A 128300-nucleotide genomic window follows, 5' to 3' on the forward strand; every position below is an offset into this window, starting at 1 on the left:
CCTTGCTGTTAGCGTTGCCTGTTGTTTTTGTCTCTTGGCCCACCCTTGGAGGCGCACAATCGCAACATAGCGGTGAAGGTGTTTGAAATGGAGGAGGGCCTTAGGCGACAATAACAGAACGTGTTTAACACCGCAGAGCCTGTGTTTATTTTTATTGTTAACACGCCTACAAACTGCACTTGGATACTAATCACCAAAGTTGAACCGGTCCACCATTGTTGCCGTGTGTCTGTTGCATTTGCTGCTCGTTCTACATCAATTTGTACTGGAGGAACAAGAACAATACGAGAGAGCACACAGACATCCGACAAGGCTTCAAACACCGGTATCATGCAAATCTATATGTTAGCTCATGTGATGTAACACAGTCCTGGCTCAAAACAGTTTTCAGATTTGCTTGAACGTGAGTTTACATTAGCTGACCATCTTTGAAAACTCTGAGCATTATTGTCATTTATAGAACATTTATTGTGTAGAAAGTAAAAATAAAAATGAAAACACAATATTGCAAAATTGTGCACATTTCATATACTTCCTTGTTATATACCGTATATTCCGGACTATAAGGTGCACCTAAGAGCCTTTAATTTTCTCAAAAGCTGACAGTGCGCCTAATAATCAGGTGCACCTTATATATGGATCAATATTGAGCCTTTAGCGCAGCCCATCTAATGGATGTATAACGTAACCCCAGCCTCTACTGTAGCATCTATTCTATGCGCCTTATAATCCGGTGCGCCTTATATATGAAAAAAGATTTAAAATAGGTAAATCAAATAACTGATAATGTAGTGGTACACACAGCTGATTTAAGTGTGCGCACAGTTCCCACTCAGTGGGACTCTTACATTTCAAACCTTTGTAGATTTAAAAAAACAAAAAGTACACTACTGTAATATAGAATGTAACCAAAGATCAGAACCTAATTTAGGCCAAAATATTAGGGAAATAGATATACAAATGTCCTGTCATCCAATTTTTTTCTGCTTTATCCTGGACCAGGTATAAACACAATGTGCATTCATACGCTGTAAAAAAAAAGCCTGGTGCACTGTAAAAAAAAATCATGCACACACACACAAAAGATGAGCTAAGTGATTGATTTGTTGTTTGCTTGTTTTGATTAATTGTTCAATCAGATTTTTAAAAAATGTTTTCCAATTTCTATTTCTCGATTCAAAAACAAGACATTATTTCAAATTGACAGGGAAATGCTTTATGTACATACATGAAGTGATGATAATTCAGATACTGGTTTGGTCTATAATGTTAGAAAATACACAAAAACGGTGACCTTTGTTTTCCAAAGTAAAAGCACATGGTTGCAAGTGTCTTATTTTGATGAACACAATGATAACCAGCCTGCTTTCATGGAGGGCTGCAGAAATTTCAAAATCTTTATTGCTGAGAGGCTGAAATTATGAGGATTTGGATCATGTCAAGTTCAAGGAGTCTAAACGATAATTCAAGTATCAAAATAGCTGTCGGTTGTTTTGATAATTGATTACTTGTCAATTAATTAATTGTTGCTCCTCTCGTATGTATTGTATGTTCCAACCCTACAAGAGACCTGTGATGTATTAATAAGTTAATCTTGTTAAATATTTGTAAAAGCACTTGCTTGGTGATGCAACAAGTTCAACAGCAAAGGAGATTTTAACCTGAGTAGTAATTGAACATTTCATTATTTGTGGAAAAAAAATACTAAATTCTCCTGTATTTTTTTCTTTTCGGTGTCTATAAACAAAACGTTACACAACAACAACGAACAAACCAATGCAGCTGAAAACTCATTTTATGATATGAAATGAATAGGGAATGGTTTATTCAATTAACTAATATGTGTACTTTGAGTTTTACTATCAAAGACCAACAGTTTTAGGTTGGTTAACGCTGTCAGGAGGCGGTGACAACTTTTTTTTCCCCTCTGCTGCTAACACAAGAAATAATATCATGTTCATTGACTGAAATGAAAGTGAGAAGGCAGGAGAGAAAGCGCAGTCACCGTATGTTCTTCAGCCAACATCTCCACCTGCTAGCGTTCCTCCATCTGTCCAGTCGCTCATCGGCAGATGTAGAGAAGGAAGTAGCAAATTCAAATCGTTTTTTATGCTACTTCGAATAACAACTTCCCCAACTCTGACAGGGCCAGACTGTACGTATATTTCATTGTGTTCACTTTGATGAACCTCCTGCCAAGCAATTAATCCTTCACTCATACGTTATTTATAGCATTGCAAATGCGTGCCTCCTCGCTTTGTTATGGTTCATAGCCACAGGAGTGTATAATTAACTGTCTCATGGTGCTAAAGGCTCGCGCGGTCCTTCTCTCGGTTTGACATGTGCTACTGTCAATTAAGTCTCGGAAATGTTTTTATTGTTACTTCTCAACCGCATCAATAAAGGAGAAGTTTATTAAAATAAAAAAAAAAAAAAAAACTAAAAGCTGGGATCCTGTGTCATGTGAACACAATAGTAGAACAGCAGCAAGAGACCAAATCTCTTCCACCTCGCTCTTTCAAAAATTAGCACTTAGACATTTACATAATGGTATGCCTCGCAGGCTATTCATTTTTTTTTTTTACACATATATTGTTTTTCCAATATAAACTGTATTCCAATTGGTTGGCAACCAGTCCAGGGTGTACCCACCTCCTTCCTGAAGATAACTGGGATCGGCTCCAGCACGTCCGCGACCCTTGTAAGGATAAGCACCTCAGAAAATGGATGGATGGAATATAAACTCTGACACAGTATATTGTGATTATCTCACACATTTCATACACAGATTACTCATAAGTACTAACAAAATTTGCTTTTATTTTGGATTTCAGGTATAATTTGTGGCGACACAGTGGTTCAGCTGGTAAAGTGTTGGCCTCACAGTTCTGAGGTCCCGGGTTCAATCCCGGACCCGCCTGTGTGGAGTTTGCATGTTCTACCCATGCCTGTGTGGGTTTCCTCCGGGCACTCTGGTTTCCTCCCACATTCCAAAAACAGACACTCTAAATTGCCCCTAGGTGTGATTGTTAGTGCAGCTGTTTGTCTCGATGTGCCCTGTGATCGGTTTGCAACCAGTTCAGGGTGTACCCTGCCTCCTGCCCGTTGACAACTGGGAAAGGCTCCAGCACTCCCCGCGATAATCGTGAGGATAAGCGGTGAAGTGGATGGTATAATTTGGACAGATGCGAGGCGGTGAGCATTTGAAAGCTTTGACCCGTATCTCACTGGGCTGGAGACTATTTGGCAATCCGATGGAAACTCGAGTCTCTGCATGTCCTATGGGGTCTCGAACATGTTCCATTTCATTGGAGACCTTTTAGTGACTACTCTAAATGCTCACTTTCGGGAAAAGCCTTCATGTATCTTAAAAAGCACAGAACACCTACATATTAAAATTGCTTATTGGGTTAAAATAAGATGACGCCAACCTCTATTAATTTAACAAACAAAGAAATGTGATTCGTTATCTATCCATTTTCTGAGCCGCTTATCCTCATAAGGGGCATACACAAAAAACACTGCCACAGATCAGCGTCACTAGAAGAATAGCAACACATTATGCCCATTTCCTTCAGCTTCATACACATAGAGTAAGTTAACAAGCCCTCACAGAAGAGAAAATAATGACAATAAATACTCACAAGGCACAGGAAAACAAATAAGGTTTGCATCAATCTAAAAACAAAACAGTTGCCTAGAAACCACCTCTGCTAAACTTGACTCTGCCAAGCCCACCCTCCACAATGCAAAATGCAAAAACACACATGCACATGCACACGCACATTCCGCGCTAGGAGATTCGATCAGATGCTTTGGGAAATAAAAAAGTTTGGGTAATTTCTTACTGTTCCTAAGCAACACCTTTGCTCTTTCCTTGCTTTTGCATATCCCTGTTGGCCATGCTGGAGATTAAGCGTCAGAAAATGTATTTTCAAACTGACCGCAGAACTTTACCACTTTCTTCCAAACACTTCATTTGAAAGGTTTAATCTTCCAAGCTGCTCCATTGAGTTCAAATAAAACTGACAAAACCCACACATTACTTTCATATTTAAAATCAAATTAACTTCCAATGGAGAGGCTCAAAGGAAAACACCTACACCCGCGGTCTTTGTATGTTTTAGAATTTGTAACAAAGGAAGTGACAAGAAAACAGATGGAATCCTATATTGGCAGTGGCAGAGAATCGTTTACATTTAACCCTCGCACTCAGAGGGGCTCGGTTGGCAAGGCAACAGATTCTGCAGTCTGTTTCCCCTAACTGCGCCTCTCAATAGTCCAGATCAGCCCCCTAATCCTCCACCTTCCTTCAAACCATCACGAAACGCGGCTGCTGTATCATGTTCAGATCTTCAATATCAACGAATCTGAGAGGTAATTAACAGCCCATTGAATTTCGCCCCAAAATCAAATCACTAGTGATCGTGGTAACAAAAAAAAAAAAAAAAAAAGGAAAAAGCTCTCACACGCAGTATGGCGACGCTTTGTATGTTTTTTGGAATGTGGGAGAAAACTGGAGTACCCAGAGAAACATGAGAAGATGGAAAACAGGGCCGGGATTTGTACCCTACTCCTCCCCCATCCCAAAAACATGGATGCGACTGTGTGTGTGTGTGTGTATGTATAAATATACATATATATCATCAGTGCAATGGGCGATTGATTGCTCTTTTTCTCGCTTGTTTTCTCTTCTTTGTACCCATCCACTTCTTCCTGGTCAATCCCCAAATGATCAGTCAAACACGGATGCATATTTGCGCCGTCTTTACAGGCAACACTGTTATCTATTGCGTTTACTATATCACATGGATATTTTTCATCTTAAAAAAAGACACACGGTTCATTTTCAGCCAATGCAAGCGTAATGTATCATCTTGTGACGCTCTTTGAAAACAGGTACAGTATTTATGGAAAGAGAGATACCATTTATCTGGCAGCTCTAATCTCAGTTAACATAAAAAGTGGATGAGCCCAAGACAGGACAGGCCAGGTTAAAAGGCACATCTTCCGTCCATCCATTTTCTGAGCCGCTTATCCTCACAAGGGTCGCGGGGAAGGCGCATCTTATAGTTCACTAATTAATTGGTTGCAAAGCTCGTTCCATCCAAAAGAGCTGCGTTTGTTACAAAGTAATAGCAATTAAAACAATGCCTTAGTGCATTGCAATAAAGAGAATAAAAAGGGCTCCCCTTTCATCAGATGCCAAACGAACTCAACCCCTGGGCTGTAATTGAAATTGCTGGAGGAAAGCAGATGCAGCTCATTAACCGTTTAGCATGCTGTGCCGCATTGACGTGGCAGCATCTTGCTGGAAGGGAACAGGTGATCCGTAGAGACCAATGGACTGGGTCACCTAAAAAATAATATCTGAAATACAGGATATACATGTATGTGTAATCTATATATAAAAAATAATAAATTAAAATTTGGGAGTAACCATAATAACCGATATTGTAATGGTACTCTTTTGATAAATTAAGCTATGGTCATCTTTGATTTTCTGATATCAATTTATGTGTATAGAAAGATGATCAGCTTTTTTATTTTCATAGAAGTCAGCTCACTCGACTCAGCTGATCTGAGCAAAGGACCCGCAACGAAGAAAACTCAGTGCCGCAATTACAGTTCAGCATACAGTACATCAGGGCTCAGCAACCTTTTTGAGGCTGAGGGCTACTTCGTGAGCACCGATCGTATGAGGGGCTACGTGACCTGTTTGCAGCAAATTTCAGACTCAGTTAATTGCACGTACATAAAATATTTTTGTTTTAATTTATTGTAGTAAATGACATTACAGGTATTTTAAAATTTAAATTCACGTAAGCAAGTCATTATTCAGAATTTAAAGCACAAATAATAGTAACTTTTTGTGGCCAATGGAATTTTTAGAACATACCTCGCGGGCGCCTTATATGGTCCTCGCAGGCTACCATTCGCCTGCGTGCACCGCGTTGTATACCCCTGCAGTACACTAAGTCCGAAATGCCATCACATCGCTAAGGCTTGCTTGGGAGTTTGAGAGAGGTGCAGAACTTGTAGCTATATATGAAAAACAAAATATCTATATAAAAAAACATCTCCACAATGTTGTGTGTCAAAATCAATTTCTCTGATACTACCTCTGTCAATCAAAAAGGCAGAATGTAGATACTACTTTTGTATTCGATCTAAATAGTGCAGATTCACCAATGGTTTTGCCCAAGACTGTACAGAGATCTTTTTTCAAACATAATTTGTGCACAAAGCATTTCACAGATGCCATTGAGCCGTGGATTAAATCGAATAGTGATGTCCACGCACCAGCAGCGTCATCCACTTTTAACAAAATAAAAAATAAAGTTTTTGAAGAGAAAACTTTTCCTTTATTCTTGACTGCATAAACTGCACTAGTGAATCTTCATTTTGCAGACAATGAGGACGAAAGGTTGTCAGCTCAAATGTTACAAGCTTTCCTTAATCTACCCTTCTCAGGAATAAAAGATTCGAGTCCATGCTTTACATAGCTCTACACACCCACAGAGCCCCCCACACTACACCCACTCGCCCCACCCCGCCAGCGATGACATCTCATCGGCAATTTGTCTAATGACAATAATGACCAAAATAACATCATATTCAGTCACCCTGCAGTCCTTGCCAAATGGAAAAATACATGAAGCGAGGAGCTGTTTAAAGAAAGCACAGTATAAACATTATGTCTAAAATCTCTCAATCACCAGTTCTGACAAGGAAATTAAAGAGCATGAGAAAAGGTGTCATAAAAAAGTATTTAACATCACAGGATTAAAGGTCTTAAACTCATTGTCTGCTGCTTCAAAATCATTTTGAACACGCCGAAAAGTACCCGTTTGAAATGTACTTGTTTGTTAGCGGAACTGTGAAGTGATGTGCTGTGTTTCATCCTTCCACGGTGCCACGGTGCCACGCTGCTACTCTCTGATCAAAAAGCGTCCAAAGGCAAAGTGGAGAAACTTGCGCCCACCTGCCGCCTCACAGCAAGACTGACCTCTGCAGCCGAATCCACTTATTTTTCCGCTAATCAGAATATTGCATGTTGGATTCTATCGCTTTCTTCCCCCTCCCCATCCCCCTCTGCTCTCCATGGATTTCACCCTGCTGTGTTTTCTTTTTCCAACGCTGACTCCATCCACGACTGTAACATTGTAACATGGACGCAATTCTCATCTCAATTTTGAGTATCAAAAGACTTCTACTGATATTTCTGAAGGTTTTATGTTGGTGAAAAACTAAAATACTATTAACACTTTGCATGCTGATATTTTCATGATATGGTCTTCAGGTGGCGGCTCGGTGGAGCTGAGCCGCTTATCTTCATGAGACAATGTAAAAAAAAAAAAGCTCCCTTGTTCCAATGTGGTCAATTTTACGTTTTGTTTTTCACAAACTGACACTATTGGTCCACCCCAATGTGGGTCTATAAATTTTACAAATCACTGCCTAAATGGTGCCTCAGCTGGTAAAGCGTTGGCCTCACAGTTCTTAGGTCCCGGGTTCAACCCCGGACCAGCCTGTGGGGAATTTGCATGTTCTCCCTGTGCCTGTGTGGGTTTTCTCCAGGCACTCCGCTTTCCTCTCACATCCCAAAAACATGCAACATTAATTGGACACTCTAAATCGTCGCTAGGTGTGATTGTGGGTGCCACTGTTTTTTTGCCTCTATGTGCCCTGTGATTGGCTGGCAACTAGTTCAGGGTGTACCCTGCCTCCTGCCCCTTGACAGCTGGGATAGGCTCCAGCACTCCCCGCGACCCTCGTGAGGATAAGTGGCTCAGAAAATGGATGGATGGATGGTCTTCAGGTTGTTTGTTTTTCTAAAGGATGCATTCATTATGTCAGGAAGGCAAGAATAGGAAGACTCTGAGGTGGAAATATATAATTGATGGCCAATAAAGTGTTGACATGTTGTTTAAAATAAGTGACATGGAAATTTCCTTTTATGCCTACAAAAATACAATTTTGTGAATACAAATAGTATAAAAATGCAGTGTACTGTATAGGGTGTCCCCAAAGTACTCATCCACTTTTTTTTTCTATTTAATTTCAGATAACACTCAGTCAGATGTGAGGCTGTCAACATTCAATATCTTGGGCTTTACAGTTTTTGTAGATGTATCATTCACTTGCCCGTGGCTTGGCAATTAAAATTGGACTCGTGAATCAAAATTGCCGCCTGACAAGTTTTTCAAAACACCAAACTTCTAGAGCAGGTGTTTGCACAAAGCAAAGGGAAAGTCTATCCAAAGGGCTGCACAGGAACAAAAATTCAATTCAATGGATGCTTCAGAGCGTGATCAAACAATTGACATTGCAGCAGCATTGCAGAATTACCACCTGGCAGTAAATTTTCTTTCCCCTGACTGGAATTCAGCGGTAGTTTGAGTTTCATTTAAGCTCAAGAATTTCTGCTGGGTGGCACATTCCCCAAATTTCACAGTGGCGTCATTTTATAATTATTATTTGCTGGCTATGCAATTCTGTTTGCTGTGGTGATAATTTTAGTTTCATATGACACCGTGAGTGTGAAGGACATGTTGATTAATGTCTTGCCTGCACTTGTCTTTTGTGTTGGGCTGTGTAAGGTTGTTCTTCTGCTTCCAAAACTTGAAGTACAACTCTTCCTTGCTGTCTTGTGAGCATTTCAGTATGTTTTAAGCTGGCGCACGCTTTACCGTGCCTGTGCCCAGTAATATGGTACGCCTCATGTATGTGTTAAATACAAAAATAACATCCATAACTGAGACTGACCCTTTTAATACAGTGAACCTTATGGTTGTGAAACTATGGTCTCCCCCCCCACCTTCCCCCTTGTTACATGATGAGTTAACTGTGGCTCACAGTTTTGTGACTGTTGCGTTAATTTTCGCTAACCGCACCCAGGCCTCTTTACCACCAGAACTGTTCAATGACGAAGTCACCCAAATGGAACCCTGTAAATGTTCAAGAAGTTGAACAAATTGCAAAGAAAGTGTGGGAGAAAAGTGCAAAAAGCTTAAAGACAGAAAAAAAAACCATTTGGAAACTATCATCGCAGTCAAAGAGTATGCAAAGGGCATTCAAATATTAAGGAGAGCTGCCAATAGAGCTCGTGCATGAGACGTCACATTTTCACAGCGCCATATTGCCAGTCAAAAAGAGCTGCTCGACAGTGTGAGGGAAATTGAACCAGAGCAGAACATTCAAAATGCCGGAGACTTGTTGTGCTCTTGGTTGTTACAACAGGCGAGACAGATATTCAAAGAGCTCATTCTCTGGAATCCCAGCTGAATAGACGAGAAAATACTGATGGATTTCGGCAATTAAACGTGATTGTTGGTGCCCAACCAAATACACACAACTGTGTAGCGATCACTTCACCTCAGGTAGGAATTATTCTTCTCAATCTCAAATTTTCAAGAAGTATTTATAATGCCAAGTTGGCTCATTTGAGAACAATGCATTTAAAAAACAAACAAAAAAAATGACAGGGAGTCATCGCCAACGTACAAGAAGCGTGTTGCGGGCCACACGTTAATCTTCGGTAAAAGTCTCCCTGACAGCCTTTTTTGTTTTTTGTTTTTTTTTAATATGCATTGTTCTCAAATGAATCCAATGCGTATTTTAAAAAAGAAAGTAAACACAGAGGTTTACCGAAGTTCAACGTGTGACCGCAACGCACTTCCATGTATGGGGGCTGCAGCCTATCCCAACGTTTATTTTCTTTTTTTAAATACGCATTGGACTTATTTGAGAACAATGCATATTTAAAAAGAAAACATGTCACGGAGAAGTTTATCGAGGTTTAACGTGTGGCCGCAACACGCTTCGTGTACGGAGGAGCTGACACGCTGTCTTTTTTTCCCCAATCATAGTTAATGAATGCAAGCTTATGTAAAACGAGGGGTCATTTATTTCAATATTGGTATTTGTATTGAAAAAATCTGAGTGGCTCCATCACTATGTGGGATTTATTCTTGATTGAGAAAAGACCCAGCAAAGCAGTATTTGTATGCGTGCATACTTTTCTACACTTTCAAACTCTTCCGTGTAAATTTCAACGACTTACTCACCAGATCCATGTGTAGATCCAGTTGTCCAAGACAAGCAGAAGCAGGTTAACAGTCCACTTTCTTATCGGTGAAAACATCGACTTCGGGATTAAAAATGGGTCCTCTATGCCAAGTGTCTCTCATTTTTCCACGTACCTTCGTTTATTATCACCTTTGAAATATTTAACGGTATCGGACAAAACTCTGGGCGTTGTGGTATAAGACGTATTTTCGCGTTGTCTCCAACCGACTTAGCATTGAATAATGGTTTGTTTGACCGGCACTTCGGGCCAGTGACATAGGTGCACGAGCTCTATATTGCTGCACATGCTCTTTTGTGTTTTTTTTTTTTTTCTTTGAGGTTTCAAAAACTAGGTTGAAGAAAAAAAACTTCCCTTGTTAAATTACTTTGTATCTCCAATCAATGATAGAGTTCCATTTATCTTTGAAGCTATTGTACATGTTATGCAAAAAATGAAAAGGTGCCAATAATGCTAAGCACGACTCTGTATGTACAGCGCCAGTAATGGCCAACGACTGTACAAAGGTGTACACACAGAAAGAAAGACCAAGACACACACATATGTCGATTGAACTGATCCCTATTACAGTAACCCTTTCATTTCGTTTTGAGTCCTAATTGGCTATGTGAAAGGTGTTTAATTAGGGGCTTTGGAGTGGAGGTTTCAGATGAAAAAGCCGCGTTTTATGATACCCTAATTAAAGGTCTCCACCAACGAAGACATGCTTCCCCATCATCCAGCACCAAGGCTCATGCATGTGTGTTTGCAAGGAAGACATCCCACTGCTTCAACTACAGGGATGCTCATTTGCAACATGCCTTCTTCTTCTTTCTTATTGATTTGGTTTTTGGATCCCAGGAAGTCATTTACCCTTGTGTTCCACATAGTGCTCAACGTAATGTCAACAACCTGTTCATCCATTTAAAGTAGCTATAATGGAGGCCCTGTGACATTTTAATTAAATATAGTCCAGCCATATTCAACTTGACATCAGGTCCACTGACCTACAGCAGGAGCACACATCTTTAATTACACAGGATTCATTTTTTTTTAAATAGTTAAAGTCATGTTTTCACAGATATTTTAACTCCGGCTCTATCTGAGTCCTCATGTCTACTTCAATATTCTGTCCTAGAACAAGACTTTGAAAAGTGGTTCTTGACTTGACCCCAATAAGCACAAATAATTAAAAATACAATGAGTCTGAACAGAGGCAAGCAGCAAATTTGACACATATTATTAATGTAATTATTATTATTATTTAAAAAACTGTTAGAACTTAGAGGCAAGCAGCAAATTTGACACAGATTATTAATGTAATTATTATTAATATTTTTTTAAAAATGTTAGAACATGAACAATAACCATTAGGTTGAGACACAGCACAGTAAACAGATTGAGATAAGGGAATTACAGTATGCATGTAGGAAAGAAACTTTTTTTATGTATGTATACATATACAGTATGTATGTATGTTTGTCCAGTTTGAAGGCCAAACCCAATCTTTCCTCCAGGTAGCCAGCGCCATCTGTTGGAGAAAAGTCAGATTTACGGTGTTCACAGCAAGCATTACTTGAAATTTATTTTTGTAAATTTCCCTATAAACAATTTGTTTTATTTGAGTTTCTTTTAAAACTGTTGTTGGCGACTTTACCGCATTTGTATATATCGTTATTCTTAGTCAATGTTGCATGTCAGGAACTCCCACCTCGCACATGCGCAGTTCTGATTCGTGGGTGGGGCAAACGAATGACGTAACAACGGTCGTTCTTGTCATCAGCATGTGGTTACTGCGAACCTCTTCCGTGTTGTTAGGCGTGTTGGGGAGCAGAGGAGTGACACGGACTATGGTAAATGAATTTATCCTACTGGAATGTGCACGTTTGAAAATATTGAAATGATTCATTTAGCTAACTTCGCCAACGTGTTTACAACGACTTTTGGGCTTTGCCATTTTTAAACCGCGGTGCAACTGAGAAACAGGTCCGACAATGATCCCATTTTGTAATCAGTGTTTGCGGTTTCCTTATCCATAGCAAATAATGTCCCAGTTACATCTCCAACGTCGTTAATGTTTGTGAGCGTCCCGCTGTTTACTCTTGCAAAACCAAATCTAATCTCCAGTCTTTATGTAATGGTGACGTCGAGATTTGTGTTGTTTGCTTGTTATGCTAAATGATGGCTTTCCAGTAAGTTTCCGAACCTTCCTGGGGAAAGGCACAAATTCTAAATGGAATAACCATCAAGCAAAAATATCACAAAGTATATATGCAGGCTGATTATGTATCCCAATAAGTGGAAAAATATTTGACTGTGGATACGTTTCTGAAGAAAAATATATTAACCCTTTATTTACCAATGTAAAGAAATTGAAAACGGGTTCACATTTGCAGTGCCGATTTGGTTAAATTGATTAAATGATGAACAAATATGTAAATATATTTGAATGATTATACTGTCGCAATTTACATACCGTTTGAATGTACACAAAACAATTGTAGCGAGATGGTCTTAAAAGATGTTTTTTTTTCTGATGAGAAAGCAAATTTCAGATTAAGTGAAATTGGATCATTTGTTGCGGTTTATGAAGAGACACTTGCTAGAATTTTCTTCATTATTATTATTATTATTTTGGGTCAAGTGTAAATACTTGTATTGAATTGTCATATTTGCATTAAAAACAGTGCATCTAGGTGAAATGTTTTAATGTGAGAATCTACTGTAGACGCTGATAAAGTATAACATTTGTAGGCAATGAGTCAGTATGTGACATAAGTGGAGTAAAGGTTGTTTGTGGATTAAGAGAAGTGATTCTTCAGCAAGCTTTGCCCCTTGTTGTTTAACACTGTCTGTTTCTTTGTTTCACAACTTGATCTTTACCCTTTCTGCTTCTTCACCTCCATCCAGTGTGCGCAGGTGAGTGACTGGCAAAGTGCCAAGTCCATCTATGAGTTCTCCGCCAAGGATATTGATGGCAATGATGTGTCTCTGGAAAAATACAGGTAACATGTCATTATGTGTGATGCTTTGTCTAAAAAAATAGATAACAAATTAGTGGTTGACAATTACTCGGGAGATCATCTCAAGTCCAGATAAAAGAAATGCATGCATTGTGTCAGGAAGTGGATCTATCATAATGAAAGTGTCCAATTGTAAACCTGTGAAATTAGTATACTATATATTTACATGTCAAGTGTCATCCCTATAAACATTCTAAAATAGATATTGAAATGAAAAATACATTTAACATTATTCACTTCAATGTCTACACGAAAAAAATAAATATGAACGGAGAGCGCGTCATCCATGCGCAAAGTTGTGGAAGTGTCATTCTACGATATCCAAGTGGTCGCCATATTGGCTGCATCTTCTGTCCCTGACGTCACCCCCCGGACATTCGGCATTGATAAGACGCTGTGGCCCCTACTGTGGGACACGCCCCTTCAGACACGGAAGCTCGTTTTCGAAGAAATCTCACAATCAAGTGAAGTGTACTGGGCAATATTACACTATTGTTTCGAGCCATATTTAGATGACATGCGGATCACGGCCAAACCACCTCCCCGCATGATCCACCTTCGCACGGTGGTGATATAAGCCCACTGGCCTTGTCGACAGGTAAAACTAATAAAAACAAACGAGTCCGCTAGAGGGCGCTCCTGCCCCTTACGTCACTTCATGCTTCTTCGTAAAAACAAATCCTTCGAGAGGATTTTCATGGCGGGAGTTACAAAAAGCCATATACGTCAAAATCATGTTTTGTGGTGAAAAAGGCATGGGTCCATACTGGCTGCTGTTTTTTCATTAATAACATACTAACAATCATGCATTTCATGACGGTGACCCTTTAAAAGATTTGCTTGCTGACCCCATCTTCTCTGTTTCTGTTTCTCCAACAGAGGTTATGTGTGCATCATTGTAAACGTCGCCTCCAAATGAGGAAAGACCAGAGTAAACTATACTCAGCTTGCGGAAATGCACGCTTCCCTGGTTGAGAAGGGTTTACGCATCCTCGGATTCCCATGTAACCAGTTTGGAGGACAGGTAACATAGCTGGGTATTGTTTTGCCGTTTCATAATGGTGCCTGTTGTCGTACATCTGCACAATAAATCCTCTCTTCATTTATGCAACAACCATTGCACTTGCATGCACAGTTACTGGGATCGGTGGTGATACTCTTCGTATGTTTATAGAGTTATAGAGTACTCAGTACTCATCAAAATGATCTAATACGATGTACTGATACCTTTCAGCAAGGAGCACTAAGGCAAATCATGTCTTTCATTTTACTTACAAAATCGGTTTCTGTGCAGCCCTAAAATATGAGATGATGTTTTTGACACATTTTTAATTAACATTGTGATAGTTCCAAAGAGCTACAAATTATCTTATATAGTATATTTATCTTGACATAAGGTAGTATTTGGTACATCATATATCACATTTTGTAATATATTGTATGTTTGTTCCTGATGATGATCCAGGAGCCTGGGACCGAGGCCGAGATTAAAGAGTTTGCCAAAGGGTTCAATGCAAACTTTGACCTCTTTAGTAAAATTGATGTGAATGGAGACAACGCTCACCCTCTCTGGAAGTGGATGAAAGCACAGCCAAAGGGAAAAGGCACCTTTGGAAAGTAAGTTTTCCACAAATAATACAATTTCTGCCATATGTGCAAACCAGGCCATAACCATCAAAAAAACAAAAAAAAGAAAGAAACAATATGATTTCTGTACAGCCAACCAGTAATTCAGAGCTGCCAAGTGCTATGGAACAGCTGTACTTTTTGTTCCAGAGGTCACTAAATGGCCGTGACACTGATTGTTTCGGATAGTGGGGGGTGGGGAACTTCCAGCAAGCCAGCATTATTGTCACATCCACATTGAACAACTGCTTAGCGGGCGCTATTTTACTACGCCCCTTATAGGGGTAGGTGATATACATCACCTTCAATATAATCATTGACATTGCGGCAGTCATAACACCACAATTCGTCATAGCTAATTAGTTACTAGTATCGGAATCAATTTCTTACAAAGTAACTCACCCAACACTGAGTATTAGGAATATGTAAAACTTTGATGTTGATTCTACAAGCACGTCTAATGTGGAAATTTGGCTAGAACGCTGCAGAAAATAATATACTTGACTGCGGTCTTTTTGTCTTACCAGTATTTACTTATTGTCATGTTGTACCTGTTTCTTAAATGACTGAATGGCTTTTCTGAGTGTGTTTTGCAGATTTTCCTCATCTTTTTTTTCCAGGGACATTGTGGATGGATGACTAGATGAATATTTTATCCAACCCTTGATGGAATTTAGAGTTAGTAGCTTCATAACAAAGTTATAAAAGCCTTCCGCCTGATTAGGCATTTCTTTGTAAGGGTAAAATAGGGGAAAAAAAACACTCAGGGGCAAACACACACAGACTCCGAATTTTGAAACAATGTGACCGCGGAATCTTTTCAACAATCAACACACTAATGGGTTACACGCATTCCATTGTGATCCATTACTTCAATTCACTCACTTGCTACGATGCTAAAGTCCTGAAAAGGTTGCTCGGCGCATTAGTTTGAAAGTGAGTTTCTTTTGCTTCCCACTGAGTCATGTGATTGAATCATGTCCGCTGAATCTGTGAATGACTACTTTAAGCACTTCCTCCTTTCTCTTCTCCTCCTGTGGCGTCCATACACCCGACAATGTAACAGACAGTATGAAAACTTGATTATGTAAATTCACACATTATTAAAACGTTCATCCATTTTGTTAGTCGCTTATCCTCACAAAGGTCGCGGGGAGTGCTGGAGCCTATCCCAATTGTCAACGGGCAGGAGGGAGGGATACACCCTGAACTGGTTGCTAGTCAATCGCAGGGCACATCAATACAAACAGCTGCACTCACAATCACACCTAGGGGCAATTTAGAGTGTTCAATTATTCTTGCATGTGTTTGGGATGTGGGAGGAAACCGGAGTGGCCGGAGGAAACCCACGCAGGCACGGGGAGAACATGCAAACTCCACACAGGCGGGGCTGGGATTGAACCCCACGTTTTCCAGCTGACCCACCATGCCGTCCATTATTAAAACAGCATTCATAATTATATCTAAAGCGATAAATAGCTCTCACCCTTAATCCCACAACTGTTGTTATAATTTAACCATTATATTGTCATTTGTTTTGCCATAAATGCTGACTTGAATTGGCCGAAACTGAGAATCAAAAATGTGTGTGATATCCATGGTTTTGCTTCATCCTCCTAGTTTTCTATCCATTGTTTTGTCTTGGGTTTGAGAAAATGCTGTCATTGTTCAACTACCGTAATTTCCGGCCTACAGAGCGCATCTGGTTATAAACCTCACAGAGTACATTTGTAAAGGAAATACCATTTGGTGCAGACGTACACCGCAGTTGTGTAAATGCTGCAAGTGCCCACATTAAAACCCACGTTCAAATGCGAGATATTTACAAAGAGATAGTACACAGAAAGAGTTTAACGCTACCCCAGTGCTAGCACCACACTAATGCTAGCGGTGCGCTAACGCTAACAGGGGCAGTTAAAATACAACTTACAGGTAAATATCAGTGAGACACGCCAGCAACGCGCTAGCACAGCACAAACGCTAGTGCAGCGCTAACAGGGCAGGTAAAAGTCACTTCCTCGGCACATATATTCCAGCCGTCTCATTCTTACCTTTTCCACTCGAGTGCCCCTTGGGGTCGTTTAAAAAAATGCACAAATTAGCCACATCACCGCATAAACCGTAGGGTTGAAAGCAAGTGAAAAAAGTCGCGGCTTGTAGGCCGTAAATTAAGGTAAATGTTGAAGTGGTCTTTGTAAATACATGATTAAAAAAGTAGTCTTCAATCTTGAAAGTACTGATAACATGTAAGCAGACAACTCAAAGCTGTTCAATTTTCATCCTGTCATGACATTGTTGGAAATAAACATTTAAAACTGTTGTGATTTTCTCTGTCTTCACAGTAACATCAAATGGAACTTCACAAAGGTAATAGTTTGCTATTTTTGTCATATGATATTTCATTTCTAACTGTGTGACTTTTCTTTTAAATTCCTTGATAGTTTCTTATAAACAAAGAGGGGCAGGTGGTGAAGCGGTACGGTCCAACAGATGATCCCAGTGTAAGTTTCACTGTTTTGTGGTGGACTTATCAGCTTCAATTGTTTAGTTCAGTTCATAGGAAGAAAAAAAAATCAATCTTGATGAATGTTTTGTATTTTGTAGGTGGTGGAGAAGGATCTGTCTGCATACCTGTAATATGACCATCTCCTTTGTTGTATGGTCACGTGGCTCGTCTATATGGACTTGAGGTTATTGCTGTGGGGGTTTCTGGACCAATGACGTCCTGTCTGTGAACCCAATCATTGGGACGGACAGGTCTGATGACTTTGGCGTGCAGCTTCCCTCCAGACTTCCCACAACACAAACCTATAAGACCATATGAATAGAGATTCCTTTGTGATCTAGCACGAGAAAAGCTTTACAAACGCCAAGAGCTTTTATATATCCATTCCCTTCTATGTTGGTTAGAGTTTAGCGTACGTGAATTATGCCAGCTGCCGGTAGAGGGATAAGATTACATACTACACTGACTTCTCCAAACTACTGATCATAGCTGAACTCGACTCCGTGGAGTATTTTAGCTATTCATCTATTTTACATCTGGCTTATCCTCATTGTGGTTGCATTTCAAATGTTCACAATGACTTTGCTTTGCATTTTACATGCTAGTGAGAATCCTGGTTTCTGGTTTCTTGACCATGAGGATTTACCTTCATCTGCAGCTATCAAGTAAAAACAATAATGTTCATCTGTAATCGGGTCACATCTGTTGCGCTGCTTAGAATTAAATGTCAATGGTGTCAATGTCTTCCTCTTATTTGCTGCACAGTTATTGCAACACTCAGTAGAATTTCAAAAATATGAATTATGCAAGTACAGGGGAACCGCAATTTATAAACTATGGATTCAATGGTTGTGAGTGGGAATGGCTGTTTCTATGTGCCTTGCGATTGGGTGTTAACCAGTTCAGGGTGTACCCCCACCTCTGAACCGAAAATAGCCGGGATAGGCTCTGGCACTCCCGAGACCTTTGTGAAGATAAGCATCTTGGAAAATGGATAGATGGATGGATTTAATGGACAGAAAATAGTGTCCAGTTGGAACTCAAAATCACGTCTAATACACCAGGAAGGTAAGTTTTGATGGACTTCAAAACATTTACATCATTGTAAATATTTGTTTTTAATAGTTACAATAATTTTATACTATATTGGATGTTTTTAGGTCATGAAAAAAAAGGTCTTTAAATTTTACGGAAAATACGCTTCACCGAGCAACTTCTTCTATCCTAATAGTCAGTTATATCGAGGTTTCACTCGGATACCAACTTTTTTTTTTTTTTCATAGACCAAACATGTTTTGTAGGTCTGCAGTTTAAGAATCTTTGTAGGAAAAAAAATATTGAAAACCCACCACATTTAGTCCCAGTATGACAATAGTACTGTAATATTAAAGTTGACAGAGAAATGCTTTTGAATGCTGAAATCTCAGTTCACATTCTGATTGAAAGTACAAATGATTCTCAAGTACTCCTTTGTGTCGTTATTTGACTTGACTTAATTTGTTCCCCAGCTAAATTTTAATGTTGAGTAAGCAAAAGTGCTAAAGTAAAATCCAGATGCTTTGTCAAAACAAAACTCGTAACAATACAAGAGTTTTACTTTAGTCAAATGCACGAGTACAGACTGAAGTATCCTTTCAGTACAAAAGTCAGAAAAACCGAAAACCTGCTGAGTGTCAAATGTGTTGAATAGGTGTATACAATACAATATTTTCATAACTTGACACAATCGACAACACGAAATTTACCACTTTTAATTGAAAAAAAAATACCTGTATGTTTTCAGTTTAGGTTTTTGAATGCCCCATTTTTTTCAATTTTATTTTTAAGATCTCGACCGAGGTTGACTTCTTTCCAATTTCGTCTTTTTGACGTTATATAGCGTCACCTGCAAAGATTAAAAAAAAAAAAAAAGACTTAATAAGGATTACAAAGTGCGGATGTTTTAAAATGTTGGGAGCAATAAATAAAGCATTATGCAAAATAGTTACAGTCTACTCACGTAATGATACCCGGAAAAAATATATATATTTTAGTACTTACAGTAGCTAAATATTTGTTCTTAGTTACTTTCCACTCAGTGACAAGGAGTGTAACGACGTGTACTTAATGTATTTTCCACCCCCCCCCCCCCCCTCAATTAGCGTCCCGTCTTTTGATATATCCATTACGCTTATGTTGTTCGTGGTGCGTGCAATGGTGACGTCGGCGGGTCTGTAGCGTAGCCGCACGAGCGTCCGTCGCGAGTCAAGTGACGCATAGTCGAAGCGGGACGCCTTCATAATTCTTTTACTTACTACTACGGTCTGCCTGTTATTGAACCACTTGGAATGTACACTGTTGAAGTTGTGTAGGCTTTAATGCTGCCACGGCACCGCGATGGTAGCGTGACTGTAGGTTTGTCCAACCGCCGCATCTGGCTCGGCCAACGTCATGGAGATGGACCGAGTGACTGCGGAACCTGGCCGGAGGAATGAAGAGGAAGCTGGGCAAAGTCTACAGCTGGACCTCGCTGACACAGGTGTGTGTTAAAACTTTTTTTTTTTAATGTGTTCGGAATTAAATTATATCCACTCTACAGTGCCAAATATATAGAGAGCTCGCCATTTTGTGGTGCTGTTCACTGTGGAGTAAGTGTGCAGGTTTGGTTGATACTGAGTCAAATGTTCACAACTGGCAAATAACTGAACTGAAATAATGAGTTATAATCATCCATCCATCAATTTTCTTAGCCGCTTACCCTCACGAGGGTCGCGGGAGCGCTGGAGCCTATCACAGCTGTCAACGGGCAGGAGGCGGGGGACACCGTGAACTGGTTGCCAGCCAGTCGCAGGGCACAGCCGCGCTCACAATCACACCTCGGGGCAATTTGGAGTGTCCAACTAATGTTGCATGTTTTTGGGATGTGGGAGGAAACCCACACAGGCATGGGGTCAAAATGCAAACTCCACACAGATGTGGACCTCTGAACTGTGAGGTCAACGCTTTCAAGCTGAGCCGCTGTGCTCCCCACTGTACCATTACAAATGTTAAACAGAAAAACTTTGAGTTTTGGTAAATTAAAAAAATTATGATTGAATGAAAGTGTGCGGCACGGTGGAGCATCTTTAAAGTGTCGTTCCCCCACAGTTCTGAGGACCAGGGTTCAAATCCCGGCCCCACCTGTGTGGAGTTTGCATGTTCTCCTCCTGCCAGTGTGGCTTTTCTGCGGACACTCTGGTTTCCTCTGACATCCCAAAAACATGCAACATTATTTGGACACTTTAAATTGCCCCTGGGTGTGATATTGAGTGCCACTGGCTGTTTGTCTCTATGTGCCCTGCGATTGGCTGGTAGCCAGTTCAGGGTGTACCCCGCCTCCTGCCCCTTGACACCTGGGATAGGCTCCAGCAATCCCTGCGGCCCTCGTGAGGATAAGCGGCTAAGAAAATGGTTGGATGTATGAACATGTTTTTTATACTAATATAAATTATATCAATTGATACCTGGGATAAGCTCTGGCACTCCCGTAGCGCTTGTGAGGATAACCGGCTCAGACAGTTAATAGATGTATACCGTATTCCTCTAGGACAGAGTGGAAATGTCAAGGTTGACCACATACGACTACACAATTATCAAAACTGCAAAACATAAAACCTTTTTCTGAAACTATCCATTGTTTCCACTTCCATTATCCTTTTTTTGTTTTGTTTACACTAATGTATTATTAATCAGAATACCGTGTTTTGATTAGTGCTGGCACAAACGATGTATTCTTGCAAAAAGAAAAAAAAATAGCTTTAGTTTCCTTTGGATTGTTATTGCAATGAAATAATGTCAGATAAAGGTGTATCGCAAATTCAGTCACAGCTGGTTTCCGTTGCTAAATGGCCCCACGGTGGCTTGTTTGTGATGCCGTCACTCAAAACTGGAGCTCGAGATATAAAACTCTTGTAGGAGAGATGTAGAGGGACTGACTGTATCGGAATTGTTGGTCATTGTTTTGTGTACATACAGAAGCATGAAACCCGTTCTTAACACATCACTACAGGATGTAATTCCTCAGCCTCTCCACATCTTTGCATGTCTCTTTTTTTTTCCCCTCTCTTGCCTCCCAGATATGATAAGTGCCTTATGTAATGCGACATGGAATTATAACATAAACCACACACAGACACACACACACGCACTCACTAATCCCTTGATATCGAACCAAGAACTGCTGTGGAGAATTCAGCAGAAAAAAAGCAACACGGCAGAGTACGCACCGCATTTTTTTTCATGTTTAGATCCAAACATAAATTAAGAGTTACATCAGCATATTCAGTGCGCAGTCTTAATGCGTATGCTTAATGTGGTGCATATGATTAGCATAAATACATGAGATTATGCTTCCTGAACTGAACCACTCAGTGCATCTCATTTAATATGACACATCGTTCTCTGATATCATTTGATTTGACTAAAATTCAAGTTCCAAATTAGCTTCCTACTGTTAATAGGTTTAAATGAGTCTATTTGGTGAGTCAAAACAAGCGTCCTCACAGGTCGCATTTCTTGTGTGTTGCTCAGAGCTCATGACACAAAATTCTTTCTTAACCCTAATCCTCCATGTGTGTGCGTGCGCCTCTGCCGCATCTTAATCCTCATTGTTATGTTTGACAGGCTTTGTTACAGCATTAATCCACAGATTTGAATGTCTGAGTGCATTGTTTTATGGAAAAATTGTGCCTTTAAATACTTGAATTAGGCTCACAGAGACATTTTCAGAAATAAACAGCTAACAAATGATTTACTTGGCTCTTTAAATTGACACTTCGTGGTTGGGCAGGGGTGGTATGGTGGGAGACTGGTTAGCACATCTGCCTCACAGTTCTGAGGACTGGGGTTTGAATCCCAGCATCGCCTGTGTAGAATTTGCATGTTCTCCCATACCAACATGTTTTTTCCGCGGGTTCTCTGGTTCCCTCCTGCATCTCAAAAAACATGTGCGGTAGGTTAACTGGAAACTCTAAATCAGGGGTGTCAAACTCGTTTTTGTCACGGGCCACATTGTACTTGCGGTTTCCCTTAGAAGGCCGTTATGGCTGTGAAACCACAAAAATCCTTAACCGCCACATGATATTTACACATGAAATTTATGAACTAGTTTTGGAAACAGAAATCAAGGGTAATGGGTTTTTCCCAACTATTGTTGTTTGGTAACACAAAAATGCTTGTAATATCTCAACGTTTTCATTTATGATATGACAATTTCAGATTTTGTTACAGATTTGAACAAAAAAATCATGGAAGTTGATACATGATTTGCCTCTGCGGGCCACATAAATTCATGCGGTGGGCCGGATCTGGCCCCCGGGCCTTGAGTTTGACACCTGTGCTCTAAATTGTCCATTAGTGTGACTGTGAGTGTGAATGATTGTTTGTTTCTATGTGCCCTGTCATTGTCTGGCCACCAGTTCAAGGTGTACCCTGCCCAGAGTCAGGTGAGATAAACTCCAGCATAACTGCGACCCTAGTGTGGATAAGTGGTACAGAAATTGGATGGATGGGTAGTGACTCCAAAGAAAGAAATCATATACAAGGAAATAAACAGCACATTTTCCATAGTTTATCCTTTTCTTTCTGTCTATCTGCAAATATTTTTGTTGTTGTTTTTGTTTTTTTGCATTCGGCTGTTCATCCTCAGCGATGAAGCAACATCTGCTCCAAACGCTTTGCTCCAGCATGGCTTAAAAGTTCATTATCCCTACTTTGTGCTTGATCTTCACACTGGCAGGGCCTAAAAAATTCCGCACGAGGACGCACGCCAAGCGGTTGGTTGTGGTTTGAAGTAGATTACACTTTTTTAGTTTGCCTTTGACTTATACCATTGCTGCTCTCGCCTTCTATTAACATGCAGTCCAAGTACCAAAACAACCTCTTTGTTGGCTGGAGAGTTGTAGGCAGTCCTAATCCCCGTTTGTGGTTGGTTGCAATGGGATCTCCAGACATCAACCAATGGTGGCGGCCAGATTAAGGAGGAAGTCAATCCAATAGAAGGGTTTTTGCTCTTCAGTACCAATGTAATTCTTCCAAGAATAGGAATCTCAGGAGTGCAAAACTGCTCTGGTCCGATTGCTTTGTCGTTAACATTTTAGTACTTTGTGTTTTTGTTTGGGTATCAAACCTTTGCTAAAGACTCAACTCTTCTGCTCGGTGAGTTAATTAATTTATTTTGAATTGTTGTTAATTGTACATAGCAATATCTCGAACAATGTTTACTGTGTGGGAATGATTAACTATTACAAGTATATTCAGGAGAAGACCCAGCGCGCAAAGCAAGATCCACAAATACATGCTTGGTTGACTTTGGCGTGGAAGAACTCCATCAATTAAATTAGCGAAGAATGGAAAAAATTGATCAATGAAAAAGTCAAAATCATGACTCGCTTTATTCTTCTGTTTTTGTGGTTGTTCTGGCTAAATGTAAGCCCAAAGCCTACATCTCTTCCAATTTGACTTCCTCTAGATGCTCAAATAACATTTGTACAAATAATACACATTATCAGGGCCTTTGGAAATTGTGGTGCTGTGATGTTTGTCATGTAAAAACTGAGATAGGAAGCAGTTGAATAAATATTGAGTTCAACCATTGCTGCTTGTACCAATTAGGTCTGGACAAATAGATAAATAGTTGCTTAATTGCCCGCTTTGACGTGATTCTAACCATCACACCAATGTTTGACCCTACATTTCTCCTCCTGTTTGTCTGTAGAGCCAGCTGGGAGGGATCATGTAGAGGTGAGTGTGCTTGTTCATTTTTATATTTGGCCAATTCTTGTGTTTTCCACTGCAACAAAAATAATGAATTACAAGTATATGATATACTTACTGTTTTTGTACAGATGCCGTCCCCATTTGGAACAAGCCAAGCTCATGAGAAGAAAATTGGCCACAGAAGAGTAGATGCCTCAGGAGAGACGACATACAAGAAGGTTAGCGTTCCCTCTTCTTCACATTGTATCTTTCTGCTTGTATAGTGGTGCCTTGAGGTGCAAGGGCCCCCAGTCAGGAGTTTTTCCTGGTACGCGCTGCCATTTGGCAGATTTCTTTGCTTTGACTTACCAATAAAGTTTTTGAGACGTGACCGCCATATGGTAGCAGTAATACCTTTCACTTTAAAACAAGTAGCAGTTTTGTAAATGATAGTAAAAAAGGCTCTAACCAATTTTGTCACCAGAGATTCACGTGTAACGTTGCCTTAAAGTATGCTAGCATAATGCTAACATATAATGAGACACTGCATAGAGGGGAAAGTGAATAACATCTTCATGGCAATGTTATACCTCTTTAAACTGATACATAAACACAAATGGTGCAACAGATGTAGACAAAAAATATAAAAATACTCAGAGGCATAGGCATATATTCTTTATCCTCTGCAGAAAACAATTAATATTACAGCACTTTACAGATTCACATGCAGTAGTTGTGAAACTATTAGCATTTGCATACCTGTCTTATGCTGTGCCCCAGGGGGCCACGTCGCACACATAAGAAGGAGCACAGAGCAATGATGAATTCCTGATGTTGAACAAGCAAAAATGGTTTAATTTTTCATTTATATTTTAGTCAGATTTGATTCTCAAGTAATGCTATGTGAGCTTTGCTTCGAGATTCCATCAGCTGCCCTACACGTGACCGTGTTCTTTTATCTGCTGCCAACAGACTTCCTCCTCTGCCTTAAAAGGAGCCATCCAACTGGGGATAGGATATAGTGTAGGCAACCTCAGCTCCAAGCCCGAGAGAGATGTGCTCATGCAGGACTTCTATGTGGTAGAAAGTATCTTCTTCCCCAGGTAGTGTACTATTTACGCTTGTGTGAGCATAATTGATATATTAGCGAATGCGGCGTGTAACCTACGCTTTCGTTTTATTCATCCTGTTTTCTCAGTGAGGGCAGTAACCTCACACCGGCTCACCACTTTCCAGACTTCAGGTTTAAAACATATGCTCCCGTGGCTTTCCGCTACTTCAGGGAACTGTTTGGGATCCGACCAGACGACTACCTGGTAATGTTTTTAATCTTAATAGAAAGTAAAACGATATTCTAGTTTTGTCTCATGGCCAGGAAACAAAAAGATAGAGCAAAAAGTCAGCATTTTTAATATGCATATATTCAATGCATCTACAGTAGGTGAGGCGTCGTATATCAATTTGTTGCACGCTTGATAAAAACAGCCATATTAACCATTACGGCTTCAAGCACCAATTACCAAGGCGTAAGATGATCATTTAATTCACTTCAGAGTGCTACACAATTTTCTTTCGTGAGCCTGATAGATTTCATGTTTGGAGCGTAATAGCTTTCTCTTTACCATGAGCTAATTATACTGCAGATTTGTGTGACGTTCTCTCTGATCTCTTCCAGTTATCAAATAAAACACCCCCATACACATTTACACGTAGCTATCTAAGGCAACCCAAACCGAGCTGTTTCACATGCCGTCACACATGCATGTGGGGATGCACATTTGCATCCATGCGCTGGCACACGCTGCACTTGGCTGCAGCGTTTAAGCTCACACTGACGCCTTGTGCCAGAGGAAGATTAGAAGACTAAACCTTCCTTTTTTTAAACTCAGCCGGGACATACAGTTAGTGTGGTACAGCAGGGGTACTCGCATACAAATTCTGAAGGGCCACAAATACATTTTTCAATGTGTTATGTTATGTTATGTTATGTTAAGGTCATTCAAACCAAATGGAATAACACTGTTATATTAAAATAACAATTATTTTTTATTTAAAAATATGAGAATACTCAATTTTGCTCTGAAATTTTTGACATGGACTAAAACAAAACATGACATGTCACGAATTAAAATCAAATACCTGTTTAAAACAGGGATTAGAACCATCCATCCATTTTCTTAGCCGCTTATCCTCACAAGACTCGCAGGGAGTGCTGCAGCCTATCTCAGCTGTCACCGGGCAGGAGGCGGGGTGAACTGGTTCCCAGGCAATCGCAGGGCACATAGAGAAAAACCGTCGCACTCACAATCACACCTTGGGCCAATTTAGAGTGTCCAATTAATGGGTATTAGAACCATTTTTAATATGGAAGCAAAAAAACACATTCAAGAATGAACTGCACTATATATCAGGGCTTCATACTTTGAACGTGAGAAAGATCCACATACAGCTGGGTAAATAAGCCCACACAGGCTAAATAATAATCAAGTGAGTATTTTTACAAACAATATCAAGGGGACTATTAAATTAGTAACATTTACACAGTTCATGCATCACTTGTATTACGGTCTGCTCTTATCCTTAAAGACACACTATCAACAGAGTTCTATTTATCAAATAAAACAACTCCTGCCACACAATTTTACACTCTTCGCACGATAATATCCCAATTATGGTTACGCAAACGTACATAGCACACTACCTGGGGAAGAAGATACTTTCTACCACAGAAGGCCATCATAGACTGTTGCAGAACAGGTTGCCAAGAGTCGCACCATTGTTTCTCAACATGACAATACAGTAATACAAACTAAAAATGGAACAAAATTACAAATACTTTTGTGTGGGTGGGGGTGTGCATGGCCTCCTGTGAACTTCCAATGGTAGAGTATCGGGGCCAAAAGTACTCCTGGTGTACAATATCTACCAGCAAGCGGGGTAAATTTTAATAAACCTACAAAAATAGCATCCGTCCTCATTCGTTAAAAGTATGCTGATGATATAAAACATCGGAAAATCACAAATCAATCTGTGTTCCCTAAAGATTTTGCATCGGTTTTATCGCAGCTGTGCTTTTGTGTGCTCCTTTTCAGTATTCCCTATGTAACGAGCCACTGATCGAGTTAACCAATCCTGGAGCGAGCGGGTCCATTTTCTATGTCACGCGTGATGATGAGTTCATCATCAAAACTGTCCAACACAAGGAGGCAGAGTTTCTCCAGAAACTGCTTCCTGGCTACTACATGGTAAGTTTCATCATGTATAAGTAATATTAGATTACAGAGATAAGTCATTTGTTAGGACACAGCCGTTCTAATTATGAATTCTGTCAAGCAGACAGAAGTGGTTGAAGAGTGGTTGAACCTAGCTAAGAACTCCTTAACAGGCTTAGCACACCACAGCTTGAGTTAAGACGTCGTGGATGTGTCGTGCTGTCCAGCAGGGAGGGCCAAGCATCCAACAATGAAATAACTGAAGAACAAGTTTAATTAATCAAATGTGAGCATAACGACATGCAACATTTATTGATATTTTCATACAAAAGTACACAAAGTGCTTTAGAAGATCAAAACTACTCCCAAAAATTTGAATATTTGGCTTAGAAGGTTACATTTCAGGATCAGTCTGAAATGGAACACATTCTAATTTTTACAGGTGAACTTGATTTGGCCCTCTCTAAACTTCAACTAAACTTTTGAATTTGTCTAGTTGTCGGCACGGTGGAGCAGCTGGAAAGCGTTGGCCTCACAGTTCTGAGGTTCCGGGTTCAATCCCGGACTCGCCTGTGTGGAGTTTGCATGTTCTCCCTGTGCCTGTGTGGGTTTTCTCCGGGCACTCCGGTTTCCTCCCACATCCCAAAAACATGCAACATTAAATGGAAACTCTAAATTGCCCCTCGGTGTGATTATGAGTGACACTGTTTGTCTCTACGTGTCCTACAATTGGCTGGCAACCCGGTCAGGGTGTACGCTGCCTCCTGCCCGTTGACAACTGGGATAAGCTCCGGCACTCCCACGACCCTTGTGAGGATAATCGGCTACGAAAATGGATGGCTGTACAGTCTTTCAGTACTTTTTACACACCGTGCTGTTCTCTAACAAAGGAACTAACTTTTCATGAGCAGTGCATATAAAGTACATAAAATACTGGGAATGAATTGAAAGGTTTATTTTTTTTTACACTGATAAAAATAATTTACAATCTTCTTCATTCTCTGCCTTGTTCTTTCTCAGAACTTGAACCAGAACCCTCGGACATTGCTGCCAAAGTTCTTTGGCCTCTATTGTGTCCAATGCGGGGGTAAAAACATCAGAGTTGTCGTGATGAACAATATTCTCCCGCGCTCTGTATGCATGCATCTTAAATTTGACTTGAAGGGCTCCACTTACAAGAGGCGAGCGTCTAAGAAGGAGCGGGAGAAAACCAGACCCACTTTTAAAGATCTGGACTTTCTGAGTGATGTTCCTGAGGGCCTCAGTTTGGACCAAGACACATACAATGCCTTGGTGAAAACTCTGCAACGAGACTGTCTGGTAAGAGAGAGACAGGATTGCGTTTGAAAATATGTATCTGCATACCTGTAGGGAAATAAAAACGGAAAAAATGGGAAAGTCAAACAAAATTGTTTATTTCCTCAAATTATTTTATAATATGTGTTCCATGTCAGGTCCTGGAAAGTTTTAAGATTATGGACTACAGTTTGCTCCTTGGGGTCCATAATAAGACGCAAGCACAAAGAGAGTGCCAGTTCCAGGGTTCGCCAGCAGGTGGCGTGGATGAAATGCGGCCTGCAGCCCAGAAAGCTCTGTACTCCACTGCAATTGAGTCTATACAGGGAGGGTCCAAATGTAGGGGATCTCTAGACCATGATGACACGTAAGTCTCACAAGGCTATCATCTGCACGCGCACACACACAATAGTAACTTTTCTACTCTTGTTTGCAGAATGGGTGGCATTCCAGCTGTGGGAGGCAAAGGCGAGCACCTTCTTCTGTTCATTGGTATCATCGACATTCTGCAGTCCTATCGGTATAAGACCCGAATTTTAATGATTCACTTACTATTGATGCCTAAAGTCACTTTGAGTCACCGTGAGAATTTTTAAAGATTTATGGTACATTGTGTCAGTCACTTTGCATATCCTTTGACTCATTTGAGATAACTATATCGATGTGAGACAAAATTGAATATCTTCTGAATCATTATCATTTTTTGGAGTACAATGTACCCCTGCTTATTGGCAGTCGCTATTTATAAGTTTCCTAGTTGCCCTTTTTTTTTTTTTTTTTTCAAATTTGGAACACAGCCTCATCAATTTGCTAGTTTTTGTGTGCTTGCTGTTATTCTCTAAGATGCCACAGGGTAGTGCCAAAGCCCTTTCTTAATAGGAAAGTAGAAATCGATGTCAAGAAAATGTGTTCATATGATAAAGCTCGACTGAGAGACAAGCAAAGTTTAGCTTTGGTTGTTAGTGGAAGTTATGGAGAGCCTGTATTTTATTTTATTTTCATCATTCACAAGATGTTGCCAACGCCCTGACTAAGACTAAAGTAGCTGAGAAATTTGTCCCAAAAATATGTTGAAGGGATACATCTTGATTGAGAGATGCTTTTTGTATGTCTGTATGGGAGGGGCTAAATTTAGTCTGGGTTGTTGTTAGTTGACATTCAAAAAGAGTCACTGGCTTGTAGATAGGCACTTCCTGTGTATTTTCAAATAATCTGTAAGCCATTTATTTTTTTAGGGAAATGTTTTGAGATGAGTTTGAAATTACATTGAACTGTTTAGGATAAGCAGTGAAAGAAAATGGATGGATGGATTTTTAGGGATTGAAGTTTCTGGTGCATTTATGGTTTACACTATTAGTATATGAAATTATAAGATTAAGAGTAGTGTCAAGAACTCAGTTTTGTTTGCTGTTCATGGCTATTGTAGTCATACTCAAAGTAACATCACATGAAAGAATTTAGATTAGATGAGAACTTGGCATAACTACATTGCACATTACAAATAGATGTGAGCCATAAAAAGTTAAAATGATCCAAAAGAAAAATGTACGTGCAGCCTTGTACAACCTGTACTTAAATCGGAAGTGTGACTTTACCACAGATAAATCCATTTGTTGTCATAAATTAGTCGTTAACGGGTTTGAAACGTCAAATAGTTCACCTAATTAACCCGGTTATGTTACAGATTGATCAAGAAATTGGAGCACACCTGGAAGTCTCTCATTCACGACGGAGTGAGTAGATTTCTCTTGCATGTAGAATTAAAACATTTTAAGATGATAAAACCGCATCTGCCTCATTCATTTTAGTAAGCCTTTTATGATGTGCTCATAAAATGCTGTAGTCTGATATCAGTCATTTGTTTCCCTAACCCCCCCTCAGGACACCGTGTCCGTTCACAGGCCTGGTTTCTACGCTGAGCGCTTCTACAAATTTTGTAGCGGCGTCGTCTTCAAAAAGGGTTGCTGTGAGTGGTGTTTTCATTCATGTCACTGGGGAAAGATGATTTGAGATATGAGTGATTTGGGGGTGAAAGTGTGGTCATACAGTTTAATCCAGAAGTTTACATACACTGTGCAAAAACACTATACGATCTTTATCTGTCTACGCTTTCCTTCCACAGCACTGAGACCATCTCCTTCTAAAAGGGGTCGAGGAGCTCTCGCCATGTTCAAATCTACTGCTGGTGGATCTGGGTCGACCGGTCAGCCTTGCATGCAGAGTGATGGGAGGCAGGAAAACCTGGAGAGCCTGCGAGGGCCTCACAGGTTCCTGGTGCAGGAGGACACTGGTAAGGACTCATTCAACACACATTGCAAGTTTACTTTGCAAAACTAATTTGCAAGCTCCAATAGATCCGATAATGACCCCTGAGCAATTTGACAACCATCACAAGTAACACAACTGAAAAGATGAAGGGCTGTTTTTGTTCTGTTTTGTTTCGTATTTGCATTGTTTCTCTCTGAACTTCAGCACACTATTAACGTGAACTGTCTCTACTTGAGTGTTCCATTTTCTGTTTAAATGGGATAAAGTCAACCCTTATTGATCATTTGGATAAAGAACAGCTCGGCAGCAGAGTAGCGGCTCTGCCAACAAAATAAAGTACAAGCAAAACTTTTCCCAACTTCAACTGTAGTCTTTAGTGTAGGCTTACATCCAAGCCGTCGTGAACACATCTTTCTTTTGCGGGGGTTATATTTTCCAGTTGTCTACAATGTGTAGGTTCTTCCTTGGCCTGTCCGACATTATTCACCAATTCTGAAAGTCAGAAAGGTTGCCCTGCACTTTTATCCCTCTGCTAAACTGGGCAAAAATGACCCAGCTGTGGATTTTTCATTCGGAGTTCTTGCTCGGTATTTAAGACTAAAACGGACTGCGGGATATTTGCTGAAACGTTTTAGCTGAGATGGATTTCACATTTTCACACCCTCTCTCGTAATGCATGACGGGTATCGAATTGAAAGATGGCAGTTGGCCAACCAAGTGATTTCTTAATCTTAAATGTAGCCAAGTGAAATATCCTTTGAATGCAAGACTGAGGCTCTGGTCTTCATTTCTTCTCGTTTACCAATTAGGGAGAGAACCACCCAGCACGCCTCCCTCCTTCGAAGACACCACCACAGTATCTATTGCCACCACGCTCTCCTCAAACAACTCCTCACCCACCACCCCTTTCGATACACCGGAGCACCCGCGATGTAGGAAACTACTGCTCTCACCCAATGTGGCCAAGTGAGTGGGGGGGAATAGAAAAAGATGAACGGCATCTAGTAAGTAATGTTCTACATGCCATGTTGCCGTTATTTTAGGTCCCACAAGGAGGTTGCTGACCTTCATGAGAAGAAGCAGGACACCATTATAGTAGAGGTCGAGCTGAGGTACACACATGTATTTTAATTTTTAATTTTTTTGTGGAATAATATCAATAGGTTGCTATCTTTTAATATAAACTATTTTTCTTGGTCCCTGCAGTAAAATTCCATCCAGCACAGAGCTCACACAGAGGACAGAAGCAACCTCGCCAGCTGACAATCAGCCCAGCTTCATTCCTCCATCCAATCCTCCTCCCTTCAGTCCCTCATCTGCACATTACTCCTCTACCCTTCCTCCCACCTTCCTGTCCTCCTCCAGCACTGCTCAATCAGCTTGCCAGTCCTCCTCCACACTTTCCTCTTCCATCCAGCCCTCCACCCAACCACTCACCTCTCCCCCGTCCCCCCTCACGCACGCGTTCGCAGGCACGGCCACGCAACCCACATGCTCCACTTCAGCGAAGCCTTCGGCCTCAAATGCAACCACACTGCAGCCGTCCTCAGCTTTTGCCCCCATCTGTCCTGCGTCCCCTCACTCTTCCATGCAAAGTTCCTCCCCCCTTCTCCCTGCTAGCGACCCATCGAGCACTCCGGTGCCACAAGACTCATGCAATCAGCTTTCCGTCTCCAGCAGCCACAACTCACTGGATGGGGAGGTGCAGGTTTCCGATATCTACTTTGTAAGTCCTCATTTTTTTGTTCGTTTTTATTTTTTCAACATAGGCGTATAGTTCCTTTAAAAGCTGAGAGACAGACATCTAGATCAGCGGTCCCCAACCTTTTGGCGCCATGGACCTTTTTCACATACATGCATACATTGCGGTTCACTTTTTGCGGATTCGGTCGATTGCTAATTTTGCTCATTCATGGTTTTGTTATTATTAGTGGCCATTTGACTATGCAGCAGCAGTTACTAACAAAATGACAAATGAGCATGTACTTTGCAGAAAAAGAAACCTTAGTAAGCAATTACAAATCACAAGTTTCTTAGTAATCAAATTAGCAACATGCCTGGCATGGTACTGGGAACTGGAAAATATGCCTAAAAGTGATGATATAGTCAAAATACTTTATTGCATAATAATTCTACTACATGGCGTAGTTCAAAGGTCAAAATTGGAGCACATGACCAAACAGGGGCGTCTGTGATGACAAGCTAATGAGTATGACAATGAGGGGATGACCCCCCCCCTTCCCTGAAATAACTAAATAAATGTTTTTTTTTTTGCCATCTGTATATCAAACTTAGTAGCCCTCTGCAAAATGAGTACCCGAGAAGTGCTTGTCAGTTTCAAAAAGGTTGATGACCACTGCTCAAGGTGTTCTGCCTTGATTTGAATCCAAGCAGCTGACTGGAAAATTGTTGTCTTTTCCTTTTGTCTCATCATTTGTCCTTTTCTCCAAAAAGCGCTTATTTATTTATTCATGATTAATATTTTCTGGTTTGTTTGCTCACTTTCTTACTACTGTGTCACTTTGTTGTACAGGGGACACAGACAGATATACCTTATTTTCAAAATAAAAACTTCTTTGATATTCTGATCATCACAAACACACACACACACATATATATATATATATATATATATATATATATATATATATATATATTTCATTTATTTCATTTATTTTTTTTCAGTCTGTGTGTGGGCCTCGGACCATTATTTGTCAACAGGACAGTGGTTGGGGACTGCTGGCCTAAATGAAAATTGAAAACAATTTTAATTCTGTCCCCTGTTGGTGGCTCACTGCAGCAAGTGAGAGAAAATCCATCTTTGCTTCCTTTTGTTTTTCCCTTTGCTCTGCTGGGTCTCCTCACAGTGGCCCAGTCAGGACAGCGTGATAGAGTTATGATGGTGAGAAGGAGTGCTTGCGTTATGGTGTGCACGCACTTGTGGGAGTTTCTCAAGCATGAGGCTGCCAGTGCCAGCGGGTGTCGTTTTGAATGCATCAGCAAAAAAAAAAAAAAAAAACACTTTCCTGCACTGCATGATGTTTATATCTGTCAACCTGCATTCAGACACCCAGTCAACATCATGCAGAGCTCACCATCATTCCACCATTTGTGCCATTGTTTTTAATTTAATTCATACATTATTTCTCAAAAATCAGCATCTCATTTTTCTACCGTGCGTGTGTCTGTATGGGTGTGTGTGTGTGTGTGTGTGTGTGTGTGTGTGTGTCTCCATGCCTGCATACACACGTCTGTCCATCCATCAGTATGCAGATGGAAGATATTGGGTGTACTCTCCAGTTCTTGGCCGTCGTAAGCTAAACTCTAGCTCAAGTTACACTGTAAGTTACCAGAATGTAAGTTAAGAGTCATTTGACATACTGGACTAATTGTACACGCCAGCAGCGTTTATACTTATAAACATTCAGAAGTGCTCTGTTGTAAAATATTCTTTAATACCCGATTCATGATTGTGTAAAATGCTGAGAGACAATTATATAAAAAAATGTGTCATTAATATGCTCATTTTAATTTTGTAATAATTATAAATGACCACATAGTCGTGGTTCACTCTATTCACAAATATCCCGATTCACATTTTGTTGAGAAATGCACTTCCTTGCGCTTTTTTTTAACTCCTTCAGCAATGTCCTCAAACCTCACAAGATGGCGCTAATTCTCTTTCTAAATAGGAAGGTTTTACAGCACAGGTGTCAAACTCAAAGCCCGGGGGCCAGATCCAGCCCGCCGCATGATTTTTTGTGGCCCGCAAAAGCAAATCATGTATATCAACTCCCATGAATTTTGTGATACTCTGTATAAAAAAATTTCAAATTGTCATATCATAAATCACAGGTGTCAAACTCGTAATTATTTTTGGCCCGTGAGGCAATTTCAAATTAATATTAGAGCTGGCCCGCGGGTATTACAAGTATTACACACTTGTTTGGTTCCATATTAAAAGGTTAGTTTGTTCAACCTTGACCCTCGGCTTTGTTCAATTTAAAATTTCGGCCCACTGTAAATTTGAGTTTGACACCCCTGTCATGAATGATAAAGTTGAGATATTGCAAGCATTTTTGTGTTACCAATCATGAAAAATAGTTGAAAAACCCATTGCACTTGATTTCTGATTCCAAAACTAATTCATAAATTTCACGTGTAAATATGATGAAGCGAAAGATGCCATGACGGGCCCTCTGAGGGAATCGTAACTACAATATGGCCCGCACCAAAAATGAGTTTGACACCCCTGCTTTACAATAGTCCAAGGAAGTAATTTTATATGTATATGTTGGGGAGGAGCCAACTCATAGTAAGTTTCTTTCGGCTTGTCCCTTTCGGGGTCGCCACAGCGTGTCATCTCAGATGAACGCACATATATGTTTGGCACAATTTTTACGCCGGATGCCCTTCCTGACGCAACCCTTCTCAGGGAGTAGAGGCCCCATAGAGAATGATAATATAGGAATACTTACATAAAAATATTTTTTATTCTCTACAAAAATGACAGATTCACATATAGCATCTTATTGACTGCCTCCTTGCGTTTGTATTTATTTACTGCTCCCAAGCAACACAATGTCTTTTTCAATTGAAGCAGACTAGTGACAAAAATTGTTTATTCCCCATTTTATTTAAATATGCCATCACTGTATGGTTTTATAAAAAGGCCATCTTCCCTACTTAAAATTTTTTTTTTAGTAGGCTAGAACGAATCAATAGTATTTCCACTCATTTCAAAGGCAAAAGATGATTTAAGGTGTTTCTGCATTCGCAGCAACAAAAGAGTATTGCTCCTTCAACACTACAATGCGGACTGCAGAGCAGTTGTGAAATAACTCGGTTTGGGAGAGAAAATGGGATGCCATGGCAATAAAAGGCAACAAAACAATCCTGCATTGTCATCTGCATGGTACTACGGATTGCTGTGACATTCTGTAACGTGTTCACAAAGTTTTCAGTTCTTTCCCATCTTGAGCGCGTCTCTCAGCATTTTCACAAAACACTTCAAATTCTGCTTAAAGTCTTAAACAAGCACCTTCCATCATTCACATTTGTCCAATCCCACATTATTAAGCAACATTTCAGTTGTTGGCGCGTGTTACAAGTTTTAAATGATATTTGTACTGGCTTCTTTAGAGATTTAGTGGCTTTTAGCGCTTCGTAGCTGACGAAGCACGTTAGTACAAGTGAGCATTGAATCTTGTGCACCATTGTTGACAATTACATAATTAAAGCTGCACACCTGGCTTGTCTTAAATCCCTTGAAAACCTGGCTCCATATTTATTATATGCTTATCGTCGCTGTCAGGAGGAAACCTATGTGCAAATAATGCTATTAGTCTGTCGTCTGTTATTACTACGCATTATTAACCGATTTAAAGTGTTGAATGCTCCACCGAGAAGTGTTGTAGAACCCCTCCACTTCTCCCACTCTGCAGGAGCCAAGATTGAAAGTTAAAATTTATATTTAGACAGGAGTGAGTGAAAATAGTTACCGTAGGATACATACATTTGAGTGAGCCTGCTTTGTCATGAATGGCTCGCTGTAGTTGTCCCAGAAGGAACTGGTCAGTCGTGAAGGTCAGTGCATGCAAATTAATTTCTGCCAATAAAACTGTTTAAGCAGTTCATCATTTCATTTATTGCATCACTCCTTTTAGGACCTTTGAGAAAGCGTTTGGGAAGATGATTTGCTTTTGAGAATTCTCTATTAAAGCCTTTTTGTCTGGTTGGAGGATCAGAACGAGGACAGACTTCAGTGAAATGTCCTACCATTTTGATCAAAGGCACCATAGTAAATTTGCCAATTTTGGTGTGTTAAATTAGTGATTGAAAATTATTTTAAGGTGGTGTTTTGTTGATGATGGATAGTTGGATAGTAATATAAGGAATATTAGTAAATTCAACGATTTTTTTTTTTGGTAACTTAAGCATACTGCTTTTTTTAAATATCCCTTAAAAAAGTGATTTTGAGATGGGATGATTCTGCTTGACGGCGACGATAGCTTTAATAATTCACACATTTCATATGATGAACGTAAAATCTGGAAAAAAAGTAAATATCAGATGAGCAATTTTAAGAAAAAATCATAATCAAACTCAACATTGCAGCTTTAAACTACGATGCGACCCTTGTGAGGATAAGCGGCTCAAAATGGATGGACGGATGAGAAATATGGTTACTTTTAAAATGTTTTTGTCATCTCTCTTCTATCCTGTTATTGCTGCGCTCTGCTGGACAATTTTGGTACCACCAGACTCAGGAGGACCGGAGCTGTGTCCACTCTCCTCACTCCGGCTCAGAAGATGACTCATGAGGAGTGAGAAGCAGTAAGTCCATATAGTATTATTATTTATTTTTCATTTTACTGTATTTAGATGCTACCCCATTGTGATTTTCGGTCCCTCCTTTGCTGCATTTGCCTTTTAGGTGCTCAGAGGGGAGCCAGCAAGAACCAGGAAGGCCGCACAGAGCGGAAGCTTTGAGATTTTACGAAATCAACAAGGCAAGATACGGATTCAATGATACAGTGCTCTTTGATGACGAGAGCTCGGGCTGCACGTGGACCTTAACCACTGCAAAAAAGATCAACAGAACAATCTCACTTTAAAGCGTGAAATATGTTCTGCACTTTTGGCACTGTGCCAGCATTGGCCATGCAATATGGAGTCCTTATGATGCGCTTATTTCTTAGCAGTACGCACATCCGGGATGGATCATTGATTTATTGCACTTTATTACACCAAAGTGTAATGCACTTTTAAAAAAATATTTTTATGTAAACATCTGTTGTAGTTATTTTGTCATAACTGTTAATGACAGATTTTTTTATTTTCCACTATAAAGACGCAAGGTCTACTTATCCATGGGTTAATATGCCTTATTGACTAACTAAAAAAAAAAGTCACATTTAGATCTACAATATGTCTGAATGTTTATTGAGACATAATTGCAGTTTTTGAATGAGAGGATAATGACAATCATGAAAAATGATTGAACAAAATGTATTTTGTAAGTTGTAGATAAAATGAGGTGTAGGGCATTCTTGTATGAATATGTATTTCTGTAAATAACTTGAGAATTTAGTTGGAAATTGTATGAAAAATTGACTAGTCTAATTAAGGAGCCTATGCAAGGTAATATTAACTTACTTTACACAAGCTGACTCTTGTCACGAGTTAGTTCCTTTTTTTTTTGCATGTGCAGTACTTTATGAGTATTTTCCCTGGCTATTTATTTTTTTCCAAATGTCAATATGTTGTATATTTATTGTGGCAGTCAGCGGGTGAACTGAGTATTTGACAAACTGGATATGCCAAATTTACGAGAGAAAATTACTGAATAAAAGGTCTGTAAATACCCCAAGACTTGATTATTGTTATTTTTAACACTACAATACAATACATAGATATTGAAAGACGTCGCTTATTTTGTGTAGTCCTGACCATTGTTCCCTCTAAACTGCGCCACTGCACAATTGCGCACTTGTCACACACTCAGCACACATGAAAACCGATCCAGCACAGTGTACTACAGCCTGACGTCTTTTTTTTTTTTTTTTTTTTTAACATGGAAGCACGTGAGCTGCTGCAAAGCCTACTTCTACTTCCCCGTTTACCTGACACCGCCCCCCTCTGCTCTTAAAGGAGTACACTCATAATTACAAACAGAACACACACCCGCAACTTTATATCTGTGGGCATGACTGGTGGTCCACACCTGTAACTTTATATCTGCGGGCATAATTGATCACACCTGTACATTTTTCAAATGTGAGTGACTTAAATATCTCTGGTTATCGGACCTCTGATTTGTCCTTACTTCAAAACAGTTGTCGTCTAGAAAAAGAATGGTTAACATGATAAATATTTTAACTGTTATCAGCTGGGGTAGGCTCCAACGCCGCATGACCCAGACCACAATAAGCGGGTTTGAAAATGGACGGATGGAGGGTTTGCTGTCTATACATTGCTATGTGTGATCGGATGAGCAAGTTATTGAAGTTATGTTTCTGCTTTTTTAAGATGTGATCATCGTAAAGAACAATTACAGCTTGTGGGGCTTGTTTGGAAAGGGGGCCCGTCACAAAGCCGAACTTTGATCTGCGGGAACCACAAATAAATGGCTTTGTTCTTTCAAAAGAGCGAGAGCCACTGACACCCCCCGCCAATCGAGAAATGTGTGTGTGTTAGAGCAAGATGAGACAAAAGGCAAGAACAAGCGCGCTAAGATCAAGGGTACGTTTCTAAATGTCTGTGAGTGGGAGACAAAGGCTCACTTACCCAGAATGCCTCGCTTCGCCTCTCACAGCCCACTCAGGTTTTTGGACTCACTCTTTCTCTGCTCTTTGCCTCCTCTTCAGTCATCTCCAGCTATTCTCAGAGAGTTGGAAGATAACTTGGCGTGAACCTGCCGTCGGTGGCTCTGTGATCTGATCTCCCACTTGCGTACGTTCACATTGTACTTGGCAAAGTGTGCAAGAATTGTGTTTGCATGCCACAGTAGAATCAACCCCCCTCCTCCTACAGCTCATGAGGGGGGAATAAAACGTTTCTTTTAAGACGCAAACAGATGTGTGTGAGTGTCTGTGCTAAAACGGAGATGGTATGCCATGAACTTTGTCTTTCTCACACACATCCATGAATAGTCCTCAAAAGTCTTAAGGCGCTGTTTATCCCCCGCAGGCCGAAGAAAACAACGCCATCGATTTCTAATCCTAATCCCCCTCTACTGGTGTTCTGCTATTGATCATCTATCCATCTATTAATGAGATGGTGGAGGGTTTATGAAGGACAAAGGGAACACGCCGGCGTACACCTCGTCTTTTGTCTCCAGCCGAGCGTCACCTTGTCACTCCCGCGGAAAAATACATGCGGGCGTGCGCTTTTGAAGAGGTTGAGCAAATACAGCTGAGCTGCTTTGCCTAAATATTGAACGTCCATGATATGGATGAATGCGCTAAACACACAGAGGCGCGCATATCCTTTGTGCGTAGATCCGCGCACACAGACAGCGAAAGGATTACATTTCAGTCCAAACAGCAGTGATGGTATGTGAGTTATATTCTTTGATAATGACCCACTTCCCCCTCTGCGGTGCTTCTACACAATCTCAGGATCATTTTCTCAACAACCTGATCCTAAAACAACACCAGTGAAGCTGTGCAGATAGAAGGTAATTGCGTTTAATAATGCGTGCTCACCCTCAGTGGTCTGCGTCTCGCTGTGATTGGTTTAAGTTCACTGTGAGCGCTTCGGGCACACATTTGAGCATTCTGCACGGTCAGCACCAACATGGGGAAACTATCTGCAGTGGTCACTTAGTATCTGCATTGGGGATGGGTAGACAGTAATGACTGATTCATTCATCGTTAAGAACTGAATCATCGTGTGGGATTCTTGCTGCACTAAAGACCTGCCATGACACAACATGAATTCTGGTATGATAACAGGAGTTTGTAACATTCATCCTGCACCTTTTAAAAATACAGCACTGCCTTGTTTTTGAGTTTTTTTTTAAGGTACAAGCCATTAGGGCTGCACACGAATAGTTGGTGACCCAAATATGGATGTGAGTAGGCTTGGAAGAGGAATCATCGAATCGGAATTTTCAGACATCATACTACTGAATTTATTTTGACAAAAAACTGTATTTCACAGCTTTTAGCCTGCGTTTATGTACGTATTTTTTTTTGGGGGGCTCATGTGTGCCGCTATACAGTAGTGTGTTCTTACAGTTGATCATGGATCACATGCAAATAACCACAGCCCTCCACTTAGACAACAAACTACGTGGAGGAGGCGTGCGATAGCCGAGCCTGAGCAGCTGCATGAAAGTTCATGGCAGATGACAACCGTGGTGGAAGGAAGGTGAGAAAGTTGCGCAAGAGCCAACATACCACTGCTGACGATTGATTCCAGCTAGCTAGCTATGAAACCGGTTAAATAATACAATTCGGATTCTACCGTTGACAATAGTAAAATGAGGGATCCTTGTAAAAGTAAACCATTTTCAAGTACAAATCAAAATTTCTCACATCTCACACTCTGGGACGTTAACACACTTATCTATATAGATTTTACATCTTTCATTTCTTATAAGGAATAGTTCCTATAAACAGAAATGTCTCTTGTTCTTTGTTCTTGCTGCAATGTTGTTCCTTGTTCTTTGCTCTGAATGTTGTTACAGGGCAGCATCGAATGCTGGAGAAAAATTCCTTGTGTGTTTTTACACACTTAGCCATTAAAGCTGATTCTGATTCTGAGGGCGATAGGCAAAACATGTGTATGTTCTTACTAGTGAGTTTTTCATTTGTTGAAATATAACATTTTATTTTGGAATACTGTAGTACAAGGAGTAATGATTGATTTCATTACTGCCAACACGAATAATGAATCGGGATTTAGAGATCGAATCTGAGCCCTACGAGCAATCATTTGGCCGATGTTTTGCTTTGATTTGTGAGACAAATTTTTAAATACAACCACTAGATGGTGGTAATGACCTCAACTCATTTTACAACAAGTCGCAGTTTGGGAAAAACTGAACAATTCTTCCCCCAAAAACTCTTTAAGATGTTTATTGCTGTTGAAATTTAGAACATTAAACATAAAGAGAGAAAGCATAATGTGTATTTAAAACAACCACACACGTTTCCCTTAGTAAATTCAGATTAGTTCAAGGCTAATAACAATCTGAAATGCCATAGCCCGGCTAACACATAGCATCTGTGTTTTTACCCTTAAAGTGACATATATTTGACCAGAAACAGTAAAGCATCACATCCATATAAATTTATAATAACACTCACAGGAATTTATTGTTTATCCTGAGTGAAGAAATGATTAATATTACTGCGGATTACTGTGTTATGAAACTCTTCTTCGTGATTGAGTGAAAAACTGCTTCCAAGTGGCTACGGCGGACACACCAGGACCACGACAGTATCCATCGAATTGAAGCTATAATGTCTCTAATGTGTCTTTCGTCATGAATATTTTTGTCTTTCCCAGATTTTCCTGGTTTCATATGTAAGCCACGACACAAAATATTAGCACTCAAGAATGGTTTTCTGGCTGGTCCAACAACATGACAAAATCCCTACAAGAGGTTAGGTGTTGTCATAATGTCATTGACCCCCCCCCCCCAAAAAAAAAAAACCCAAAACTATATATATATATATATATATATTTGCAAAGCCTCTATACTCACCTCCATCCATCCATTACTACTCACCTCCATGATTTTGAAACTGTCAGATTTGTACGTATTGCTGTTTGAGTCCCACTTTACACTCCAACACCCGCCGATGGCCACAGGTCATGAGGAGAGACAGAAAAAATGAGATCATTGATTTCCTCCATGGGGGCGTCTGATCCCTCACGCTGCTAAGTTTCGGAACCCTGCAGGGCATCGCGCATCATCTCGTTTTTCTCAGCCACCGCGACCCCCCCCCCCCCCTGAAAACCTCCACATTCCCCTGACCTCTCACCTTATAGGGAACAAAGCATTATTTGGAGAGGAGACAATGGACTACTATTGCATTTTACAATTTGTACCTTTTACAATTTGTACCTTTCAAAACGCAATTTTTCATTTACTTCCTGACCCTCAGCTCTGTAGAAAAGTCGAAGCTCTTTCGGGCCCAAACTTTTCTTTTTGTTCACCCCCGTATTTTACTTTCCCGTGTTTTTTATCTGATAAAATCCCTGTAGCTGAAGCTGGCAGGCAAGAGTGCATGCAGTATTTCTGCAGGTACAAGTTGGTGGAGGTCAAAACAGACGTGCAGCGAGAGTAAATATTGGATTTGCGTGGCTGGGAAAACCATTCCAAATGAATGCTAGTGTTGCTACTGCTCCTGCGGGTGAGTAAACAGGACAGATGCTTTGTTCAGCGTTGACAAGCGCACGAGGTGATAATGTGTCAATGTTGTGTTTGCACATTTTTCCACAGGGGGGGCTAATTGACTCCAAGCAAGAGTGCATTACTGTACTTTCCATGAACATTGTTGTGGTTTAAATGAATTCCACTTGAGTTCATGATCGATATTTACTTCACTTTTAGGTCTTATTTTGCTTTAATAACTTTGATGACAGAGTAGTGGACACATATTTTAGCAGTTGATTTTGTGGAAAACAAAATGATTTTTATTTAAGGTTGACGTTGTAGTAATTATGTTTTTAAAGACTACCCAAAATAGATGAATGGACAAACTTTTTGTTGCAAATGTCTAACGATGTCTAACGATATTTGATTATCTTAGTGCGAACAGATGATAAGGATGATGCATATTTTCATATCAAATGTATGAAAGAATAAAGCAATTAGTAAGAATGTTGTAGCAGACGACTTTTATCTCGGCTGTCTGACTTTAACGCTCTGCAGAGCAGCAAATTGTCTGTCTAACAAGGCTTCCTATGTCTACGTGGGTCATAGAATATGAAAATAAGATGCTGTTGGATCAAAACAGTGCTTTGCCTCACTAGCTTTGGCTATTCCGATTGCCACTCGTATTAAAATGCTTGATACCAGCACGACCACAGGATGTGATAAACAATAACATCAGCGTGAAGTGAAACTTCATCGTCCTCGTTGGCCAAAATGTTGTCCTCAATAATATATGAGTTGCAAATGTTTGCTACAGAGAACTATTCATATCGCAACAATATGCACTAACATTACAACGTCTGTGTCGCTGTTATGTGTGTGTGTGTGTGTGTGTGTTACTATGATGCGGTTCTTTTCTGATGCTGAATTCTGGAATGTTCCGAGGAGTGCCTATATAAGAAGACCGAGAAGGACTGTCAACAGAGCTTCTTACCACCACTCTTTCAACAAGTAGACGCCACACTGCATTCTGCCTTTCATTCCTGGACATTTATGGACATTTGTTGACTTGGAATATTCTCTGGAAAGAACATTTGCCTGATTGTTCAACTCTGGTGTGTTCAACTCTGGTGACTATTCATAGCTTGGCTCATCGACTCAGTCTTTGAACTTCTATTCTGCGTTACTTTTATTATTTTTGTGTTGTGTGTGTGATTTAATTGTCTGAAACGCAATACAACTGCTTTGTCATATTTTGCTGGTTTAAACGTGGGGATTTAAGTGTAAATTCACATGTAACACTGTAAAGCATACAGCGACATAGGACGGACCAAAACTTGAACCCCGTTCCTCAGAACTGCAAGGCCAACCAGTTGCCTACTGTGTCGCCTTTTTTTGTCATTCGTTTTAATTTGTTTCTCCTTTGATCTGTTGAAATGTGTCTTTTTGTAAAACTTTCCATAATGCAAAAAAAAAAACAAAGGTTCACCACTGAAAAAATATCAGTGACATCTGTTTTTCAACTTCAACTGGACTTTCATCAAATTATACCTGGAAGCATAATATCGTGGGTTGTTCCGGAAGTAGTAGTCACAGATTGTCTTGACATATTTGCCCTCTTGTTACCTGTATAGAGAAGCTCCATAGCAAAATATAGAATCAATAAATCAGAATGAAGTCTATTGGGGTGTAAAACCGTCCGTGGTCCTTGTAAGATGTATTATAGTACTTTATACCCATTAGTCTGGATACACACGATGTCATTACTAAAAGCGCTTGTGAGGAAACACCTGGTGTGCACGGTAGATATCCCGAGCTGCCGTCTGCACCGTTTTCCCTCCAATGTGGAGGATTAACATTAATCGTGGTGCTATTCCTTTTGGGCCCCACGGGAAACAATCCATTGCGTTTCAGAGGCCCGGCGTTTGTTTAAAGATCTCATTAACATCTTCACATCGCATGGACTCTGTCAGCTGAATTTCAAGATCCGTCATGTGAGGCTGAGAATGTCAAAACCAGAACAAACCAGTCCCCTTTTTGGGGGGCCGTTTACATTTTGCATTTTCTTAGCCGCTTATCCTCACAAGTCTTACGGGAGTCCTGGGGCCTATCCCAGCTGTCCACGGCCAGGAGGCAGGGTACACCCTGAACTGATTGCCAGCCAATCACAGTAAATCATTTATATCAAGTTTAAATGTCCAATATTATTAAGACTAGCATGCATGCATATCACAAACCAACGGTGCACGGGCGGACCCAAATGCAGGACTCCCAGACTAGGACATGATGTTCAGTGGGTTTTATTATAACCAAAGTTATGCACGAGAACACATTGCAAGAAGGCAGGCTCAAAAACACAAGAAACAATGTCCGATAACTATGAGTCAACTAAAGAGCATAACCAAAAGCGTGATTGGGCAATAATGGCGCAGTGGTGGAGTAACCCTGGATGCGAGAAACCATACTCAATGAACTGGCAACTGCCAGTGAGAGACCTCCAACTTAAATCCATGGTCAAATCACAGTGCCTCATGTGAAGCAGCTGTGACCGGCGACAGGCGTAATAGATGAAACCGCTGGGAGTGGTGGCCAGGCCACGCCCTCCTTGGCCGTGGTCCAGCCCTGCACATGACACATGCATATGGTGCATATCAACAGTTTCATACACTGTACATATCGGGTGTATTATGTACACCGTCGTTCTACTGTCCATCACTATCAATAAGGTTCTAGTGCCAGTTGCCACTTATTTAGCTCTTTTATTGTAGCCAAACATATATGTGCGTTCATCTGAGATGACACGCTGTGGCGACCCCGAAAGGGACAAGCCGAAAGAAGAAGAAGAAGAAGATTGTAGTTGTTGCTTGTTCTCATATAATTATTCTATTATTATTAACACAAGTGTGTAAATGTGTCCGTTTCATGCGTGTCTGCAAAAAGTGTCAAGAACATCAGCTTTAAAATGCAGGCCACTGCAAAAAAGGAAAACAAAACAAAACATAAGAAAAAAAAACACAAACAGAAAAACGGCCCCCCGGGGTTGTTTTTCTCCAAGTGGGTAATAATGACTGCAGCAGAAGAAGTCATTATGAGCAGCCTAATGCGTGTCAGATGCTACCTGTCCACAGCAGCAGGAGCAGGGAAGAGCGAGCCAAGACTTGTGTGCCTGGCCGGCATAATGAGAGAGACAAGGCCTGCCATCCTGGACAGCTGTGTGTTTGTGTGTGTGTGTGTGTGTCTGTGTGCATCTACAGCCCGTGCTGTATGCGCTCCATTCCCCGGCAAAGTGTTTCTTTACGGTAGTTTTCGAGAAATACACACAGCCTCGTCAAGGGCTGCCGTGGGAATGCCCGCGGCGATGTGTCCGTCTTTGAGGGTGATGCCTTTAATCCTGAAACAAATCTCGACTTTGTGTCGGGCGTCTGCGGTTGTGTGCGAGGGAGCGAGCGCGCCCGTGTGCAAAACTCAGTCTCACAGCCATTAAGTTACGGCTGGCTGTGCAGCAAAGATGCCCCGCTGCCACTCCCACATGGAAGAGAAGGCAGGATTAGCCGGATCCATACGAGCCCTAATCTGGGGGACAAAAACCCACAATGGCCTCCCACCGAGACACGGAGACAGAAAGATTCAATTTGATCTGCCCCCCGCAATACAACAAGAGTGTCTTTTGGGGTTAACATTACCACTGCTCACTCGACCGTCGGTCAATGTGGACTCAGGCCCGCGCCGTTATCCCTTTGATCGATTCCTTTTAAGCGCAATTTGGAACACATGCAAGCCTGATTTGTCACAGTTAGGGCCAATGAAAATCATCTAACTTGAAATTGAGGCAAGTTAAAAGAAGAAAAGAAAAAAAAAACATCTCCGAGCTTTGAAAAAGTTAAGATGAGAAACCAGAATCCCACTGTGTTAGTGTTTCAGTCGGTGCTTCTATTCTGGTTAGCAATGAATTCAGATCGGTCAACCACAATGTTTCAATATCTGTGTGAATGATCTTTGAACTGACGGAAACAAGATAAATCATACGATCTATTTTTGTTTCAAATTTGCAGATGCGTCTATTTGGAGAGCAGTGTTTATTTGTGTACATGGGTATAATTTACGCAAAGTATGAGATGGTCAGCACAGGCTAGACAGATGGTCTAATGCAATTTTGGTGAATTGGATCAGGGCACAAGTGGACAGATTTTGGAGCTGTGCGGACATGTTTCATTTGACAGCTATTATCAGCAGCTCATTTGCTCACATTGTCTGTTGCCACACTGGGCAGAGGAGCGACGATTCTCCGCTGACGCACGCATCGCTGCAATCACGCATTGTCCTCTTCCACACTGAGATGTCTTCATCGAGACTGACGTTTGCACCACATTCCAAGGGTCTGTCTAACCCGCCTCTCCTTCTAAGTTGTGCTGCCTGTCGTACTAGATTTATGCAATTTATGAAAATAGGGGCCTATATCTTCATGAGTGAGGATTATATAGTTCTCAGTCAGATGCCCGGACAAGGTTTCAAGAAAAATTTGGTCTGTCTTTTCACGATTGCACTATGACTGCTGCCATAAAATCTTGCTATATTTTAGACAAGCAGAAGGAATAGTACACAGCATGTATACCTCCTTATCCTGTCTTTTTAATGATTACCGTGCTTCATCTTGTCAAATCAAACACTGTTGGGGAGGTATGACAAGAAAACGTGATATCTTTGAACGCAACCAGATGCAACTATTACTATGGGGATAACAAGTTGTTGTCAAAAAAAGAATCACTGTGGCAATGTTGTGAAAGACAAGATGGAAACGTGCGGTTATGTGGTGCTTTGGAGAGAACATTTGGGTCTGTCCATTCAAGGAGGCCTTGATATATGTTCACATACATATATGATACAGCTCATAAGAAGGCGACAAAATGTTATTTAGCCTTGCATTGTGGTGCTAGCACTAGGGTGTGTACATTAACATGCCGGTGTTCTGTCGAATCACGCTCTTAAGCTTCGGTAAACATTGGTTTATGTTTGTGCTTGTGAATGAAATGACAACAGGGGAGGCCAATTTACAATCCTATTGGTTGAAACCAAGGTGTGCAGTCAGGAAATTGAAGATTATGTCACACTACAAGACATTTTTGTCATTCGTGATTCAATGTGTCAAGATCAATCTGGGAGGTCGCTTGTGATAGCAAAATGGGCCAATAAAATGGCTCATATTCCATAGTCTGATCTACGTATTGGGCAACGTAGAGCAAAGACAAGCTAGACATGCTGCTTATGTTTACTTTTGATATTAATAGAGAAATTGAAAGAAGAAATGCTGTTTTTTTAAGATGCAATGACTGTCGGAGTATGTGAATAATCGAAGAAAAAGTGGTTAAACTGGATGAGATTTTCTCCTTTCTGAGTGCGAAAGGGCTGGTCTGAAGTAGAAGTAAAAAGTGCAGGATGAGATGGTCTGTCATTTTAAAATTCCACCTTGGCACAGCGTGATCCAGGATGAAAGCACAGACAATACAGTGCATAAAAAGCTAATTCTGTATATATATATATATATATATATATATCGTCGGCTGGCTGCTTGAAAAGTAGATCTTGGGGTAAAAAAGTCTGGGCACCCCTGTTTCAGGGCATTATCAAAGATGTAGAATGTATTTGGAAACAAATCTAGGAATTCACTTCACCGGGTCTTAAAATCGAGCGTGTTAGTGCTTTTGCCACCTTAGTCTATCATTAATGTAACATTTAAGAGTCAAGCTTAGTATGTGATGCGCCATCGCAATGGGTGGCCTGGTCATGTGACATCACTAGCTCATTATTGTGGAGGAGCAGCAAGTTTTAGTGCCTCGAGCCAAACGGACTCCTTCTCTTTCTTTCTTACTTAGCGGCATCTGCCTCATTAACCACCATCAGCATTTCATTTCTGGAGTCATTGGGAGTGAGTCATGAGGAGGGGAGCTGGTTTGTGTGTATTTGCATGTGTGTGTGTTGTGTGTGTGTGTGTGCAGCCAACTCTCATTAGGCTAGAAAAACATTGGCATATTTGCCAGAATCCAGATTGTGTCATCCCTTCCTTTATGTATCAAAAGCATCCTCCAATCAGCTCCCCAGTGTGTTTGTGTGTGTGTGTGTGTGAGTGCAAGAATATGTGCATAGTATAAGAGGACAGATGTGTGCTGATTGGACAAGTTTGCACAGTGAACCCATTCCAATTTATCTGGGCAAAAGCGTGATACCACATGAAGACAGCTCACAGCTTTTTCTTCTCCTTTTGATTGCGAGAGCTCCCTCCATCCTGTCTTTCTCTCCGTCCGTCCTCTAGTTCACACAGCAGACAACCGCGAGTGCGGCTCCCTTAACGGCTTTCGACTCGGCTTTCTTCTTAAGGTTTTTTTTCTCCCACCCCCCCTCGTTACTGACACGGTCTCAATGCTAAGAAGAAAAGCATTATTCTGCCAAATGGAAGAAAAAATATTATAATGGCGTGTTTTGTATGAAAATCAAAACTGACTATTATTATGGTTGTTATCTAACAATCTTATATCATCACTGTAAACTGTAGGAGGAATTGATTTGATCCCTTTTGCTCGCTTGGTTTATTTTGTTAGCAGCATGATTGTATCAAGATTACATTCTTTTGTTTTATTTCATGTTAATTTCTCAGCTGCATCCTACCGGCATGTTTGCAATGATAACCACATAAAAATTTAAACTCCCTTAGTACTATAGATAACTCTCTTAGCATTGCTTTTTTTTTTTTTGAGAAAGCAGCTGTCGTTCAGCTTATTTTTTGACTTTTTTTTTTTAACCTATACGGTGGCAGCAAACGCAAATGCTTTCAAACCAAGCAGCAATTTGGCAGAAGTGAACACTTCTTCAAAAAAAGAGACATCAAGCTGTTTTAAGGGATCTAGGCCTCTCTCTGAGTGGAAATTTACTCTTAAACTAATACTAAAAGGGAATTACATGTTGAATATTCAAAACAACACATGAAGTTACCATAGAGTTGCTAGTTTAATGCTAACACAATGGAAAATGTAGACAGGCCTACACATAGCATGTATGTACCGGTATTATAAGGCTTTAAGCAATGGATATTTAAACGCAAAAGGTGAAGCAACACATGTAGACAGACAATTCGAACATATCACAGGTGTTCTTTATCCTATACAAAAAATGATTCATATTGCTGCAGCCTACTAGGTCACTTAGTTGTGCAACGTTTCTTCATTTGTGTCTACATGATGTATTATTCTGCACCTCAGTGGCCATGTTCTGCACACCAGAAGAAAATATATGCAGTCATTATAGTACAATGTACATGGATGAATTTTGGCATTTATTATAATGCGATGTGGCAATCAATTCAGTTTTTCTTCAACGCTTCTAATTTACAATATACAGTACGTACAGTAGAAACTACATAAAAAAGACCATAAATAAACAAAATATTCCATGTTGCTAATGAAAAACAGTCGTGACTGACATGACATTCTAATGTAAATCTGTAAATAATAATTCAACCAAGAGAACTATGAAGACAAAAGTAAAATAGTCCGTTAATATGTGACTAGTGATGACATATTCATCCTGACTACTCCCAATTTGGCTTTGCATATCAAGAATGTTCAAAGATGTGTGACGCTAAGAGACAGGAGAGTTGAGTATTTATGAATTTACATTGTACACCCATGCACACGCGGCAGGTCCCTCCCACACAAACACACACACTCACTCACTCATACACAGTTCTCTTCAAGTCAAGCCAAAGCAGCGAAAAAAATCCAAAACAAAACTGGAAGCCATTCTGCTTTCATGTCAGCTTTCACAAAACCGATAATAAAATAATGCAAAACAGAAGTGAATAAGAGGATGGGGTTTCAGTCTCAGCAGCAATCTGTGGCCACATCCGTATTGTGTTTTTGAGAAAACTCCACAGAATGGAAGTTGACAAAAGTGCTGCTCGCGCACTTCTCCCATACTTTCATTCCACTCCTTTTACTAGTCCACTGGTGAAAGGTCCCCCTAAAGTGCATGGATGAGGTAAATGGAATTCTTCTGCACGCAGGTGTCCGTCATGTGACTCAGACCGGAACCATTGTATGTTGCATGTGCTGCATCCGAGATAACATTTCTTGCTGTACACTGGCAACTAGTATGTCCTGGTGCGATGGTGTGAGGATCCCCAGTCTGTCCATTTCCCTGTGGGGAGAGAGGGGAGAAAACAGGAGCCATGAGAAAAAAAAAATTGAGGGAACTGAACATATAATGTAGTCACAACAGTTAAAGATGGGGTTGTTTTGCACCAAACATTCAAAAAGAAAAAGAGATTAAGTTAGTTGAGTTTTAAAAAATTGGTGTCAAGGAAATATGTGGAAGTGATATGTCTTTGACATGGGAATGTGTAGAACCCAAATGCAGTACACTGGCTCACGAGATCAGAGTAGTTGGAATCGGCCGTGAGTCCAGCAATAAACGGCTCGGTTGAAGAACAGTTTGTGTCAAAGTCCAGATAAGGAGCCAATAACATCCAAGCCTAGAAGAAGACTCCTTGAAGATTGGGTAGGGGTTTTGGGGGCCAGGGTCATGTGATGCGGCATAATCCCCAGATCTTGAAACTGACACAAACATGCTAGGGAAGAACTTGTGGTCGGGCGGTGGAAGACTGAGGGAGGATTTCTACGAAGGAAGGACAGGGGCAGACAGGGTCGGCAACGGAGGATCAATCCACAAAAAGGGGCTACGCTGCCATGCTTGGACAAGCAGAGAACAAATTTGGCAACAAGTGGGTCATCAGCAGAGCCTGAAATAGGCTTGGGGGAGCTGACTGGCAGAAGTGGGCGTGGCTGACTGGCTGTGACAGTCTCAACTGACATTTATACCACAACACACACACACAGCCTGCAAAGAATAAGCGGCACCTGTAAAGCCGAAGTTTAGAGTAGAGTTAAAAGTGCTACAGTACGTGTAAGCTGCCATACTAGAATGAACACAAACGATGTGCTTACTGGTGTGTGAGTGCCAGTAGGTTGTCAAGGCTGGAGTATCCACCTGCCACGAGGGTCTCCGCGTACCTCTCCAAGCCAATTGACTGCAGCCATTCACACAGCGACCACTTGGTCACACACACCTCTGGTAGGACTGACACACACACCTCCGGACACCCCCCCGACTCCAGCACTGCAGGTCTGTGAGCACAAAGAAAACCCGCTGAAATCGGTGTGTGAAATCACAACGGAATGTGCATTTTTGGGTATTTACAGTATTTGGATCTGTGAATGTACACTCTCTCAGCATCATTTTATTGTACAGTAATATACTGCACCTTTCCCCTCCAGTTTTCCGCAGAGTTGGAGGGTTCCGAATAAGCTTATCCAGCATGTTGAGGATCTGGCCGAATGTGGGTCTCTCGGCTCGGTCTTGCTCCCAGCAGTCCAACATGAGCTGGTGCAGGACCACAGGGCAGTCCATGGGAGCAGGCAGGCGGTAGCCCTCCTCGATTGCTTTAATCACCTATAGGAAGGAAAGAGGTGGAGGTTAAATATCGGACAAAACCGTACATCTTTAACTTTTCTCTTAAAGACAATCCGATACTGCGATACCGATACCACATGAACAGCCTGACGTACACCTTCTGGATTTGTGCCATGTAAGCCAAATGGAGGTACTTGGAGGTCAACACTAACGACACAACTTTTAGCCAAGTCAAAATTACGCTCTGCAAAATGGATGATGAAGTTCTGATGGGCAACCTACGAGTTGCAGCGTTGGGTCAACCTTCAAGCATGCAGTTTCTAACTTAAAGCAGTTTTTGCCCATTACCAAATAAAAGAGAAACTTGTTTTCACAAGAAAAAAAGTTTAGTTTCTTTTACGAAAAAGCTATTGACAAAAACTGATGTACAGTAAATAACAGTCACTCACATTTGAAAAATGTACAGGTGTGGTCAGTCATGCCCGCAGATATAAAGTTACGGGTGTGGTCCACCAGTCATGCCCGCAGATGTGATCAGGAGTGGAATCTCAAGACCTTAAAATAACTTACTGAGTTGTTATAACCGAGTATGTAGTTGTTACCTAATACCATAATCATAATTTATTGAGACTGCACAGACTGAGACATTTTTAAAGAGGTCAATAGACATTCAATTTCAAAAATGCATGTATCGCCGCAACTGCCGTAAATAGAAGGCCGGCTTGGTCGAACGCGCCTTGAAATGCGTGCGCTCGACGTATTGGCCACACCTGAATCAAACGATGAGGTGGAACATAGTCTCACGTCTTTTCTTTTTTTTTGGGGGGGGGCACGCGTTCAACCAAAACTGCCTCGCGATCGACGCATTGAGCACCCCTGGTGAAACTGAATTTTTTTTGACATGGCTCATGATGTTGATGACTTTCGACGTAAATGCGCTTGCAGTATGTGAAGCAGCTCCGAACATGCGCTTTCGGCATCACTTCTGTACGCGCTCAGTACGGTTAACTTGCATTTCTTGTTTCCGGGTGAATAGTGATTGTTTAGGAGCAGGCTTGTTAACGTTTATGAAATAAACACGTAAATTAATGTCAAGACTACACAAAATAAGCGACGTCTTTCAATATCTATTTTTTTTACTCGTAATTAATTTTACGCGGGTGATTTTTCGTGCTCGTCTATGCATATTTGCAAGTGCGATGGCGTGCGGGCGCGAACGGGCTCGTCACCAATTCACTTAGTCACCCCCTCCCCCAACCGTGCTATTCATTAAAATAATGAACCTATCTCCTGTTTTTGTGCTCTTTCTGAAACATACTAAGATCCCGCCAAATCCCTGTGCAAAAATGAAATAGTTTCAAGGAAGTTTAGCCTGGATTGTTAGTGGAAATCTTTGTCACCGGTCTGGGTTGGTGTAGACTGTGTAAATCTTTGTAAAATAATATTTTAAAAAGTGTTTGACATGATGGTCATCTGTTTTTACATCATACATTTGTGTAATACAGTATGTACGGGTTAAACTATTGATACAGGCACTTATAAACATTTTGGAGAGCGTGTTAATTCAAAGCAATTAGTAGATAATAAACAATACTGAATGAAAGTACTATGTATGGAAAAGGGGGATTTATTTATTTATAAAATGCAAAAGGCTCCACCTATGAATTTAGAATTGCTTTTAATCTCCCAAATGCCCTTTAACCTTACCATGTGTAAAAACATGTTTGCACAGAATTTCGGTTCTGGGCTAGTGGGCTGTCAAGATTCATTGGCCTCCCTAGTTTGAACGCAAAGGCAACAAAATCTCTGCGACGGGCCAAAGGTTAAACACACACACTCTGCTTTGTTTGCCTTCAGAAGTCCTCTCTTGAAATATCTGAGACGCGGAGCCTGTTTCATGTATTCTTCCACATCAAGGGGCCTCATTGAAGTTGGCATAATTAATCGCGACAGGAATAAACGCTGGAGCAGAAACCAGTTCCACACAAATCCTAGCAATTTCAGAGTGAGCACTTGTCAGAACGCGTGGCTTTTGCATGCACCACATGCATGGATCAGCGTGCAAGTTGAAGTGTAGTTCAGTTGGTGACGAAGTGCCGCCTCCACGACTAAAAACACATTTGATTGAAATTCTGATTCAGGGCTTTTCAGAAAACATCTGAGGCTTCAGCACTGTCTCTGTGTTTCATGTCTGTGTGTTGTATTAAAACTCTCCTTGACATCTCCACCTGAGACAAAGTGAGTGAGTCAGTATCGAAGACCTCTGTTTTATTATGTTATGATATAGCACTTAGTTATGCATTAGATGTAAAGTTTAACAGAATTGCTTTTATGTACAATCTATTTCCCTTCAAATTCCTGCTGACCTGTGAATACTGCTATACTGTATTGTCTGTTTACATGTGTGGCTCCACTGTTTTTGTTCATCTCGTTCAACTCATTAGTCAGGTCTTGTTGTATCCAAATATTTCATTACATCAATGTATGTGTGCACTGAAATGGCTCATTTGCATATCACGGTTAAAAATAAACTTTGGGAAAAAACAAAAAACAATAAATCACTCTTTCATGGGGGGCAGGCATACTTTTATATCTTAGAATAACAGCTTCAAAACGCCTTTTGATGTTACACTGTGTTGCACTATGGAACTTTAAAGCTTTTGACTAATTATGAATTTTTAAAGTCTTTGATGTGACATTTATCTTATAGTGTCAGAAATAAAGCTGCAGTGTGAGTGTATTTATGTCCCCAAGGTGTACAACCTAAACTAATCTAGACTTATCAAGAGCATATTTGGACACGAGCCGTACATTTGAGGCTAAGTAAACAAGACAACCCCCCACACCCCCAAAAAATGGTGCACTTTTTCAAGGACTTTGCTCGTTCTTCTGATAGTAAGATGACTTGTAGGTCAGAGAAGTTATAAATACTCACATCCTGGTTGTTCATGTCCCAGTAGGGCCTCTCGCCGTACGAAATCACCTCCCACATGACGATGCCGTAACTCCACACATCACTGGCTGTGGTGAACTTCCTGTACGCGATGGCTTCCGGAGCCGTCCACCTAATGGGGATCTTCCCGCCAGGGGAGAGGTAAGTGCCAAGGGCTTCCTGAAATTATGAAAGTCACACAGGTTCAATGGAAAGTAGTGAACCATTTTTTTGGGGTGACAACTACGTGAGCTGGAATCAAAGATGTTTTGGTAGTTAATTTTTAAGGTCAGATGGTGATTGCTGTTGTATAGGGGATGGAAAAATAGTTATTTACTAACGACATTCTCTAAGAATGATGTATCCATCCATCCATCCATCCATTTTCTTAGCCGCTTATCCTCACAAGGGTCGCGGGTGTGTTGGAGCCTATCCCAGCTGTCAATGGGCAGGAGGCAGGGTACACTCTGAACTGATTGCCAGCCAATCACTGGACACATAGATACAAACAGCCACACTCACAATCACACCTAGGGACAATTTAGAGTCTCCAATTAATGTTACATGTTTTTGGGATGTGGGAGTAAACCAGAGTGCCTGGAGAAAACACACGCAGGCACGGGGAAAACATGCAAACTTCACACAGGTGGGTCCGGGATTGAACCTGGGACCTCAGAACTGCGAGGCCAACACTTTCCAGCTGACCCACCGTGCTGCCCTAAGAATTATGTAGCAAATGTTTTTATTCTTTGCAAACCATAAATCACAAAGATGTGTTTAGCACAGTCCACAATGTTGTTTCTCGATGAAAGCCGCACGGATAAAGAAAAACAAATAATTTGTCGCCCTCTGAACTCATTACAGTTTATGAGAGATGGAGGGTACAAACTAGAGGGGTGATAATCATGTGTAATGAAAACTGCACATAATTCACTATAATGATAAATATTGATAAGATTCAATAGACGTGCAATATTGCTAATGCAGTAACATAACTAACAATGCGTTAGTTTAATTGCGCGGTACAACTGTCCTTTTTCTTCTTAATAGGAAAATATTCAAGTCAGTGGGTGCGCAATTCCAATGATATGTTGTTCTCGCTTGCCTCTCTTTCTCTTATTTGTACATTTGGCTTCCTTTTTGGCATCCCCCAAGACACTGAGTGCGAGATGCCAACACAAAACCTGAGCAGATTCCTTCATAAAGAGAGGTTCAGAAATAAACATTTGTATACCACAAATACACCTACATATACGGTACATATACAGAAGTTATGGAAAAATAAACACCATATACACTTTTAGCTTAATGCTATATGATCTGGGCAGCACTAGGATTTAATTGCTCCAAAATTATGCATACCAATTTCATTGAAAAGAGAAGTTGCCATCAGCATGAAATATGGGTGTGCATGTTAGTTTGTCTGTATTTGCCCTGTGATTCACGGGCCACCAGTCCAGGGTATATCCATCCTCAACTCGTTTGGGTCGTTTGGAATAGCCTCCATATTTTCAGTTTCAATTTTGTGATGATAGGTGTCGTGGAAAACGCTCAAAAATGAGTGGACGAATGGTAAATGTTCTTACACTTGTGGTGTATTCAGCCTCCGGGTCGTCCTCCAAAACTCGACTGAGGCCAAAGTCGGACACCTTACACACAAGGTTGCTGTTGACCAGGATGTTTCGTGCAGCGAGGTCTCTGTGAACGTAGCTCATGTCTGACAAGTACTTCATGCCTGAGGCAATGCCCCGCAGCATGCCAACCAGCTGGATGACCGTGAACTGGCCGTCGTGTTTCTAAACAGTGAAAAAAAACAAATCGACCAATAGGACCAAATTTGCAATGTCAAAATGTAGCTTGCTCTGATACAAAAAGGACAACATAAAGAAAGTCAAATGTACCCGAAGAAAAGCATCCAGAGATCCATTTTCCATGTATTCCGTAATGATCATTAGTGGTTTGCCTAAACACAAGAGTTAGAGAACAGTGGTGAGCCATCAGGGCCTAAACACGACCACAAGCTCTGACCTACATTATTCCCCAAAATATTTTCTCTTTTTCTCATAGAATTTCTTTTGGCTGCACTGCTTCCAGCCTATACCTGTGGATGTTCAATTTCTGTATCCAATCAGATTTCAGCTATTATGGGCTACCATGTCAATACAATTTCCCCAGAGAATTCCGACTCAGTAGCTGTGGCCAATGTAATTCAACCTACATTTCCGATGTGACTGTTTCTTTAACCAACCAGAGTTCAGATTCCTCCTCTGGTTGGACAGAACAAAACTGTTACACCCATGTTCGATGAGCAAAATACATCTGTAGCAATCTGCACATATTTAAAAATCATCATATCTGGTGACTATGATGTACCGTTTTTCCACACGATAAGGCGCACCTGATAGCCTTTAATTTTCTCAAAAGATGCCTTATCATCCGGTGTGGCTTATATATGGATCATTATTGAGCCTTTAGCCCATCTAATGAATGCATAATGTAACCCAACCTCTACTTTAACGTCTATTCTATGCGTGTTATAATTCGGTGCGCCTTATATATGATTTTTTTTTTTTTAAATAGGCCAGTCATTGAATAAGGTATGCCTTATAATGTGGTGTGCCTTATAGTGCGGAAAATACGGTAGTCAATTTTCTTATGCTTTTGTGAAGTTATTTGATGAATATTAATTTTGAACTGCTCCAGGCAATGTGACACAGTTGTATGCTGTGACGTGGCATTTTTGCATAGTATTGATGGTTTATATAAGTGGTTCAAACAACTAGTCAACATGTTGACAAGTTGATTGACTAGGCAGCAGAATGACAGTTATAGCTTGAAGTTGATTAATTGCCAATCACGTTTTTTGGCAATAACAACATGAATGCTTCACTGAAATCAAAAACCGATGCCTCAAGTATGTGGTAATATTTTACGAAATTCAGGCCAGTAGCGGGGTCACTTGCAAAGTCTCTTCACCAAAAAAAAAAAAAAACTCACATCTGGTGACAACTCCCTCCAGCCTGATGATGTTGGGGTGGTCAAACTGCCCCATGATTGAGGCCTCGGATAGGAAGTCTCGCCTCTGTTTGTCTGTGTATCCCGCCTTCAGACTTTTAATGGCCACGTACACTTCTCGCTTTCCTTGCACACGTAAGCGCCCGCTGCACACCTCGCCAAACTCTCCTACACGGCAAGCGGCAAGGTCAGCGCCAGCTCAGCTCGTGAGTGTAGGTTTATGTATGTGCGTGTGCGCGGTATTAGCGAGCTCACCCATGCCGATAACTCTCTCGATGTGAATGCAGCTCACGTCAATCTCCTTGGCAAACTCGTGGATGGCCTGATCTGGGTCTTCGTAGGTAAATGGATCCACATAGATCTTCACCCCTGCCACAGTGGTGAGGAAATGAGGGAAAGGGGTGAATAATTTCTGGTAAATTTCAATGGAAATTGAATATGAGAATTACAAATGTTATTTCGCTAAATTCAGTTCATCTATTGCAGATTAAGTAAATTTCACATGCTCATATTATGCATAATTATATTGCAGAATTCTGAGTCTATGGCTGTATTTTTTGTGGCAAATGCTTCCTAGTAATATATTAATATATAATTAGATTGAAGCATCCAGAGATCCATTTTCCCTGTATTCCGTATTTGTTTATTCCAACAAATCCTTGTTAGCTCCCATGGAAAGTTTCCAACTTGGAAAATTCCCAGAACTTTGTAACCCTAAAAGGGATGCTGAGGATGATGAGTGATGAAAGTTTTGTCACAGCTACATGTTATGTAAATGTCCTGCTAGGATAACAATTTGAACAATTTGTACATAGCATCAGTTTATGTGTATTAGCGTGTGGAGTTCACCTGGATTAAGATGCTTCTCCTCCTCTGAGTCATGCTTGGTTTTACTATATTTGTTCCTCCTGATCACAAACAATACTTATATTTAGCACATATACAGTACAATACAACAAGATTTCCCTTCTTGCGTGTTAGCCTTGACACTTTCACTTTTTTTTCCCCCCAGGAAAGTGATGACAATGAGAAGAGAGAGCAGAAAGGACGCAATGTGAGCACATGAAAGCGTTTGGGAAATAGGAGGAGGAGGAGGAGGAGGAGGAGGAGAATGGCGGGAGGGGGTTGACATCAGGTAGACTGAGATAAAAGGTGTTTTCCACTAAACAAAGAAAGTGTCCAAAAAAAACCTTTGTGGATGAACAGGAACAGGTGTGTTTAATGTGCGTCTGTGGGCACCTGCTACAGCTTTGTGTGCATGGGTGTATGGAAGCTAACCCACACACACACACACACACACACACACACACACACACACACACATACGCGCACACACAGAAAAGGAGACAGTGATGACAAGTCAGGGACAAAGGGATTATCACTGTCTCCACTCTAATCCCCTTTAAAAAGATGCAGGTAACACACACACACCTTATTTAGCTGCACAATAGCATTGGTACCGTGGGCGTCGCTCACTAATAGTGGCGCCGTTTAAGGAAAATGCATTATGCATTAAGTACACACTCAATGGGCACTACACGGGGCACACCTGCACCATCTAATGAGAGCCGGTGCAAGCGCCAATCCACCCTTTACAAAGAAAATAGGGGATTTTTGTCCCCCAATTATGATTAGGTATTCATAATTCAGATGAAATGAAGTAATGGTTCTTCCATGAACCCTGACAGACTTTTCGTGGCAATCCGATCAATACAGGTAATCCTAAAACACACAAAACGATTAAAGGCATTCTTCTTGGCATATTCTCAATTGACTGTCAAAGACAGACAGATAGAACTCTTTCAAAATGGATTAAAATGAAATAAAGTCATAGCTTGCATTGAATTTAAATGAATTCATATTTGAATATGATAAACATTTATTGTCTATCATCTAGGGATTAAAATTATGTTGTCACTTTCTGAAATATCCATCCATCCAGCCATTTTCTTAGCCGCTTATCCTCACGAAGGTCACGGGAGAGCTGGAGCCTATCCCAGCTGTCAAGGGGCAGGAGGCGGGGTACCCCGTGAACTGGTTGCCAGCCAATCACAGGGCACATGGAGACAAACAGCTGCACTCACAATCACACCTAGGGGCAATTTAGAGTGTTCAATTCATGTTACATGTTCTTGTGATGTGTTAGGAAACCGGAGTACCCGGAAAAAAACAGGCATATTAGCAGGCATTGGGAGAACATGCAAACATCACACAGGCGGGTCCGGGATTGAACCGGGGACCTCAGAACTGTGAGGCCAATGCTTTCCAATTTATCCACTGTGCCGCCCTTTCTGATATATGTACCAATTAAATTGATCCGGCTTGCAAGTATATTATATTCAGGCAAGCAAGAAGTAGAGCCATGCAAATCTTTATTTTTGTTATCTAGAATAATGTTTGTATCATTGCTGTAATATGAAGTAAATAGGAACAAAACCATGAGGAGCATCTGTTTGTTTATGTTGTGGGTGACGAGCGGGTGATGACAGGTGTCAAGCTAAGGCTTCATGAATGAAAAACCGACAATCAATTTTGTAAGCTGTGGCTTACAGGCAATGGTAGAACTGCATTGAATTATAATAAGCGTTATTTCCAGCAACCTGCGCTTCTTGTGGTGTCTTACTACGGGAACCAAAATACTACTATACAAACACCCCTCGGTACGATGCAGAACATCTCTATGCCGATGCATAACGGGAAAATACACATGGGTCAATGTGACTCGAAAGTGGCTTTGGTGTTGTCATCACAATCACTCAGTCAGTAATCATGAAAATGCGCCAGAATAATCAAACTCTGAGGTCAGATGTTTGGCTTTTCATACAAACAAGTGGCCAAACACCTGCACACATATCATGATGATGACACGTTTGTTTAAATGTGTTTGTTTCATTTTATACTATACTACTTTCACTTTTTATAATCTTGTGTGTGTTCCTGAAATTGCTGTCTGCCATATCATTGTGCGGTAACTGCCCCTTTAAGACACCCTCAGATGTTTTCAGTGACAGTAGCATCTTGTCTTTTTTTTTTTAAATTAAATCTAGGCTGAAACAGTGGATAGGTGCAATATGAATATTTAAACTATCTTTTGCATACTTTTCATCATGTGTGTGCAGTTGGATGTTATCAAGATAAACTTGTCCACTCTATCATGGGGAAGTAATTGTTATGAAAACCTTGATGTGAAATATATTTAAGTAGTACAAGCTGAATGTTAAGTGAAGGTCCACCATGTGCTCATTAAAAGCAAACATTACCCCCAAAATGTTATACACACTCTACACACTGTAGGATGTTTTGGCTGTGGGTGTGCGTGTACCTGCGACTAAAGATGAAAATGGCGGCAGATATAAGCAACAGAATTCCCACGGCGCTCACCGACAGCAACAGGAAGGCAGAGTTGACGCCTTCTCCAATCAGAGGGAAGGGATCTAGCAAGAAACAACAACCCGTTATTCGTCACTAAAAAAAAAAACATTTGTGGTGCACTAAAACTGGCAAAAGTTGTTGTTTTTCTACCTGAATTGGTGCCAAATTCAAACGGGGTGCTGAACTCCCCATATCCAGCGGCGGTGCGAGCCCGCACGTGAAACACGTAGACTGTGAGCGGGTTGAGTCCCGTGACTTCCACGCTTCGAGAGAAGGTCCTCATTATGCGGTAGGACCTCTCCCTCTGATCCTGATTAGATCGGACGAAAGCGGCCTCCTTTGAATGCCTGACAAAAATGTCCATCTGACCAAATATTGGCATTCCAGACAATAACTGGCTGGGCTCCATTAACCTGCTGGACGCTCACCTTCTCATAGAACTTGACCTCATATTCCAGGATGACCCCGTTGGGTTGATCAGGCTGTTGCCATGACAATAACAAAGTATGCCTGGTGACATCGGCGGCTTGAATGGATGACACTGGAGACGGAGCTGAAAGACAGAGAGAAATCTAAATCTCAACAGCACGATTTTGTCAAATAACATTCATTAAGTACAGGACGCATTCTAATGAGATACAAAACCAATGCTGCCTTAACAAGTCCTGGGCAACAAGTCTTGTTGTCTTGGTTTGTAGCATAAAACGAGCTGAACGTTTTCTTTGTTGGGATTTTTTTTTTTTTTTTTTTTTTAAATACAACCAACTGTGTTGGCTCTCATTCAACTGCGTAGGCACACCTAATAAGGTGAACAGTGCAATTACATTACATTTTATTGTATAAGTAATGTAGGTGAACCTTTCTCCATAATTCCATTGACCCAGTGCTCAAGAGAGCTAACCTAAATCTTATTCTGTCCTATTCCAGTGGGGCTAAACACTTCGCTCACTCTATAGCTCCCCTCGGCTCCATTTTCCACGGCTCCCATCAGCTGCGAGTCATGACGTGGAGCCATATGGTTGTGCAGGTTGGACTTGACACATCCCAGCCCCACGCTCGCGTTGTGCACCCCCTAGCTAACTTATTTCCCTGGGGCACCTCCAACTTAGCAGGTGTGCCACTTTTCAAAATGCCAACGCGCAGTCTGAAAGCCAAGACAGCTGAGACTTGGAGGAAGAAAACTAATGGAGGGCATGTGTGGGGAAACGCCATAGAGTCTTGGCAAACACGCTCACGACTATAATGAAACACACCATAAAATCTGATCGGAAAGGCTTTTCTTAAGTGGTTAATGAAGAACACAAGGAGAGGTCATTCTTGTATACATTTATGGCTTCCTGTAACCATTTAGCTTTGTACGTTATGTTTGTGTGTACGGAGTGTTCTTGATGAGTATTTAAGTCATTGATGAACATTTCCCAGAATGCTTTATGACATCTGCTTTGAGAAGACCCCTATAATTAATTCCACTGTTGTTTAGCGTAGGAGGACAGCGTAATAACTATGGCAACAATGATGGTGAGATTACGCTAAAGTAAGTTTCTCTTTGAGAGAATTCAAAGCAACTGTTTGCAATTATGTTGATGCTAAAAATTATTTTGAAAAATTAGGACAAAACCGTTTGTCACAATTAGATGTAACTTTATATCAGATAATCATTAACTCTTCTTTGCAGCATAAATTGTTTAGCTTTAACATCTACCATACAAGAATATTCGTACATAAAAATAAGGGCATGCACTGACAGCTTAAGTGAGAAATTTAAAAAATAATGATCAATAGCTTTGGAAAAAAAAAAAAAAAGAACAGTGCTCCAAAAGTCACTTCCTTTCTATCACAGGGCTTAAATTCCAGCCCACACTGTCCCATGGCATCGGTGCGGGGGAGGAACCAAATGCAGGACTCTGAGACAAAGGCATAACGTCCAGTGGGTTTTATTGCAGAAGTAGTGTCCGCACATGGTAAGACAGTGCAAACTCAATGAAATGGAAAAATGCCCGTGACGTAAATTCCAACATAAATACATGGTTAATTAACATGCCGAATGCGGAACAGCTGTGACGAGTGCCAGAGGTGGCACCGCCCAGAGCGGTGACCGAGCCACGTCCCTCCTGGCATTGCTCCAGCCCCGCTCATGACACACACTCATGATAGATGAAATCCTTGACGTAACGAGCATATATTTATTTCATTATTTTTATACTGTTTATTCCAAGTACATGAAATGGAAAATATGTCAGTGGCTTTGACTGAATGTTGCAGGATTACAATTAGTTTGAACTGGCAGTGGTATGCTACATTAAATTAGCTAACGATGTTTACTTTCCCATTTATGTGCAGTTGTGTAACTCAAGCCTGTTGTTCTTTGCAATAAGCACATTGAACTTTCATTCTGTCTTTTCTGCACTCTTTCCTTCTGGCTGGCCCTTATTGTTCTGTATTAACAGTGCATACAGAAAAATAATCACAGCAAATCCCAGCAATTTAACAAAAAATCTGTAATATAACATTAGATATGCACGACAACAATCCACGAACAGGTGCAGCCACAAAAAGGGAAGCATGAGATGGTGAAGGACAAATGTATGGACTTCATTTTTTTAAATGCCCTGGTACGATATAATTTGGTCGGGTTCAGGGCTAAGAGCTTCAGCTTTGCAGTTTTTGTTGAAATATCATTCCCCTGTTCATGTCTTGGCAATTGACATTGGAGGAGTGTTGCAAAATTGTCTGCTGGCGATAGGTTCTTTTGTCCCAGACTACCACTCAACATGAGTTTGAGAACCTTTTTTTAGTTAAAACACTGCTCAAATATGTAGAACAATTTCTGCTGTTCATGCCATGTTCTCTCAAAACAGAATATATGACAAATATAGCAGAAGCCTGCTACTACAACCACAAAAAAAAAAAAAAAGAAAAACAACACCACCCAACCTCTAGAGCAGCGTCAACACAAAGCCAGGGAAAATCAATCTGAAGGGCTGCACCGGAACACATTGTTGGAGATCACAATTAAAAAAAATCTGATAAATTTGTGACAGTCAAATAGTTCTTACCAGCTTGATTGGTGGTTACGGAGACAGAGACACTCTGGGCGGCCCCAGCAGAACCACCCTGGGAGACCCCGTTGCGTGCTTGTACGATGAACGTATAGTGAGTGTGGGCTCTGAGCTCGCTCACCACCACCCGGGTGCCCCTCAGACCGGTCTGGTCTGGAGTGAAGAGCACGTCTGAGCTGCAAGGTTGGCACAGCTGAGGGCCTGAGGGAACTCTGGATGGATCTCTCTGATAGACGCTTCTCCCCATCTGGACTTCAGGTCCCACAATCCCTTGGTCAGACTGCATGTTCTGGCCGCCGTGCTGAGCGTCAGGCTGGGAGGCGCTCAAATTCCTGGGGATAAGTTTATCATCTGTCTGAGCGTAGCCCCCAGTTTGACAAACGAGACACTCCAGGCTGTAGCTGATGTCACTTCGACCTCCCAGCCGGCGTGGAGGGCTCCACTCCAGAACTACTGAGGTCTCGTTCACGACTGAAATCAGCTGCTGTGGAGCTGATGGGGGCTCTGATGAGGAGGAGAATGGAGAAATTAAAAGTTTTGCATGAAAGTTGAACACTCCCAAGGCTGCACAATTTGAAAAAAAAACTAAATGGCTCAAGCTTTTGTCTATTATGTCACTCAAGATGGCAATATATCGCAAGATCAGACTTTTTTCTGGCTCTTTTCAAAACAAATACCAACCACCAGAACCCAGAGAACAAAGCATATAAAAGAAAAATATACACAAAGACTCGAATCCAAAACAGTCAAAGTCCAGTGTCATAAAATATACTGTGATTTGATATTAATGTTAAGGTTGAGTGTTTTATTGGTTATGTTTCGGTATAAAAAATTTTTGTACCTGTCTGACAATTAAGAAATGATATGCCAGAGGTGAAACTGTGATAAAAATCATCTTCATATTTGTAAAGTTGAGTATCTACTACCTGCTATAACTATACAACATGTGTGTATGTTTGTATGAATGAATAGATGTTAAAATATAAATGATTCTTAAAATTTCTTCTGACCGGTAATAAACATTCAAACATGGCACACATTTAAATATATTTCTATCATTATGAGAAAGTCCCCCAGAACAGATAGTTTGTTTAGTAATGGATGTAGTAGAAATAAGAGGACAGAGGTTGTCTAGAATGCTGAAATTTTGAGGTTTTTTTGATGCGCTGCATTTTTTTGGGGGGGGGTGTTTTGTTTTTGTGATTTCGTGAACAACAGTTGTCATTTTTTCCCCCTCAAGCCAAGAATACCACATGATCCACATAGCCATAATTAAGTTTTACGACTGAGGTCTCCAACACAGGACTTCACTGAGAGGGTTGGATAAGCAGACAAGGAGAAAGAGAACATTTATTCACGTCAGAGTTCGAGATGCCGAACAGGATGTGGATGGTGGTTCAGTCATAGGTAATAGGATCACGGAACAAGAGTGCCATTTAGACAAGTGCGTGTCTGCCTCTGTTGGGTCTGAGCGAGGAGGAGAGGATGCATAGAGTTTGCTTCTCTTGGCAAGAAACGTGTTTTCCGAGTTTTAACGATAAGGCATTGTCTCGGCATGTTTTCCGTGATTACAACAAGTGGACCAATGTGTTTCCTTACGGGAACAGGCCATGGAGGGAGGGTCGCTGTCTGCTCGGAAGTATCCGGAATGGCAGTCACAAACCGTTGCCCCTTCTCGAAGTGAGTAGCTGTGTGGAGGACACTTTGAGCAACCTGCATCGGATGACCAGGATTTATAGAAACCAGTGGAACACGCTGCAGAGAGACACAAACAAACACAAGTCACACATCATAAGCTAATGGAAATCATTTTGTCTTTGGGTCATCCAAAGTTGAAATCCATTCACACGTTTTTGAATTGCAGTATGTCTGTGTTACAAAAATAATCCAGAGAACAAATCAAAGCGAATGACCAAATTACGCAGGTAGAAATGTAATCGGTCCCATGGAGGCTTAGGCCGCCAGTGTAGCATTTTGAAGCAGCACTGATGTGCCAGCAGTTTCCTGCAGCTAATCATCACTGATCATCAGTGAAGCTGTTAATACTCGAGGAAAGACAGCAATGCGCCAGCTAAATCAAGCAGAGACACAAGACCGCCGGCGAGCTACGTGCTCACTCCGGAAGCACGAAAACATGAACACAGCAAATGTTTTTTTGGGAGAAGGATATTTAGAAAACACTAAGTTGTTTCAAAAGTGTACTTTTTTTTTTACCGATGAAACTCTGACATGGGAAAATACCAGTACATATTTTGAGCGTAGGAAGTCGGATAAACAGCAACTTTGGAGGGAAAATATAGCGCTATGGGGTACATTAGAGTACATCAGCCTTTCATCCAAAATCAAATTATGTACAGTAATTTGTTTTGCTAATTGACATGCAGGCACAGTGTTTCTTGGCCACTGATTCAAGTCTGTTGAAGTGAGGCCTCGTCTGTTATGTTCTGTTTATTAATAATTTATGTGAACAAGGTGCATCAGAAAAGTTTCAGGACTGGTGTCACAACAAGATATATTTCAAATCCAGACAAAAACCTACGTGAATTTCTATTAGGAGTAATCCCTCTGGATTCTAACGCACTTTCCAAGTCTTCACTGTCATGCGTTTATTTACTCCTGGAAGAATTCTTCCAAAATCCACTGCAGCACTGCCATCTTGATGACTTCCATGCTTTCCAAATGGGTCACCTTGGTGACCCCCTTGAGTTTGGGCAAGAGGAAAAAAAAAAAAAAAAATCACAAATAGCTAGGTTGGGTGAGTATGAAGGTAGCTTTAGTATGGCCATGATCTCCTTGGCCAGGAAGTGTCAGATGCTCATGACATTGCGAGCAGGCATTTTCTACTGCCACAACTATTGTGTCTTCTCGGTTCGCCGTCCAGTCCATAACTGAAGGGCAAATCTCATTGTAGAATTTATCTTTTGTGACATCAGTCCTGGTACCTTTCTGACACACTGTGTATATTGTAGATATTATGGAAATCCAAAATTCATAAATGTATTTTGAAAGTTTGGCTCATGGTGATTTTTTTAATGTGCATCCATCTGGTTGAGCAATCCACTCTAAATAGAATTTGAAGTACAGTAGGTCTTTTGTCTCAACATTTGCTCAAAAAAAAAAATCTGATTTGTATTCAAAAGCAAAAAAAAAAAAAAAAAAAGCATTATTGCTAGAACAGAAACGTCTCAGGAAGTTAGAAGGAGTAAACAGTGGATGTCCACTTCCTTTCATCGGTCCTAATTTTGTTAGCTCTGTGGTATTACGTTTCCTATTGATGTGTGAAAGGGGTGTAGAAATTGTCTATTCTCTTTAATGCGATAGAAAATGCTGAATTTTGCATAGTTCAGGAGAAACTTTGGAAGAAGAAAGACCGATGTGAAGTGATGCAATAGTCGGCCTTGTTTGCCGCCACTTGGTTCAAGTTTGTGTTTGTCCTTGAAAGGACGTCTCCACACGACACCTGTAATTTATCGCTTGTGTGTCTTTATAATCCTGGTGGAGCAATGACATCCCAACCTGCAAGGAATATAATCACAAGTGACTCGGACCAAATGACCCTTGACCCGTCATACAGTTCCCTTTTGTCTTCCATATTGACCAGTCAGAAAGGCCAGACAATAAGATAATTGACATCAGGAAACGTCTTTGCGCCACCGCCTCGTAAAGACAACCTTGAGAGAGTTTTCTAAATGGTAACGACGGGAGACATTTTGACTTTTCAGTGAACACTCCAATGAAATTAAGCCTCAAATGCAATACTAACAACCCACACAAGCATAAGTGACATTTACAGGGGAGAAGAAATGCATAAAGAGGGGAGGGACTCTCCATGCTGTGAATTGAGGGGTTTGTGCATTGACAGGGCAACAAAGGAGTAAATGAGAGCGTAATTATCCATCTTGACATCCACTAGTGAAGCCAATGAGATTGGAGAGCATGGGACAATTTGATTCTCTTTTGAATTCCTGAGGGAAAATCCTCAATTTCTCTCCATTGCAATCATTCACCTTTTTTCATCATCACATCATATTCATCTTTCCTGGTGCTCAACCATCCCACGACTCCAGAGATGGAGACATCCCGGTGGAAGAGGGAAGAGATAACGGAAGAATTGTGCGCGTGTGCTTTATGACACTCGTGAGTGGATGAGAGGGAGGAAGTCTTGACTCACACCGACCATCCTGTCCCATCTGTGTGAGCCTCCCTGGATTTACCCTTTCACACACCCGCTTGCCCTCCCTTTCAGACTTTTCACAACCTCCTTATTCGCTTCCTGCACATTTTTTCCTACACGACCTCCTTTTATCACGCCGAGAATCGCTGAGAAGTGGATATGAACGTGCACCAGACAACGAGCAACGCCAGCTTTTATAGCGTATATTGATGCCAATTTAAACGAGCCCGCACACAATGCCGTTCTCTAAATTCATTAACATAAATCCAATAAAACAATAAAGATAAAATACAGCGCGAGAAAGTAAACAGCAGAATGAGGAAAACAGAGGGGTGAACAGACAAGAGGAAAGTTCGGGAGCTGCCGAGGATTTGCGGGTTGATTACAGGACTCAACGGGGGTCTGCTGGGGGTGGGGGTTGGGGGCACCACGGCATCTTTGTCTATATCCAATCACACGTCCCTTTCTCCAGCACTGAGGTCAGAAAGAATGAGGGAGGACAAGAAAGAAAGAAAAGCATTTGAAACCCTAAACCTCCGTCAGCATCCTCTCATTCTCCCTTTCTCCCTGCTGTCTGTCGGCTTTTTTGTGACCTTTTGCTGCAGTTTCCAAGTGTGTGAGTGTGTGTGTATGGGTGGTGGTGGTGGTGGTGTGGTGGTGGTGGTGGGGGGGGGGGGGTTTGACCTGGAATGAGTGCTCATGTGGATGTCATTACCCCACCGTGAACCTTTATGCTCCTGAGAGTGAGTGTACAACCCTCATGTTGAATTGCTGTAGTATCAACACAAAGTACATCATTGTTCCATTAGGCATATCGGGGTTTATCACTAAGATCTGCTTTTGGAATCCTTAACACGTAAAAGGATAGCAAGAATATATACATATGAGACACCTTAGAAACTTGCTCAACAGAAATAACCTAAACAGCTGGTTGACACCTGGTTTAAAATAGAAGAAAATATTGAGGTTGCTGCTCCAGCATATAGGCTCTCACACTTTGGAAGACTGACTTTGGAGTGTGTCTGTAGATTTCTTTTGTCCATTAATCCAGAAGAACATTTGTTCCAGAAAAGTAATCAGGGGTCAACTGAAGGGTCTCACGGCATAACCTCTTACTAACTGATTAGGATGTATGGTCCCATGAGGTTTGTCCAAGTAACGTATGATTACAAATGATTTTCAAAGCCAATAAAAGTATCCCTGCAGGGAACTTCAGGCAAAAAAAAAGGTTTTATATATTTCTCATGCGATGCACTGAATCTGTAACAAGCGAACTGTGATATGGTGAAAGGTTACTGTATGAACAGTATGTAGCGTGTTTTGTGAAGTTGCTATGAGTGTGAAGGCTTATTTTCAATGGCGTGTTCAGAAAAAAAATCATAGATGAATCAACTAGGTACGTATATGCCTGGAAGGAAATCAACTCTTCTCAAATCATCACCTTTTAATTGACAAATGTTTGGGCTTCTCGCTCTGATTCATAATTGGTGCCAGTAAATGGTAACATGAGAACTGGTCCCTCCCACATGTATTGTTACAGCCCAACACTGAACAGTAATTCACAATTTTTCAAATTTGTCTGTTCAAACACTCCAGAAGCAAAACCATGTGTCCAAGTCCAACATGGGAGCTGCGAGCATGTCCAGGGGTGAGTGCTGTGATGGGAAAACTTTCTGTTGGACCCTAATTGTTTTGCGTATGGTACATTCAGAGGCCACGGAGTCGACATTTTCTGCATTTTTACTTTTCTCTCATGTTTATATACAGTAGATGCAAAAGTTTGACGTCAATGCATTCTTAATGTATACCAGATACACATAAGCAAAACAGTCATCACATGCCGGATACAAGTGGTGGAACAAAGATGTCTACAGACTGAAGAACCTTACTCGGAGAAAATATAGAACGAAGCAAAGATTTTCAAGATAAAAAAAAAGGTGAGGAGAAATAGAAAGTGGGGGAGGGGCGTAGGGATGAAGACAAGTAGGAGAAGGTGCCCTTTGATTACGATCAGCATTGTCGACACTTACATATGCATTCTTCTGCTTTCTAAAATGCAAATGTGTCCTGTTGCAAATGCGACTGAGGGCCCTGTTGGCGCACTGTATGCATGAAAGCATGTGTGTGCGTGCTTCTGTTGAACCCGTATCATCTGTCAACAAACACTTGTCCCCACCCGGCGGAAGGTTTAGGTGCAGGAAGTAGTTCTCTGTCTGACACCTGTCTGAGTGATGGATGATGAGAGGTGGGAGGGACAGATTGATGGATGGATGGATGGACGCAGTGATGGACCCCCACTTGAGAAGGAGGCACACTGTTAATCACAGAGGTCATGCCCTTTTAATTACAACCTACAGAATGCAGGAGGAAGAACATGATTCTTATCATTTCTGTACACTGTACGCACTCCTGCAACCTGTAGCCATCATGCCAGACTTAGTTGGCCAAATTTAAAAACTGGTAGTTTGAAGCAAAATGCATGCCCTGCCCAAAGCCAACAGTACGGACATTAGCATGTGAAAGGGGGTTCTACAACAATGACCCTCGCACACCCTAGCCTCCCTCCTCTCTGTCACACAAAGATCAACCTTCCAGTACCACCCGCCACCCCCCATGACCGTGGATCAGGGAGTTGGGAAAGAGAAAGAAAGGATAATGAGAGACAGAGAGAGTGCAGCTTGTTCTGATGCCAGAGGGCTCCAGAAGGCCTGACTGGTGGTGCTGGTAAAGCTCTTCTATGTTAACCTGAGAGAGGGACACGAGAACACACATATGATTGTGGTGGAGGAATGCAAACTCTTACACCCCCATCACCGGATTAACAAATACTTGTGCCATTCTGGTCTCTTTCCCTACTCTGGCACTTACCATACAGTATGCCCACACATATACACCAACAATAAACACTCTTCTCCTCCTACACACACACACACACACACACACACACACACACACACATACTCCTGTAGGCATTGCTGGGCAGTGTTCCAAGCACCAAATCAGCAATCCAAAACCATTTTGTGGCCAAAATGCAATGCGATAATTAAAGGGGGAATGTTCAATACGGTATTCATAGGCTCATCTGCTCTCTCTCTCTCTTTCTCTCTCTCTCTCAAGGCCCTTTTCCACTAGCCTACACAAAATTGCCACAAAATAGGTGCATCAGCTCCGCAATGGTAGATCTGGCTTTGAGAGAGGGACTGCCACACTGCCAGTACAGGGGTATAAAGTTTCAGACTTGTTCGGGACAGCTGTGCTGAAAGCAATATCCCTATCTGAAAAAATGTTGTCACCTATCTAATTCTTGTCTGATATGAGGATGCTGTGTTACTGTGTGAAAGCAGACTGCCGCTGGGTTCAGTGTCAAAATTAAAAGACGGCTTATTTTCCTTTCTGCTATGGCGTAGTGATGCGGCTCCATTGCTGGAAGCCTCTTTCACATAGCCCCTTTTTCCCCGTCTGTCTTTCTGTCGTCTCACTCCATTTTCTATCTGCTGTCGACGAGACACTGCAGGTGCGCTGGAAAGAGGCACAAGCATGAAATCTGTCTCGATGGTGGGGATTGGGAATGCAGAGACTGTACACAAAGAGGCATTCCAAGCCTCCCAGGCAGTGAGCGGCCCCGGGCAGCATCAGAAAGCCAAAAGCAAGGAGGAGGGGGGACGGGACATCAGAGTGAGACAAAAAGCAGGAGGCTCTGCTTTCATTCTCCAGCTATTCCCCATTTCAAATTCTCCCTGTTGTTTCTCTTGCGCTCGCCTCGCGTCTCTCCGCCCTCGTTTCCGATCTTTCCAGACGGATCGCAGCTGTCAAACTTTTGACGACTTCATCTCGCTCGGTCGTGACCCTGCACTCTGCCTGTTTGGAAATGTATGCACGGCTGTCAGTCACGAGTGTTTGACGTCTTCATCGGGCTCAGTCATGACCTCAGTCTTAACCGGGGGTGTAAAAAAAAGAGGGGGAGTTCCTGCCCTCTTGTGTTTCTCTACTCGTCTCCTTTGCACCCGATGACGACCCCCTCTGGCGGGGGAGGGGCCGCTCTGCCTTCTGCTGTCACTGGCCCTTTTTCAAAATCCCTATCTCGCCATTCAACATCTAATCCCTTCTTCCTTTCCACATCTTCTCTTATTATCCACGTCACTTTATATCAATAGTGAAAACAAGCGTTTAGCATTTCACCAAACTGGCTGAGTTTGCTCTTGTTTCAGTCATCAGAACCAGTCTGGGAATAGAACATTTGGAACAGCAAGATGGATTAGCATAAACATAGTATGCATAGTGTAAGAAGCAGAGTATATGTTCCATCAAGTAGTCAACCACGGTTAATACACCATAGCTCTTTGTTTGCTTACACTGTCATTACCAAGGTTGGTTTAGAATATGGTCAACTTAACCTGAAGATAATATACAGTATGCGATAATACACAGATATTTCCATCAATTGGAGCAGATCGATCTAAATTTGATTAATAATATGACCTATTTATATTATAAGAATATAATATACGGAGCTATGTGGAGATTGACTTGGTCTGTCTAAAATTTTCCACTTCATGCCTCTGATTGACTCCTTTGTTGTTTCATCGGTTCTCATTAGGTTCACAACATCTTTCTTTAAGTTGACCTACAACATGTTTTTCTGTAGATGTTTGAGCTCATTTCACTGGATAATCAATTAACATTAGCGAGTCAGTCCTAGAAGAAGCCATGCAAACCCAAGCCATTACATTGCCTCCAATGTGTTGAGATAATTTGTTCGGAACATGAGTGGATACTTTTTTTCCCCTTTGACATTTTGGCCTTTCCATCACTTCAGTAAAGGCTAATATTGGTCTCAATAATCCCCCAAACTTTTTCTGAGCCTCTTCTTTGTAAATTTTGCAAACCTCATCCTGGCCTCCATATTCTTTCTGCTAATGAGTGGTTTGATTCCTCTGTAAACAGTAGATTGTGATTCCTTCACTCCTAGACTCTGTACCTTGTTTTTGGTTCTTTTTTACAGTTTTAACTCATTTTATTTTTCTGTAATTTTTGCTGTTGTCTTGCCTTGAGCAACCTCTTCAACATATTACTTGGTACACCTGTGGTTTATTTCTTCTTCGGGGCATGTCCAAGCCAAATGATTTTATTGGCAATGGCCAACGTTTGTGTAATGGCTCTGCTTGATTTCCCATCTTATCTCACCTCTAACCAGGCATTGCCTGAATCTAAAATTGATCGTATAAACATTTAGTGCTATTTATTGTTGGAATAATCAACGTTAGCTTGGACACTCAACACACCAGGGCAACAAAGCACACCGGTCAGTCGCATGAGCCAGTACTTTTGCTTACATGAAGCACAGTTTGAGTCAAACAAATATGCTATCTTCAAAGTTATGCATCAGATCCAGACAAGTAAAGGTTGAAATGTTAATCTCTTGTCTCATTTTCACATTTTGCTCATGTTCAGGTTCATCGATACAGCATAAACGGTAGTGCCTTTCAATGTTTAACATTCAATCATCGGACAAGAGATTCTGTATTTGAATTTTTTTTTTATATCTTCATTAAGCGGCTAAATGAAAAGTAAAATGTAAGAATAACAATGTACTGGATAAATTTTTATCCAATACATTGTTATTCTTGCATTCAATGACTACTCTGCCAAGGCATGAGCAATCATTTGAAGAATAATGGCTGTGATGTGAAACACAAAATAATGGCCCGCAGCCCAAAGCTGTGCCTGTCTTGACCAACAATTGAGTGGTTTTAGAATGTTTCATAATCTATGTGAAGAATAACAAAGTGCATCGTTCGGTGGAAAAACTTTGGGCAACGCAGAAACAACATTGGTGCCTTTTGCTCCATTTTGCATTTTCAAAACAGAATGGTACTCTCAATAAGAGCCTTTTTTTTTTAGAAGTTGGTTCTCAGTTAAATTGTATATTTTATAAATGGGGAATATTACAAAACGAACCATTATGCACTCCAGTTCAATTTGCTCAAGCAAAGCTCCTTACAGCCTGTGAAAGAACTTGCGGGTATGTCGCACAACACGCTCTGCTAGAAGTACACTTGAAGTAGCAGGTGTCTTTTAGCCTGTCTCTTACACTGACAAAACACGGGCGCGAAGATGAAAAAAGAAAAAAAAATATCCAAAACCTTTTGACCCTGACTACGGGTGGGAAAAGAGAACGTCTAAATCTCCTCTCCAGCGACCCCTCCCCTTGTTCCCTTGCCGCACCACTGCAAACTTAAAATGGGAGAAGGTGCCCGTCCGACGCTGCGGGGTCAGCGACTCCTACACTGCAGCGACATTTGCTATTCACACGGACTTTGATGGATTCTCAGCCAGGCGAGCTGAGGCTGGCCAGCTCGCTGACAGGCGGCGAGAGGAGAGGCAGGAAGAGAGAGCGCGGCCGACAGATAGATGGCACTTCACATCTGCTCCAGGTTCAATAGAGTCAAGGGTCCCCCCTAAATCTTGTAGAGGAGAAACATCTTTCAGACCTCAGGATCCACCCTGTAAACCTCCTTCCTCCTTTCAGAGGGAACCAACAGGGTAAGCGGGGTGAAGGTCTTTAAGAACATTTGTCACACAGAGAAATTTGGCAACAGCTCATCTTATTGAGGAGGAAAAAACCTGAACAAACGCAGTTTTCAAGTCCTTGTCTTGCCAACTGGCACCATTCAGCAATGTCCTTGTTTTTCGCTTACTCTTTCTCTCTTCTCTTAAACTTTGAATTATGGCTCTGTTTGTGATACAATTAGCCTTCTGGGATAGGCTCCATAAATAAAAATGGAGGGAGCAGATCAGTGAGAGGCTCCCTCGCGTCCCCCTACCGGTCTCTGTCCATCTGGGTGGGAGTGAATTAGAGGAGTGACACCATGTTGTAGCAATGTCTCCACATTAAACTTTTGTTGAATGCTTCATGCATACAAACATGCACATTTGTGTTGTCCCTCGCCGCCACGCCGTTGCCTTCCACGTCATCCACGCCTCGAGTATGTTGGTGAGAGGTGTGAACAGCTTGCATATTTGCTACTGTAAAGTTCGGACCACACTTACAAGTGACAGAAAGGCGTTTTTTTTTTTCCGAAGGATTTTTTTTTTTTGTCCAGATGGCGATTCACAATGAGACCTAACAACTTCTTGTGTGCAGGAAATGGAACACCATTTACTAAAGTGTTTCAGCTCGAGACGTTGTAAATGTACTTCTTCGTCAAGTGACCCATTAATTAAAGACCTATTAAATATACATGTATTTTGACATAGACCATATAAGCTAACAAGTGCCCTGGATTTGACAGTAAACTGTAGAATAGTAAAATAGAAAATGTTTTTGCCAAGAAATTTTGTGGCAACAGTTAGTGAGCCAATATTCATGGCCTGCTTTTGTTTCTGATCTGAAGTTTGGGAAATAGCTGATTGGGAGGATGAATAAAATGAACCCTAGGCAGCCTGTTTGCAATTATTTGCTAAATTCACATTCACAACCTCCTTGTGCTTTTGTGAACGATTTATTTGGAAAAAAAGATTTGCTGCTATGTTTGTGCAATAAATATGACGGTTCAGGAGGAAAACTATTGATTTGCTTGCCAATTTATTTAAAAAACTTCACCAGACTTACTTATGGTAAGACTGGTTGCCATGTTTGTGCACTAAATATGACGCTACAGCAGAAAAACTGCTTCCAGCATGACAGATCGTCGGGGAGGGAAAAAGAAGCATTGCCATGTGTTGGCACAGTTAATCTAAGACATTTGATTTTATACGTTATTTGTGTTGTAAAATCAAATGTTATGGGGAGATACAGTGTGTGCAAAGCCATGTGTTGGTCATGTAAGTAACATATGTTTTGTTAACATGGACTGATTGTGTTAATTCAGCCGCCATGGTGCCAAGCGAGCTGTTTACACTTTTCATGCTAGGCTAAAGCTAGCATTTGAATTAGACAACAGACTTACATTATTCCCCAAAGTACTTTCCCACTTTCATCTCAGTTTACTAAGTAATGACACTGGGGAAAAGAACATCTGAATTAATGCGCCATGTTTGCTTCTAAAGCCTCATCACTGTTGCTAGCATGAGTCAGACCATAATAATAACAACAAACAAGCGGCTTACCTTTACATGAACCGCCCTTTTCTTCGTATCCTGGGTTACAACGACATCCACCAATAGGAACCAGCCATTCTCCATCGGCCCCGCAGTACATTTTTGGCTCTTCTTTCTCCTCTGATTGGTCGACACAGGAGCCCCTGACCTCCACTAAGGACGAGGTGTCAGCCCCTGTCACCGTGTCCGGGAAGGTTGCCAGGTTACGAATAGTCAGGGGGCAGGTTTTGAAGAAAACCCGCACGGACACTAAGGCGATGCAGGCACCAACATCCTGGAAGGCCAAGTAGAAGCCCTTCCTGTTCGTCACCTTCACGTCCCGCACCTCGGTGTTGAGTTTCATGATTCGGTCTCCAACGTCCACCTAGAATCACAGAAATATGATTTACACATTGCTGCAGCTGCTACTCACAATTTTTCACATTTCTTTATGTGTTTTTTATTGAAAAAAGCAAACGCCTACAGTACGTCTGAATCATTCCATGGAACATAATGGAAATCAGTGACACAGTATCCTATAATGTCACTTACTAACAAATAATCAAATACTAATGAAAACATAAACCCCCTTGGGAAAAGTAATTAGCGAGGACGGAGAAAATATTCCTGCTTGGTCCGGCTAAGATAAAAGTGCTTGTACGGCAAATAAAAACATTACAGCTAAGTGCCTCATGAGGGTTTTCTTTGAGATAAGAGTGAATTAAAGTGCGCGGGGGCAGCAGGATGAAGATGTCGCTCGTTACCTGAGTGAAGCTCTCGTCCGCCGCCACGGTGTCCACCTTAATGAAACTGCTCTCTTTGATGAAGTTCTCCCTGTCTTCGTTGGACTCGTGGTAGTACAGATTGAACGTCTCCTGCACGACAAAAGCGATTTAAAGAAGAGCCGCGTCTATCTATCCCTGTCCCTGCTCAATTTCCCTCTTTATATGATAATAAGGCAAACTGAGAACTCCAGCTGTCGAAAATACAATAAATATCCATCAGAAGGAGCCATACGAAATCCCATACATGCCCGCATCTATCATTGGGGATACTTTCCAAATCCATCCGTAATGGATGAAAACTCAGGCTATTTCGAGAGAGTGTACATTTGGGGGATAGTTTTACCCATACCACATGCTTTAAACAAACGTTTTTGAAAACACAATGCAAGCATACAACTTATACCAAATACTGCATTTATTATACTGTCTCTGTTACTCTAGATACATGTAAGTGCCGTCAAAAGGAAGGGTCCGGTCAGATTGTTAGGGATTACCAATGAGTTGACAGTAGATCCTCACATATTCACAGTTTGGCCTTTTTTTGTGTGTACCGTATTTTCCGCACTATAAGCCGCACCTTCAATGAATGGCCTATTTTAATACTTTTTTGATATATAAGGCGGACCGCATTATAAAGCGCACTGTATTATAAGGCGCATAGAATAGATGCTACAGTAGAGGCTGGGGTTACGTTATGCATCCATTAGATGGAGCTGCACTAAAGGCTCAATATTGATCCATATAAAAGGCGCACCGGATTATAAGACGCACCGTCGGCTTTTAAGAAAATTAAGGGCTTTTAGGTGCACCTTATAGTGCTGAAAATACGGTACTTATTCACAGTTATTCACAGAAACCCTTGGTTATGTTTTTTTTCCCTATTTTTGCGAGGGGGTGTCAATTTTCACTATTAGCGGTCCCTGCACTGCACGAATAGCAGGGTGTCCACTTTACGGTAAAAGTACATAAGAAACAATCGCTTAAAATCTGGCATTTGGTGGGGGCGCAAAATGATGGACCATGAGATTGTAGGGAAACACTCTAATGTCTTCCACGTAATTATTTGACGTTGACAACCAAACAATATTTTTTAAATTATTCTGACAAATCATACCTTGCAGGTGCCGGTGACGCCAGGGAGGCTGTTGCAGTCTCTCAGTGTGAACTTGACCTCCACATAAACCCGTTGAGCTCCGGACCTGGGGATCCAGTCCGTCCTGAGCCAGTTGTTCTGATTGGGTTGTAAGACGTTACACACCTGGTACGTCCTGATGGGGATGTTCTTCTCATCCATGATACTCACTTCTTCCCACTGCAAATTCATATACACGCACATGAATATCTGAGGATATTCAATGAAGACTAAAACAAACAAGATATTACCTCTTCAAAAATAGAACCACACAGACCCTTCCTAAAAAATAATTATGTAAAATATTTATTTTCCATAATTCAATTCAAAAAGAAAAACTTTTAGAGATTATAGATTCCTAGCCCACAATTTAAACATTTTCAAGTATTTGTTTATTTTTATATCATACGGGCTTCTAGCTCATAAACTCAGGAGTTCAAAAATTTTTAATACTGTGATGAAATCACCATTTACTTAGTCTTTGTACAATAAAAAGAGAAATTAGGGTCATATTCAGATATGGTACTTTCAAAATGATGTTTTCTTCAACACCTGGTTGGGGAATCCCTGTGCTTGAGTCACTGCCTTGGATGCGCCGTGGCATTAAAGCAGTCAGCCTGTGACATTTCCTGGGAGTTAGAGAAGCCCGGATTTCCTTGATGTTGCCATCCGTTCTTCTGTTTTCCTTTTGAAAATGGAATGGTTGAAAGATTCTCAATTGGGTTTTGAGCTGGCAAGTTAGCCGGCCAGTCAGGCACTGAGATGGCAAGGGTTTCAAACCAGGTTTTTGTGCTTCTGGCGGTATGGACAGGGGCCAGGATCTGCATCTCTGTACAGATCCTCAGCAGAAAGAATCATCAAGTCCTCCAAACATTTTGGTAGACAGGTGCGGTGACCTTGGACTGAAGAAAACAGATTTGGCCAACACCTACATTGCACATTGCAGCCTAAATCATAATTGTACAGTATATATTTCACACTGGACCTCAAACAGCTAAGGTTCCGATGTCCACCCGTCTTCTTCCAAAGCATTGGACCTTGATTCCCAGATGAAAGGCACACTTGCCCACGGACCATAGCCCAACAGTCCATTCCATCTTTTCCTTGGCCAGTTGAAAGGCTTCCTACGTTGGCTCAGGCTCAGAAGTGACCTGACCCGAGGAATCTGACGTTTTAAATTGCGTCTGAAAGTGTTGTTTTTTGAAGCTGTGACTCCCGCCTCATTCCACTCTGATTAATACGCAGAAGCCCATGGTCATCACATATACTGGTGCATCTTCTCCTGCCATGTTTTGTCCTTCCATTTATATGCGTGGATACAGCACTCTGTGAACAGCCAGCCACCTGGGCTATGAACTTTTTGGACCTTACCCATCCCATTGGATGGTATAAATGAGGGTCTTCTGGCCAGTCATCAAGTCTGCAGTCCTCCCCATAGTGAAGCCAACAGAGGAAAGTGTACCAAACTGAAGCAATTTAATGACATGGGGAAACTTGTGCAGATGCTTTGAGTTTAGTAGAAAATTAATCCGTGACTGTTTAAAACATTTAAGACCTGCAAAATTTTGGCTGATTTCATCACAGTATTCTATTTACTTGAACTCCTGATTTTTTGGCAGTTTATACAATACACACATGGTAAATGTACCTCAGACCATGAACCACAGGTACTAGTGGATTCCCTGTTCAAAGCAGTAATAGTCCAGCATGCACATTGTCGCTTGTTCACAAATTTAAGGTAGATTTTTCTTCTTTCTTTCCATATGGTTCACAGTGGTTACCTTTTGCACTTGAGATGCAGTTGTACTGCAGTTTTATGAGGAAACCTGTTTTAGCATGTAGCAGGTGTCTTTTTGTTTTTACTAAATTTTTTGCAATTTCTTCGTTTGACCTCAGATGTTCCTTTGCACTTACTAGTTCATGACAATAAAATGAAGACGTATATCCTAAACTACAAAAGTTATTATTAGTCAGTGCATTTAATCCAAAACCTCTGACTCAAATGCTGCCAAGTGTGGATGGATGCTTTGAAATGACGCTGCCAGAAAATAAAAACAATAAAATGTGGTTGAAAATAAACCTCATGTGCAGGAAATTGTCTTTTGTTCTGTAATTCCAGACACCATCTCCCCAAAAGCTTTTAAATAAGTAGTTTGACAAAATATTTTACAAAAGTGCACAATAGAAAATTCAATTGAAATCATTTTAACAAAACATATATTTGTATTATTATAAGGTCTATTGTACTTATCGAAATGTACTCGAATAATCTCCATATAAAACACAATTGACAGTCAAATGGAAAAAGTAAACTATTGGTTTGGGTCCTAGCAGACAAAACCCCAAGCCAGAAAGAGAATAGATAACCTCTGCACATTTCCCGTGCTGCATGGTTAATTGACGGCAGCCATTCATTGTTGCATCACTATTCTCCTGCGGTATCCCATTTGTTACCACTCAAGGTTTTTTTTTTTTTTTTTTTTACAGTCACATTTCCATGCAAGTGAAGCAGGCTCAGCCTTCATTGCACCATCCATCTCAATACAAGCAGCCACTTGCCTTGTACTGTGACCACCCCCCCCTCCCCCCCAAATGACCGCCAAGCTGCCCAACTCCAAATTGGCTTTTTATTGCCACTGAATAATAATCTGGTCTCTCCCAACAACCGCGAGCCACACAAACTTAAATGTGCCATGTCCGACGAGGAACAACAGGAGGCGAGTCTGTCTGAATGACGGAATGAGTGTGTGTGCGCTCGTGGGAAGGCGGGAATGGCAAATGGCTGTGTGTGCATGAACGTGTGTGCAATGAACTTCCATCGATATGCCATCATGGCTCATCTTGTCAGTGAACTAATAATGGCGTTTCGTGGCGTACATCTATTACTGAATTGATGATTAGACATTATGTATGTTGGGTGGGGGTCATTCTACCGATTGACACAGTTAAATGCATAACTATATGACACACGAGCCTCTCAATTGGAGTATCGGCACAGTTTTTTAGTGTGATTGGGTGTCAGTAGGTTGGTCTGCAAGGACTTGACTCAAGACCAACGTGAGTGTCTGGATCAATACCCACTATGGACCGAAGTACAGTGGTACCTTGACATTTGGAAAAAAAAAAAAGTACTATAATGTCCTCACGTGGAAGGAAGCAGAGCGCCAGTAGCCGATGGACGCTCAGCTGTTTACTGGACAGGACGAACAGTCAGACAGGCAAGTAAAAAAATTTGAACAGAAGTATTTGCAACTCCCGATTTGACTAACTGGCCAATCTGACTCAAGATCCTGATGTCACACACCAATTTTACAGCATGTACAGTAATTGCACTTCATTTAACCATCTTATTTCTTTATATTTTTCTTTATGTTATTATACAACGTGGTGCTGCTTAAGGCCGCACAGTTGATAACTGGTTAGCCCATCTGCCTCAAAGTTCTGAGGACTGGGGTTCAAATTACGGCCCTGCCTGTGTGGACGTAGCATGTTTCCTCCATGCCTGTGTGGGTTTTCTCCAGGTACTCCGGTTTCCTCCCACATCTCCAAAACATGATTGGTAAGTTAATTGAAGACTGTAAATTGTCTGTGGGTGTGAATGTGAGCAAGAATGGTTGTGTTTGTGTGTCGTGCAATTGGCTGGCGAACAGTTTGGAGTGCACCTCACTTCTTGCCCAGAGTCAGCCAGGATAGGCTCCAGCACACCCACCTTATTAAATATAAGCAGTGGGGAAAATGCATGCATGAATAGACATTGCTAATTTTCTTAATTACACCTTGGGGAGTATGCTGTAATGCATTAGTGGCATTTCAATTAATTACAATCGGGAAGATTTATTTGATACGAGTAGATTGAATTATGAGCTCAACTCCATTGTTATTGTAGGAGAGGTGTTGGTTTACTTCTCGAGTACTGTGAAGTTTCCTTTGTGCAAGGTAAATGGATACAGCTGCCCTCTACATGTTCATTGTTCGAAGCCTCATTTACTTTACTATTCCAATTTAGTGCTTATGTATTTTTCAATAGGCCTACATTAAACATTCAAACGCTTAGCCTGAAAGGCCATAATAATGAACTGATCAATTAATGTCTGTAACCAATTGAGTCATTGAGGAAAACAGAGGTACTGTTGAGTCAGTGTTGACGTTGTTGTTTTTGGCCTGAAGAACATGTTAGCTAAGGTCTCCATTCATGTAACCCTCCACTATAGCCAAACTCCTCTGGGCAGTAACGACATTGGCATGGAACAGGAGTTTGGAAGGATCAGCCACCCAGAAAGTGAAAGAGAAAAGGAAGAATCAGAGAGTTTCTCCCAACCCTAAATGCTTTGCTTAGACATTCTAGCAAGCTAGGCTAAGTTAGTGCATCGGTATCTCTGCCTTACTTCAACTGTGTTCACACACTTGGTGGACTGACTGCCTCCACTATGCATTTATGATATCATTCTTAGATTTATCAACAAGAACCAGTGAGCTGTATAGTTGACTTTATTTTGTCTATGTAAAGACAATATTTTCTGCCACAAAAGGCAAACAAGTTAGTCCAATGCCCACCTTTTTTTGCTTGCAACAAACCACCAGAAAGAACCTCGGTCCATCAATTCTCTATTGCGTTTGTTAAGTGTTCTGATAGGGTCAAGGCTGACCCCGAGCCTATCCCAGCCGAATCTGAGCAAGAGGCTGGGCACACCCTGGACTGGTCGCCAGCCAATCCCCAGGGGCATTTATAAACAACCATTCACACTCACATTCACACCAACGGACAATTCACAGTTTTTTAATGAGCCTAAATTGGATGTTTTTGGAACAGGAAAGGAATGCGGATTATCTGCAGAAAACGCACTCAAGCATGGGGGAGAACATACAAAGTCCAGTCACGACGGGCAGCTCCAAATTTCAAACCTTGTACCTCAGAACAGTGACATTAACCACAAGGTCACCTGCCCCCCCCCCACAAAAAAAAATAATCTGTCTGTTGAGTAACATGTTCATGAATAAAAAAATTAGCTTTTTTCTGATTCAACACCGTGTGTATTAGTGATAGATTGGATTATATCATAACCTAAAATATTTGTTGTTCACCATTCTATCACTCCCCCCCCCAAAAAAAGCCAATTGAGATGTGCTGTACTTGTTCTTGTCAAAAGGTTTAATAAAGAGTTGAGTTTCAAGAGATGAAAATTTTATGACGGGGCCATGCTTCAGAGGGTTAATGTGCAGCGCAAGCGTGTCCGACTGCGCGTGCTTGAAGAAGGGTATGAGCACGCTTCTCGTGTGCCATGCGTGTTTTTATGTGTGGGTGTTCGTAGGCCGGGCTGTAAAGAAAAATGAGGTTTGATGCCTCCTTGTCTCCACTCATTTAGAGTCTTTGTTGGCTAAAAATCGCAGCTGCCAAAGGGGGAAAAAAACAGCTTTGCCCCTCCAAAGAGATCCCCTGTGATGTGGATGTGAAGCAAGAAGATGCAGAAAGTGTCAGAAGCGGTGAAGGGGAGCGGGGTGGTGTGGGGTTTGGGGGGTGGGGGCGGCGCCTGTAATCAAAAGCTTGGTGTGTGCGGACCAGGACCCCGTCAATCAAGTGGTCTGTGAGAGTATGAGCCTGTAGAGAGCCAAGAATCTGGTGTCAAGTTCACCAGTAACTCTTAAACCAACAACAGGGTGAGAGAGTCAGTGCACAGTGAAAGTGGAGAACTTCTAGATTTTTGTAATGATTAATTCTGGCTAATGCACAGCAGTTAAAAAAAATAAAAATGTCTAAAGGAATGACACCCACCAGCAGGCTGCTTTATGCTACATCGTGTGCCAAACACAATGCCAACTAGCTCGTATTAGCACTTGGGCTGGGCGGACAGCTCATTTTCAAATCTGTGGGATGAATATTTAAAGTTTCCAGACCTCCTGATTGCACGTCTGTGTGCCTTATCCAAAAAGACAGCAGGTTGTCTACAGTGCATCTGATTTAAAAAAAAAATAAAAATAAATCTGAAAAAGCAAAATCGAGAGCTCCCACTCACCCCTCCTTCTGAGGGACTCGCGGCCCATTTCAGCTCTCCTGGCACTGTCCTGGTATCCAGCAGGGTCACTAAAATGACACATACACAGTCAACTATGTTTCAATTTTTAAAAAAGTATCAGTGCGACCCCCCCCCCCCCTCAAGAAAATTGTTATTTAGCCAAATACTTTTTCATCCAATAAATCTGAAACAAATATGGGAATTAACAGCAAGCTTACACACTGTGTTTTCGCTTTTAATGTAGATTTCAATTTCAATTATATCATATATGTAAGTCCTCTAACCTGTATTATGTATAGTTGTGCCTTGAGATTTATTTAATTCTGTAAACATCCTTGTAACTCAAAATACCTTTACCCTTTGAAACGAACGGCAATGAATTAAAGTGTTGGTGCATCATGATTAATTCATCGCGGTTCCTTCCGGTGTGTGCGACTTGGCCACCGGGAGCGGTAGAACACAGTCATGCAAAGAAAAAGCAAGAAGAGTTTCACAACTACTGTAAGTGACTCGGGGAGCTGCAGTAACATTAGTCGTTTACCACAGAGGATAAAGAATAGTAGTAGTAATAGTATTGTTGTATTATGTATTGGTCCAGTGATTATGTGCAAAATATTCATTGCCAATTAGGTTTATAAATTTGCTACATTGATGTTATCCGTGTAAGGTGTTTCGGTTTAGTAGCATATATTGGCCCAAAACGGCTCATGATTTAAAAAAAAAAAAAAAAAAAGATTTCATGACTTCTAAATGAATCCAAGGTTGATTGTAAGAATAAAATATCCCCAAACCTTTGTCCCTACAGGCTACTTTAAATCATTTCTCATTTAAAACTAGAGGTTACATTAGCTCCAGTTATTTCATGTAAAACAGTTTAAGACAAAATTCATTTCAACGACATATTTCAAAGTGCTTCGAGATGCGTCAGCACACAAGAAAGCAATACAACACCGGACGTGTCCCAATACGTCAACTTTTAAAACGGAATCATCCAAGGGCGCGCATCGAGCGCACGCAACCGAGTGTCACCGCGCAAAGCCACTTCCAGTCCCACGGACTCCTTACCTTCGTTGGCCGAATAAACCCTCGTCCTGGAACTTGAAACTGTAGCAATTATCCACATAAACGCCGTGAACGTTCGCCCTACATGAGCAGCCATGTGTGACGGGGGGAAGCGTGCGTGTTGGCCGCTGGCGGTGCGCGCTGGCTGCGGAGGATCCATCCCGGTGGGAAAACTGTGCGTAAATGAACAAGCCGAGGGTATGTATGTGTGTGTGTGCGCGTGCGCGTGTGCGTGGTGGGAGTGAGTTGGATGCAGGGGATCGTGGGGCGGTCTCACACTCGCGTGCTTCGCCTAATGGGCATTCAGACTGCACGAGCCAAATAATATGCATGGACCATACGCACACACTGTCAAGAACCATCACACATTTTAGTTTGAAAAAATGAGAGGGGAAAAAAAACATCAATGTGTAAAAAAAGGCCGCTTAATTGTATGGTAATGTACCTGTAAATGGGTAAATATGTTTTCGTTGAGTTCCCTCGCTCTATTTTTAGTTTACAACCCTAAAAACCTTCAAGCTGAATGGAAGAAAAAAAAATCCAAGATAAATATTTCATTCGCCCCATTTCTTACACTTCCTTTATTTTTTATGCGGCTTTTCATTCCTTAAACGAACCCCCCCCAAAACGAAAAAAAAAAAAAAAACATCACACGATAAAGCTTTTTATAAAATCACGAAAAATGTACCATTATGGTCTGAGGTGACAAAATAGTAACCTCCAAAGCATCTCGAATGTTGCAAGAGGAGCCGGACACATAACGACAGCGCCACCTCTTGGTGATTCTTGTGCATGAAGGCTTTAAAAGTATCAATCAAATCGTCTTTGATCAGCTTTCATTGTTTTGTCTTAATACCGTTAAAAGACGTGGAATAATGTTACCACAAGGAAGAGCATTTGGACAGTTAAATAAAACTAAAAATAAAAAAGCGCAAGACCTCTTGAAAACAACAAAGGAAAAAGAACAGCCTTGTGACTTGTCCTCCACCATCCCGCCCTCAAAGTGGGTGGAGAACAAAAACACTTGAGAAATCACAGCATGATAAAGTAAATGTTAAATAACACTGAATCGTGTGTTCTCAATCATGTACGGTAAACTGAAAACATGGGTCAAGTTTGAGAGCAGAGGATTAAATGACTTTAAATGATTTTTTTTCTAGTTGATTATCATGGGATTAAATTTGAGTCCAAGTCTTTAATCTTAATTTTTGATGTCGTGAATAATATTATTCTAAGTAGAGTACAGTCAAACGGACTGGTTTCATGTAAAGACACATTTTGACAGACAGGTATCGAAACAAAAGCAAAGGATTAAAAATACAACTCACCCTTACGCTATCTGTAGTTGTTGTAGTTGTAGTCCTGCAGCATGTTCCACTTGAACAAAACGGCTGGTCTCATCTTTTGTTCCTTGCCTAGTGTCTTGTAACATGGGACAACGTAATACTTCTCCAAAAATGACAGTTCGGTACATGCATTCAGCAGACGGCTTCACGCTAGGATGAAAAAAAAAAAATGGATGGATTGTGTCAGGAAGGGCATCTGGCGTAAAAATGGTGACAAACAAGTCATGTGAGTGATTTGGTGGGGCAACAAGCCAAAAGTCGCAACAATAACAACAACAATAACGTAAGTTGGTTTTCTGGTCACGGTTCGCGTCACATCGGGTCCAGTAAGAAAACAAAACTTTCCATCTTTTGGGTTTACAAGGGAGCTTTCACGGACCACATAAAATCACGTCAAGGACCCGTTTTGCCGTGCAACCCTTTTGTTTGCGCAAAAGGCCAACAAGTTTGTTGTCTTGCGAAATGTTGTTGCGTTATGGTGGCAACTGTTGAAAGGGCACGGAAAATATGATATGATCTCAACCTACAGTATATCACATAGTGGCACCTGCGTGTGTTTGTGTATTTGCATTTGCATGCATGTGCCGGTCTCCATCTTTGTTTTAGCAGTCCCTCCACCGAAATCATGTCGTTACCGTGTTATACATCTGATGCTTTAAGAAGCCGAAATAAAACGAAAACAAAGGGAGTTAAAAGGAACTCCCTCATTCGATATGCCACTCTTCCCCCCACTTGCCAAAATACCATTTTCACGTTTTTTTTTTTTCTCCCCTAACGCCGCGATCGACTGCGCAATCACAAAGGCCCAATTAACCAAAGCGGGGAACGTGATTTCGGCCAAGAACGTCTGGCGAATAGGGGTTGGGCGGCATAGGGCGAAGAAGGCCTGTGGCGTGGCGGCGTGGGTGGGTGAAGCTTAGGCGAGCCGTTGTTTCTGGTCATTTGTGTCACCAAAGTTTTGATTGATGACTGTGGGGATGTTTTTCCACACTCCTTTGAGATCCGCAGTTCTCTGAAGGGAATGGGGGTCCACAGAGGGCCCTTGGCGCGCCATCTTACAAACGCGTCAACACACACACACAAATCTTTTGTTCAATTCTGGTCCCCAGATGGCTGCTGCCCACACATCTGTATGCGGATCTCACGCAGATGGTGTGCGTTTGTATATTTTATATGTTAACATGGACGCACGCAGCATCGCCCGGTGTCTAATACGATAGAGATCAAGACGAGAGGGGCGACTGGAGGAAATAAAACAGTTTCCAAAGGTAAATGCGTCAATGTGTGTGAGAATAAAGCCCGAGGGATGCTAGGTGCGTGGGCGGCGAGAGAGACGAACAAAGGAGGCTGGGAAGAGAGACCGGGGACAGCGCATTGCCAGTTAGGAGCTGATTGGTTGGATGGGAGTCGGTGGAGTACGGCTGCTGGTGGTGATGGTAGTGAGGTGGGGAGGGGGGGGGGTAGGTCATGTTGGGCGTTTGGAAAGGATCTTCCCCCAAAGCCTCCCCAAAGATATTGCTGGAGTGATTTCAGCTCTCTCTTAGCTTACAGTCCAATTCTAGCTTCTATAACATGTTTACGCCTTCATTCCCAGCAAGCAGGACAGTATGTCAAAACCAGGTGGTATGGAAATACATAATCGGTCCTGTACTGTACCGATGGAGATGAGGACAGCCGCTGGATACACAGTTGGTGGTTGATTAGTTGGAAGAGAATCATCATGAGCAATTTCGCAAAAGAAAATACAATAGAAAAAAATGTCAAGATGTTTGCAGCACAACGCCATATTGCGCTACTCTTTGTTGAAGTCACTGGCTGATTTCACTCAGTACGTTTACATCAGTCCAGTTTAGTCGAGCTAAGGCAATACATCAGAATATAGCACTTGAGTTGTCCCAAATAACAATAAGCCACTTTTTGACACGTGTTTCGGAGACTTTGTTGCGATCCAATTAAACAAAGGTCGAACTTTACGGCCATAATGCCAAAAGGAGTTTTTGGCAAAAACACCACGCAACTCCTAAACAAAAGAATGCCATAGGTACTGTGAAGCATTGTCAGAATCACAATCAGCTTTATTGGCCAAGTGTGTAATAACACGAGGAATTTTTCTCCGGCAGTCAGTGTAGGAGCAGCATGATCTTTTGAGAAAGAAGAGGAAATTATGATATAATTATTATTATAAGTTCCCAATAGCAGTCATTTTTTTCTTCAGGCTTCTGCTAGAAAGCAAAAGAATATATGAATGAATAAAATGTCAGGAAAATCCTACGAGCACAAATAAACTTTAGTTCCATTACAATTTCAGCATTTCTTGACCTGGTATCTGTGGATTACGGGACATTGCATCACTTTGGGGCTAGATACTGTAAATTCCCTCTCAAATCCTCAAAGCCTGACTCACTCGACAGTGACATGAACTGCAACTATTGTGTCCACCAGCTTTGAATTGAACTGTCACAACTGATCTGGATTTGATTATTCAAATCATTTCCATCTTTTCTGGTAGTTCGGTGTTTTGAACTTGAGACCTTCACCACACCCGCCACGTGTCAAAGACCTGATAATCAGTAATTGAGGCAGTCTTGCATTTTGTGGAATGGTTGAGAACCAGGACAATTTGAAAAATGCTTTTATGTTGTTAAACTAAATTTGGACATTTTTTAGAAGAACATGTATGAGGCCCTGTAGCTCAGTGGTTAGGGCACTGGTTTGGTAAACCAGGGGTTGTGGTTTCGTATCCCACTGGGGCCTCCACTCCCTGAAAAGGGTTGCGTCAGGAAGGGCATCCGGCGTAAAAATTGTGCCAAACATATGTGCGTTCATCTGAGATGACACGCTGTGGTGACCCTGAAAGGGACAAGCCGAATGAAACTTTTACTTTTAGAAGAACATGTATATTTCTTAGATTAATCTAACCAATTTATGACAGCAAAGTCATATCATTTCCAACAAAATAAGGCATATATTTGAGACTAATGTATATTTCTTAGGTAAAAAGTCATATATATATATATAATATATATATATATATATATATATATATAGGAAAAAAATACAGACAACAGTACTTCTGTGTGTGTGCGCGTCTCTGTGCATGATTCCATAAACACAGAGTGTGACTGGATAGACATTCTCTTCCATCTCGCTCCATCTGTTCCGCTGCCATTTCCGTCTTCCGAGGGAAACAACAGAGGGACAAAGCGCACAGTCAAGATAAACAGTCAAGTGAGGGGGAAAAAAAACACTCTTAAGTCACCTGTGTAGAACTATTCATCTTAAGAACAAAAGTATGAAGACAGCTGGCATACCGAAAGTGAAAATTAAAGAAGCTATGAGGTTGTTCCCTTTTTCCAACTTCCACTCTTGTGGAACACTTTCAGTATGATTTTGGAGTGTGCCTGTGTGAAGAGAGAGGTCACTGATGTTGGGACACGAGCTCTGCTTCAAGTTCTTGTTCAGGGCTCTCAGGGTCTTACATACACTACCTAAGTATTCCAAGGATGCATTTATGGACCTTGCTTTATCCACTGAGGCAGTAATGCTGGAACCAAAAAAGGCCTTCTTTAATTGTCTTCCGCTAAATTGGAAACTAGATCACATTCCTATTAAAGGAAAAGGGAATTAGGACTAGGACCTGACTGAATGATACCGGTACCGTTTGTAACCATTGAGTTTGATTGACTCCATTTTCAGAATGTGAATGCTGACGTGCAACTAATACGACATTCAAGCAATTTTGCCTGTTATAGTCTTCCAATGAATTTAACCAAATACAAAAAAAAAAAAGAAAGAAATTAGCTAAACTACATGTTTTTTTTTTTTAGCTTTTTTTGTTTCAGACTTTCAGATATGGAGCATATATATGATGCCCATTAGTCAATATATTGAAATGGCTACGGGGATGCCACAATAGTCAGGAATTATTTATTTATTTATTCCCTTCAGTGTATTGTAAATATTTTCAACTCACTTATTACTAAGAACCTTTAAAATTGCAAATCTAACATAGATTACAATGTCAAGTAATGTCCAGTTAATAGAGGGAAAATCAACTCATTTAGTGTCCACATAGGTGTAATTTATACATTTATGATCCATTGTATGTACATAAAAATAAATGGGATATTTATATATATTAATTATTATATATATCCACACTAGACAACATATATCTATATTTGCATTTGTATATTTTAAAAAGAATATTGTGTTGTTAAAATTAGATGACATCATATACAGTAAATTAAAGATTATCATAGAAACAAAGCTATTTGATATCCTTTCTAAGCATATGTGAATTCCCAAATAATTTGATATAGACAATCATTATGAAGATATTTTTGGTCCAGGTCAAAACTAACCTGGAATATAATATGTGCATGAAAACTACACGGTACACAAGGGTGAAGTTAGACGACAGGAACAGACTGACTTCATTGTTATTCAGCGGATGGTGCAAAAACCCATTTTGACTCAAAACAGCGATAAGTGAAAATTGATTTCTGTATCTACACTTTTATCCAGAACCTCATCAAAATGGTATGGGTCGCATACATATGGACGCACACTCAACATATTGTAACCGTGCTGCTTTTTGTGCAAACGGGCCTTTACTGTAGCTCTGAGAGGACGTGTGAGAGTGAGGCTTGCGCTTGGCTTCCTGTGCCTTTGTGTAGGTACAAGTGTGTGTGTGTGTGTGTGTGTGTGTGTGTGAGGACTTTCATTGTTCCACTCTTCCTTATCTCATGTCTTGGCGGAGAGCCTGGACCGTGTTCTTCCCCTCAGCGATGTGACCCTGCTCCTCAGATAACAGACCACCCTAAAAATACCCCTCAGTGCTCCTCTCCACTGTTCCCCTCACCTCTCCTGGCATGAGGTATCCTCAGCAGTCGGCCAAGGTTCCGCCAGATTAAAACACCTCGGGGCACCTTCTGATTTCACGGAATATACTGTGGTGTGTGCCCCCCCCCTCCCCCCATACCCCAACAATAGAAATTCTCCTCTCTTCTGACTCTGTGTCTTGGCCTGAACAGCAGAGGTGCAACTCAGACTGTTATGTTACATCACAAGTTTTCTTATCGTTTTTCCACAATAATTCCTCATCACCCCCGCAGCTCCTGCACTCACCAACACTGTGTGGACACACAGTGCAGATGGGATGTAGGAGGAGATGGAGAGGACACGAGCTTCTGGGCTCGCTAACAATTCCACATCAAGTCATTTTACCATTATCCCCCCCCAAAAAAAAAAAAAAAAAAAAAAAGAACTCCCCGAAAACACTGAGGAGTACATTGTAAGGTTTGACGTGCAGGTTTGACTGTCAGGAGGAATTTGCATAAACGGTTTAAAGATGATGCCAAAAGCATTTTGAGACTATGCAGCTTCTCTGCTGTGAAGTGCAACTACTATACATAAATTTTATTTTGTTGCAGTTTTCAGAATGTATCTTGGTAATTTTTGATGTGAGAACTCCAAAATCTAAATCCGCATTTCACAAGTGGGAGTTAGAAGGTTGTTGTTTTTCTTATTTTAGTGGGAGTTCTCATGCGGGTGTGTGTGTGTCAGTGTTGGGGTGGGAACCCTTGGATTTCTTTGGGCCTAAACCCACGCAGGTGACCAGAGGGGGCGTTACGTGGGTGGACAACTCAATGGTGATCCTTTCTCTTTTAAACTCACAATTGCCCCCTCCCCCTTAAACACACACACACACACACACACCACACACACACACACACACACACACACACAAAACCCCCACCCTGTTTGTCGCCAACTGAGAAAAATAACTAAAAGAACTACCCACTAAACCAAGATGTCTCAAAAATCTTCAGCTCAAGACCCAAATTAGGAACCAAACTTACAAAACAATCTGTTACCGGTATTGTAATTGTCAGCTGTGTCTAAATTATAAACAAGTTATTGTTTTGGCTAGTAAATGAGTAGCTGGAAATGCCACAAAAAAGTGGGGGGAAAAAACTATTGTTGTGACAAAAAGTTTCCATTATGTCCAAAATGTATTCATACTCACTGTCAGTACATGCATATTCAATGGTCAGTCTAAATGTATGCAGGTATCTATTATATATTGCAATAGACGTATAGGTAGGAGGGTCCTTTACAATGGAAATATTGAAATAATATGATTTAATAAGTGTTCGGAAAACAACTTAAAAAAAATAAAGTCAACAGCAAAAATATAGTTCGACTCAACCTTGGATGACGTATAGGTAGGAGGGTCCTTTACAATGGAAATATTGAAATAATATGATTTAATAAGTGTTCGGAAAACAACTTAAAAAAAATAAAGAAAGTCAACAGCAAAAATATAGTTCGACTCAACCTTGGATGATGAAGAATCTAGACAGAAAAAGATAAAAACTGTTGGAATTTGTGATTGATATTGTGAGAGTAAGTTAAAAATTAATCAGATTTTGCTATGAAGGTTAACAATTATACTTTTGTGATATTCCTGTGGCGGCATGGTGGCTCAGCTGGTAAAGCGTTGGCCTCACAGTTCTGAGGTCCAGGGTTCAATCCTGGCCTCGCCTGTGTGGAGTTTGCATGTTCTCCCCGTGTCTGCGTGGGTTTTCTCGGGCCACTCGCATTTCCTCCCGCATTCCAAAAAACATTAATTGGATACTCTAAATTGCCTGTAGGTGTGATTGTGAGTGTGACTGTTGTCTGTCTTCATGTGCCCTGCGATTGGCTGGCAACCAGTTCAGGGTGTACCCCGCTTCCTGCCCGTTGACAGCTGCGATAGGCTCCTGCACTCCCCGCGACCCCTCTGAGGATAAGCGGTGAAGAAAATGGATGGATGGATGATATTCTTGTCTCATGTAAGCCATGAAAAGATAAAACAGAAACTCATTTATTACATCATAGTGTGCGTTTTTCTCAGGCGGACATGCCGGTGATAAAAGTTTGTGTTTTGTGAGCTTTGTGAGGATGAGGCTGTCAAATCACACTTTTTCTTTTATCAAGTAAACATGCGGAGACACAGATATGCATTCACAATAACACTAAGGTGAAGCTGAAGCATCAAATCGCCTCGCATTTCAGGAAACCCGAAATGTGTGTGTGTGTGTGTGTGTCTTATGTCATTTTATCTCATGGGCCCACCTCAGTGTTACGACACAGATGTTCCCGTTTGCCATTTCTTACCTGCCTGGAGTGGATTGGCCCAAGACGAGCAGCGCCCCCCGTTGGGCAGAGGAGGCGAGCGTCGTTGACGTCATCTGCAATGTGGCAGGAGATGGAGGAAGGTGCTAAATGTTGACGAGTGGGACTGTGGGAGGGCAGAGGAGGGCAGTAAGTCCGATGAGAAAAACATGACTCATCACATCTCGTACAGTCATCAAGCCTGAAGTTAACTCTAGTCTTACTTGAACACATTAGTTGAGTTCTAATGTCCATCACAGAAGATTAGTTTGAGATTAAAAGTAAGTACGATCTTAAATACCATTTTCGATAATTTAGGGAATGTACACAATATCAAACATACACTCATTGCCCATAATTGGTACACAATTGAGTGAGAGTCATTATAATAGCTGTTTAGATCAGGCTAATATTAATATTTTAAATGAACTTCTAGACTCACACACCACCACATGTAAAATTAAGGTGACGCAATGGTAGAATGTTAGGAGAAAAGAGTTTGCAATGGCCAGCCTAAACAACATTCATACGTGAGCTGCTGCGACCACAATTCACTAAATGACCAGAAAGTTAGCCAGCTAGCAGTAGCCACTAACCTGAGCTCAAAACAGCCAACTCCACCCTGCTGACCCCCATGTCACTCACCAAGCCAGGCCCCACCTTTTAAAGCCACATGCACTCAAACTCACAGATATTACAGTGTGGAATGTGAGGATGGCGACCCTGGGTGGGCAACAATAATACCTGGACCTCACATTCACATTTTGATATTTCCATCCATCCATTTTCTTTGCTTCTTATCCTCATGAGGGTCACATGGAGTGCTGGAGCCTATCCCCGCTGTCAACAGGCAGGAGGTGGGGTACACCCTGAACTGTTTGCCAGCCAATCACAGGGCCCATGGAGACAAACAACCACACTCACAATCACACCTAGGGGCAATTTAGAGTCTGTAATGAATGCAACTTTTTAGGGATGTGAGAGGAAACCAGAGTGCCTGGAGGAAAACTACGCAGGCACAGGGAGAACATGCCAACTCCGCGCAGGTGGGTCCGGGAATTGAACCCGGGAGGGCAACGCTTTACCAGGTGATCCACTGTGCTGCCCGTTTTCATATTTAATAATACAAAATCAGTTTGTATCCGATTCTTGATTAATCGTTAGAATAATCGATTCTAAATATATTCGATAGTTGCAGCCCTACAAGTAAGACTTCAGCAAATTTATCAAGATTCCGGCAAACTGTCAGTGTATGGTGACGGGTACCAAATATGGCAAACAAGTGACAAAGCAATTAGAATTGATGCAGGACATTAAAAAATAAATCAAACAAACAAACAGATACAGATAGTCTCAGAACTGTCTGCTCAGTACAAAACGTAATAATATGTTTGGGTATTCATGCAACATTCAGCATGCTAGGTGACCACGCCTTTAGTGCTTGAATACAATTTTGAATACATTTCTGTATTATTGCTTTGAGTGTTTTTATGGGATTGTATCCACAGTACGTCTTGAATGTGTTCTTATACATTTGGAATCATCACATTTCAGCAGAGGAAATAGGGCAGGTTGGGTTATGACGAGCTTTGGAGGAAATAAAATCACCTTTCCACCAAAAATAAATACAAATAAGATCTCTGATGAAGTAAAGCGCCCAAACCTGCACTTGAACACACAGCATGAAATTGCAACAGTGGATATTAGTCTTGTCTCCCCCTGGGGAAAGTACGGAAAGACAAAGGCAATATTATGCGTAACAGATTACATTGGGGCAATTATGTATGCATGTGATCTACATATTCCATAAACTACGGTAGAGGAAAGGTAGGGTGGGGTTTGGCTATATTACAAAAACGAAGGATGGATCGCTGTGATGCAGTGCAGATGAAACTGCAGGCATTTACAGCATCTCCTTCCGAGTCTGTTCATTTTGCACACGTGTTTGACTATTTGCCGTTCAACTAATGGCTGAAAGTGCTTCGGCAATTGTGGTCCTTCTTGCCCACATAGGAGGGCATATGTGGGCAAGGAGAACCACAATTTCACTTAACTTGATCGGGGGTGTATCTGAAGCTTGATTAGAACAAATATTTTTTTCCCTATAAATCAACACACACACACACACACACACACACCACACACACACACACACACACACATATATATATATATATATATATATATTATATATATATATAGTGAGAAAAATAAGTATTACAACACCGTGCTATATTGGAAGTTCTCCCACTTAGAAATCATGGAGGGGTCTGAAATTTTCATTGTAGGTGCATGTCCACTGTGAGAGAGATTATATATATATATATATGTAATGTTTTTGCATCCAAATGTTTACAAGTGAATAGTTTAGAAATGCGGGGGAGGGAAAAAGACATAGGGTGCTTTCCCCTGAGTGGTACATAAACCTTTCAAAAGAACACTCAAAGTTGTGATTATCAACATTTGTGGTGCAATTAAAGAAATTGCCAGTTCGAGGTCATCAATCTGTTGGAACGTATTCATGCTAATAGTCACTTATGTGGTCAATCAGTCAGCCTTAATGCGGAACGATTATGACTTTTAAGCAGAGCATCTTTGCGGTGATGGCATTCTTTAAAACCGTGAACCTTTCTGCTTTCTGTTAAGTCTGGTCTACACGCACACGCACACAAAAAGATGCCACATCAGCTGTAGGGTGCCTTCAAATGTTAAATGAGTCGTCCTGCCTCCTGGCTCATGCAAATGCATGACGCGACTGTCAAGAAAAATGTCTGGTTTACTATTTCTGCTCCGGAAGCCGCAGGGCTTGATGACGCTCCAGTCACACAAGGTGACACCCCCCCCCCACCCCCATCCACGACCGAGACCCCACCCACGCTCCCAAACCACGAGACACTCACTGCAGTATCTCAGACTCGCCACTATGTGGCAAAAGAGATCCATACACGCTAACCCTTCAACCTGTGACTCTCCCTCGTAGTAATAACACCCATCAGACGGCTGTGCTGGAGGGTCGTACACCCTGTACAGGCCGCTTGCCAGTCGCAGAGCACAAAAAACAAAGAACCAATCACAACTGCGGGCAATTTCGGGTCTTCAATCAGTCACGCATTTTTTTGTTGGAATGTGGAAGGAAACTCAAGTACAGAGCGGAAGGCAAGGGGGGGAACCTGCAAACTGCACACAACATTTGAAGCCTCCGTTTCTCTTGGTCAATAAAAGTAAGTTTTGATTGGACGAATATATCCTTAGGTAATATTCGGGATTTAGAGTTGCTAAAAGTGGAACGGTGGTTGACTGGTTACCACATCTGCCTCGCGCAGTTCAGTGAACCGGGGGTCAAATCCCAGCCCTGGATGTGTGGAGTTTGCATGTTCACCGAATGCCTGCATGAGTTTTCTCCCGGTATTTGGGTCTCCTCTCACACCCACCCAAAATGTCATTGAAGATCCTAAATTGTCATTAGGTGTAAATGCTTGTCTCGACATATGAAGTCAGCATCCATCGGCTTCAGCTCACCTTTGAGTCTAATGAAATAATAATTCTTTCTACTCTGGGGCCAAACCCAGGAGTAAAATTGAAACACTCTGTAAAATGAATTCACAGATTTGATTACACTTGTATGATAAAAACTGCTGAAAACGTGCAAGGACTGAGGAATGTGTAGTCCCCAATTGTGGACTAGTAGCATTTAACTCTTTTTCACCAGGTATCCAGTTTTTGAAGGGGTGCGGCTAAAACAGACCAATCACCCCTCCCCCATGACATCAGAGCTTGAGTGCCTTTGTTTGCATCAGCAGTTCTTCAGAACACTTGCAACTAGCAGTTACCCAGCTAGCTCCGGCCACAGGGTGAAAATACATCTTCTCTTCAACTGATCTGGCCGCTTGAGGGCAGCTCGTCTTTGGCTGTGACTGTGCACATTTGACAGAGATGAGGCAGAAGAGTGAGGTTTAAAAAAATGAAAAAATAAATAAAGCCCATTGTCATGTGGACAGGGGCTTTGCGCCGGTGCGGGAAATTCCAGCCACTGAAGGCTTCAAGTGGAAATACTTTTTGAGAAATGACCTAAATGAAGTAGCAATTATTTTGAAAGGTCTTCAAAATGCTACTTGATTGGCAGTTGAGCCGAGTTTGGTTTCAGTGTATTCAAAGAAAATGCCCAGAGATTGCAAAGTTGAAACAAAGGCTTAATTTTTCACAAATATGAAGACTCATTTCACATTCTTGACGATTTCTTTGATCATTCAAATTTGGGAGGGTTCCTTTGAAAACTTTTACAGCAGATGCAGGTATTTTGAGATTGGGAAAGTCACATCACGGGCAATACAATGACAAACGACAATTAAAAAAAACCACTTTGTTGGATGAAGCAATGACATACACACATGAGGATTGTGATGAGGAACATTTATTTTTATTTAGCCCACACAACAGAACCTTGTTGTCATAGTCACGTCTTCCATCGCTCCGGTTAAAATATATTCATTTTGAACAGCCAAATATAAAGAATAAAATAGGAGAAATGTATAAATAAAACGAGCACCCATAAATATTAAATTAAAAACAGTGACTATTTTAAATAGTTGAAGTTAATATAAGGCAGTTGTATTTGGCACGGCATGAGGGGAAGAAGTTTTCACTTTGGCCTTGCGTGCTTCCCTGTAAAACACACACAAGAATTATGTTGGCTTTTTGAGAATTGTGTGAAGTCACTAACAAATGGAAACAGTCAACAGAGTTTCAGAGGACAAAGGCCCACTCACTCGAGCTCCATGACCTTGTTAATGGCCCAGTCCTGTTTCCAGTGGCTGCACACTTCTCCATCTGTGGTCTCGAATCTAAGTGGCAGATGAAACAAATCACTCCAAATCTACTTTGCTAGAACAAAGCATTTACCAGGTGTACATTTTGAAGGATCGTGGGTTCTCACACGATAGCACGTATACAAGGAAGGTTCCTTCTCTGGATCCTGTAGCCAATGATAGGAGTGGTAATTTGCCCCAAGGTGCTCTTAGTGCAGCATGCGGTAATCTTAATTCCTGCTCACATGTAAAAAAAGAAAAAGAAACAACAACACCACATATTTCACTTTCAGAATAAAGGGAGGTAATGCCGGATCAGCAGAATAAGACGATTTACCGGGGCCTGCAGCAGCCGATGCCAGGTAGCCCATAAATAGAGCCAAGCATGCCAGTCTTGTGGTGTGCACTTGCATTATTGCGTCTTAAGATGGTCCCAGATGGTCTTGGAGAAAGATGGACAAGATCTCGCAGTAGAACGAGGCTGATCCTTTCTGGTCAGACCTCTGGGTTTTATAGGAGAAAAAGAGGAACCCAGCTGACCACAGACATCATCTTGCATCCTCCAGCATGTATCCTGGGAGGCGATGCAATTAGGTGACGCATGTCTTTCCCCTGATTTCATCATTGCAGTCGCACAGCTCAATCTAACATGTCCGCCCGGATCCGTGAAGTGAGTGGAGTTCGCTGCCACCATACAGCGCTCGTATCGGCAACAACATCGGCGGAATGACGGCTTGTGTCTCGAAAAACTCACGTGGTGTCACTCGTATCTCTAGGCACTACTGTGTCCTCATGTTGTACCTCATTTTACCAAAAGAAGTGGCTGACAAACTTTATTGAATCAATTTCAGTACACTGTTCCATTTAAGATTTACGTAAAACTTTGGCAGACTTATAAAAAGTTGGGATTTTGAATGAAGAACTCTGCTGCTATATGCTTTTCCTTGTCTTTTTTCTTCCCGATGTGTCACTCATGGGTCAATTGCTGCATTTCTGAAACAACATGGCACAAGATGGCCAGAGGTAAGTCGTAATTGGTGTCAAGGAAGTATGGTGTAATCATAGTTCTCGACTGTTCTATGGTCTTTGTATGTCGAGCAGGAGGTAATCGTAGCTTTGTTGTAAACCAAAGTTAAGAGTGTCGTTGCTGCATGTTTTTGTTAAAAATAGAGGAAGCCTTTGTGTCTGAATCAATTTACCTGTGAGTAATTGATTACTGTAAAATAAATGTGAAATTGTTTGGGGAACATAGTTTGTTCTTGGGAGCCATTAATTTAGGAGTATAATCTATTACAACAGGCACTTTTAAAATCAGCGGGGCATCAATTACTGTTTTGTTGTTTTATGCTCTATATATTAGGGCTCGGTCCCTATCGCCTGCGAATAGTGGGGGTTCACTGTACCGTGTAGCGACGATTAGTTGGAAAAATATTGTGATTCAACCATCATAGTGAGTTACTCACCATAGTACAGAATGATATTACCGTGTCATTCAGCGGAATAAGATGACCGAAATAATGGAAACAGCTCTGTGAATGCACTGTGAAGGAAAACCACAGGAGCGCAATAAACTAGATCATCTAAATTTAAATGCACCAGAGAATGTGAAAGTCGGAATTCAAAATACTTGCTAAATTATTTAACAGGAATATAATTGTTGATTAGGGCAGCACTGTGTGTCTCTTTACTGTACAAATAAAGCGATTGAGCTCTAATCATGTCCCGACGTCTCTGGCTCGACTGTCATTGTGAAATACAAAAGCTGCAGTCTTCAAGCCAAGTTGAGATCCTGATGATTTCAGCAAAAAACATGAGCGCGTGTGCTGATCACGTGTCAATGTGTCATACTGTATTTCTTTTGGATCAAACAGAAAAGCGGAAGGAAGGCGATCCTAATGCTTTTGCCACAAACATCCGCCTAACATTTGGCCATCGGTCTCACGAGCATTGTTTGCAAGTCCGGACTTGTTTGTGAAGCGCTTGTGGACCGAATACTTGTCCATTCATTTTCTATAAATCTCTTGTCTTCTTTGTTGTGTTTGAACGTGTAGCCTGTAGCCTAGCCCAGGAGACTTTTGGAAAGAAGTGCAGAAGACTCACTCAGTTGAAAGGCACATACTGTACATTTGAAACCAAAAGTTTGCATACATGATATAAAAAACCTTTTTTTTTCCCCCTCATTGACATGATTTTTTTTATTTTACTGTTTTAGAATGATCAGTTTCGCATTATACTGTACTATATTATACTATAATAGACAATGCATTTGGAAGAGCTATTTTGGGTCCAAGTTTTAACTTCCTGTCAGAAACAATTCCACATAATGTTCCTGTTGGAGTGTTTTTTCAGTCCACATCAATACAGTGGTCGTCTCATGGTGGGTAATGACACACACTTAACCAGCGTTAGCCATCATCTTCACAGGGTATTTTATGTTGGTTCTTAGGTGGATAAACAGATTTTTGACCAAAGCACATTCACCTCTGGGAAACAATACCCATCTCATTCCTGAGCTGTTAGCTGGCTGGACATTTCCATGATGTTGATACTCATGTATAGTTGTTTAAGGTGATGAATGTGACAACTTCAGGCTTCTGGAAACTGCACCCAATGATGAAACAGCCTTGTGCAAGTCCACAATTACCTTCCTGATATCTTTGCTGATTTATTTCAAATTCATTTTCATTACAATCAGTAAGACTCAAAATTGTAATGTGGCCAAGACCAAAGAACTGTCCAAAGACACCAGAGACAAAATTGTACAACTCCACACATATGGAAAGGGCTACGGAGAAATCGCGAAGCAGCTTGGTGAAAAAAAGGTTGACTATTGGAGCGATCATTAGAAAATGGAAGAAGCTAAACATGATGGTCAGTCTCAATCGAAGTGGAGCCCCATGCAAGATATCACCACGTGGGGTCTCAATGATCCTTAGAAAGGTGAGGAATCAGCCCAGGACTACACGACAGGACTTGATCCATGACCTGAAAAGAGCTGGGACCACCGTTTCCAAGGTGACAGTTTGTAATACACTAAGATGTCATGGTTTGAAATCATGCATGGCACGGATGGTTCCCCTGCTTCAACCAGCACAAGTCAAGACCCGTCTTAAGTTTGCCACTGACCATTTGGATGATACCGAGGAGTCATGGGAGAAGGTTTTGTGGTCAGATAAGACCAAAATGGAAATTTTTGGTCATAATTCCACTAACCGTGTTTGGAGGAAGATGAATGATGAGTTCCATCCCAAGAACACCATCCCTACTGTGAAGCATGGGGTTGGTAGCATCATGCTTTGGGCGTGTTTTTCTGCACATGAGACAGGACGGCTGCACTGTATTAAGGAGAGGATTACCATGGCCATGTATTGTGAGATTTGGGGGAACAACCTCTTTCCCTCAGTCAGAGCAGTGAAGATGGATCATGGCTGGGTCTTTCAACATGACAATGACCCGAAGTACACAGCCAGGAAAACCAAGGAGTGGTTTAGCCAGTCTCCAGACCTAAACCCAATAGAAAATCTTTGGAGGGAGCTGAAACTCGGTGTTTCTCATCGACAGCACAGAAACCTGTCTGATGTAGAGAAAATCTGTGTGGAGGAGTGGGCCAAAGTCCCTCCTGCAGTGTGTGAAAACCTGGTGAACAACTACAGGAAACGTTTGACCTCTCTAATTGCAAACAAAGGCTACTGTACCAAATATTAACATTGTTTTTCCGCAGGTGTTTAAATACTTATTTGCAGCTGTATCACAAATAAATCGTTAAAAAAATCATACATTGTGATTTCTGGATTTTTCTTTTTAGATTATCTCTCTCACAGTGGACATGAACCTATGATGAAAATTTCAGACCCCTCCATGATTTCTAAATGGGAGAACTTGCAATATAGCAGGGTGTTCAAATACTTATTTTCTTCACTGTATCAACAGGTGTGTCTCTAATTAACTCAAATGTTTTCAAGAAACCTATCAGAAGCTTCAAAATACATTCCATCATCGTCTGGACTTCTTTCCCAAATTAATCCCAAAAACTGAAGCAATGGATGACCTGATGAAAGCTCCTCCATGTTTCCGGCCACAGTGACAAATGTTTACTATCATTTGTACAGTAGATGCTGCGATTCACCATCAATCTGAAAGTTATGCCGATGTGCGTTCAATCCAGTACATTCATGACAGTGAAAATGACACGGCCGAGGCTCTCCTGAATTTCTGAATGAACCGCTACAAATCCTTGACAGTGAAAACGAGAAGTGCGACTCGCACAGAGGAAGGATGCGTTCACTAAAATCGAGGACACGCTTCTGTGAATCATATTATGTAATTTTGGAATTTTGAATGAATGAATAAAGACACTTTTCATTTTAAAGGGTTCTTGGAGACAAACAAATAGACTGTACATATGGAACTTGCCAAAGAGACAAGATAGTAGCTCTTGTAATAATGAATTAAATGACTCATTGGAGGGCAGAGTTAATGTAAATGGGAATATTACTGACTCATAATAGAACAGTATCAGAACAGTCAATACTGTTGCGGTTGCTACAGAGATGGTCAGATGGAAAAAGAATTGAAGCAAACAATTGTCTGATGAGTTACTATGGAAGAATGCCAAATGAACGTTTTTGTTCTGTGTGCTTATTTTACTGTCATTTCTGCTTGGTTGTATTAAAATAATAAATCGGACAAATTACAATACTGCATATTTAATTCTGAAGCATTTTGGGACTTTTGATAAGTGGGAAAGTTTGGCTCACAGATGAGTTTTCTCCTCGAATGGATAATTTTTTGGGGGATAGCTACATGTACTGTCATGTTTTCCCAACACTGCGACTTTATTTGAGTTTATATCTAACAAATATGACATATGAGGGTCCGCTGACCTCTGGAGGACCCTCCAGATGAAGCTAGATCTCATTTTAATTCATTTCAAGTATTTAAGGGACAAAATCGCTGCCACGCCTCTGATATGCACAACTACCAATCCGTAGGTCTACTGTAACTAATAATAATTAATTGGTTTCAAATAGAGCCTTGAGTTATGCAAACACAGACACGAGTCAAGTCAACGCTGCTTTAAGGGTCGTCCGTTTTCTACAGATTGCTCTTGTTTTGGTTCCAAATGTGGAAATTTGATTTAATGAAAGGTGAAGAATGTCAAGGCGGCCTTTGAATCCTTTGATACTTCTACGTGCAGCCCTCAAAGGAAAAAGCTTTCAAGACAACCATGTGACGATATGTATTTCCTTTCCTGAAGCAAAGATGAAGTGATGACTAGCTAGGGGACTTTCAGAGGAACTTGGTTAGTACATCCGTTTGCATACCACAAAGTTTAGTGAACAACACTTTCTCTCTTCCAAAGAAAACCCACGGCTTATAATTTGTATTCTATTTCACATCCTTTTAAGGACAAATAAATACACAGAGGGAAGCTATTTGGCCGTAACAAACTACTTGATTATCAATCAAAGAACATAAAGAATTTGGGAAATGTGTTCCTGTACACTGAACGGAAAAAATGACATGAAATGCTTTACATCCTTTTCCAAGAAAGTCTTCATTCACATATAAGAAACACACCAACATCATCATGGAGGAGACCAGCAGTAGGTGTGGTTGTGTGCCGTATTTCTTTACAAATTGACCTCACCAAACGACTAGCACGGCATTTACTTGACATTGTTTTTAAACTGTATTTGCAGGGGGATGCTTTGGTTACACTGCCGTCTGAATGTGGAGCTTTTAGAAACGTTCCCAATCTACTTGGTTGGAGACATTTAATCATCAGAGTGCTAAATAAACAATAGATAAGTACCAAGTCTTAAAACCCAAGTTTCATGTGTCCCAAGTTACTGTGGCAAAAATCAAGCTGGCCAAGTTGAATACGCACTAAATATCAAGCAAATTAAGTTGAGTTATTATTTTAATTAAACAAATTATAAGTCAAGTCATACAATTGTGTTTCATCATACAATTAGCAGTAAGTACCTGTGGTTGCCTTTGTTTAGCTGTGCTAACATATTCATAATAACAGTTTCTTAAGCTCCCCCCCCCACAGACACCTAGTGATGCAGCTGAAAGCAACTATAGTAAAAATTTGAAACAAAAAACAAATCTTCGATGCACACCAAGCAATTGAGCACCCCACATCTAAAAGTGTGCCCCTGTGAGGTCCACATACAATAAACTATATAGTGCTGTATTGGTCATTATTGAACCACAAAAACATGGTGCGATTGTCAAGAAGAAGCACATTGCCACAAATGGCGGAAACAGGAAAAAATAAAGGGGAATCTAAATATGGCGATGGTTGATTATGACTGCATCTGTGCGTTACGGCGACACGTTGTGGATTTCTGATTCTGATTTTGTGCAGCGGCCCTTAATTTCCTCTCTTTGTGGCAATCTGCCTTTTCCTTGTCAATCATGTCATGTTTTTTTGGTTCAATAGGAAATTATATGGTACTGCAAATTCTGTTGTTGTGGAAGCTCATTACCTGATACAGGGTCAGAGTTTTCAAAGGCAGATTTCAAAATTTAAACAGGCACCCTTTGTCAAGTCATGTTGTTTCATCAATACCAAGTCCAAGTCAAATCGAGTCTTTTATTGGATTTCCTTGGCTAAGCCCTAAAATTGTCGACCTAATTCTGGTTGGAGTCCAGTCATGTGTCGAATCCACCACTTCTGCAATATGCACCCTAAAACACACAACTGACATAGCTAAAGCGTGCATATGTTTTTGTCGTCATGTACGAAATGTAGAAAATACATTGACTGTGACGATCAAGAGAACATAATGGTTGTTTTAATAGGGTGCGTTGTATTTGAAACAGAATGAGCTCTGACGAGCTGCCCCTGCAAATGAAAAGTAGGCCATTGACACCCCCAGTCTTGACTGAAATGAGGGCCAAGAGCTGTGTTGGCTTTTTTTGTGGGAGGAAAGGTTTGATTATTTCCAGGTGTATATGCAACTGCGGTTGAATCACGCTTGACTTACAAGTGACACAAATTTCCGCATTTGACGATGTTAGTGAGCTTTAAAAGGCGCGCAGGACAAAGATCCAATTCACACCTGATTACATCTGACGCATGCAATGACAGCCCTTAACTTGGTCTCCCTTTTGCTGGTGGCCGTCATGCTACCTGGCACCTTCGCTCGAGGTAGGTGCAATGCCGAGTTTGTACGCCTATGGTATGATGTGATCTTTTACATTCTTTTTTTTTTTCTCCCCGCGCCTTTGGCCAGGTGGATTACCGAGTTGTTGTCGCAAAACTACAGACACGAAAGTCGATCGAGAACAGCTGACCAACTATTACATCCAACAACCTCCGTGTTGTCCTTTGCACGCTGTGGTGTGAGTTCAATTTATTCTTTATTCAATTTTGCATCTGCGGGCATGCGCAACTTAAAATTCCGTGACAGGTCAGGCTATACCTTACAGGGCTTTAAAAGCAGGGGTATCCAAAGTCCAACCTCAGGGCCAATTGTGGCCCGGTGCTCATATTTTAACAGTCTACAGCATATTCTAATTCCATCCATCCATTTTTCAAGCCGCTTATCCTCACAAGGGTCATGGGAGTCCTGGAGCCTATCCCAGCTCTCAACGGGCAGGAGGCGGGATACACCCTGAACTTGTTGCCAGCCAATCGGAGGGCACATGAAGACACACAACAGTCACACACCCAATCACACCTGGGGGCAATTTAGAGTCTCCACTTGGTGTTTTTGGGATGTGGGAGGAAATCAGAGTACGCAGAGAAAACCCACGCAGGCAAGGGGAGAACATGCAAACTCCACACAGGCGAGGCCGGGTTTGAGACCCCGGTCCTCAGCTGCATGTTCTAATTATAAAATGTAAATACAACTTGCATCAAAAGGTTGAACAAAAGTTAGGATGTTTAAAGATGGAAAAAAAATGAAATGAAAGTAAAATAGAGTGCACTTATATTGGGCTTTGTCTTTACCATGGGTAAAAAAAAAAAAATTTAAAATTTCAATTCTATGATCTTTTTTTGTCATTTTTTTTCTTTCTTGTGGGGAAACAATAATGCTTGTTCCCAGTTCATCTTTGCGGTTCATCCCTGCTTAATCAACTTTATACAGATTTTTGGTTTTCATCACCTGGCCCTTATCACCTCATGTTATTACAAATCACAACAAATAAAAACTCTGATCAAATTTCTTTGAGAAAATGTTTAAATTTTCAAAAGAAACATTGACGCACAGGATTTGGTTTCGTGGGTCACCTAAAACTATGTAGTGGGACCCTGGGCCACGGGTTGGAGACCTGTGCTTTAGAGGGTGTGGTGTATAATGAAAATGTATCATGTTTAAATTGTTAAAAAAAAAAGTTCTGATTAACTTTATCACAACATTTTTAATTACAGAATTTGAATGTATGAATGTATTGCATTATTTTGATGACCGGTAGTTCTCCAGTCTTATAATATACCTTTGCCGTACAATCTATTAACAGTTTTTTTAATTTTTTTGTCCATTACATTTTTTTTTCCAAATACTTCTCAGTTTCATCACATTAAAAAGAAAGAGAATCTGCGCCGACAATTCCAGCTTGTGGACGCAGAAAAGCATGGCGTACCTCGACAGAAAGAACGACCTTTCCCGACAGCAGACACTTGAAGTGCAGTGACATCTTTGCATTCTTTACGTAAACCCATTTGCCTCCAAGCTGGAATGACATGGCCGACTGCGGTTGTATGAATCTCAATATGTTGACATCTTTTCCAAAACAGTGGTTTTGCCATGTGGTGTTGTAGAAGTAATCATTTGAAACACTTTACAGGAATAAAAGGGTGCATATTTATCAGTTTTGTACCTTGTTGAAACATTGTTGCTAATTAGAGTGAGAAATCATTAATTCTTAATATATAATTAAAGGTACTTTGAGGTAACTGGTTACTTCGGAATTTCGTGTCAAACCGGTAAACTTTAGCGTAAATCTGCAGCCAAGAAGTAGCTCCCATTTTCCAAAAGTTTGGTGACCCTTAAAGAAGAAAGAATACCATTTTAGCAAGACGAAACGCAATTACTACTCTGAATAAATTGCAGTCATTGGGGGGGGGCTTTACACTATGACTGACAAACATTTGAATTTGGAAATTTAGTGAAAAGGAGAGCTCGAGTATGCAAATCAAGAAAATGGAATTGGTTCTTTTACAATGTGGGAAAGGAGCCAATGTCTGGAGGAGATCCGTAATTAGGCAGGATTTTGAAAAGGCTTCTCTGGAAAGAAAATAAATAAAAGCAAGTCGCCATCTGTCAACTCTGAGACGCTGCCATTATTATTTGGACGTTACATTCATCAAGCGGAATGAATAAAATGCTTCACGTCTCCGACCTCAAATGAATCAGATGGTTTCACACGTCCCCCCATTTCTGGTTTGGGTGGGCTTCCGGCTGCCCATGCGGAAGCTTAAGGGGGGTTTTCAAGACCACTTTCCATGTAGGTGGGCTAAGCAGTGGAGCTTTGCGGAGGTGAGTGAATTATTTTTAGAGCCATACATATATGAGTCAGTCACAATGATGCTGACACCCCCCCCCCACCCTTCCCAACCACGATGCTCTGATTGTGTGACAAGTCCATTGTTGGATTTTGGGGATGCAAAGTAAAGTGTAATGAACAGTAGATGGGGGGAAAATAGGGATAGAGTGACAATTTGCAAAGAAATGTACTTTAAAGTACGACAGTTAAAGGCAAAATCACGGACTCTTAGGCACACTTTATACTTAATTGGCTGTTTAATTCAAAGTTACAACAAAAAAGGCACAACAGATACAACAAAAATATTACAATAGAAATATAACTTATATAGTTTTTTTTTTATATATACATACAGCAGTGAAATCATGGGTTTTTATCATTGCCTTGTCGTACCACATTTATTCAGGACATTTGTTTTTTTTTGTCAGTTTGTCAACAGGCTTTTTTTTTCCACCTTTTTCCTTCCTTTGTGGATTTCTCAACGTGATTGCCTCGTGATTGTGTCCGTACTCTTTTTCTTCTGCTTCAAAACCTTTCTATCCACTTTTAACTTGGCTTTCTTTGTCCAAGCCCTGCTGGGGTCGGCACAAATCTTTTTGTGACCTTCAGTGGTAAACCTGCAAATGATGTCAAACTTTTAAGTGGTCATACTGTGCGGTATGAAGACAGTGGTGGAGAAATCGTTCACGTGTGTTACAATCAAATTACAGTGCAAAACGCATTCCTAAATGTGCTCGTTTCATAAAATTTAAACTACATAGTATACAAACATATTATGAACAACTCATAAAATGTTACGCATATTTAATTTTGTAGTCTAATTCCATCCAAAAGCACATAACACTTCACAGGTGAACTGAATTTGAAATTCCAAGAGTTCAACGTGTTTATATTTTATTTTTATTTTTATTTCCAGACACTGGAAGAGTCACAGAAAGGCCTGAAAATGAAAATGTATGGGTTGATTCACCAGTAAAACACCATGAAAAAAATTGAACAATATATTTCCATGGATGTTCACTGCTATGCCCTTCTGTAACTTTTCCAGTCTCTCTGTTTGATACCGATTCTATTCATTCATCCATAATTACATTTCTGTATTTTATAGCTACCCCATATTTCCTGTTAATTCCCATCAATTCTTTTTGAATCCCTTGAAATGTGCTTAACGCAATATTTCAGGTTCTTTAATTAACATATTTTCTCATGGAAAGTCAACTTGAAATTATCCACTCCTTTGCCACGATAGCCATCCACCACCCTCTACAAAAACATCAAGTATGTATTGCTTGTCTTGATTTTGACAGAATTACTTACACAATGGCTTCGAAGGAGCAGGCGCTCACAGACTGAATGAAGTAACTCTTAATTTTGTGAAGTAGCACCTTGGTGTTGGAAAAAGTAGGACAGCAGTTTGAAGTGGGCCCGTGCGCTACACAAGACAAATGCAAAAAAGAACCATTACTTGGACATTCAGCTCAAACCGTCCATTCAAATCAAAACTCATTGCTGCACTCACTTGACAGGGCCAAAGTCATCCACAGGGTCAAGCAGAGAAGAATTAAGTTGAGTCTCATTTTGGGACCGGGAAGGACGGAATTGCCGCCGATCTGAGTTATGGCCTGGGTAGTCTTGAGTGGATTCAATTAATCACGTTTAAAAGCGTGGCTCTTATATCATGTAGAACTCCCACCTCTTCCATGAAGTAGTTGTGCTATGTTGTTGTGCAGTACAGTGGTGGTGGTGGTGGTGGTGGTGGGGGGGGGGGTGAATGGATGAGTGAGAAGACCACTGACCACAATTCTACCCACAATAGTTTTAACACCCTCGCGCAACACTTCCCTTGGAACAAACCCGTGTCGTTCTTCCGTTTCATTTGTCCAAACATCTATTCAACCCTTATTGTTATTTGTGCTAATTCAACGACTTGTAGTACTATCGATGAAGTAATCAGAAATGTGGTCGTATGTATAATATGTTTGTATTGAGTTATTTTTTTGTGGCCTGCAAAATGAATTCAGAGATTTGTTTCAAAATACTGTACACAATGCATTTTTGAAGACATCCTCCCTTGGGTTGTCTATTGGCATGACGGCTTTAGAGTGCCTTGTTATCAGCCATGAGTGAAATTCTGGTCCCGCCTGTGTGGAGTGTGCATGTTCTCCGGAGGCCTGCGTAGGTTGTCTCTCGGCATTCCGGTTTCCTCCCACATCCCGAAAACAGGCATTAGTTGAAGATTGCCCGTTGATGTGTTTTTGAGTGTGACTTGTTGGTTGTTTCTGTGTGCTCCAGGCTCCAGCACTCCTGGGACCCTTGTGAGGATAGGAGCCTCAAAAAATGGATGGAGAGACGGATTTAACAAGCTAAAAAACAGTCTATGTCACAGCTTTCCATTCAAAGTGATTAAGCAATATCCATCCATCCATTTTATTTGCCGCTTATCCTCACGAGGGTCGCGGGGAGTGCTGGAGCCTATCCCAGCTGTCAACGGCCAGGAGGCAGGGTACACCCTCAATTGGTTGCCAGCCAATTGCAGGACACAGAGAGACAAACAGCCGGACTCCCAATCAAACCTAGGGGCAATTTAGAGTGTCCAATTAATGTTGCATGTTTTTGGGATGTGGGAAGAAATCGGAGTGTCCGGAGAAAACCCACCCAGGAACGGGGAAAACACACAAACTCCACACAGGCGGGGCCGGGATCGAACCCGGGTCCTCAGAACTGTGAGGCCAACAGTTCACCAGCTGAACCACCGTGCCGCCTGATTAACTAATAGTTTAGGATTTTATACAATTTTGGGGGGGCCGGTGGCTCTGTATCCTTCTTACTGTAGATTAGTAACCCACCCCCAATGCACTAAAAAACATCAAAATCCCAGCTCCACATTTTGTACCAAAACTGGGCATTCTTAAAGATGCTTCGTTAATGGGATACATTCACATTGGTCCTTGACATGGAGTAACGAGTGAGGGGAATCAACTTTGATTCAAACAGAGTTTTTCTTTTCACCAGCGGAATAACACTTTTTTGGTGATTATTTTAACGTTAAATATTTAGTTACCAAAGGTCTACATTACACCTCGCCACTTTTTTTTTAGTACTTGTGGTAGTGCCAATCAACCCATGACACGGGGGGATGTGTCATCGGCTTGGGGGGGGGAGGTGTGGTTGTGTAATGTAATTATGAATGACACACGCTAACGTGGGTGTTGGAACAACATCTCGACACGTTTACGGAAGTACATTCTCACTCAGCGCACCTCCACCTTTTTTTTCTTTTTAACCTGTGTCAAATGTCCTTTCCTAACCATGCTACGGGCCCGCTGAAAAATGGATGGAATGATACCCGTGCACTAAAGCGTGTGCTGTAATTAATCGTAACAGGCCATGTTTCATAAACACCGCCATATCACTATGCCCACCTCAGAAGATGCCTGGTTGGAGTCAATGAAAAAAAAAAAAAAAAAAAAAAAAAAAAGTCATCATTTGGATAACTGCCTTCTACCTCCAAGAACCTCTTAGACCAAATGTTGAGATTGAGAGCATGCGGAGATTCCTGCCTTAAAGCCAGCCACATTATGGGCTCAATTTGAGAGATTAAATAAGAATGAAAGCGGAGAAGGATTTAGCGAGAGAGCAGAAAAAAAATATTGAAAGAGATTAAAAGGAACATGGCGGTTATTGAAAGGGAGCCGTTAATATAATATAAAGCAAGCTAGTGCCGCAGTGTGATATATCAGTACTACAAAGTACAACCACAATAATGTATTATTAAAATAACTCTCCTCGGGTATCAAACCTGAGCATTATGACCTCTCACAGGCAATAAGTGATAGATGATTTCATGGCATGGCAACACAGTGATTAACATGTGCGCCTCACAGTCAAGAGATTTGGGTTTGAATTTCTTTTGGACATACAAACAGATCATACAGTCATACTCTGTGGAACAGGGAATTCATATGCCAAAAACTGCTGCCGTGTGGTGTCGTGAGGGGGTCGGGGTTTCGAATGCGGCCTCTGGCCTTCCGATGTGGTGTTTCCATGTTCTCCCCATGCCTGCGGGGGTTTTATGCAGGTACTCTGGATTCCTCCCACGGAGTGTAAACCGTTTGTCTATTTCTAAATCAACCACGACCGAGAGGATAACAGGCAAAAAGAGTAGGAACATTTTTTTTTTTAATTTTCCATGGGAAAAAACTCTCTATAGTAGTTTTGAAAACTTACCAAGACAAGTTACCCATACATAAGAATAATCACATGACTCACCACCAAACAAAAATGACTGAAAATGACTGATATAACAAGATCTCAATTTTCTCTCAAATTGATTTACTCAGTGTTAAAATCGGACCTGTTGAATTGAACACAAAGCTGACATCGTTATAGGAAGCCGTGACTTGTTGTTTGAGTGGCAAAAAGTTTATAGCAGCCGCTACAACCGAATGCAACCGCAATCACACTTCACTGTATCTTAAACATCTTTTTTTTTTTTTTAAATGAGAAAACAAAGTGTTACTGTTGGCTGGAACCACGGAAAAAATAGCAAACGACGTCCGCTAAACCACACTTCCGTGGCGGAAGGCAGAAAGGTGGTTTTGTATGAAGGCGAAAGTTTCCCTTACAACTCTCACTCGTATTTAATCACAAGTCAACTTTTAAGGGCATAACAATGATTGAAGATTTTTTTTGTAAGTATTTGAAATACTCTTGAAAAGTTTTGGGATCATTGTTTGTGGTACATACTGTAGACGGTTCAAGATATTATAATACATTGTACGGAACCGTCAATTAATCTTAGAAAGTCACGACTGGAGAAGTTGGGCTTGGTCAACTGTACATTGAAGGTATGCAACTCTAACTCTGGACTTGCCTGTATACTGTAAAAACGTATAAAAACTATCGCTTAATTAGGGATCACTAATTTAGTTTTCCCATTGATTGCTAACAATGACACAAGTCCCCCTGGCCCCTCCCACAATACAAAAACCCAAAGGATAGGTTTGCAGGGGAGTCAAACAAATTTTTGTCGTGGGCCACATTTTACCGTTTCCCTCAGAGGGCCGTTATGACTGTGAAACTATAAAAATCTTTAACCGCCTCATCTTATTACTCGGGAAATTTATGAACTAGTTTTGGAATCAGAAATCAAGAGTCATGAGTTTTTCAACTATTGTTGTTTAGCAACACAAAATGCTTGAGAACTATCTCAATGTTATCATTTGTGATATCCATCCAGCCACTTTCTTTGCTGCTTATGCTCACCAGGGTTTCAGGGAGTACTGGACCTGTGATCTCATGCAATGCTGTGTATGTGCTGCAGTGTTATGTAGTATATATAAGAAAGCACCAAGTTTTCCTATAGATGTCCATAATTCTCCACTTGCAACATCCCATATTTATCACGGTCATTTCCAGGCAGGATTATTCATTCCTCTCTAATTCATTAGCTGTCGTCCCCGGCAGCCGCCGGGACTGTCGGCAGGACGACAGCATCGCTGATGGGAATTAGTCTCTTGATAAAGCAAGCGAGTGGAATGTTGCATCGCAGGAAATTACAATCAATACTGACTCTCATATCCTCGCTAGATATCGACCGCACGTAGGAACGAGAGGCACATTGTCAGGTAGAGATGCGAGGGGGTACATCCTCACCTCGCGGCGCATAGTAAACACGACCAGGAAACCTGAGAAGAACTTTTAAATGGGCTTTTCATCACACATGCTGACAGTGGCGGCAATTGTTGGCACACTCGGTCATGACACTTATTGCGACTCCAAACATGACATTTCTTCTTGTGGAAGCATTGAATTGTGAAACGTTTCTTTGGAAGATGAAAGATGAAAAAGGGAACTACAGGCTTCTTCCCAACCTATCACTGAGTACGTAATTGACCCTAGAGAGATGGTAGTGAGGCTGGTTCCAAGACTTTTCGATTTTATATAGTGCGGCCCCTAATTTGAAGCACAGTGCAGTTTAAAACTGTTTGTATATATCAAACATTTGTCAAAACCTTCCCTCCTGAAAAAAACATGTATATATTAAAAGAATCTTGATAGTAGTACATGTCCATTATGATATGTGAGGGGGAAAAAAGCCTGCAATTTGATATATTTTCAATGAAACCACCAAGCACAGGGGAAAAACAACCAATCAGAGACAGAAAGTGTGACTTATGAGGCGTCAAGCGATTCTTGCACACCCGACAGGCACATGCTGACCTTGTTAAACCAGAAAAGAACCTTATTACTGTAGCACTAAATGTTAATAATTTCGAGTTTTTGTCATGATCAAGGCTGGACCACGCCGAAGGGGCGTGGCCTGGCCACCGCTCTGGGCGGTGTCACCTCCGACACCTGTCACCGGCCACAGCTGTTTTCCATGTGGACTCAAATTAGACCATGTTTTTAAGTTTGGAGTTTTGTCACTGGCCTTGCCAGTTCGTTGCCTTGTATCAGTGCGTTGCGTTCACATGCCAGTTGGATTCTCCACCACTGAGAGGAAGTATAATGTTGAGCTATCCTTATCACAGTGATTCTGTGGCCTTCGGTTTATCCTGTCGAAATTTAAGATAGTTAGTTTGCTCCATAGTCATTGGACATTGCTGAATGTCTTTTTGGATCCTGCCGAGCCTAGCGTTTTTGTGCCTCTGCCTTGTTTTGGACTGCTTTTGGAATCGACCCGCTTCCGAAATAAAACCACGTCTAACATTATGTCCTCGTCTTGGAATCCTGCATTTGGGTTTGCCCCCGTACCGTTGGTTCATGACAGTTTTATATTTTTTCAAGACCACGAGAGTGTGCCAGCGATGACTGTGCCTGTAAGTCTGTAAAAAAGAAGACTGGCACGGTAGTTTCTCGTACATTGAACCTTTCAGTGGACCTTTCGAATACTGATCTTGTTTTAAAGAACAGGACTGATGAGCAAAATTAATAGCTTTTAATAGTATAATCTTCAGATATAAAACCTAGGTTTCTTCAGAGAAATACCAAATGCACCCGTGACTGCTGTAGAAATTACAAATGTTTGATGGCTAAATTTGACCGTCTTTGTTTAATGAGACTCTGCTGCAGATGTACCAAGCTTTCATTTTATTCTTCTTTTTGCTATGAGGAAGGTTTTTTTATTCACCCGGGAAGATAAAGATGTCATTTTCTTCCTTCCCTCACGATCAGACAGTCCTTCTACTTCTTCCTATCTTTGTAAACACTCTGGGAAGTTCATCTAAAGTCATGAAAAAAATAATTGCTGGGAAACTTTTTGTTCTTTTTTTTATAAAGGACGTTGCTGCAGTTGGAGGTTGAACTGTTTTATGACACGTGTCCTTCTTGATGGTGTTCAGAAGAGCACGGATGAATTTGATGTGTATGAGTGGTCAGCGATCAATACACTGACCTTTATCAGCATGATGTCCTGTCACTACGGTACTCGCCAGATATTCATAAAGCATCACATTTTATTCTTAGCTCCAACAGGTAGCCAGCATCCTTTTTGTGTCCAACTCTTTGATTTGGCCTTATTTTACCTTTTCTGATTGTTTTCTTAAAGTTTCTCGTAACTATAGCTGTCACCACCAAATCTTTTTTCAAATCAATTATTTTGGCTGGTACTCGAGTAATCACAGTCCCTGGCCCTTATTTATTTATTTAATTTTTTTTGCTGCTAACATGAATTTTATTCTCATGTATGACGGTTGGATTTCTCTCTTTTAACTGTATTGGTCCAGAGTTTATGGTACAAACTGTACAGAATTTGAGACAACAAAGTAGCCTCTGCTAAACTTTAGCATTCACAATTAGCATTATCGAGCTAATGTTCACATGTTAAGTAAAAAAATTAAAAAAATACAATAAATTCAGGTCAGTCGCACAGCATGATATATGTAGCTACATTAAAAATCACTTCTGGAAGCACTTGTGTTGTTTTTTATGACAATGTTTTTCATTTGCTCAACAGTGCGTCCGTCTGCAACAAAACGGATGACGACGCAAATTGAGCCCAAGCGGCGTAAATATGCTGTTATTAATATTTTTATTGCCTCAAGGCAGAAGTTGCCATTGACCAATTTTTGTGGTCGACCTAGCCGAGTTAGCCTTTTTTTTTTTCCAAAGCCCTAATCATAAGCCATTCCCCAAAGGCTTTTGCAGGTGTGTATATTCCTACTCAATACCCAAGGATGAACACAAATCCCCCTCGTGAAATCTAATTTTCCCTTCTAATTAATATTTCAATTAGCAAAGTCATTTCCTGAAGGCGGGAAGGTTGAAAGGAAACCGACCTCCTGCCCGGGTATTCATCTCGTCGCTATTGACCCTTGCATACAAAGCTTGGAATGTGGCTCAAGCTGCCACTTAGGCCCAGCGTCAATAACTGACATTTAAAGCAAGGCTTCAATTACCATAAAACATTAGCATAGACATTGCACTCGTGAGTCTGAGGTGCTTTGCCTGTCTTGAGAGAGCGAGTGACCCACCCGGCGCCTCTGGCACACGGTCCAGAGGACACTAAAGTCTAATCAATATATACTTTAATTATAATGGCGCGCAGCCTGTGGTTCTTCACGCTCGGGTGGTGTGCATTGCCACAGCTGATCCAGCGCGATCATTTCTGAGGCACTGGCTTTTCACCGCCTCAGTAACTTGTCTCTTTTTTGCCAATGCCATTATAGATGGCAAATTGTCCTCCCTTCTCCTTAGATTGGTAAAATGGGACGATTAGTAGAGGTGGAGGCTCCCTTTTTAATCTTTCTATTGCTTTTTTTCGCGTGTGTGTGGTTCTGTCGGGGCACGGTGGCTCAAGTTGTCATTGTTTGCAGCAAACTGAATGAGGAGGACAGTTGCTATAAAATGAATTGAAAATCTACTGATCCGTGGTAAAAATCTTAGAGGACTAGATTGTGTCATCAAGAAAACTAATCACAGTGTGATGAGTGTCTAAACCTGTATTGAGCAGCAATTGGCAATTCCTTGATTGAAAATGGGGAAAATTGAATAACTATTTTTTTAAATATTATTTTTAATGAGAAGGGCACACTGTCTGAATGAAGCACACCTTTCCATAGCTCATCTTTTCTTCAGACCATAATTTACTAGAGAGACAATCAACAATGCCAAATAATTAACTAAATTTGACCTGAGTGGTTTAAAAAAAACAATCAGCTCATCCTCACTGAGCGGGAATTCAACCCACAGTCTTTATACCAAAGTCAGGCGAATGCACCACAGTGACCTTGAACTAATTTTTGATTATTATTTTGCCAATCCCGGCTACTCCATCTTTCCATACTACGAAAGCCATAGGATTAGTGTCTGGTGCTCTTGTTTAATTCCCCCAAATACGAAGGCTATGTAAAACAGCCCCCCCCCAAAAAAAGAACAATACATGTAAATGTGTTTCTGATGCTGAACATCACTCTATGCATTTACACATATGTCAAAGAAGAAAATTAATGCATAGTCTATACCTTGTACATATAGTAGCTCTTTCTCTATATTGCATATTTTTTACATGATCATTTTTTTTACAAAAAAAGGAAAATGTTGAAAATTTGAAAAGACAATCAAACAAAAAAAAAACCCCAAAACAGATCAACTGCAATGGTGTCTATCACAAAGCAGAACTAGCTTACACAATAGCACATCTATGCTCGAGAAAACATTCATTATTTATCTGAGCTGCTTATCCTCACAAGGGTCACAGGAGCGCTAGAGCCTCTCCCAGGTATCTTTGGGCTTGAGGCTGGGTATACCCTGAACCGGATGCCAATCACAGCACGCATAGAAAGGAACATTCACAATCACACTTAAGGGCTACTTAGAGTCTCCAGTTAATCCATGTTTTTGGGATGTGGGAGGAAACCAGAGTGGCCAGAGAAAACCCACACAAGACCGGGGAGTACATGCATACTCTACACAGGCGGGCCAGGGATTTGAACCCCGGTCTGCAGAACTGTAAGGCTAATGCTCTAACCAGTCGCTCCACCGTGCTGCCAGAGTAAACATCATTAGCTAATTTAATATTGCCTACCACCGCTAGTTAAAGTGAATTGGAACCCTTCCACAGGTGGTCAAGGATAGACACAGCCGCTTATGTATTTTCAATTGCTTTCCAGAGCAGGGATAGCAAACTAAACACATAAGAAACCCATTCGTATACTAGTCCCATGGCACTCATCAGGCCAGGTACCATCTTTTAAAGCCCCTTACATTCAAAGTCAGAGATACTACTGTGTGGGGCGTAGGGATTGCAATCCTGAGAGGAAAGAAATAATACCTGCGCACCTCTTTTACATGTTTTATATTGCTATAATGAAGAAACCTCTAAAATGTGGAAAGATAACAAAATGGCATTTGGGTCTCTGATTCACAGATGTTTGTGTATTGCCTGAGGTTCTGTAAGTAAACCTTGTGATAAACAAGGGACGACTGTACTCTAAAAACAGCCCGATAAAGATTATTTTTGAATGTTAGTTTTACACTTTGATTTCACAATTGTGTGACTGATGGTGTTCGTCAGGTACACATTTTTTAACTATGCTTCACGTCTTGTGTGTCCAGTTCCCACTTAGTGATAGCGTAAATGATCGTCACATGGGTTAGGCTCCTGGTCCTCATGAACCTCAACCACATAACAACCCTTTGGGGAATTCTTACCGTCTACTGTACAGGTTCTACGTTTTGGGATATTTAGGGAAAATAAGGTCTGCTGAAACCTGCACCATCACAACTTGTAGCGAGATCATTTTGTGCCTTTACACTCATCATAACTCCCTTTTGCGCTGGATGTGTGAAATCACAATCTGTACAGACCTTCATTTATTTATTTATTTATTTATTTATTTATTTGTATCATTTGGCCACTAGATGGTGAGCTTCCCCTACTGGGCATGAGAGGGGACCCGGAGCTTGTCAGGCTCAGTCAGAGAGAGCCATCCAAATTTAGCCCAGTGGTTGACAATGGTAAAAGTCAAACCCTTAGAGCCTTGAGGCGATAGCTGAAATTATTCTGCTGTTCGTAGCACAAAAGTGAGTTGCAAGGCTAAAGAGAAAATGTCAGCTCGGCTTGAAGAATTTAGACTTGCTGCTCCTGCAAATGCAAAGATGCCGTACTACTACTACTACTTCTACTAGTGTGATATTGTGCCTGGAGAGCTGAGAAAAGTATATTTCTGTTAGCAGGTAAGAAATGTGCCGATTGATGTTTTGTGTGGTCGCTGTTCATTTATCTCTATTGTTTCTGTGAGGAGGCCCGCAAAGCAACATTAGAAGAGGATCAAAGAGCACGTGTCCCCTTTTTCGGGCAGGGCGCTCATTCATTTATGACTCATTGCAGCAAGGTCTCATCTTTGGTCTGCTTTGATCATGTAGTCCATTTGGAAACCTCCAAATTCTTGTCCCTGCCGTTGTAGCAGGCAAGCAGGAGCTCTTTGTGGGTCAAGCACACGCAAACCCCGCGATTGGCCTTTTTTATCCACCACTGTCATTCCACACTGTCCTCTTCATTCCAATTTTCCTCCAGCCCTTTTCCCCTCAGTGACACCCTGCTATTTGTTCATCTCCTGGGTTAAGCAGGGTCATATCAAAGCCTTAATCCCCAAGCATGTGTGTGCTCCTGTTTGGGCTAGATTATTCTGAGTTCCTGACCCCTAGGTGATGAGTGGGGCCCATGTTTGGCAACACAGGCACTTGTCTTTGTCTCCCAAGCCCAGCAGGGGAGCTCAGCCAGGGGGCCTCTCTTGTCACACTAGTCCACTAAAGCGCACAGCCGGTTCGGGAGAACATCCTCTGATCCTAAGCGGTATCTTCGTATCAATATGGCGTGAACAGCAGCTGGTTGGGCACGACAACACTCCCTAGTTGAGATGAGTTTTGGCTTTGGAGCAAAAACATTGATCCAGAGTCCCCACACGGAGACTTCATCCGGCCCCGATACTCATTCAAGTGTATCTGCTTGATCTGATGTTTGCCGATAAAAGCGATTCCTCTCAGGGTGTGTGTACACATGTGCATAGGCGTGTTGTGATATTGATTACTGAGCGACATGAAAGTATAGATCTTCAGCAGCTGCTAAGATTTTAAATGAGGTCTGCAAATAGTATGATGTCCTGAAAATCAAACCAAATATTTATGCGTGTGTTTTTTTCCCCCAGATTGTATTTTCACCCAAATGCCCCTCTATCACAGTAAATGTACACTTTCAAGTCAGAAAATGACCATCTGAAATTAATCATTCAAGATTCTTACAATGTCCTACATTACAGAATTACTGCAATCCCGTAACCACCACGCATTCTTTGCTCTGCATTCGCAACTTTACCTGTTAGCATATTTTTGGGGGAACCTATAAGCTGTTTTTATGCTCCGGCTAAAGCATCCGTATTGTTTTGGCATCATCCTTGTGTCAAGAACTATGTTGAAGTTGGTCGAGGAGTTTCATTTCCTCATTGTTACTAAAACTACTTTCTTCCATGCTCATTTATTTTTACCCTTTCTGACTGTGGCCGAGGAAGTCAGACCGGCACGTTTAGAGAGGGTTTCTGATCCGTCCCAAAAATATGGCCACCACTGATCATAAAAAAAAAATCCGTATGGGTGGGGCTTGTCAAGAAATTGTCCATAAATCAGGGAACGAAGGAGGAATGCTGATTAAATTCATTGGCGACATCTGCATCCTGCACCATGTCTGGGCTATAAATGTCAAGCATTGTGCACATGCAAAGAATAGGAAATACATAGTACTACTTTCATCCAATGACAACTATATTTATATTCATTAATTTGCTATGTTATGTGATTATTGTCTCAAAATCTGTAAGCATGATAATAATGTGTGATGAGTTGTTTTATTATGGGTATTTAGCCGTGTTTCAAACTAGTATATAAATACAATAATCAATATTAATACAATCGCATGATGTATCTTTTGTAATTTTACTTATACTCCTTTATTAAGTGCATGCTGAACAGTGGTAGAAACCCAATTTCACTGCATTGATCAATTATATCTGATTTATGGAAGTGCAGTAATAAAGTAATTTATCGGAGCGAGGCACATTTCCATTAGACAAGCGTAATAAACAAAGTTTCAAATAATGATTATTATTATTGTTAGATTTTTCCACAGTTATTAAGCATTACATTTATTTTACAGTATTTCTTAATGGATTAGATTCTGTTTCAGTTCTATGTCAGGAAGGTACTGGATCAGAATATAAAGCTCATAGGTGTCATTTTTTTTTTTTGAATCATCACAACACTGCAGCTATCTGTGTTAAGAATTAATGCTACTGCTCGTGCTTATATAAAAATGTGTAACAATTACAAAGAATTTTTGATTCCATTATAACCCAGACCTTGTTGTAAAACTTCAGTGTTTGCATCAAACTAAACAAGTCTGACTCCTTTTGAATTGAATGGCACACTGAAAAAAGGAAGGACACCTCACACGCAGACGGAGTTGGCAGACCCACTTAGACGATGTTTAGTGCGAGTGCGTGGAGAAGTTACACATTTCAATGAAGGAGTCATCTAGAGGACACGACTAAAAAAGGCCATTTCTACACTTATATGACTATATACTATATACTGCGTGAACTTCACTTCGACAACTTGTCAGATTTAAAACACAAATAGAAAACTAACATATACGGCATAGCCCGATAAAATGAAAAGGGATGTTAAAAAAAAAAAACAAACACACATCCAGTTGTGTATAAACTATGAACTCGTCATTGCTCGTTGAAATTCAGTTGTCCCTACAGGGATGGCTTAGGATGGTCCTTCATGAGCACAACTTTTCCTGGACTGCTGCCATTCGTTGCAGATTGAGCCCATTTTTTCCCCAAGGACTGAGAAAAAAGTTGATGCCAGAAGGAGTCATTCTTCGACACTCAAGGACTTTGAAAAATATTGATACTGAGTGCACTTTGGCACCGCAAAACTGCGTCAATTCTAACACAAGTCTTGGCAGTACTTCAGTTTTGTGTTTGTTTTTTCTTTTTTGTTTTTTTAAATTAAAGGGGAAGTCCACTCATTGAATAGAACAATGTATCAGATAGGTCATGTCATTGGTACTGTAACTTTAAAATAAAAATTTTCATCACATATCATTGAAGGTTGTTCATATCGGCAATTTTGAATGTTCCCGGTCGCTGACATTTTGGCGAGTCACATGACCTACGTGCGCGGATGTGACGTGTCATGTGTTCAACCTGAGGCTCGGTTGCATTCCTACACAGTTATGGGCAGCACTGATTTCTTAGATCTCAACCCATGTTTCCGCATCATTAGCTTGAAGCTACATGTTTAACGTTTCAATGCAAATATTGGAAATCTGGGCAGAACAGGACCAGGACTCAAGATGGCCCCTCACTGGGTTTCGCCTGTCTAATTTTGATTCACAGAACACGTTCCTCCCTTTGACCAATAAAACGTCTTTTAAGACGAAGAAAAAGTTTTCTATTCAGTCTGCCGTGCGTGACCCAATTGTGTGCTGCAAAAAAAATATGAAATAAAATAAATTCAATTGCGTTTAATTAGGCTGAAATGTATTGTTGGATAATTACTGCATCTATTTTCAACTATCTATTTCAGCAACATATACAATAGTGATGGGCAGAACAATTACAAGCTTAATTATATAATTAATCTGTCTATCCGCTTTTGGTGAGATTTTCTTGGAATGTAAACTGAAGGTTGGGACAAATTTGGCTTTCCTCTCAGCCCATTGGCAAAGATGAAAAGCATCCAACGGGCCAGACAGACTGATGAGTTTGTATTATGGGATGGAGAGGAGCGGAAGGAGGGCAAACAAGAGGTGAGCGGGTGAGAGAAATGTATACAACAAGACGCCGCATCACGAGAAAGACGGAAACGAGAATGATAAATGGCGGGAAAGAAAGAGGCGGACAAGACGAGGAGAGGGAGTTGGCCTGTCAATCCGATTATGAGCCGATCATTTGGCAGAGAATTGCTTTGACCTGAAACCTGGCCGATCAGATTCTCTTCCACACACGCACGCACACACACGCGCACACACAATATCACACACATTCCCAGATGCACTCAGCATAACTTACACACAGTTGCATGGAGATAAATATGTCTCGCTTGCATCCAGTCTGGTGGTGTTAAGTGTGTGTTTGAGGGTGTATCAGCCTTCGTGTGTGTGTGTGTAAGTAAGTAAGCGAATCAGTAACGACTGAGAGATAGATGGATGATAATGCACATTTAGCCGCTCTTACAAGGGATTGAATGTCTTGTCTGGCTTGCAGACATTTACAAAAAAAGTAGTATTTCATATTGCAGGGGTGTGAAAAAGGTGGGGAGTGCATGGATGGGCTTGGGTGTGGAGTTGCAAGTCTAACTTTTTTAATTTGCAGACACAAAATCCAATCGTACCTCACACCAACACATTAGGATGGGCCAAAGGTGGATGTGCCCCTCTTCCAGTTCCCCCCACTCCCACTAAATTTGGACGATTGAAGGCCTAAAATAATATCCGCCCTGCTAGTTTTTTCTACTTGTTTAGCTTTCATTCAGTCCATTTCCCACGAGCACCCATATCTCAGACCTTTAAGTTGTCTCTATCCATCTCTCTCACCCGTGCTGTCTGTCTCTTCGTAATGGAGCTAATTTGTTTAGCACACAAAGACTTTTGTCCATTAGTGGAAGTGTGTGCGTGCCTTGACAGATGGTGATGAAACACAACATACACGTGTTTCTGTATGTACTGTACGTGTGGAGGAAAGTAGACAATGATGCGAATTCCTCATCAGGTTTTCTGCATTTAGCAATGTTGCTCTTTTTATTATGTTGACAACTGCGTGAAATGAACTGTTTTTTTCTTTTTTTAGCATTGATGCTCTTTAAAGATTCAAACAGGGAGAAATGTGTTTACTGGCCTTCATCCTATTTCCAGTTCACTTTGTTCAATCATGCAGGTGCAGCTGCAACGTCAGCTACTCACGTGTCTGAAAATGTAATTATTTTTCTGCGACCTTCTACTTTTTCAAGCTCCTGGCCTTCAGACAAAAGTGCAGTGCATGTGGTGGTCAAGCAAGAAGAGTAGTAGTAAGCCTCAACCTTGGTTTCTTACGAAATCAGTCTTGGGACTGCTTAATTTTTTTTTCTCCAAGTCGCAAGTTGCTAAATGTGTCGCGTAGTCCATACCAGCTCGCCTTCCACTCGCTGAATGAAAACAATTGGAATTTCCTTTGACCCTTTGATCAGACGACTATGGACTGCATAAACAAGATTTCTTCTTCTTTTCCTTTCGGCTTGTCCCGATTAAGGGTCGCCACAGCGTGTCATCTTTTTCCATCTAAGCCTATCTCGTGCATCTTCCTCTCTAAACACCCACTGTGCACATGACCTCCCTCACAACATCCATCAACCTTTTCTTTGGTCTTCCTCTCGCTCTTTTGCCTGGCAGCTCCATCCTCAGCACGTTTCTACCAATATACTCACTCTTTCGCCTCTGGACATGTCCAAACCATCAAAGTCTGCTCTCTCTCACCTTGTCTCTAAAACATCCAACTTTGGCTTTCCCTCTAATGAGCTCATTTCTAATCCTATCCAACCTGCTCACCCCGAGCGAGAACCTCAACATCTTCATTTCTGCTACCTCCAGTTCTGCTTCCTGTTGTTTCTTCAAAGCCACCGTCTGTAATCTGTACATCATGGCCAGCCTCACCACTGTTTTATAAACTTTGCCGTTCATCCTAGCGGAGACTCTTCCGTCACATAGAACACCAGACACCTTCCGCCACCTGTTCCACCCCGTTTGGACCCGTTTCTTCACTTCCTTACCACACTCTCCACTGCTCTGTATTGTCGACCCCAAGTATTTGAAGTCGTACACCCTTGCTATCTCTTCTCCCTGGAGTTTCACTCTTCCCCCACCGCCCCTTTTATTCACGCACAACAAGACTTTATAAATACAAATTGACATCACCAAAGATTGAATTGAAGCAAGTGGACTCTCATTGTTTGTTGAAGATGTTTCACCTTTAATTCAAAAGCCTTCTTCATTTCTGTCCCCTAGGGATGATCAACAATAGAGTCAAACGTTGATTAAAATTTTAACCGACATGTGGAATCCTGATTTTTTTTTCAGTAAGTTATGCATGCATCTTGGGGCCAAAATCGCACAGGCAGAATAGACAGAATAGTTGGTGCTCTAAATACAGTTCAAATTAAATACATCTTAAATTGTTACAAATATCCAGTTATCCCTATTCCGTCTGTATTCTTTTGGGTCTCCTCTGAGCGCCCTGTCTGAGTTGTTTTGGAAAGTGAAGGTTTCTGGGGCTCTGGTGATGATGCTTAATCAATTTGCTAAACAGTATCCATAAAGTCAAAGATTTTCTTCAATAATTCTGGTTGTGGCAGTTGCAACTTGAGCGTTGCTACTCTGGGGCAAGTGAACATACCATATGTCGAAGGAAATTTTGTATGATACATTTTCAGTTGTACTCTAGTCTTACACTGTACAGTCTATATACTGCATTCGTAATGAACACTTTATTACGAAAGTGTATAAATAAATTAACAACTGTTACTACTAATAATGATTGGGGGCGACGCGGTGGCTCATCTGGAAAAGTGTTGGCGACCCTTGTGAGGATAAGCGGCAAGAAAAAATGGATGGCTGGATGGCTGGCTGGATGGATGGATGGATGGATGGATGGATGGATGGATGGATGGATGATGGATGGATGGAACAATAATACACAATCTTACTTTGAATTTGTGTGTGTTTTGAGGCAGTGTTTTAAATAAATAGAACAAACTGTTCCAAATCATAGGAAAGCCTTGTTTTCATTTCCAGACTGTTTGAGAAGGGTCCAAAATAACACAACCATACTAGTGGCAGTTTTCGGAACCCTGTGCTGGTTTATCAACCACACTATTAAGGTATAATGGTAGTCACTATCAATTGACAACTGAGGAAGATGAGATTAGACTAGGATTTTTTTTTTAAGGTAGAGTTTTTATGTATTGTATGAAAGACTTTTTCTGGTTCTTGTTTTACCTCATCACAAGCGATGAATTGCCTCCCACCCAACTTTTCCTTGATTAGGATTGTGCAAGGTGGGGGATGCTTCAAGTGTCAATGCGCCTGCAACCAAGACAGGAGGACAGACGGGGGCAGGGTGGGCTTTGTGCACCGGCCCTTTCCCACACTCCCTTTCACCTTTTCTTGTATGGGTGCTCTGGGGCTGTCTGACATGACAAATCGCTCTGCCTGCTTACCCGAGACACGGTAGACGTAAAGTAAAAACGGAATGAAGTGGGATGAAGCGATGAAAGAATGTGTGCGTGCATGTCGTGTGTGGGAAATGCTTAAATCGCACTACTTGAAAATGGTGCTGTTTCCCTATCAGCGCTCGGTGCCTGATGCTGGGAAATTAAATACTCAAGGATTTAAGCTCTCGATGAATCAGCCGACACAAACTTTCATAAGGACTCATGCCTCTGCCCAAATGCCAGCAGCAAGCTGTTGCCCATAAAGCATTTTAGCTGGTCACAATGGAGACATTACCACATGAGTGAGTGATTTTGAATGACGCTAAGGGGTTGTGTGTATATAGAGTGTGGTGGCTAACAGAGGATGTGGAGGGGTAGGTGGGTAGTTCCTGACAAGGCAGACGACCCTATTATCACCTCCGACCCTTGGCAAACAAGCGCTCGACGCCAATGCCGCATGCATGCGACACCCACACACTTTCACAAACTTCAGCGACGTTCGTGTGCTATAGATTTAATTCAATCTGCTTTTCCAAGGGATGGGATGGTACTGATACGGCCGACTCAACAAAGAAGAGGAAGGCGCATGGAGCAGTGTAGGATGTCGACATTATCAGTACATGATGAAATGGTGAGATGGGTCTTCATAATTCAGTGTGTTCTTCAAAATATACCTTTTGTTCTACAGCAGCAAATCTACTTTCACCCAGCAAAGGCGACCTACTCTGCACTACAACAGTTGGTACCCCGAGGACAGTTCCGATTCTGATTCTAAAGATGCTACGTTTCCAAATAAAATTTCAGCATGAACATATAACTTCAGATGGGAAATGAATTTGTGCTCTAACTTTCTGAAAGCACAGTTCCACTTGTCCAGTAGTTTTAGTAATTTCTACACAACTTGCTGATGTTTACGTAGAAGCTGAATGGCAAAATTCACATGTATTTGCGTCATGAATGGACCGTCCACGGATGAGTGACCACTGAGCTTAAGATGGAGTGTCAAACCCATTTGACTTCGCGGGCCACGTGCACTCCAATTAAATCTCAAGTAAGGTGATGCACAATATTTGTGGCTGAAAATCCATGAAAAAGAACTTTTCAAAATGTTCTCCATTATCTTGGCACAAATAATTAATAGTACTTAAAGGAAAATATTCACCTTTATTCATTTTTTCAACTCAAAATTATTTCAACTGTCTTATGAATAGGTGAGTCACCGTTCAGTTATGTAGCCTTTGTGAATGTATTCATTAAAAAAATAAGTTGTGGCAGTCCATGGGAAAAACCCCAAGGTTAAAACAAACCAAACTCTTTTGAAGTGAAGCTTTTGACTGAAATTATGTAATATTCAGTGTCTTAGAACATGTTTACAAGACTTATCTATTTTCGCTGAATTGTACTGTGAACATGGCACACCAATTTTGCTCCTTGGCATCGCTTGGCCTTCACAAGTGTATCAATGTCTGTTAAGTGTTGTTGGTGCACTCTCCAGTGGACAAAATTCACAACAGAATTTATTTCGATTGAAAAATATTAGCCAACGTGTTCTCCATCTCCACGGGCAGGATTGGACCCACTGACAGGCTGGTTCTGGCCCACGGGCCT

General features: G+C 41.2%; 4 protein-coding genes and 3 long non-coding RNA genes across 14 annotated transcripts; 5 read left to right on the forward strand and 2 right to left on the reverse strand.

Annotated features, from left to right (window-relative positions):
- Positions 1-11492: 11492 nt before the first annotated feature.
- LOC133511307 (uncharacterized) lies at positions 11493-13066 on the reverse strand. The gene is made up of 2 exons (XR_009797862.1): positions 12953-13066; positions 11493-11600 (listed from the first exon to the last, which is right to left on the reverse strand). It is a non-coding gene; the product is annotated as an uncharacterized LOC133511307 (long non-coding RNA).
- LOC133511306 (phospholipid hydroperoxide glutathione peroxidase-like) lies at positions 11807-17968 on the forward strand. Its single transcript, XM_061840098.1, has 7 exons — positions 11807-11922; positions 12980-13074; positions 13972-14116; positions 14558-14709; positions 17061-17085; positions 17160-17219; positions 17323-17968. Exons 1-7 carry the CDS (start codon positions 11854-11856, stop codon positions 17353-17355), a joined length of 579 nt encoding a protein of 192 aa, XP_061696082.1. The 5' UTR covers positions 11807-11853; the 3' UTR covers positions 17356-17968.
- Positions 17969-19421: 1453 nt separating this feature from the next.
- LOC133511338 (phosphatidylinositol 4-phosphate 5-kinase type-1 gamma-like) lies at positions 19422-38073 on the forward strand. Of its 3 annotated transcripts, none has more exons than XM_061840147.1 (18): positions 19422-19742; positions 23958-23983; positions 24088-24177; positions 24911-25041; positions 25137-25254; positions 27031-27183; positions 28171-28470; positions 28605-28813; positions 28883-28966; positions 30131-30179; positions 30328-30412; positions 30569-30736; positions 31524-31680; positions 31758-31826; positions 31921-32440; positions 33981-34070; positions 36978-37050; positions 37151-38073. In XM_061840147.1, the coding sequence occupies exons 1-17, from the start codon at positions 19655-19657 to the stop codon at positions 37035-37037; spliced, it is 2397 nt and encodes a 798-aa protein (XP_061696131.1). In that variant the 5' UTR covers positions 19422-19654; the 3' UTR covers positions 37038-37050; positions 37151-38073. The 3 variants fall into 3 exon arrangements, with proteins under 3 accessions (XP_061696131.1, XP_061696132.1, XP_061696133.1); XM_061840148.1 differs by having other exon boundaries at positions 33981-34055; XM_061840149.1 differs by lacking the exon at positions 33981-34070.
- A 969-nt stretch (positions 38074-39042) lies between these two features.
- LOC133511293 (uncharacterized) lies at positions 39043-44185 on the forward strand. 2 transcript variants are annotated; one of them, XR_009797857.1, is made up of 5 exons: positions 39043-39168; positions 39837-39895; positions 40501-40590; positions 42436-42584; positions 42674-44185. It is a non-coding gene; the product is annotated as an uncharacterized LOC133511293 (long non-coding RNA). The 2 variants fall into 2 exon arrangements; XR_009797858.1 differs by lacking the exon at positions 39837-39895 and having other exon boundaries at positions 39067-39168.
- Positions 44186-49577: 5392 nt separating this feature from the next.
- On the reverse strand, positions 49578-94787 carry LOC133511288 (ephrin type-A receptor 4-like). 5 transcript variants are annotated; one of them, XM_061840063.1, is made up of 22 exons: positions 94731-94787; positions 94138-94261; positions 86956-87123; positions 84566-84633; positions 78681-78734; positions 78537-78621; positions 77402-77512; positions 76668-77022; positions 65984-66139; positions 64382-64888; positions 61754-61878; positions 61476-61635; positions 61276-61387; positions 58803-58861; positions 58209-58322; positions 57936-58121; positions 56840-56901; positions 56525-56734; positions 54942-55118; positions 51858-52045; positions 51541-51720; positions 49578-50734 (listed from the first exon to the last, which is right to left on the reverse strand). In XM_061840063.1, exons 5-22 carry the CDS (start codon positions 78710-78712, stop codon positions 50617-50619), a joined length of 2937 nt encoding a protein of 978 aa, XP_061696047.1. In that variant the 5' UTR covers positions 78713-78734; positions 84566-84633; positions 86956-87123; positions 94138-94261; positions 94731-94787; the 3' UTR covers positions 49578-50616. The 5 variants fall into 5 exon arrangements, with proteins under 5 accessions (XP_061696047.1, XP_061696045.1, XP_061696046.1 ...); XM_061840061.1 differs by having other exon boundaries at positions 78537-78734; XM_061840062.1 differs by lacking the exon at positions 94731-94787 and adding an exon at positions 94577-94656 and having other exon boundaries at positions 78537-78734.
- An 11187-nt stretch (positions 94788-105974) lies between these two features.
- Positions 105975-108209, forward strand: LOC133511290 (monocyte chemotactic protein 1B-like). The gene is made up of 3 exons (XM_061840066.1): positions 105975-106101; positions 106187-106295; positions 107468-108209. Exons 1-3 carry the CDS (start codon positions 106035-106037, stop codon positions 107589-107591), a joined length of 300 nt encoding a protein of 99 aa, XP_061696050.1. The 5' UTR covers positions 105975-106034; the 3' UTR covers positions 107592-108209.
- An 11139-nt stretch (positions 108210-119348) lies between these two features.
- LOC133510445 (uncharacterized) lies at positions 119349-127469 on the forward strand. The gene is made up of 3 exons (XR_009797609.1): positions 119349-119621; positions 127230-127288; positions 127381-127469. It is a non-coding gene; the product is annotated as an uncharacterized LOC133510445 (long non-coding RNA).
- The last annotated feature ends 831 nt before the right edge of the window (positions 127470-128300 follow it).

The sequence above is a fragment of the Syngnathoides biaculeatus genome, chromosome 13 (genome assembly GCF_019802595.1).
Source record: "Syngnathoides biaculeatus isolate LvHL_M chromosome 13, ASM1980259v1, whole genome shotgun sequence".
Taxonomy (NCBI): domain Eukaryota; kingdom Metazoa; phylum Chordata; class Actinopteri; order Syngnathiformes; family Syngnathidae; genus Syngnathoides; species Syngnathoides biaculeatus.

Coding starts and splice junctions, on each gene's coding strand:
- LOC133511338 (XM_061840147.1), top strand. CDS start 19,655: ATGGAGATGGACCGAGTGACTGCGGAACCTGGCCGGAGGAATGAAGAG. Junction 28,814..28,882: donor TCTCTAGACCATGATGACAC/GTAAGTCTCACA, acceptor TCTTGTTTGCAG/AATGGGTGGCATTCCAGCTG. Junction 28,967..30,130: donor GACATTCTGCAGTCCTATCG/GTATAAGACCCG, acceptor GTTATGTTACAG/ATTGATCAAGAAATTGGAGC.
- LOC133511288 (XM_061840059.1), bottom strand. CDS start 85,787: ATGGATCCTCCGCAGCCAGCGCGCACCGCCAGCGGCCAACACGCACGC. Junction 84,634..85,630: donor GGTTTATTCGGCCAACGAAG/GTAAGGAGTCCG, acceptor GTGTCATTTTAG/TGACCCTGCTGGATACCAGG. Junction 58,122..58,208: donor CGAGAGAGTTATCGGCATGG/GTGAGCTCGCTA, acceptor CTTGCCGTGTAG/GAGAGTTTGGCGAGGTGTGC.
- LOC133511290 (XM_061840066.1), top strand. CDS start 106,035: ATGACAGCCCTTAACTTGGTCTCCCTTTTGCTGGTGGCCGTCATGCTA. Junction 106,102..106,186: donor ACCTGGCACCTTCGCTCGAG/GTAGGTGCAATG, acceptor GCCTTTGGCCAG/GTGGATTACCGAGTTGTTGT. Junction 106,296..107,467: donor TGTCCTTTGCACGCTGTGGT/GTGAGTTCAATT, acceptor AATACTTCTCAG/TTTCATCACATTAAAAAGAA.